This window comes from Cyprinus carpio, chromosome A25 (assembly GCF_018340385.1).
Source record: "Cyprinus carpio isolate SPL01 chromosome A25, ASM1834038v1, whole genome shotgun sequence".
NCBI lineage: Eukaryota > Metazoa > Chordata > Actinopteri > Cypriniformes > Cyprinidae > Cyprinus > Cyprinus carpio.
The window spans coordinates 3,929,978-4,044,032 of NC_056596.1; the positions used below are offsets into that span (position 1 = coordinate 3,929,978).

General features: G+C 36.3%; 6 protein-coding genes and 2 pseudogenes across 9 annotated transcripts; 3 read left to right on the top strand and 5 right to left on the bottom strand.

Annotated features, from left to right (window-relative positions):
• Positions 1-560: 560 nt before the first annotated feature.
• LOC122135549 (iron-responsive element-binding protein 2-like) lies at positions 561-10,945 on the bottom strand. Its single transcript, XM_042715070.1, is given in 23 exon segments — positions 561-1,469; positions 2,354-2,539; positions 2,648-2,770; positions 2,853-3,000; positions 3,172-3,314; positions 3,727-3,831; positions 3,953-4,234; positions 4,317-4,401; positions 5,199-5,334; positions 5,422-5,581; positions 5,676-5,687; positions 5,689-5,793; positions 6,365-6,465; positions 6,552-6,573; positions 6,575-6,724; positions 6,822-6,961; positions 7,050-7,233; positions 7,359-7,428; positions 7,519-7,761; positions 8,013-8,150; positions 8,352-8,517; positions 8,642-8,737; positions 10,804-10,945. Coding segments are annotated over 23 exon segments (2,934 nt in total). The 5' UTR covers positions 10,829-10,945; the 3' UTR covers positions 561-1,355.
• A 5,221-nt stretch (positions 10,946-16,166) lies between these two features.
• LOC109050551 (solute carrier family 25 member 44-like) lies at positions 16,167-21,669 on the top strand. Of its 2 annotated transcripts, none has more exons than XM_019068111.2 (4): positions 16,167-16,376; positions 18,188-18,886; positions 19,829-19,956; positions 21,502-21,669. In XM_019068111.2, the coding sequence occupies exons 2-4, from the start codon at positions 18,253-18,255 to the stop codon at positions 21,667-21,669; spliced, it is 930 nt and encodes a 309-aa protein (XP_018923656.2). In that variant the 5' UTR covers positions 16,167-16,376; positions 18,188-18,252. The 2 variants fall into 2 exon arrangements, 1 of the variants encoding a protein (XP_018923656.2); XR_006153587.1 differs by having other exon boundaries at positions 16,168-16,376; positions 19,834-19,956; positions 21,502-21,632.
• A 1,635-nt stretch (positions 21,670-23,304) lies between these two features.
• Positions 23,305-26,243, bottom strand: LOC122135670 (annotated as a pseudogene).
• A 5,976-nt stretch (positions 26,244-32,219) lies between these two features.
• On the top strand, positions 32,220-42,213 carry LOC122135719 (annotated as a pseudogene).
• Positions 42,214-48,221: 6,008 nt separating this feature from the next.
• LOC109050853 (paired amphipathic helix protein Sin3a-like) lies at positions 48,222-63,833 on the bottom strand. The gene is made up of 21 exons (XM_042715071.1): positions 63,482-63,833; positions 62,705-62,915; positions 59,013-59,198; positions 58,799-58,905; positions 57,905-58,204; positions 57,428-57,662; positions 57,196-57,348; positions 56,421-56,576; positions 56,225-56,314; positions 55,998-56,116; positions 55,078-55,288; positions 54,835-54,951; positions 54,492-54,730; positions 53,541-53,724; positions 52,861-53,443; positions 52,533-52,702; positions 51,427-51,600; positions 51,249-51,338; positions 50,457-50,551; positions 50,119-50,314; positions 48,222-49,165 (listed from the first exon to the last, which is right to left on the bottom strand). The coding sequence occupies exons 2-21, from the start codon at positions 62,882-62,884 to the stop codon at positions 48,935-48,937; spliced, it is 3,816 nt and encodes a 1,271-aa protein (XP_042571005.1). The 5' UTR covers positions 62,885-62,915; positions 63,482-63,833; the 3' UTR covers positions 48,222-48,934.
• A 2,146-nt stretch (positions 63,834-65,979) lies between these two features.
• LOC109050547 (tyrosine-protein phosphatase non-receptor type 9-like) lies at positions 65,980-84,106 on the bottom strand. The gene is made up of 13 exons (XM_042715072.1): positions 83,533-84,106; positions 76,804-76,947; positions 75,320-75,409; positions 73,718-73,842; positions 73,116-73,221; positions 72,830-72,940; positions 70,780-71,096; positions 70,596-70,683; positions 69,990-70,059; positions 69,824-69,902; positions 69,150-69,300; positions 67,870-68,077; positions 65,980-67,684 (listed from the first exon to the last, which is right to left on the bottom strand). Exons 1-13 carry the CDS (start codon positions 83,563-83,565, stop codon positions 67,494-67,496), a joined length of 1,713 nt encoding a protein of 570 aa, XP_042571006.1. The 5' UTR covers positions 83,566-84,106; the 3' UTR covers positions 65,980-67,493.
• A 1,863-nt stretch (positions 84,107-85,969) lies between these two features.
• On the bottom strand, positions 85,970-93,111 carry LOC109050546 (snurportin-1-like). Of its 2 annotated transcripts, XM_042715073.1 has the most exons (10): positions 93,030-93,111; positions 92,877-92,955; positions 92,573-92,737; positions 92,280-92,463; positions 89,141-89,245; positions 88,315-88,411; positions 88,120-88,217; positions 87,488-87,565; positions 87,323-87,403; positions 85,970-86,691 (listed from the first exon to the last, which is right to left on the bottom strand). In XM_042715073.1, the coding sequence occupies exons 3-10, from the start codon at positions 92,728-92,730 to the stop codon at positions 86,389-86,391; spliced, it is 1,104 nt and encodes a 367-aa protein (XP_042571007.1). In that variant the 5' UTR covers positions 92,731-92,737; positions 92,877-92,955; positions 93,030-93,111; the 3' UTR covers positions 85,970-86,388. The 2 variants fall into 2 exon arrangements, with proteins under 2 accessions (XP_042571007.1, XP_042571008.1); XM_042715074.1 differs by lacking the exon at positions 92,877-92,955 and having other exon boundaries at positions 92,956-93,050.
• Positions 93,112-94,992: 1,881 nt separating this feature from the next.
• Positions 94,993-104,540, top strand: LOC109050545 (sorting nexin-33-like). 2 transcript variants are annotated; one of them, XM_019068104.2, is made up of 3 exons: positions 94,993-95,643; positions 95,884-97,299; positions 103,827-104,540. In XM_019068104.2, the coding sequence occupies exons 1-3, from the start codon at positions 95,562-95,564 to the stop codon at positions 104,078-104,080; spliced, it is 1,752 nt and encodes a 583-aa protein (XP_018923649.2). In that variant the 5' UTR covers positions 94,993-95,561; the 3' UTR covers positions 104,081-104,540. The 2 variants fall into 2 exon arrangements, with proteins under 2 accessions (XP_018923649.2, XP_042571009.1); XM_042715075.1 differs by having other exon boundaries at positions 94,993-97,299.
• The last annotated feature ends 9,515 nt before the right edge of the window (positions 104,541-114,055 follow it).

Consider the following 114,055-nt stretch of genomic DNA (forward strand, 5'->3'; position numbering starts at 1 on the left):
GAATTGGTTCATGAAAGTCATTTGTTTCTGAATCAAACTACTGTGTGCTTCCAGGTGCTTCGTGCTGATTAGAGTGGGCGAGCTATGCTGAATATGCTCTACATCCTAAAGAAATGACTCGTTCAGTTTTACAGCGCCCTCAGTGTAAGGGAGGATACATTACCATACACTTTATAATAATGATGTACAAACTACCAATATTTCAGAGCATATTTTAAACCCAAAAATCAATTCTAAAATGCATATTAAAATATTTTAAATAATTTCAAATAAAATTTTACAATTGAGTATTGAATGTAATAAAAATGTCTGTCATCCTTTTGACTCACTACAAAGAACTGGTTCGAATAAAAGTCATTTGTTTGTGATTTGGAATACACTGATTGTGCTGCATGTTTTTGATTAACTTAAAAATAACAGGTTCACAAGAGTCGTTTGTGCTCTATGACAGACTATGGTATTATAAATACAGAAAAGACAAACTCCGCACGCTGATCTCATTATTTATTAAAAATTATTTACAACAACAGCATAATCCAAGAAAAGAATGATGATTTTTAAATTTCTACTGCATCGTTCACCCCTGTGTTGAGGAGTTGCATACGGTCTTCACATGATACAGAACACAAAAACTGAAGCCAAACATTGCAACAAGCCAAAGAGCACTGATAGTACCAAACCAGCCATTGTTCACGCTCTAATGCGAGCTCAGATTAATATTTAATGTTTACGGGTGAACTTAATTCCTTAGTCACTGTCGATCATATTCCCAGTGACAGAAGACACTAAATGGACGATTATAATAAATAAAGCAATATTCTACTGGATCGGATCAAATCGAAGAGTGCTTTTTTGTCGTGACGGAAATATGTGGACGCTGGGAAATGAAGAAACAACAAACAGTGCACTGGAAAGCTTTGAATGCGTGGACTCTTTCGCTCCATCAAGTTGGCCGTGTCAAAATCAGCACCATGAAAGAAGAGCAAAGCCTCCATTGGCTGTGAGGTCGTCGTGCAGTCTTCACGTCCAGCACTGAATAGTTTCACATGGACTGAAAAGCTCAGTTCAGAAGACACACATTGCAGGCACTGCAATACGAAACGCCCAAATCAAACCTACCAAAGTTCATGCTCCACAACCAGACTGTGAAAATACACGCAGAGCCGCGTCTGGGTGTGGAGAGAATGATCTGGAGAGAAATGTTGGACATTTGTTGTAAGTGCAAAATAATGACGTCCTCCGGGACGGGAGGATTCGCAAACAAGAGGCACAGCGTTCAGAGTTCGTAAGGCCTCTGGGGGGCGCTGTTCTGATCAGAGGTCCATGGGCATCTGCGTGGGTATGACTCTGATGTACTACGGCAGCAGAGAACGAGCTACATACTTCAGGATGCCTCCGTGTCTGAAAAACGCCACATCCATGTCGTTCTCGAAAAGAGCCATGACACTGAAACTCTTCCCTGTGCTCGTCTGGAAACAAAGGCAGACATGAACATTAGAAGTTGCATGGACAAAAATATCACTGCAGTTTAATTAAGAGTAGGACAGATTTAGATTCACAAGCTCTCTGTTTTGGGAACAATTTAATAATGTAATAGCAGAAAAGAAATTCTTGCAAAAAGAAATTCTTTCTTAGCTATTGGTATAAATAAGGGAAACTTTGAACGTCTATATATTAATTTTAATAATGGCAGGGCACAAAATATGTAGTTCTATTGCTATTTATCTAACAGAATTAGTTATTGAGTCTTATTGAATGATTCATTTAAATGACCAGCTCAAAAGAGTATTCTGTTTGTGAATCAAACTAAACTTTTGCTGCTTGTTTCTGATTCACAACAAAGAAACTATTAAAAAAAAATATATATATATATATATATATTTTTTAATCAGACTACACTGGTTGTGCTGTTTTTGATTTACCAAAAAAAATAATTAGTTTGAGTCATTTGTTTGTAAATCAGAATACACTGATTGTGCTGTGTTTTTGATTCACTAAAAAGAACTGGTTCATAAGTGTCATTTGATTGTGTATCAGACTACATTAAAAAAAAAAAAAAAAAAAAAATTGAAAAAAAAAAAAAAAAAAAAAAAAAAAAATAGTTTCATAAGAGTGTTTGATTCACTACAAAAAAAAAAAAAAATTAAATCACAAAAAAACGTTCATAAGAATATTTTTTTGTGAATCAGACTACAGTGGCTGTATCCATTTCTGATTCATTAAAAAGAACCAGTTCATAAGAGTCGTTTGTTTTCAATCAGACTACAATGGTTGCGCTGTTTATTGTGTGTCACTTGTGAGCACCTCTCAAAAGAAATGCTGCAGTGAACTGATGTGTTATCCGTTGCTCTACCTGCACTATGAGCTGTTGTCTGGGTATGAGCTCCTGTGGGATGTTGATGGTGAATCGCTCTTTTCCACACAGCTCCAGTGAGTCGGCACTCTGTCCTGGCAAGAACTGCAGCGGAGCGATTCCCATCCCCACCAAATGATTCCTATGAATCTTCTCAAAGCTCTCTGCTATCACCGCACGGACCCCCTATATAACACAGTCAAGAGAGTCTGTATGTTAAGTGTTTCCTTAAAGTTGAATTAATCACAGGAAAATGTGTAGCACAGAAGTGGAAACGGCGTATGGGAGCAGTACCATTAAATAAGGTCCTTTAGCGGCCCAGTCACGTGAGCTACCAGAGCCGTACTCTTTTCCTGCCAGGATGATGAGAGGAACTCCATCTCTCTGATAACGTTCAGCAGCTTCAAACACGTCCAGCTGTGATGGGAAAACATTCAGCAAACAATGAGTTCAGAGTCAGAAGGAATCGTGTTCAAACTGGTTTAGTCTGGTCACTAACCGTCTGTCCTGATGGAATGTGCAGTGTTCTGGGTCCGGTTTTCCCGATGAGGCGGTTTTGAAGCTTTATGCTGGCAAATGTTCCTCGAGTCATTACAGCATCGTTTCCTCTCCGTGCGCCGTAGGAATTGAACTCACGAGGGGTCAAACTGAATCAAATGTATATAGGAACTTAGTTTCTAATCATCTTTACCTTAAACATATTAATGAAAAAGCATTTTTACTGCAAAAATGTAATGTAAATTACACTAAATGATTTTAAGGACCAATATACTGAGAAGAAACCGTGCAAAATAGATCACCCCCATAGATCATCTTACCGTTTGCTCTGCAGGTATTTGGCAGCAGCGCTGACTCTTGCGATGCTTCCCGCTGGAGAAATGTGATCGGTTGTTACTTTATCACCCAGAAAGAGAAGCGGGTATGCCCCCTCAATGGACTGAGGAGTGCACGCCTCTTTAGACTGAGATGAAGAGATACAGGGGCCATGTTAGTGTCAAAATACTGTGTACGTGATGCATGAGAGGAGCTGCATCTGAAAAACACTAGTGTAGTTACTGTTAACTAAAACTATTACACATCACTTTCATTAACTGAAATAAAGCTGAATTACAGATACTAAAATTACAGAAACTAAAACTGAAAAAGCTAAATAGAATTTAAAAAATGACAAAATTAAAAAATTACATAAGTAATTAAAATTACTAAAACTTAAACTTTAATAAAAATTAAGCTTAATAGAAATATTTAAAAAATGAAAACTTATTATATTTACAAAATTACATTAAAAAAATACTACTATTGTAATGAAAACTGAAAATATAAAAATAGAAGTTAATTCAAGACATTAAAAAAAAATACTGAATGACACTCACCAGTTTGTTGAAGAAGGACGGACATCGAATGTAAGTGGATTTGGGATCCCACGGGAAGAGGGCAGATTCGGCAGACTCTAAACTGTTCCAGAACGAACTTCCTTTCTGCAGACAATAACACAAATCAGCCAGTATTAACAGACAATTCTGATGCAGTGAATCAATCAATTCAAATGAATCATAGTTAATATTTTGTGGGGAAAATGTGCTATGATAATCCTCGCACCTCCATCCGGCTCCTCAGCTCTTTGAACATGGAGTCGATGACGATGTTCTCCTCCGTGTGGTTCACCTCTTCTTTGGATGGCCAGATATCCCGCAGATACACATCCTTCCCCTCCGAGTTCACCCCCAGCGGTTCTGTCTCCAGGTTGATGCTGACTGTACCTGCGATCGCATACGCCACCACCAGTGGAGGTGAAGCCAAATAATTCGCCCGAACACAGTCACACAGGCGTCCCTCTAAATGCCTGTTTCCAGACAGCACGCCACACGCCACCAAATCACCCTGCACACAAGCAGACAGATTAATACACAGCAGATCAGAGAGAGAGGGAGTGAGGCAGAAACGAGAGATTAAACTGTCTCACCTGTTTAATGGCGTCCACCACACTCTCAGGTAAAGGTGCTGTATTGCCCACACAAGTGGCACATCCATAACCCACCACCTCGAACCTGAAAACACATCATCAAAAGGCATGCGTATTTAGTCAACTGTGAATGTAATATAATTGTGAAAATGCCATTATTTTTTGTAAATATTAATTTCTGTATCGTTATATTTCTGTATATTTTGTATCGTTAAATGCATTTTGTTTTCTTATTTGTATGTGAAAGAAATAAAATATATATTTAAATATACTACATTATTAAATATTTTTATTACACATTTGATATTTCTTTCTTTAGTGATAGCTTTCATTAATGATAACCTATGAAGGTGTACATTTATGGCATTTTGTACATTTCACTAATACTTACTGTTTTTATACTTATTGTAATACTTTAATACCTGCTGTTTTTAATTTTTCAATTATATTATTTGTGCACATTTAATTTTTGTGTCTTTTAAATAATAAATAAAAGAGGTTAAAATAGTTACACTATTTTATAATAATAATAATAATTATAAAAAATGAATATATCTTATATTAATAGGAAAAAGATATTGTTACATATCAATATCCAAAATAAAATATGTTTTATATTATAGAAGTGGAACACAAAAGCACAAATAAAATAATAAAAAAAAAAACTATAAAAAGCCAATTAAATAATAAAATGTATTAAATATTTCTAAATAAAATAAATAATATAATAGATACTAGTGATGTTCAAATTTTTTGTACTATCTTACTATATACTATTATATACATATTATATTACTTTAGTAGAGTTTTCATTTTAATGATAGCTTATGTTAACAATAACCTTGCTATGTGTGTGTAAGTATGTGTATATATAGTGTGTACCCAAGTTTCCTGAGGTAGGGCAGGACTCCACTGGTGTTCAGATAATGTGTGACAGTACCACTGCCAGGCACCAGACTCGTCCTGATATACGGTTTTACCTTCAGACCAGCCTCGATGGCTTTCTTCGCAAGCAGACCTGTACAAAACACAGACATACATGTGAGATGCACTAAACACTGTGCAAACAGCTCATATCAGATCTAGAGGCGTGTTTTCATCTGACCTGCGGCCAGCATGATGGATGGGTTGCAGTTATTGGTGCAGCTGATGACAGCAGCGATGACAACAGATCCATGTGCCAGGTTGTACTCGGCCCCCTCGTGCAGGAACGGGACCTGAGTTGCCTGCTTCTCTTTGGATATGTGGAAGCCCTTAAAACCCACCTACACATATATATAAAGCACAAAAACATATACAGGTATTAGTTGCTTTGCTACCAAGTTGGAAGCAATTTAATATGGTAATGTGTGCATTCACCTTCTCATTCAGGGCAGTTGATAAAGTCTTCCTTCATGCAAGTCACAGCAACTCTGTCCTGCGGCCGTTTGGGTCCACTGACATGAGGCACAATTGAACTCAGGTTCATCTCGATGACCTATAAAACAAACCTAAACACATGACAGGAATTTTTTTTGCTTTTCTGGTTACTCATTTCACATGTGAATGTTCGTCATTGATTTACACTACATTCAAAAGTTTGGGATTAGTGAAAATAAAGAGTAATAAAGGTACACATCAAATGCTTTCTTTGAACTTCTCAGCAATCAAAGAATCCTGAAAAAAAAATTACTGTTTCCACGCAAATTTTAACTGCTCAACTGTTCACAAAACTGAAAATAAAAAGAATCTTAAAATTAAAATCAAAAAACAAAGGAATAAAAAATACTTAAAAACAATACAGACTAATGATGCTGAAAATTCAACTGTGCATCCCAGGAATAAATTACATTTTAAAATACATTGAAAAAAGTTATCTTAAATTGTAATAATACTTTTACTTTCATTACCCTTATTTTTAATCAAATAAATGGAAACTTGGTGAGCATAAGAGACCTGAAAAACTCCCCGAACACTTAAACGGTTGTGTATAAAGACACATAAAAGGTAAAGCAGCAAAAACAACCTGTTTACTTCTCAAAATGCTCATTAAATCTAAATTAACCAACCTCTGAATACTGTGGCTCTTCTGATTGGTCGCTGTAGCTTCTGAAGAGTTTGATAGCCTTCAGATAGTCTTCTAAAACCACAAGCTTCTCCTCACTGCAAACTGATAAGAAATACATTTTTGCATCAAGTTACGTCCTTACAAACATTTGAAACTTCATAATCTAAAGTGCACAGTATGGTCCGTACTGGTGTGTTTAAAGTGCTGAAGGGGTGATGTCATCCACAGGAAAGAAGCTCACGGTGGCGTTATACTCGGGGCACATGTTAGCGATGGTGGTCCGATCGGGAGCTGAGAGCTGCTGTACACCAGGTCCAAAGAACTCCACAAACTTCCCTCCGATTCCTGCCTGACGCAGATGCTGAGACACAAAGATCAGATCAGTGCATGAAACGTCATTAAGATTAGCAAATTCTCTGATGATGTCATACATGAAGGAAACAAGGACCTCACTGTACCTTTGTTATGCCAAGTACGATATCAATGGACGTGGCAAGAGGACTGATGGTCCCCACGATTTTACAGCCGACGACCTGCGGCAGAGTCAAAGACACTGGCTGACCTAACATGACCGCCTCTGATTCAATACCTCCAACTCCTGAGAGAAAGCATGAGAGAGACACTGTGAGATAAACAAGACGTTTAAGATTGCACAAATATAACACAATAACTGACATCACACTCACCCCAGCCTAGGATCCCAAGGCCGTTGATCATGGTGGTGTGGGAGTCCGTTCCCACCACGCTGTCAGGATAAATAAACCCCTCCCCTTCCTGTACCACCTGACACAGGTACTCTAGATTCAACTGATGCACTGTGTTGATGTCTGGCGGAACCACGTTGATGTTTTTAAAGGCTTTCGAACACCACTGGAGGAGAGAATTGTGAAAAACAAGACTTAAGTACTGTTCGTTTCATAACTTCAGTGTGATGTGAATGGCGTTTTATGTAGTTTTCATGTAAATAGAAATCATAGAGAGTTCTGAAAACTCACCTTAAAGAACTGCAGCCTCTCTTTGTTTCTGATTAGCTCCATCTCTTGGTTTCTGATCATCGTTTCAGGCCTGTGTGTCAGACAGACATCATGGCATCAGATAACGCAGACAGATTAATGTGAGAGCATGTGTTAGTGTGTGTGTGAGGTGTAGACGTACTCTGACACGGGCTGCAGGTGGAAGGGGCACAGGAGGGGTGTATTCTCTATCTGTACAGCTGCGCTTCTGCCACTGGGGGCGTCGGAGCAGGAGACTTTACTGCAGCCGCCCCGATGACCTGGTCGTTGACCTGAACAGTGACTGCCGCTGCTGCTGCTCCCTCGTGGAGATGGTCGGCCAGCAGGAGATCTGGCGGTGGCACCATGACTCTCGTCCATGGGGCTTGGAGGGCTCTGGATGGCACTGAGAAATCAGGCAAATGCTTGTTAGCTGTTTAGTTGTTTGATGGTGACAACAAGTTGCATCGTGCCTGGTTAAGTGCATAAAAAGAGATTGTTTTCACAAAAACAGTAGCACAATACATTATCACCCTAATTACTGTGTACGTTAGGAGTTCTGGCCGTAATCATCGTTTATGTTAATGCCGTAATTCTTGGGTTTTAAAACATAAATACTGCCTTAATCTGTCTTTAAGCCTTTGAGTTCACTCTCACCATTTGCTGTAGTCAATCTGGAGAGAATGATCTACAATGAGGTCTGTGGGGCATCTGGGGTTCACCAGGTTTGGATCGACCCCCTGTTTAGCTAAAGCATCTCTCATAGCTGCCAGATCAACCATAGCAGGAATTCCCCTGTGAACACAATGGTGCTATCAGGACACATCCAGCCTTACGAACAGGCCCAGTCAGCATGCAAATGAAGACAGGGCTGTTAATCTGAATAAGAGATTTTTTTAAAACACATTTTTAACAGCAATCACAATTTTTATCAGAGGAAAAAAAAAAAGTTTTTTTTTTTGGCCCCAAATTGTGCAACCCTAGTCGATTACTCACGTAAAATCCTGTAGCAGAACCCTGGCAGGTGAGAACGCAACCTCAGCCTGGTTCTGCTGCTTCTGCCAGTCCAAAATACTGGAAACATCGTCCGTCTTTATGTAGAACCCGTCACACTTGCGTATTGTGGACTCCAGGAGAACCCGCATACAGAACGGCAGTTTCTCTAAAGGAGCGAGCCTTTATTTTACATCTGAAATCCACTGAGTTTAACTTTTATAACAAGTGATGTCAGCAATGATTTCACTTGCATCTGTGCATGATTTAATTCCATTAAAGCATTAACTCACCGTATCTGACATCTCTCAGCTTCTGTGGGTTGAAATATCGCCGCTCTTCATACTGTTCGCTCTGGAGAGTGTCGATCAAATGGCCGAACGGATGTTCTGTACAGAATAAAAGACTTTGAGGATTTTGAGAGACTGAGCTGATAAATGAATGTCATTTACATAACAGTGACAGGAAAATGATGGCTTGTGTGTTTGAAACTCATTAATCTGATCTGGATTTGGCTAGGACTGTATTGTGCACCTGCAACGACCAAACAGAATCAGAACTGGCCCAGATAACAGCAGAGCAACATCTGCAAGGCTCATACAACTCAAAGAGAGTTGGCAGAGAGTACTGAGAGCTGACAAGCCCAATTCACAACCGTTCAGGGCAGAAACGCAAGCATTAAATGACATGTGAACATTCAATTTAGGGATGCAACAAAAAAAAAAAAAAAGAGATAAATGAAAGTGACACAATCCAGGTTCAAAGCCGAACACTGACATTTACAGAAGCACATTATGATTAAAATTCACAAATTAAGTATTTGCATGTCCTAGCTGTGCCTAGAAGCAGTAGCCCTCTTGGTTACTGAGAACAATAATAAATCACTTTTTCACGTTTTCTCTCATGAAAGAAGGCAGCTTCTGTTACAAAAGAACCTGTCTGTTTTCTATTCAAAACTACAGAAAGGAAAAAAAAAACAGAAACTTTGTTGTGTGTTACCAAGCAGTCTATTGTTAAAAGACGCAGAAGTTCTTATATTACACGAAATTCAGAGTTTTGTGATCACTGTTACTATTTTTATCCTAATTGCATGTCAGAAAAACAACATTTACTGTGTTTTTGGAGTAGACATTGTATACAGTCCACTATGTATTGAAAAACAGATCCATAATTGTACTGCTATCAACCTCTCTCTCTCTTATTTCTATTAAAAATAAATGAACACATTTAATCAGTAAGGACACATTAAATTGAGCAAAAGTGTGACAGTTCACTAATCAAAGAGAGCTCAACAAAACCAAATCCTCATCCCGGGGCATGATATATACACACTAGAGCTCATACATATTAGTATATTGTGACCCTGTGTGACTGCATGTATGGAGGATAAACAGGCACAGACACGCTTATCACTCACAGCCTGCGTCTGCTGCCTCCTGCATGCGTTAGATAAGTTTAGGTGAGTTCAGATTAAACAGAAACTGCAGCAAAGGAACACAAACCTGCATTGCCACATCCAAACACACAAAACCCATCTATATTTATGACATGGAAGATAAAGACCCTGGGTGGGAAAAGTAAATAACACTCTCACTAACAGACAATCAGATTACAGAAGGTTCAGTCCACTGACATGAAAACTAATATGCCTACTTAATTATAATTATACACCTTTTACTTCTAAAACAAACCTGTGGCATCGCAGACCTTAATTAAGACATTTTTTTAGTACATTTTTGAGGATAATTCCCTCCCAGTGTTTCCCCACAATGTATGTTTTACAGTTTTGGGGACATTTTGTTCATTTAAAGACACTATTTGTCCCATTTATGAAAGTTTCATAGCATTTAAAACAATATCATATTAAGATCAAGAGGTTTTGTTACAAGCAGTTGCATAACTATTAAGATATAGAATAACTACAGAGACATGCAATGCTTTGCCCTTAACAAAGTACTATAGTATAGTGACTGAAAACTATAACAATACTACTAATCAAATGTACACACATAATTACCATAAACACATACTAAGGTATTTATAGTACAGCAAGGTAAGAACACTGCGGGAAATCATGGTACATGTCGAGAAAGCATGGTGCACGTGTTATTGCAAACAATACTTAATAATCGCGCATTGTACATAACAGTCTCAGTGTCTCAATGCTAAATGAGCTTCCCTAGACAACATTTTAGGCACCCCTACACGCATGAAACAGTTGCTGTCAAGCTCACTATGTTTTGATACACATCAGTTTGTGATAGATCTGGATGTCAGCCGCTCTGTCGCCGCTAACTTAGCCGCAATGCTAACGACAAATCCGACTGTTTCATCCTTCTAAAAGTGAATATTTAAGAGCTGTTTTAACACACAATTGTATAACAGGTTATATGTATATCTGTCAGAACGCAAATGATATAAATATTGTTGTTTTGTCAGTAAAAACAGCCCTTACCGTGCTGAGGCGAACCGAGCGCCATGATGACTTCTGAAATTAACACGACTTCCACTCGCTCGAGCCACGACAGCGAGCCAATCAGCACACAGAACCTCCCGGAAAACTGTCCAATCAGAGTACAGCACTGCGCTTAGCGTTGTCCAATCAACAAACTGTATCTTCTACTCTATCCTTTATTTAGGTTGGCTTGAGAAAGCCAACCTACTGATCTGCTATTTAAACTTCTTATTATTATTATTATGTTGGCTTGGCACAAGCCAACATACTGTTATGCTATTTAAACTTCTTCTTATTATTATTATTTTTATTATTATTATTCTTCTGATCCTAAAATTCCAAACGCTACTCCTCCTAGGGCTTTAAAGCCACAAGCCCCAAACTCGGCAGAGACCTGGGCCCCGGGGTGTAGTTTTATGCTATATCTTTTTAGACTGATCAGACTTACAGTTTATTTATTATTAATTTTTATAAGTCAGAAATCTCCCATAGACTCCCATTATCTGAGAAAAATTGCGCCTCTACAGGAGCAATTCCCGGAACTGAGGGAGGAGTCTGCCATAGTTTCACTTTTAAATCGGTTAAAAATACATATAAATACATGAATTTATTTCACTCTGACAAGCTAAACCAAACATATTTGAGTATTACAGGGGTCAGGGCTTATTAAAAATGTATATCTGGTCACAGAACAGAGAGAAAGACGAGAGAGAATTCACCGCTCCGTTCAGCGAGTGGTCTCACAGCGGGCTCACAACAAACGAATTTATTCTTGTTTAAGACCTTTTAAAAATAAAATATTACAGCGATTGCACACAATCCACCCATTAGAACAATCAAAGAGCTAAAAGTGGGTGTTTTTCAGCTGTTGAAGTTTGAAAAATGAACGATTTGCGTCAGCTCTTTTGACAGCGCGAGCCCGCGCGGCTTCTCCTGCACTCGCACTACGAGCTCACAAGAAACGAATTTATTCTTGTTTAAGACCTTACAAAAATAAAATATTACAGCGATTGCACACAATCCACCCATTAGAACACACCAACGGCTAAAAGTGGGTGTTTTTCAGCTGTTGAAGTTTGAAAATGAACGATTTGCATCAGCTCTTTTGACAGCGCGAGACGGCGCGGCTTCTCGTGCAATGACACAACGAGCTCGCAAGAAACAAATTTATTCTTGTTTAAGACCTTTTAAAAATAAAATATTACAGCGATTGCACACAATCCACCCATTAGAACAATCCAAGAGCTAAAAGTGGGTGTTTTTCAGCTGTTGAAGTGTGGAAAATGAAGGATTTGCGTCAGCTCTTTTGACAGCGCGAGACGGCGTGGCTTCTCGTGCAGTCGCACAGCGAGCTCACAACAAACGAATTTATTCCTGTTTAAGACCTTTTAAAAATAAAAATATTACAGCGATTGCACACAATCCACCCATTAGAACAAACCAAGAGCTAAAAGTGGGTGTTTTTCAGCTGTTGAAGTGTGGAAAATGAAGGATTTGCGTCAGCTCTTTGACAGCGCGAGACGGCGCGGCTTCTCGTGCAGTGACACAACGAGCTCGCAAGAAACGAAATTATTCTTGTTTAAGACCTTTTAAAAATAAAATATTACAGCGATTGCACACAATCAACCCATTAGAACAAACCAAGAGCTAAAAGTGGGTGTTTTTCAGCTGTTTAAGTGTGGAAAATGAAGGATTTGCGTCAGCTCTTTTGACAGCGCGAGACGGCGCGGCTTCTCGTGCAGTGACACAACGAGCTCGCAAGAAACGAATTTATTCCTGTTTAAGACCTTTTAAAAATAAAATATTACAGCGATTGCACACAATCCACCCATGAGAACACACCAACGGCTAAATTCAGATTTTTGTGAGCTGGTATATTGTGAAATTGAATGATTTTGCAGCAGACTCTCTGACGGCTCGAGACTTCAACACTGGCATGGGGAAAAAAAGGTCTACATACTGAAAATACAGCCTTTTACATTAAAACTCTCCAGTGAATCAGTACAAAACAATTAGAAGAATATATTATAGAGATTAAAATGAGTGCTTGTGAGATATTTTTTTGTCTTAGGCCAGAAAAAGACATTGCATCGATCTCTCGAATTACAGATGATGCTGATTCTGGCTTTTTGCTGCAAGAACGGACAAATCATTCGTCTTGGCAGCTTTTTTTTTTGTATGTCTATATTTTGTATTGTCAATAGTAAATATTATGAAAACAATAACTGTTGTAAATTTTGTCATCATTATATAGTTTATGTATTATAATTCCAAAATACAATTTAGCAACTCACATAGTTATCATTCATCACTGCTTAAAAATGTAAGTTGAAAAATAAACTCTTAAAGCATGAAATAAGATACAGAATCAGTAAATTCGATTTTAATGTGGGTATATTATCAGTGAACTAATCATTAAATATTTGTAATCATTCATAAAATTTTGGCCCCTTTCATAATGATGTTGTTCAGAAATGAAGGCCACAATGCTAATGTTGTCCACACGATGGCGCCACAGGATAGAAAATACTTCAATATCTGTTCAAAGATTTTAAAATGTTCCATTTATGTGCATAAGAATAAAATGCACATATATGCATTCTATTTTCATAAACTTTAATAAAGCCCAATATAGTATTTATGCAAAAACTGTAATCCCCTAAGTACCATTACGTTTTTTTTCTTATTTTAATAGTATTGACAACATATTTATCAAGTTATCACACATAAAGTGAAGAAAAGAAACTATATTACTTATCTATTTTCATATCAATTTTCACCTAGACTTAAACCACATTGTTTCTTTTACCTTCTGTGTTGTTGCATACAACACTTCAGTTAGAGGACTGGGAAATAGCAAACAGGGGAAAAAAGGCATGACTTATTTCGCATACAGCTAGCCAAAGCTGTTGAAACTGTTGTCATAACCAAGGCTTTTTATTGGAACAGAAAACAGTAAGGGTCCATTGAAAAACACTTTTAAAATTTTTTTTTCCACAAAAACACATCAAAAAAATTTTACACACAAAAACACAGTCTCTCTTTTCCCAAAACCAAAACAAAACAAAAAATATATCACAAAAACTACACACTATATATTAATAATAATTATTCTTATGAGACTAAAATTTCTGAATGCTACTCCTCCTAGAGCTTTCAAGCTAGAACCACCAAACTCAGTCCAGCTCTTCAGACTGATCTGACTTAGTGTGCTATATCTTTTTAGACTGATCCGACTTATAGTTTTTTCATAAAAATGAAGATTAAAAATCATAAAAATCCCATAGACTTGCATTGAAAAGCCTCTGCTCAACTGAACATTCCGTAAACTCCAACTGTCAAAAATTCAAATCTAAACACACTGAAGCCCATTAGACTCAATCAGACTTACCTTCTATGTACTATTACTAACCCATTTAAACTCATTCAGACTCATCTATCTATCTATCTATCTATCTATCTATCTATCTATCTATCTATCTATCTATCTATCTATATATCAATCAATCTATCTATCTATCTATCTAACTATCTATCTATCTATCTATCTATCATCTGACTGTTTCTATCTATCTATCTATCTATCTATCTATCTATCTATTATCTGACTGTTTCTATCTATCTATCTATCTATCTATCTATCTATCTATCTATCTAATCTATCTATCTATCTATCCATCCTAGCAACATGCTAATAATGTTAGAAACATGCTAGTCACATGCTAATCATGCTAGAAACATGCTAGTCACTTGCTAATCATGCTAGAAACATGCTAGCGACATGCTAGTCACTTGCTGATCATGCTAGGAACATGCTAGCGACATGCCTGTAACTTAAAAATCATGCTAGCGACATGCTAGTCACTTGGAAATCATGCTAGCGAAATGCTTATCACCTGCTAATCATGCTAGGAACATGCTAGTCACTTGCTAATCATGCTAGGAACATGCTAGTCACTTGCTAATCATGCTAGAAACATGCTAGTCACTTGCTAATCATGCTAGAAACATGCTAGCGACATGCTAGTCACTTGATAATCATGCTAGAAACATGCTAGCGAAATGCTAGTAACTTAAAAATCATGCTAGCGACATGCTAGTCACTTGGAAATCATGCTAGCGAAATGCTTATCACCTGCTAATCATGCTATAAACAAGCGACATGCTAGTCACTTGTTAATCATGCTAGCAACATGCTAATCATGTTCGAAACATGCTAGCAACATGCTAGAAAAATCTACAAACAATCCAGCGACATGCTAGTCACTTGGAAATCATGCTAGTGAAATGCTAATCACCTGCTAATCATGCTAGAAACATGCTAGCGACATGCTAATCACCTGCTAATCATGCTAGGAACATGCTAGTCACTTGTTAATCATGCTAGAAACATGCTAGCGACATGCTAGTCACTTGGAAATCATGCTAGAATCATGCTAGCAAAATGCTAATCACCTGCTAATCATGCTAGGAACATGCTAATCATGCTAGGAACATGCTAGTCACTTGCTAATCATGCTAGTGACATGCTACTCACTTGGTTATCATGCTAGGAAAATGCTAGTAACATGCTTATAATGCTAGAAACATGCTAGTGACATGCTAGTAACTTGCCATCAAACTTAAAACTTTTTAAACATTTCAAACTTTTTCAAACTCTCTGGTCAGGCAACAACTGCTTAAAACTTTCAGGCTAGGCTTTCTCAAGCCAACCTAAAGTTTGTCTTTACGAACTTTTTTGTCTAGTTTACAGTCTATGCTCTATCCTTTAGCATGTTTTATCAACACATCTTAATTTAATGGAAATAAAAGCGCATTTATTTTTAATGATCCTGTCTATATTAGTATAATAAAATAACATATATCTATCTATCTATCTATCTATCTATCTATCTATCTATCTATCTATCTATCTATCTATCTATCTATCTAAACACTAATATTATTACATTAATATTAATACAAACCATTTAGCATGTTTCATTTCATAATTTTTTAAGCAATATTCTAACAGTGTTTTGTATTTTTTCTAAATAGGCAAGTAATTTTTCCTCTTTGTGTTGTTTTATTTTTATTTTTTATTTGTAAATTTATGCTTTCTTTATTGTTAACAGTTTTGATTTTTTTCATTGATCCTACTTTGTAGTTAAAACAATGTAAACATGCAACATTTCTCTTGTTGATCATGTTTATATGCATTTATATGCATATAAAAAAATGAATTACTGTAATGCATAAGTTCGACATGTCTACATTTTTGTTAGTTTCGTAAATTATTTTAAGCAATATTCTAGTTTTGTTTTGATTATATATATTTCTATGATATATACATATACATATATTTATATTCAGCTATTCTGTGTCAATGACCAATCACCAGGCAGCCTGTCAGTGACGGAAGTATGCGCCGGAAGCATGGAGCGCTCGATCGGCATGACTTTCCATTAGGAGCTGCTGGTCGCGGATCGATAAGACAAAATGCGGTTTTAAGAGGCATAATAGCGGATTTGTCTCATGACAGGACCGCTTAAGGCCGCTGGATAGAGAAACAGCAAATATGGCGAGCTAACCGGGTGAGTTAGCGTGTGTCTGAGAGGTCAAATAAGTGTAATGTACTTCTGCTGGGCGAGGGGAGAGACACAACATGAGATGCTTTTTTGTTTTGGGCTTGTGTAATGCGCATGCGCAGTAGATAGGAGACCTGTCATTTTTTGCTACTTCACCATGAAAAGGTCACTATGACTCTGATAAACATTCAGCTCTGTGTCAGAGCACAGAAGAAAGAGTCATTCATGGTGGTACATAGTGTCTCTCAGATCTGTCATTGAAAAGGTCTGCATCAAGGTTGTATGGTCCCTCAAAATTCAGCAAGTTTGTTTAAAGCTTAAATTATTTTCAGAAATAAAAATGGTTTAATTTTTATATTGGATTTCTTATCTAATGCAATGTTGCCACTGACAGCATCCTAGTTATAAACACATTGTTTTAAACAGGTCCTGTCATCACGTTATTGTAAATATAATGCTATAAATACATCATATAATATTTAGATAATAATACGTTTCTTCCTCTTTAATGTTTACACAACATATAAATTTAAAGTAAATATTAATCATTTAAAACTTTAGTTTTATTTTGACAGGTGTAATCCTGAGGAATGTGTGGTATTCTAGTAATTTACAGATTAATATAAAAGGAAAAATAAAAAATGCTTTATCTTTTAAATGCCATGCCCTATTTTTCTGGATAATCCTAAATATGATGCTATTAATGTTTACTTTAGAACAACATGGATTATTAAAAAATAAGTATCTATTATTGTTGTTTTGTTTGTTTTTTTTGCAAGTATAATTCTGTAAAAAGTATGGCATTAAAGTGATTTAGAAATTATTGTAAAAATAAGTTTTTAGAAACATTCAGACTTGCGTGTTGTTCATAGTAAAAAAAAAATAAATAAATAAAAAATGGAATGCTCCATAAAAAATATTATTATAATTATTTTTTTTTTTAAATGGTTGTTGGTATTTAATTTGTAATCTAATGCCATTGCCAAGCCCTTTTATTCTGGCTATTTCAATATATGATGCCATAAATATGATTTTTAATGTTTACTTTGGAACAATAATATGTCATTTAAAAACAAATATTTATTCAAATCTTTACTATTATTATTAATATTATTTTGACAGGTATAATCCTGGGGAATGTATGGCATTTTTAGAATTAGAGATTAATGTAATATTTTAGAAACATTTAGATTTACGCCATTAATAAAATCAAAATGTAATTATTTAATTAATTATATTATTATGTAATATTTGTATTATATTTTTATGATGGATGTTGTTTTTATTATACTTTTTATTAGTTTGCTCAATGTGAACTTGTTCATGTTCTTTATTGTAACAAAGATGCATACAGTTATTTTAAAAACAAAATGTATACAATTATTAATTGATTATATTAATAATAAATATTTTTGCCCCCCATTAATGTTTATTTGTAATGTTTAAGATTGAAAATCTTGGTCTTTGGCAAGTATAAAACAAAATCCATCCATAAAATGCATTGGGAAATTGGGAAAAAATAAACCATGAAGGCAGGGTGAAACATTTAAAGACATTTTAATGGAACCTTCATATAACAAAAAATAAATAAATAAAACGAAGATTTTAATAAAAACTGTTGGGTTGCAAAAATGTGCATATTTCACAGATTTCAGATGTTCCATATGTTTTTTTTGTTTACATGTGTCAAGAAATTATCTCTGCAGAGCATATGATTATGGCATAACGCAGCAGTCACATGAACTTTGAACTCTGTACCTTCAGATCTGCAACGCAACATGCAGCTTATTTGAAATGTCGTGATTTTTTCACTTCAGGTTGAGCAGGAGAGGAGCGAGTGTGTGTGCGTGTGATTTTGTGTGTGAGGTCACCGGCGGCAACGATGCAACAGAAGCGCAACATTCAGATCATTGAATGGGAGGATCTGGACAAGAGGAAGTTCTACTCGCTGGGCGTCTTCATGACCATGACCACACGGGCCACCGTCTACCCGTTCACCCTGATCCGCACCAGATTGCAGGTGCAGAAGGGGAAGTCGCTCTATAACGGCACCTTCGACGCCTTCTGTAAGATTGTGAAGGGCGAGGGGGTGCGTGGCCTTTATCGAGGGTTCATGGTCAACACGTTCACGCTCATCTCAGGGCAGGCCTACATCACTACCTATGAGCTGGTACGGAAATACGTGTCCTGTTACTCATCCAATAACACGGTCAAGTCTCTGGTGGCGGGCGGCGCGGCCTCACTGGTGGCCCAAAGCATCACGGTGCCCATCGACGTGGTGTCCCAGCAGCTGATGGTGCAGGGTCAGGGGTGTCAGCTCACACGCTTCAAACTCAAGCCCAAGATGGCGATGGCCACGTCCAAACACAAAGTGACATTTGGTCAGACCAGAGACATTGTGGTGCAGATTTTTCACACGGATGGATTTCGGGGTTTTTATCGTGGATATGTGGCGTCGCTCCTCACCTACATTCCCAACAGCGCCGTGTGGTGGCCATTTTATCACTTTTATGGAGGTAAGGAATAGTGATGCACTGAAACCAAAATTTAAGTTTACATTTATCTGGAAACCGAACCAAAAACAAAGCTAAATAAATAATCAATTACATTTATTTAATAATAATTAAATAATACACACTCAAATCAAAACTAAGTTAAAGCTGCAGTTTGTAATTTTTGGCACTCTAGCGGTTAATAAACAGAACTGCGTGGGTCTTGCGGAAGAACATTGTAGCCGGAGCTACTTCTCTTTGTTTATGTCTATGGCGAATCACGCAGGTATGGGCTACTCCAGCTACTCTAAAATAGTCTGAATATAACACACTTATTATATGTATACCGTAGTGATTAAGGATAAGCCATAAACACGGTTTGGAAAATGGATTCATGGTGTACTCGCTTATTATATAAAATTTGAACACTAAAAAGTTACGGACTGCAGCTTTAAAAAATAACCATTTAAAAAAAATTACTAAACAGTTTAATAAAATTGCAGTTTTAATATTAACTTTTTAATGGTAAAATTATGTTTCTTTAATTTATAGTTCAAATATAAACATTTAAACGCAGGCTGTCATACCCTGTTTTCATGACAGATTTATTTAAACATGCATTAAGACATATGCAATATCCAATATATGTAATATAGTGCACATATTTAGCAAAATGCTCCTTTTATCTGACTAACAAGTTTATGAAAATTGAATTGCTTTTCTGAGGTAAATATAACGTTACATGTTTACAAGCTGTTTTTCCCTGGTTGAAACACTGATTAAGCGATTACATGAGACATATATATATTAACTTCACAACATCATACATTTTCTTTCAACATACCTTCTGATGTTCATTCATGCTGATTTCTTGCTGTAACTGTTAGCAGTTCTCCGATATATTTTCAGTTGCGGAACTAAAATATGTATTTCCTAAAACGCTCTTACTGCGTCACATGTTTCCAGAGCAGCTCTCCAGACTGGCTCCTGCTGACTGTCCGCACCTCCTCCTGCAGGCCGTGGCGGGACCGATGGCTGCAGCTACAGCCTCCACCCTCACCAACCCCATGGACGTGGTTCGAGCCCGAGTACAGGTACAGACTCACCCATTACCTACTGTAATTCATAACATTTATTGTTATTAAAAGGGATACTCCACCCCAAAATGAAAATTTAGTTTTCATTAATCACTTACCCCCATGTCATTCCAAACTCGTAAAAGCTCCGTTCGTCTTTGGAACACAATTTAAGATATTTTGGATGAAAACCGGGAGGCCTGTGACTGTCCCATAGACTGCCAAATAAATAACAGTGTCAAGGTCCATAAAAGTCAAATGAAAGTCATCGTCCGAATACTCCATCTGCCATCAGATGTGCAATCTGGGTTATATGAAGCGACGGGAACACTTTTCATAAGCGAAGAAAACAAAAATAACGACTTTATTCAACAATTCCTTTGTCAACAGTCTCCTCTGTGTCTCTTCATGTCACCTTATGCTGTGTATGCTCTTCTGTATCAGCCGCACCACAAGGACGTGCTGTTTCTACGTGTATTTAGCTTTGATTTGAAAAAAAAAAAAAAAAGCCGCGCATTCGTTTTTGAAAGAAGTCTTTTATGCTTACCAAGACTTTTATCTGATCAAATATACAGTAAAAATACTGTTTTTGAAAGAAGTCTTTTATGCTTACCAAGACTTTTATCTGATCAAAAATACAGTAAAAATACTTTGAAATACTTGTAAAATGTCATTTATTTCTGTGATGTAAAGCTAAATGTTATTTTTTTCTTCTTCTCAGTGTCACATTGACCTTTAGAAATCATTCTAATATGCTGATTTGATACTCAAGAGACATTATTGTTATAATTATGTTAGGATTTTTTGATGAATAGAAAGCTCAGAAGAACAACATTTATTTGAAGCAGAAATATGTTATAACATAAACATGAAACAATACTTGAAATAAAGTAAATGTTAGCTGAAATAAAATTAAATATAAAAAAATCATAACTCATATTTCGGATAGTAGGCAAGGCACCATTCATCATTTACTTTTAGTTTAACTTGAAGTACTAAAATAACTAAAACTAAATGTAAAAAAAAAAACAAACCTAATAAATAAAAATGATTTAAAAAACTGTTATACACAAAAATGACAGAACACAACTTGAAAAAATGACTAAACCTTAAACTAAAAATAAAATATAGAAAAAAAACAATTCAGAATATTAACAAAAACTATAATAGTATATCATTACTAAAATAACACTGAGTTTAATTTAATATATTTATGTATTTATCATACATACAAGCATCATTTTTTTTTTTATTAATCTTTAAGTCTGTCTGTGCTGTTTCTCTGATCCTCACAAACTATTTTTGCTACTGTATCTTTTTATAAACGCCTAACCTCTGTGTACTGATGTTGTTCAAATTGTTAATCGTCAGCATGACGTTGCTTAATAGTAATATTTGATAATTCTATGTTAATGTACGCAGAGCCATTTTTTGCTATATGTACAATATATCACACTTATATATTTTAAAAGAGCAAAACGGTTTCTTGTTTTGAAATGGCTCATTAAAATGATTTACCATGTCATTATTACTATGGATTTAAGCTTTGTGAGTTGTTTGCAGGTTGAAGGTCGCTCGTCTGTGCTGGAGACGTTTAAGCAGCTCCTGGCTGAAGAGGGCGTGTGGGGTCTCACCAAGGGCCTGTCTGCACGCATCATTTCCTCCACGCCCACATCGGTCATGATCGTCATCGGTTACGAGACACTAAAGAGACTCAGTCCTGCGGCCTGAACTGGTGGAGTGCAGACACTGGTGAAAACACACATACCTCAGGCTTTTAAACAGAGGCCTTTTATTATGTTCATGTTTTATGAGGACCAGGCAATAATGGGTGCTCAAATGTGAAGTTATATTTCCTTTCTCCCTTTTTTGTGGATTTTGTATATTTTGTAACCTATTCTCATGAACTCATAATGAGACTTCATGGATCTCGTATGACCTTTTCGCCTGGAATGTGTTTGCATATTTGCATATTTAAATGAATAAGGCAATAAGTTTGAAATTCATACCTGGAAAACTTACAAAGATGCTTATAGTAAATACAAATTTACTAATTCTATATTAAGCTCAGGTCTTAAATATTTCATTGGCCTGAAACTGCTCTTCAAGTGTAGATACTATGAAATTAATGTTAAAATCCTTATCCACTGATCAAAAACGACTGTAAGATCCTGTAAAAAAGTGGCCTTTGCCCAGCGTTAAACATGGTGTGAATGGCCTTGTGAGTAAAGTTAGAAAGCATCATGCTCTACTGAATGATATTTCAGTCTGATTGAATCTTGTCATATTGTGTTTTTATCATGCCTTGTCTTTAACCTCCAGAAAAACAGTGTTTTGGGGCCAAAGCTTTTACAGTTTAAATGTTTTAGAAATGTGCTTCATATTTTAAATATAACTGCCATAGTCATTTTTTTCTATAAGATTGTTTCTAACTGGATCTTAGTGACACAATCAAGAGTGAATTAAGCGAACCAAACAAGAATGAAACCATTTGGGATTTTTTTGCTAGAGCTTCTCACATGTTCCCTGAAGGGTTCAGCATTTAAACAAGTTCTGCTTTGGATCTCTATTTATTATAATTCATTTTTACACACGTCTGCTATAACACAGTCCAAAGCAAGCACTCTGAATTGGTGCAGTAACATTTGGTGTCCTGTAGAGACGCGGATAGTGATCAGCAAAGCCATGTTTGCACTGAAGTCATGAAAAAAAAAAAAAAAAAAAGGGAAACTTCAGGGAGTTTAACATTGTGAAGTTTAGAATTTTTACATAACTCTATAATGAATATAAATCTCATAATAAGATAAGTATCCAACTAAAAATGTCATGCAACATCATCAATCATCGAATGTGTGAATAGTGAACAGGATAAACAACAACAAAAGAACTAGAAAAAAAGACATTTATTTGTAACACCATATACAGATGTTGAATTTAGCAATGAAAAAAACAATATTTTGCATGTTTGCCGTGGTCTTGAGAGGGTGTGACTCTTACAGAGCTTCATCAGGAGGCTGTAGTTTCGTGGAGATTCACATGGGACAGTCGTAAATGTGGATGGCTCTGTCATCACCTGCAGAGACCGATTTTGGAGCCTGTGGGGTTGTACTTCACACTCCTCCAACCTACACACACACACACACTTGTACATGAGCATGCATGATTCATGCCCTTCAGAAACTAAAACTAACCATGATCTGCTTATAAACCAACAATACAGTAAAAACATTATTAATGTGTTCATTTAAAATAACTTTTCTATGTGAATGTATTCCTATGAAGGCAAAGCTGAATTTTGAGCATCATTACTCCAGTCTTCAGTGTCATATGATCTTTCAGAAATCATTCTAATATGCTAATTGCTGCTCAAGAAACGTTTCTGATCATCACTGTTGAAAACAGTTATGCTGCATTATATTTTTATGGAAACCGTGATACATCTCTCACCTGGTCCTGATGATCAAAGAATGTGTTCACACATGACCTGCTGCTCGTGTCCCACACTTTTACACTCTTATCAGACGAACTGAAACAGAAACAAATAACAGCTAAGAACACACAAACGACATTTCCCATTTTCTATTCATCTGAAGTGCATCAACTCTTGCCTGGACACAAAGTGTGTGTCGTCAGGTGAAAAGGCCACGTTCAGCACCCAGGATCCGTGACCGCTGAGAGTGCCGGCCAGGTTAGCGTGCTGCCTGTGAGACCGCACACAAACAACCAGACCGTGAGATATAAATGTGTTGGAAGGTGAAAGATGCACACAAGTTTGTAACTTACACGTCATAAATCTTGATGTAGCCGTCATCTGATGCGGTTACCAGCAGCTGAGAGTCTGGGGAGAAAGTCAGAGACCTGATAGGCATCGCATGACCTGAAAAGAAGAAAAAAAGAGCATGTCTTATTGTTAATCCTACAGTTTGGCTTCTGTACCTTTAAGATGTCTGTATGTAAATAATGTAGTACAAACAGTAATAAAGTCTGCATGTTATTTGATCAAAAACACTACATAGAGGATGGAAAAATTTTACAATTTAAATTAGCTGTTTTTCTATTGTAATATATTTTATATAAATATTTATTTCTGTGATGCAAAGCTGTATTTTCAGCATCATTACTCCAGTCTTCAGACTTAAAATGTTACAAAATATTTATATTTCAAATAAATGCTGTTCTTTTACTCTGACATACCTTTTTCCCATATATTCTAAAATATATTCACATAGAAAACTGTTCTCTTAAAGTGTAATTATATTTTACAATGTTACTGCTTTACTGTATTTCTGATCAAATAAATGCAGCCTCGGTGCGCATAAGAGACTTCTTTCAAAAACGAAATATATTGTAATTATTATAACTTTGACCACTAGTGCAGTACAATAAAAACAACTGCATTTAACGTTCAACATTATTTCCAGCTGTGCTTGTTGGAGCAAATGAAAGGGATGAGTGAGCGATGGAGCGACGCAGGAAGACATAGAGGCTCTGCGTCAGGAGCCGAAGTTTACGACCCTTGAGGGACGGCTAGTGACGCAAACAGGTTTTTCCACTGCATTCACGTAACCCATAATCACCCTAAATGCATCTAGCAGACTAATGGACAGAGCGTTTTAATAAGAGGAAACTGAAGACAGCTTGAATCATGTGGGAGACGATTTCACCTTCCAGCGTGTGCAGGAGTTTCCCAGTCCGCAATATCAAAGATATTAATGATTCCGTCTATAGCACCACTGGCTAAGTACTTTCCATCTGGACTCTAGAGACAGAGAGAGAATTATTAGGGCTTGGAAAACTTTATATTATAAGGAAAATCTGCATTTTCTTAAATATTCATTCCAGTGTGTAATGTGAATAAATTTGGACCGTCATTGGTTGAAATGAGTTCCTTTAGACACACTGAGGCTGACTGTTACCACTGACACTTATTTACATATTTCCCACAATTTTTTATCGGTTTGATTACTGGTTTAAGAAAGACTTTTTAAGACTTTTTTAATAAGAGCAATTACACTCAAGAAACCTTTTTTTTTGCTGACAAAATATTTTTAGAGCAAAGCATGACAAAATTATTTATGTTCAATACAGACTTTTAAAAAAAGTTTTAATTTAATTTAATTACATTTGATGAACCTTTTATTTAGCATTTTCAGCTTAAATTAAACATTTTGTATATAATGAACAAGAACATATTCTAAAAAATAAATAAATAAAAATGTGATATACACTTCAGTTTCCAGGTTTGGAGTTTGATTTTTTTTTTTTTTTTGAAAAAAAAAAAAATATTATTTTTATGCAAGAATGCATTAAATTGACCTAAAGTGACAGTAAACGACAATTAAATGTTATAAAATATTTATTTTACAAATAAATGCTTCTCTTTTGAACTTTCTATTCATCAAAAAATTCTAAAAAAAAAATTCTAAAAAAAAAAAAATCAGTTTCCACAAAAATATTTAACAGCACAACTATTTTTAACAGTGATAATAATCAGAAAATTTTCTTGAGCAGCAAATCATAGCATATTAGAATGATTTCTGAAGGATCAATGTGACACGGAAGACTGCAGTAATGTTTTAAATTGTAATACTATTAATGGTAATATTAAGTCTATACTGTAAATCTTACCACTCCAAACTTGAGTTCATATAGATTTTTTTTTAATAATATATTAAAAAAAAGGTTTATATATATATATATATATATATATATGATTTTAATTCAGTACAAAAGCAGAAAATGATTCTAGCCCAGCCCTTCTGTCCACTGAATATTAGACATGAGTGTCATTGGCTATAGATGAGAGTAATGATGCAGAGACTCTTACGTAAGCGATGCTCAGAATGAATTTCCCTCTAGTGTCCAGCGAGTGCTCCTTTTTCCCACTTTCCACGCCGAAGATGTTGACCTTCCCTAGAGGGCTGCCAGTGGCAATGTATTTGGAGTCAGGAGAGAAGGCAAACCGTCCAGGGCGTCACTGCAGATGGTACAGAAAGAGTTCATCAGTGTTATTTTAAGTGTATTTAGATCCTAGATTTTTTCTACTTTTATACTTTATGCTCTCATTTAATTTTTTTAAAATGTTTTTGTGGTATTTGTGTTCTGTTTGTCAGCTAGTGTATTAAGTTTCCATTTATTTAGTTAGTTTTAGTTAGTTTTTTTAATATTTTATTTCAGCTAGTGTTCATTTTTTAAACTTTAAGTTGTAATTTCTGTTTTTTAATATTTTATTTCAGCTAGTGTTTATTTTACTTCAAGCATTAAAAACGGTCTGATATTAATTTTAGTTAATGATAACCCTGCATCACACTCGTGCATTTAAAGTGATCTTTAAAAATAAACAAATAAATAAATTTGCAGCTCACCTGGGCCTGCCCGTCCTGGCTTGATCTGTTTTGCCCTTCTCCAGATCCCAGAGCCGAATATGAGCATCAAGAGAGCTGGAGGCAGCAATCGCTCCATTCTGACTGAATGTCCACACCGACACACACGCCCAGCTGGTGACCCTCCAGCGTCCACTGCAGCTCCAGCTTCTCATCCGACCTGCGAGCCGTCACAACAAGACAACGTATGTTCAGAAACAACACTTTTTTAATCTACAGTCGTGCTTTTGATTGCACTTTACCTCACTGATTTAAACCATTTCCACACTTTAACCAGGTTCGTCCAAAGAGGCCGGTCCACGATGGTTTCCGACCCGTCCTTGCCTCGCTGCGACCCCATGCCCGCTGTCCAGATGGCATCTTCATGAGCTGTAGAGACAACAGAGATTCTTTTGTGCCTGTGCCCAAATATGCTTGCCTAGATAGGACAGCTCACTAGAATTTTGTGCCTCTAAATCAGAACATATGAACTAAGCTGTGTGTGTGTGTGGGTGTGTGGTGCTGGTGACCTCACCCATCGCTCCTGCCTGTGAATAGAATACTGTAACTCAAAAAGCAAAACTCTCTCAACATATTTATAATCACATCTACAATCATTATCTGATCACCATTATATACCAATAAGACCAGAAAACTGGCAGGGTGTGTTCATATTAGAGATGAACTCACTGGTGTGCCATAGTCTTTCGTTTTTTCAAAATCTGTTTGTAATGCAAACGGGCTACCTATGAGTTTCTAAGCGCGTGTGTGAAGTGGATTTATGAGTTATTCTGGAGTTTATAAACTCACTTCATGCACACGCTTTCTTGCGTTATCTTAGTTTTATGACTAAATCAACTGCTTCTGGGAGCGTTTCGAACGCGTCTGAGGAGGTTTTAGTCGGCGATTCCGGCAGAAAAGTCCGGATAATCCTTAAGATTTGTTCATGCATCCGATAGAAAAACTCAAGCGTGGCGTGATTTATTAAACAATAATAAACACCACGCGTTGATGATAGCTGCCTAGAGAGAGCCGACCCATGACAACCTGCCGCGCAAAGCACCATGGGAACAACCGTCTTACTCCGCCCCCCCCTGTACGTGCCTTTCAAAACGAGCGGATCACATGCAATATTATCAAAGGTATCAAATAAATACAAACGACAGATGCCATCTCTGAATAGTAATTACCATAGTATTAGTAGTAGTAAATGTATTTTATAAAACATTTTTAAAAATGGTAAGTTTAATCAATTTAAAATAAATAATTTAAATAAAAAACAAATAAAATAAAAAATGTTAAATACATAACTAAATAAACGCTAACTACAATAATTCTACACAATATTGTAAATAATCCAATGCAATACATACCAGTGTATAGTAATAAAATAGTACCAGTATTTACAAATAAAAAATAAATAAATAAATGATGATAATTATATAATGCATGTATTTATTATTTATAAAAAAAAAAAAAAAAAAAAAAAAAAACATTTACAATAATATTAAAGCATCCATACAAATAACAGTAACTAGTGAGGGTAATTAAAATAATAGTACCAATAAAAAAACAACACATGGATAAATGATAATAGAATAATAAATAATTTATTTTATAACATGAAAAAAAAAAAAAATACTCAATCTCGAATAATGCATTTTTACCATAAATATTTAAAATAAAACAAATGCATGAAAATAGAATAAATAATAATTTTAAGATAAATAAATAAATATTCCGCAAATCATTAATAAAAAAAGGAAAAATCAAACAGGCCCCAATGATAGTAATAAAATAATAGTGACCGAGAATAAAATTCTAAGATAAATATGCTAAAATAATACAGTAACATACAATATTGTTAAATCATGAATACAATAACAGGTAGCACTGAAAGCTATAAAATAATACTATCAGCATATTTAAAATCAAAAATAAATAAGATAATAAACAAGAAATGTATTCATTATTTACAAAAAAAAATAAATGCTAACTATAATATATTTAAATATTAAAATGAAAACAAAATAATAAAATCATTTAGCTTGTTTTTATTGGCATGACTAATAACTGTATATACAAATAAAGAGAGCACTATAAGCATTCTCTTTATCAGATGACCTCTTTTATTGCTTTGTCTTCAGAGTTTCTAAAATAAGATATTTTTTCAAATGGATATTTTTCTTCTATTTTTATGCCAACTAAAATTAGTTTCTATTTTCTAAAATAAGATATTTTTTCAAATGATAAAAAAAAAAAAAAAAAAAACCAACATTTAAAAAAAAAAAAAAAAAAAAAAAAGCAGAAGACATTTAAACACAGTCTACCACACTCTCTCCGCATTTGCAGCATTGATTACAGAAAAGTCTTTTCCTCTGTGTTAGAGAGCTGGACAGAAAGGAAGTCCATATGCTATGTGGGATTTTAGTCCTTTTATGTCTTGAGCAGTGAGTTTCTCAGCTGATGCCCTTTGAGGTGCAATGTGCCTCGCAGAGGGAATTCAGCATCGACTGACCTAGATCTGACAGCACCAGCGAGCGAGCGAAACGCGAGCGAGCGAGCGAGCGAGAGAGAGAGATAGAGAGAGAGAGAGGAAGAATGTGCTGCTTTATGGTTTAGAATATATTAATCAAATACGGTCTGTCTTATGGCTCTTAAGACAGCAGCACTTGACAAAAAAAAAAGACCTTCTATAAAACTCAAGATGATTAGAAACATTACTGATCTGAATGGGTAGCAAAAAGAAGCTGATTGTATAAAGTCACTTTCCCTGGCCCCCCCCCTTACAAAAGAGTACCTGTACCACGGTTAAAGTTATAGTATCATAGATCATGTTACTGTTGGATTAAAATATTCATATACCATGGTATGTACATAGTGGTTAAATGTACCTAAAATCATTATTTTATTATTTTATGGTAAAATCATCAGTTCGCATGCATGTACTGACTGAAACCAGCACTACTTTCATGTCTCTTGTATTGCATTACAGACTCTTATTTAAAAAAAAAAAAAAAAAACTGCTGCCGCTAATTTGTATAAATTTGTACAATCTCATTAGCAGTGTTGGGGGAAGTTACTTTTAAAAGTAATGCATTACAATATTGCGTTACTCCAGAAAAAAGTAACTAATTACATTACGTAGTAACTTTTTATGGAAAGTAATGCGTTATGTTACTTTTGCATTCATTTTTTTAAATCTGGACAGGGCTCGCTTGTTTGTTTTTAAAATAAAAAAGTTATATTTTTGGCAAATATAAAACGTCCGTACAGTAGAATGCAGAAGAAATTCAGCACACTTCAGCAATAAAAAAAGACAGTAAAAATGTTTGTCTAGAGTAATTTTTGCTTATTGGTATAGTTGAATCATAAAAATCCAAAATAAAAAAAAAAAACATTAAATAAAATAATATTAAAAAAAACAATAATAATATTTTTTCTCTTTAACTTTAATTATTGCAGGTGTGTGTCATATTCTGAGTTGCATATTTTTATTCATTATTTATGAAAACTAAATCAATTAATTCAGTAACAACTGATATCAATCAACACATATTCATATTTATTTTAGAACTACAGTAAAATCTTCTGATTTCTAGCTGTCAATCAATAAATTGAAAAAAAAAAGTAACTTACTTTACTCATTTGAAAAAGTAACAGATATTCTCTTGTAAATTAAAAAGTAATGCGTTACATTACTTGTTACTTGAAAAAAGTAATCTGATTACGTAACTCGCGTTACTTGTAATGCATTACCCCAAACACTGCTCATTAGTACATTTTTGTACGATCTGCTTATGCCACAACGAGGGTTAACTTTAGGCATGGGGTTGTGGGTGGATCATTATACTTACTTTTTTTTTTCTAAAAATCATACATTTCCATACAAATCACATTGTACAAATTCATACGCAATTGGCACCTTGTAAAATAGCTGTTTTCTCATGAGATCAGGTTTGTATATCAGTCTGCTTGTCCTGACCAGTGTTGGGTAGGAACTAGTTACTGTAATAATATAACTTTTTGCAGTAACTTGTAGTGTAACTAATTACTAATTAGATTTCAGTAGTAATATTACAGTTAAGGTCCATAAAAGAGCTAGTTTAAGGTCTGTGTGCATTTTCCTTCTTTTCTCTTGGGCTTTTAATTGCTTTTGGCTCATCTTTTAACTCAGTAAAGACTAAATTTACCATCAGGGTTTAGCTGTAATTAGTGCTTAATTTGATCATGTTTTTGTGCTCGCGCAAACCAGTCCATTTTTCTCGGCAAAACAGCTCTTCATTTTTTCCCTTGTTCGGTTTTTCAGAATGAAACGAGATGAAGAAGCTGTTTGTCTTGAGACACATTGTACTAAGAAACCTTTAATGTGCCTTCTGGAACCAGTTAGCATTTAAGAGTTTTTGAGTCTAAATTTGCTGTTCATGTCACTAATTTCGTTCTAAAAGACTTGGTTCTGATTGTCAATCGCAGCACTCTGCTAGTTACCGTTGCGCTTTAGTTTCATGTCTCTCCTATCACTCCTGCTCTCGTTCTTCTCATATAATAAACAGTTAACTTGAATTACAATTTTGTGTCTATTTATTTTACTTATAAGAAGCAATGAAATTAAAAGGATTTAGTATAATATAGGTACCTTTCCTGATTTTATAAAGTATGTTTATGTTTGAGCAGGTCTGTTAATTATGCTTATATGGTCATTATATTAATACACCACTTCCACTCTGATTTCTTTCATACATTTTTAAATATGCTACTTTAATTCTTCCATTGAAGGTGCAGCATGTCATTTTGTGTTAATAGCTTACTGATCCATTTCATATTATATATCAAGTAGAACAATGATTTTAATGTGCAAAATATAATATATACCTAAGTAAAATACCTAAAAATTTTCAAAATAATTTAAAAATGCGATATGAAAATAGTGACAGATGTTTTCTTCCGTACTGTGATGTACAACGAGAAACAGATTATCGGAGTCGTCACTGGAATTTCAAGTTATGACATTTTGATTAAAAATGACATGAAAGAAAATTACAAAGTTTAAAAGAAAAAAAATAAATGAAATATGCATGGATGAATCATTTAAAAATGATCAGTAAGATGCATCAACAAAATAAATGATGAATTTCCACATTTTTAGTGAATAAATCTGTCAGTGTAAGCAAGAACAATACAGCCGTATTAAAGATGCATCACTTTAAAAAGTCATTTATATGTTAGCAATATTGGACTTCTCTTCAGGAACTTGATCTTGTTTGAATTTTTCAAGACAAGGATTGGAGTTTTTAAGTATTTTAACTTAAAAACAGAGCAAAAATACAGAGTTTTGCAGTGAAAGTCACAAAAGTGGCTCATTTAAAAGACCATTTTGTGATCCTGACACATTGATACAAATCTGAAAGTTGCATTGCAGCTGTGCAATCTAGTGCTTTTCCACAAGCACTTCAAGTCTGGAAACATGTCACCTGTGCTGAGGCGCTTCTGCACAAACACGTGTTAAAATTCAGAGCCTGAGTTGGCAGCACGGTTCACCGTACACAAATTAGGACAGCAGTACAGCGATGCATCCCGTACGGAAACCACAGACACACCCACAATACATGGTGAGGAAGAAACATGAGTGCACGGTTCTGTGGCTGATTGCTGGAAAGGTTTGTTTGATGCAGCAGTCTGAACGGTGAGAGACAGCAGCACTGCAAGTGGGCGGGAGAGAGACACAGACAGACAGAGAGAGGGGAGAGAGAGAGAGAGAGAGAGAGAGACAGAGAAGGGGAGGGACGGGGTGAGTGAGAACATAAGAACAGAAAGGAACGGCGATCACAAAAGAGAGGAAGAAAAGGAGAACAAGAGTAGTGAGGGACCAGAGGAGAAGATGAGAGAAAGAGACAGAGCAGGACCCATCCGAAGCTCAAAATGCCTCCCGGGGGCGACTTCGCCGGCACCTGGAAAATGAAGAGCAATGAGAATTTCGATGAACTTCTGAAAGCTCGCGGTAATATTTCATTCATCTGTTCAGCTGTGCATCACGTCCGCTCACCCTTCTAGCCTCCAGGCGTTCACGTTTAGAACATCTTGAGAGGATCGAGAGATGTTTCAGACTAATTCGGCTCTCGGGGAAGCTGTTATCTTATGGTAGAATGCAAGAGGGCTTATTATTCACATTTATCACGATGGGTTAAAGTGGGTTACGTGGCTGTTACAAGTTAACTGAGGGCTTTGTGTTTGATACATTCACTCACAGTGATTTGTTTAACTGTAAGACGGGAAGGTCTCGGAACCGTTTGGGAAGAAATCAGCCAGTCGGGAGCAAAACTCAGGGTGCGACAGAGACAAATGTGACATTTATTGCATTTGCCAGCTGCCTTCAGGATTGTATTATGTCTAAACGTGTGTGCTCCTATGGCATCAAACCCATTATGGTGACATTGCGATCACTTTGCTCTAACAGTTGAGCTGAGGAACAATTTCATTGCTTTTTCAAAGCTGGTGAGCTTAGTTCATTAACTCTGTCTCAAAACAATGTAAAAATGTTACTATTATTTATTTATTAATATTTTAAATGAGCTGTTTTCAGTTTTCATTTTAGTTGAAATTTTACTAGTTTTGTTATGTACTTTTGTCATTTTAGCAGTTTTTTTTATTAATATTTAAAAATTTCTATTTAGCTTTCGTAAAAAGTATTAAACTAATTGTTTTTGGTTTTTTAGTACTTCAGCTTCAACTTATTTAATTTCAGTTAGTCACCAAGGCAGCATTTCTAGTTTTTGTTTAAATGTTTTAAGTTTATAATGAATTATACATATTCTTTTCTTTTTTTTTTAAGTTGTTTTCATTTTAGGTAATAACAACAACATGGTCTCAAAATAGTCACAAATAATAAATTATTCACATACAGTAATAGTATAGAGAACACATGAAAAAAAAAAATGGAGAATTTAATGAAAAATTTTGTTCCTAGTAGAGCAAACGCAGTCTAGGAGAAATTAAAAATATCTAATTTTGAATTTTTCTTACCAATGGACAGGTTTAAAATTGGCTTTTATTAAACTGTACCACTATGTTGTGAGATTTTTGATTTTGCATGATGCAGTGGAGCTGCATTTTTGATTGCAAACTGATATTAACTTGACAAATTCTCACAGATGTTGCTGGTTTCAAACCACAAATGCTAAATCTCTCTCAGCTGGATACCAGGATGAATGAGGAACACCCAGAATGAGAGAGAAATTATGAACTCGGATGGTTCACGTCTTTCTGTAAAACCCGTGCTATGGTCCAAACCAGAGCAAAACCTTTTCAGACACTCCCAGAATTCCTCAGATTCATCCTGAGGGATCCTCCAGCATTTGTGGAGTTTTGCATGGCAGAGAATTGAAACAAAGTCTCCTGAGGAACATTATAATTTAAGAGAATGGCAAGCCTGGAATTATGTTAAATTAGAATCAAGGTTAAAACAACAGTCCAGGGTATAGCACAAGGTTCTTAGTATTTCCACTTTGAAATACAAATGGAAAGGTCTTTCTCATTCCTTCCAACTTTACAATTTGCATATTTCACACAATGCACTAAAACTATGTACTTCACCGACGATGGGAAAGTGCACTTTGTACATGTAAGACATGTGCTAGACATACTAATTCATGAGAAACAGTGTTTAAATGCAGCTTTGTATTTTGGCTAGTGTAGTTTAACTAGTTTAATTACCTTTAAATGCATTATTATTTACCTTTTTGGTTTATATATTTAAAACTGTGCCACCCAGGTGTGAACGCTATGCTCCGGAAAGTGGCCGGCGCTGCTGCAGCCAAACCGCACGTGGAGATCCGGCAGGACGGAGAGCAGTTCTACCTCAAGACCTCCACCTCGGTACGCACCACGGAAATCAACTTTCGCATCGGAAGAGGAGTTTGACGAGGAGACGGTGGACGGCAGGAAAATGTAAAGTGAGTCACATCGATGGCTGACATCAGAAATGAGACACTGACCCGCTGAGCTTCACAGCCCCTTAAAAACCACCTGAGAGCAACAACACTGAAACAACAGCCATTCGATAATTATAGGAGATAACCATAAGAAAAAAATTAAAAAGGCCACTCAAAATCTCCATAGCAAAAGTTGTTTAAATTTACTATTTAATATTATATATTACATATTATATATAAACAATATTATACTGTAATATTTATAAATATAATATATATTATAGTTATTAGAAAATACCGTAATTACCGTAAGATTTTATGATTTTCTTAAACATCTTAAATTTGGATTTTTCCGATTTTCACCCTGAATTCATATTATCAAATTGTGCTGTATATTATATTTTTAAAAATTGTATGTAATTATTTTAAATAATAAAAATATAAACTAAATATAATTACTTTGTTTTTAATATATTATTAATTAATTTTGTAATTTTATTTATTCATTCCCTTATAATTGAAATGATTGTAGCTTGTATCCTTCTCATTTTTTTCAAATTCTTTCTTTTTTTTTTCTGCTTAAAATTTAATGTGATATCTCAGAGAGGTTGGTTTGGTTCTAAGCTTTAAATTCTTCACTAAACAATAATTTTTTTAATTACTGTAAGAGAAAATTAATGGGTAAAGAAAAAAAAACATTTCAGAGAAAAAAATTGGAGCTCAGCAAGCACCTGTAACAAAACAAAATGCTGTTAATGGAAACCGCTGTTAACATCCCCGGACATCATGGACTCTGATTTCAGAAGATATACCCACAGACACGTTTATGTAGATTTACATTAGTGTTACCTCGCATCCATCAGAACAAATTGGCCACTAATGTGAGTATCAATTTCGCCATCATGAGTTTGTCCATCTCCTCTAATGTCCCTTCAGATGAATCTCAGTATCTCTCTATATCGTCTTAATCGGGTCTTCACAGGTTTTGCAGACGAGCAGTTTTTTTGTTGCTTGCCCAAGCAGTCCAATTCCACTCTGTAACCCGATCCTTCCATTCACATTCAACAACAAAGCCATCCTAACACTACACAATCTAGATCATCGTCCATATAAAACCGATTTTATTTCACTGACCTTAACGATGACATCTCACTGAGCAAAATGACGGTGTTATCAAATTGTGAGAAACCTAAACCAGGTCTCAGACTTGCAAAGATCAGCAGAGAGTGAATTTGAAAAACTATGGGGCGTTTTTGTACATGAAAACCCAGAAATGAGACAAGGGCAAGAGGGTCGCTAGTTGTAAAATATAGTATTCAAAATGGGTTTTTGTGCAGTGATGCCTCAGAAGAACCCGTTTTGGTTTCCCAAAGATCCTTTCATTGAACAGTTCTTAAAAGAGCCATTTATTTTCTTAGTGTGAAGATTTAAAAACATTTACACTCTTAAAAATAAAGGTTCTTTATTTGCATTGATGGTTCCACGAAGAACATCCATGGAACCTTTTCTTTCTATGAAAGATTCTTTATAGTGGAAAAAGGTCCTTTGAATTATTAAAATGTTTTCACATTCTTGTTCACTGAATGGTTCTTCAATGGCATCGCTGTGAAACCCCTTTTTTACACCCTTATTTTTAAGGGTGTAAAAGGAACTTTTTTTTCGCTACAAAAGAACTTTTTGTATATTGGTTGTGGAAAGGTTCTTCATATAACCATCAATGACAAAAAAAATAATCTTTATTTTTAAAAGCGCAGATTCGACATTAACGCTCATCTCTCAAAATCAAGTGAACTCCTGGGTAACATTTTTGCACATTACAGCCTTATCTAAATAAAATACAATTAAAATCAAAATCTGTCATTCTAGGCAGCTCACTATAGGTTTTGAAACACAGCTACAATCTTTTAATTTGTCCGGACTTAATCAGGACATTTTATTGAATATTATTCCCAAGAAATTTAGTCTTTAACTTTGAGAATCCTTTTTTTTATGGAAATGGCTTTGTTGTGAGATAGACAGAGAGACATAGTGAAAGGACGGGTGTATAGACAGATTTGACCTCATTTTGTTCTGGAACAGACAGCCGTGGGAGGGGGATTATTTGGGAGTCTTGCAGCCCCTGAGAGTCACGTAACTGTCTGTCCCGAGCGTTCTGACAGAGGAGACATCTTCAAGTGTGCGTTCTGTATTTATTTATACATGTGTGTCTTTCTGACCTACAGAGGGTTTGGAAAACAAAATGTCTGTAAATGTCCCAAAAAAAAGCTAGCTGATTGGGAGAGCTGGACCATCGGCTCTTGGAGCATCATGGAAAAAGCCTACCATGATTCTTTATTGACATTGATGGTTCCATGAAGAACCTTCAACATCCATGGAAAACTCCAGTGAACCCATTGCAAGCAACAAACTGCAGCAAAGAGCTTTCTTAATTATAATGGAAGCGCTCAGAAATGTTCATCCTGACATATGTATCTATGAAGTGAGTTGGCAATGTGAAGCAACAAGCTTTTTGATTGAATTATATTATTATAAGTCAATAGATTTAACAGTGGCAAAGTCATTGACCCTTCGCAAAGATCCGCCCTCTCCTTAGTTACTGTTGCTACGTCCGACAAGCCATGCCGCTCTCACGCCAAACATCATGTGAAAAAACGAAATGACTATTGCATTTTAATGTGTCACGTCAGTTCAAGCAGCACATGAACCGGTCATACTGTATCTTCCTTTTTTGGGCTCTTTAATGTGTCGTGACAGATCGCTGTAGTCCTTGAATGAACCGATCATCTCTTCCTCCTCTTACTAGTTATAGCATGAAATAAACATGAATGAACATCAGAGGGTATCTTGTTTCAAACCGCAGAAATATGTCAACACACATCTTTTTTCCAAATTCAAGTCATGTACTTTTTTCTGGTTTTGTTTGTTGGAGAAAATGGTAGATTTGCCATTATGATTGGTCAGAGAGTTTGCCATTTCTGACGCAGCCCAATATCTTTATGGAATAAATCAGTGTGAACCACACTACTCACACTTATTCTATAAAACAACAATGAATAGTGTATAAGTAGGTGAACTGAGATGCACCTGTTTGTTGTGTGCGCCCTTCGCTTCTCAAATCTCGCTGTACATGCTCTTGAGAGTGTGCACGTGTGAAAGAAAATGTATTATTATAAAATAAGACATTCAAGCCCTTTATTTACCTCAGCTGCCCGTGTTGTCGTTGAGGGACAGAGATGTTAGCAGGCAGGGGACTCGAAGTAATCCAGCCGTTCTCAGAACCGGTTGCTATAGAGACAGACCGCTCACCTGCCACAGGGCAGAAGGCTGAGACTAAATGATCGTTAGTGAGAGAGACGGGGAGAAAAGATGGGTGGCCATGCTAATCAACCCCTAGCGCTTTTGGTTTTGGGAGAGCAGAGACTATTTATTGTTATTTTCTTTCATTTCAACTTATATTATTATTCTTTATTTTTACTTTGTTCAGACTCTCATTGTATAAGCTACAGATGCTTTGACAATGCAATTGGTATTTGTCATGTGAGGAACGCACATTAACAGAGAGAGGGATGTTTGGTTTGCATTGCACTCTTTATTGGAGGGATTTTATGATTTAGTTGCCTACACATACATTTACATTATGCATTTGGTGGATGCTTGTATCCAAAGCTATTTACAGTGCATTCAAAGTAAATTTGATCATCAAGTGCATTTCCAAGGGATCAAACCCACAGTGTTGCAAGCGCCATGCTGTTCCAGTTGTGCTAAATAACATAAAACTGCAAGAGGGTTAAAAAAAAAGAGAGTCCCTTTTCCAGTTTTTCGGTGCATTACACTGAAATATCATCCACAATACATCCCACAGTCATCGTAACCATCATGACAACTGATATTCAGATTAGCATTTTCAGTGCCAGATCAATAAACTTTTACTTTAGTAAATAGCAGTGGATTTTTCCATGAGTTTTACTGTTCCTGTGTTCTGGTTAAGACCCTGAGCTTAGATTGTAAATGAAGATGCTGTTGTGTGTGTGTGTCTGTTTTTTAGTTTTGAGCGAGACGAATGAGTGTGTTCAGGGATGCTGTACACTGTACTCATTGTAAAGGGATTTTAGATCAAGCTGCATAAATTGGTTTAAAGACGGTGCCTGGGGCCAGAGAGAGAGAGAGAGAGAGAGGCAGGCACAGAGAGGTGATATGAACGGAGTCTGATTGCTGATGCTGTTTTGCTGCAGTTCTCTGACACTCTTCATTTATCTGGGCCCTCCACACACATCCAAAGCAGCACATTTACTGAGTTTCTCTCTATGAGGACATTACCATTGAACTTCTAATGTTTCATATTTTATATTTATAATTAATTAATCATTTAGAGGATATTTATGTTTATGTTTTTTATTAATAGTCAAAATTATATATGCTGTTATTTATAGTATATTTATATTACATATTTTTATATTTATTAGTAAAAAAATGTGTATTACGTGCAATAAACTACACAGAAAAAAAATAGTGTTTAGGATTGTACAATTTTCACTCAAAAAACTGCTAGCTTATTAAAGCAGAAAGAACCTAAATTGTATTTACTTGTTCTTTTTTTACAGTGTATATTTATATTATAAATTTAAAATGAAATGTTCCAAATTTTAAACATTTCAAAATTCTACTTTTTAGAATTTAAAAATGTAATTTTATGTACAAATTCTTTTTCCAAAACTTATATAACTATAATTAGATTTAAAATTTCAGAAATTAATAAGTTACACAAAAACTATATATATATATATATATATCTAATATATATTATATATAGATATATATATATAGATATATATATATATATAAAGTACTACATTTTTGAAATTAAAATCCTAGATACCCTTTGTAATCCAAAAAGAGAAAAAAAAAAAAAACAGAAAAAATCGTGATTAGGCCTGGGACTGTCAGGCTCCAAAAGTATGTACGATTCATTCCTTTTGAATCAAATCAGTGAATTGTTTGATCGATGAATCACTGAGTCAATGAGTTGAATTTGAGTACCGGATCAGATAAATTGAATGATGGGATAATTTTTACAGCCTTTCTCCTTCATTCGTATAAAAAAAAAAATGAAACTAATCTTTATTTGAGTCATTTTCTTAATTAACAGATTAAAATGTTCTATTTTCAATACCCAAATTCCCAACACCCGTTACACAATCTTTGATCATATTCCAAAGTAGAAAGATCATTTCAATGCAGCAAAAGATAAATGATGAGAAACACAAATGATTACTTCACCTTTCAAGTCTTTTGTACAGTTGTCATGTGCTGCAATAAATGAATTGTTCAAGAATTGACTCAAAACTAATTGATTGAGTTTTAGCAGCAGTTAATATTTCAGTGGATGCACAGATTGTGTGTTAATTATTAAATTTACAGATAATAATAAAGAAATTTTGGTCTGTAGAGTTTGGCCACGTGGGAGACAGAGAATAAAATCTACTGCAAGCAGACGCTGGTGGATCAAGACGGACCCGTCACATACAGCTGGAGCAGAGAGCTACGTGGAGACGAAACTGATCCTGGTGAGAGACACACAAACACACACACATATGATCGCTAAGACTTCTTCTACAAGTCTGCTTTCATTTCGTTTCATTTAAATATCAACTTTGTGTGTAAAAGAAAACAGACTAAAATCCTTACTGAGCCACTTTGCTAACACACACAGCTTTATCTGCGTATTTCGGAGATTGTAAAGGGCAACGGATGTTTGTGGTGTTCACTTCTCCAGACTGGAGGGGCTGCATGAACATGGCAGTGTCCATATGAGAGATCACTGTGATCATATTTATGACTTCAAACAGGAAAACAGCCTATGGATTTATTTCCATATAGCTTTAACCATAAGACCCGAGTGAGAGACAGACATTGGGTGTGAGAATGTTTAATGAAGCAGATCGATCTGAGAGGAAGAGAGCAGCTCACAAGGCTGCTTTTCTCACTTCTGTCTCATTGCACGTCTGGGTGTCCTTCACATAGTTTGGGACACAAAAAGGGTACAAAATGAGAGAATGAGCATCTTTTTTGTTTTTGTACAAGTTTCTGTACACTCGGAAACCTCATTTGTGTGATTTCTGTATTTCCTACAAAAAAAAAAAAAACTAAAATTAAAAACATCAGTGGAACTTAGTACTTATCTTTCTTACAATAGCTTTGGTTAACAGGGCTGAAACGGCTGAGCTTGACAAAATCTATTCTATACTACAATTTGTGTTAAAAACTGATAAAAGTATTTGATTGTTTTGCACTTGTCCCAGTGACTTTCAATCGTAAAATATAGAACAAACCATCTTAAAATGATTCTTTTTGTTGATTATACTATTAAAAATGATTTATTATAGTAATTAATTTACAACTACGTTAAAAAAAATTCAAGCCCATTAATATAGAGATGGATTAAAGGATGCATCAAATTGATCAAAACTGACAGTATAGACATTTATAATGCTACACAAATGTTAAAAATTTGGTTCTTTTGAGCTTTCTGTTCATCAAGGAATTCTGAGGAAGAATGTATCATAGATTCTACAACTGTTTTTGACATTGATAATAATCAGAAATGTTTTTGTTTAGCAGCAAATCAGCATATTAGAATGATTTCTGCAGGCTCATGTGACACTGAAAATTCAGCCTTCCAATCACAGGAATAAATTAAATTTTAAAATATGTTAAAATAGAAAACATGAATTTGAAATTGTAATAATATTTCACAATATTACAGTTTTTTCTGTATTTTAATCAAATAAATACAGCCCTGGTGAGCATAAGATACTTCTTTCAAAAAACACTTTAAAAATCTTACCAACCACGACGATTAATGTTAGTGTATGTAAGTGAAATAATATTCATTAAGAAAAACTGTTTTTGTTTAAGATACATGAAATGGTTGCTATGGGACATAAGCCTTAGAAAACTAAGAGTTGGCCATTTTATTTCTAAAATGTTTAAACATGCTATTCCACCACACAAAGCTTTCAAACACAATACGTAATGTGTGAAATCTTCATGACATGAGGAAAGAAAAAAAAAAAAAACCTCTCCTATGATGGATGTCCAGTGTTGGAGATTATATCAGAAGAACAAGTTCAATAAACTTGTGAGAGTGTGAAAAGAGATTATTTTCTAAAAGTCCATGGGGCCAAAAGTGCTAATATTTTATGAAACCACCCAATGTGGCCTTGATCCAAATTCAACAATAAAATAAGAGCGTCATGAATCCGTTCCAGGACAGGCGCTCCTGACGGCTGACCTCTGAGGAACAAATGTAGGACGCTCATTCAGGCTGAACACAGGAATGTGAAGGACTGTCCAAAAATATGCAGCTTCTGGCCCCAAATCAGAAGCGATCACTTTAAATCTGACAGTCAGGCCGCTTTGACATTTCTCACGGTTTGCTAAGTGAATTCAGAGCTCCATGTGCGGGAGAACAACAATCCCAGAATGCAGCACTGATTGTACTTTGGCGTCTAAAATGCGAATCTAGGACACATTTCCATAAGATGAATGCGCTTTCTTTAGTTTAGTCCAAAATAAAGCACAAAAAGCGATTACGGACAGTTCCGATTGTCTTTATTAAAACACAACATAAATGGAGGTTAACTGCAAGAACGCTCGGCTGATCGTCTCTGCAAGAGCTTCAAGCAGACTTCTTTGTTCCTTTCTCTCATTTTCAGATCTTTGGGGCCGATGATGTGGTGTGCACAAGGATTTACGTTCGAGAATGAGGTGGAGGCAACGACCACGAAAAACACCACCAAACAGCCCTGCATCCCAAGAATATGTGTCTAGAAAAACCAGAACCTTCTTTACATGTCAGGCAGTGAACATGCATCCGTTCAGTGCATTGTGGGATTTCATTGTTTGTTTCTCTCTCTTTGTCCGTTTCTGGACACAGATGTGTGTATTGCAAACAAAGGCAGTAATAAAAATGGAAACGAACATCAGTGGTTCTCTCTCTGTCATATTTTTTTTGAAGAGCTTCTTAAAGGTTTCAGAATTAAAGAGGCCTGATGTCATAGAGTCTTTTTAAGTTTCAATAAGAACTTTTGATTCTTTAGGAAAAACCATCATGGAGTGGTGCTTAAAAGAAGCTTGAAAACCAAAACGCTGATCTGAAGAATCTATCAAGAACCTCCAAAAGATCAATGTAGTGAAAAAACAGAAGATGGTTCATTGCTGAACAATGAGTTCAACTAATGAGTCCTCTTCTGCAGAGAGACGGTTGTTCTGTAATTAGACACAGACTCTGGCCCGCAGTCAGATTCGGGCGGGTGGCAGACGCAGATAAGCAGCAGACGCTTCCACCCTTTAAGGGACGTGACGCTGAAGTGAGTGATCAGATTTAGCTGGTTGTCATGCTCAGGGGGAGCTATTATGTGAATTTCACTAAACACAACGGAAATCCAAACGCACAGACAAAGAGGCGGGTTTTAAACCCTAAATCCAGACAAAGGGATGCCAAACACATCATCTACACTGAAAGCGGGCGATGCAGCACAACAAAACTAGAATACTCACACATAGATAAACAAAGCTCTACACTGCTAACAATATCGAGGCTGCAATGAAGTACAATAATATGAAGGATTTGCAACGAAGTACAATAAAAACTAGAGGATTTGTGATACAGAGAATGAAAGACAGACAGACAGAATGATTGGATTAGAACGATAACGATAGAACGATAGATAGATAGATAGATAGATAGATAGATGATAGACAGACAGACACATGGATGGAAGGATAGGACGAGTGTGTGTGGAGAGATGGAGCTGTTTTGGTCTGTGGCTGCAGTGAGATTAAAGCTGATGGATGAGGCAATCTATCACTGCGATGAGAAACACAGGATAGACTCTCCTCATTTTCCTCTCTGTCACGCTCCTCGCAAACTGTGACAACAATACAAAAACAGAGCCAAAGAGTATGTGCAGATTTTCAGACAGTGCTACTGATATTGTGTGTGTGTGTGTGTGTGTCTGTCTGTGCGCGCACAGCCCTCACATGAAGAGAAAACCATGGGACTAACTACCACATATGCGGTTTAGTGTTTTTTACATGGGCCAGATTTTTGACTTTTGACTGAACCAACGCCTGGACTTCACTGCTGCTTATTCTGGCTCAGAACGGTCCACTCACACAGAAAGAGTTCATCTGACTGACATGGGCAACCAACCACAGTTTAATGTTTTTTTTTTTTTTAAATGCTGTTTAGGGGTGTAGTTATCTGCAATAATTTATGTAATAATAAACCGAAATAAAAGAATGTTTAATATATATATATATCAATATATATAATAATATATATATATAACACACACACACACACAACATATACACACACACACACACACACACACACATACACACAGTGGGTATAGGATAGGGATGGGCATTTATTAAAAAATACTGTATTCAAATAATAGGGCTAACGACGACAATAGCCTATTCGAATATTCGAATTCGAATAAATTACGTATTATGATAACTCAGTTTCACGGATTCATTTGATCAAAAGTTATTCCATTTTGTAAAGTCATTTAGCAAGATCAAAGTAATTCCAAACTTGGCGAAGCAGACGACATTCTGTGCTCAAACACAATCACCCTGACACACTCCACAGCACCACCCACTGCATAGTTATAACTGACTTTTAGTTTGCATGCTTATATTTATCACGGATTCTGTTATTACTGCCAGCAAAGCAACACGTAGTAAAATTCAAAAAGTGTTTTTATTTCCCGAATAATAATTACATATCGAATAATCGAATTTGTGCACACTCCTAGTAGTAGGCTATAGAAAAGAATCACCCCCTTTAAAATAATCACATTTTGTTGCTTTGCAGTCGAAATGAAGAATGAATACTCAGTGCAACTTCTAACATCCAAGTGAAAGTTTATAACACCAACTTCTCAGGATAAAAAAAACCTAGAATCACTGATTTGGAAAAAGGATCACCCCCGTCAGTATTTTGTTGAATCACCTTTTGCTTTAATTACAGCCTTTATTCTGTAGGGATTTGTCTCTACTAACTTTGCATATCTAGACTTTTCAATATTTGCAATATTTCTCTTGGATGTTATAAGTTGCACTGAGTAAATACAGCTGGATAAAACAAAAACTGTCAAAACAATGTTGCTTGTGCAACAAAAAAAAAGGGGGGGGGGGGTCATTCTTTTCTATAGCCGCTGTGTGTGTATACACACACACACACAGTTTATTATAGATATATATATATTATATATATATATATATGCATAACAAAAATATAATATTTTTGTGTTCAACAGAACAAATACATTTGTACAGGTTTGGACCAACATGAGGCCGAGTAAATGACAGCTTTTTCATTTTTGGATGAACTATAGGCCTACCTTTAATCAAAAATGAACAGGTTTCATTTACGATTTTTGTATCCATGTAGAAACGTTAACAGCTACAAAAATCCTCTCGTGAGACTTTTGTTCTAGTAACACTCCTCTTCAGCCAAATAAAACCCTGAATGTTCAGCTCAGTTCCCCACTTTTATATAAACCGTCTCAGGAAGTCCTGCCAGGAGCTAAAAGCTGCTCTTTCAACGGGCTGTTTCACAGAACCGAAGAACCCAACCTCCCAAACCGGCGGCTGTCAGGCCCTCCTCACACCGCCCTGATTTCTGACCTGCTATACCGCGGAGCTCATTGTTGGGAATTCGGTCAGCAGAGACGGGGGCTTTGAGCAACACTGCAACACTATATGAGCTCTGATAGGGTTCCCTGCAGCCCTCCAGATCTTCCGAGGTGCCCGCAGGGGCCAAAACGAGGCCAGCGCCGCTGTGAACTGAAACAATTAGCGCTCATCTGTTGTTTGAAGTTAATCTAAGGGAGTTAATGAGAAGATTTTACACGTTCATACTGCGTTTGATGCTCCAGCTATGCAGGATGGATTTCTCCGCATTCAGATTTGCATACTATCTATCCTAAATGGCCCTGTTAGCCCCTGCTGATAATGTAACTACAACACGTGTAAGAAAGATATCAGCAATGAATAGCCTGCCCTTGATGCATCCCAAATCACAGTAGATCTAGACAAGGAGTTTGTGAAGATGATTTTCTAAATAATAATAATGGCAATGACAATAATAAAAATATGAATACAAAAAGATGCAAATTCTGCAATAGCCTACCGAAGTTGCAATAGATGGTTTTAAAGGTATGACATTTTTATTATCAGGTAGTAATTTTAGTGCTTCAACTTATTTAATTAGGTTGCCAAGGTTCCATAACTAAATTTTCTTTTATTTGTTTTTATTTATAGGCTATTTATTTTAATATATTTATTATATACATTATTTAATATATATTTTATTAATGCAATTGTTGTAACAGATGGTTTTAAATGTATGAAAGTACAGTATGCGTTAAATTTTTTAAAGTAGGCTAAATAATTTTAGATGCATCTCATGTCATTTTAGTATTATTCATATGCCGTTAGTGATAATTCATATCTTGAATTAGCTTTAATTTTTATATTTTCAGTTTTAATTTTAGTTGCTATGCATTTCATTTTTATTATTGTTGTTCTTTTAAAATATTACTATTTAGGTTTAAAGGGATAGTTCCCCCAAAAATGAAAATTCCGTCATTAATCACTCACCCTCATGTCGTTCCAAACCTGTAAGAACTTTGTTCATCTTCGGAACACAAATTAAGATAGTTTTGATGAAAACCGAGAGCTTTCTGACCCTGCATAGACAGCATTGCAACTGAAACGTTCAAGGCCCAGAAAGGTAGTAGGACATCGTTAAAATATTCCATGTGACTTTACACAGAAGACAAAATCATACGGGTTTGGAATGTCATGAAGAGGAGTAAATGATAACAAATTTCATTTTTGGGTGAACTCGGACTTTAACATATCAGTCAGACAGTGACTTCCTGCCCTGCCAGAAAAAATCAGCAAAGCAGACCAGACTTTATGACTATAAGTTTGGCTCTGCATGACTCGAGTTTATTTGACAGTTATAGGAAGGTTCCCTCGGTATCTGTCCGTCTCTCTCTCTCCCCACACACACCTCAGACAGCGCGGTCTGTCTCTCTCTCTCGTTAGCTCTCTGCAGGAGACACCGCACCTGTCAGCCCGAGCGCCCGTCACAGACACACACAACAATCTGGGTCACTCTGACTGGGCAGAAGAAAAAGCACCATCCTTCACCTGTCCAAAACAATTCTGTCTAGTGACCAACATACACCACAGATCATTCCAGTCCTGCGGAGCCAGACGGGGTCCACTGAGAAAAACATATTCAGACTGGATGAATTATTTTACACCTTTCACTTCGAAAGATGACTGTTTACTTATTAATTTTACCTCGCAAAACATCTTTATGTAAACACGTATACCAAATGCAATGTACAATTATGGTCTTCTTGATATGAATGCTGGTATAGATTCATAGAACTGCTAACGGACAGCTTCCTTCAGGCATTACAGATAAATCATAGTAGATTAAAAAAAGTATAGGATACATTAATGGTTAATGTAAAAGTCTTGACTCAAAAGAGAGAAAAAGAAAGACCATTTCTGAAATAGCATACTACATTAAAAATACATACAAGACCAAAATCTACAGAATACAACTTGATTTTACATTTCAATATCTGAATTAATATAAGCCTCATGTATCTGACATTATACACAAAATTGATAAGATAACTGGACTAAAGTATGTGGCATATTTACATATACATACATATGCCTATTTATTTATTGCAGACAAGGATTAAAAAGGTTGTTATATTTAGCACACATTTGTATGGTTAATAGTAATCAGAATTATAGAAATATAGGCAGAGCTGGGTAGGTTAGGCTACTTACAAACTGTACTTCATTACTGATTCCAAATAACATGACAAAAATTGTAGTTAGTAACAATCCATTACACATTTTAGACTACTTTTTGATTACTTTAAGATTACTTTTGACCAAACTCAGTTATCACATTGATTTAAATAGGACCATCTTGTACCATAATAATACATAAAAAGAGAATAATCAAATTATGAATATTTTATTGCTATTGCGAGAGTAATATGTAATCATTTAAAAAATAAAAAAATAAAATTACAAGTACTTAATTTAATTTTGGGAATTACATGTGATCAGTTACTACCCGGCTCTGATTATAGGCATCATTGTAATTGACCATGAAGGCAGAGAAGCACCTTCCTCTGTATAGAAACAACCCTGTAACCAGAGCATGAACTCTAAGAGGACCATCGCCTCCTGGTGGTCACAGATGACAACTACAGCCTGATCACGATAAAACATGATGCACTCAGAGCATATATTCAGCAAATATACCACCCATTTTTGCAGAAAGTAAATAAGTCCAAAACAAGCCAGATGCTTATGCTACAAATGTAATTTTTATTAATTTAAATAATATGCAAATAAAGGGTCTATAATGATCCACAGAAAAGACATGCTTTGTGACTCATTTTTAAAATGTGTATATATATTTATATTTAGATTTGTCCAGCAGAAATCTATCCAGAATGAAGACTGAAAACTCTGACGAGGATAAAGAAGACCTTTACATTCATAAGAGCTGTGTCTGTGTGTGTTTGCCAGAGGACACGGCTGAAGGTCAATCCAAAATGGTCAGTGATAAAAGTTTACAGAAACGAGATCCATATTCAAACTTCAAAAATTAAAATGCTTCTTTTTTTTCTTATAAAAACTTCCATTGCAAAAAGAAGAACCTGGATACATTTCTACTTTGCAAAATTAACATTTTTACTAATAAAAAAAAGAAAAAAAAAAGAAAGACAGACAAAATAGAAGACAAAAGAAAACACACAAAAGGAAAAAGAAAACAATCCCCAACCTTAATAATCGACTCCCTTTGGTAAAAACTGTAACAAACAGTCCTGTCATCGTTTTCCATATGGTTCCCCCCCTTTTACTACTCCCCTAAACTCCACACTGAAGCACTAAACACAACACACATCTGGCATAAAAAGGTCTGGTGATATTTACACTCTATTTACAAAACTGTTGAACTGTGTGTTTGTGTGTGTGATTCACAGGTCATGTTCACTGTAAGCTGGTGTACGGAGCAGAAATAAGTGTGTTTTCTGATTCATAACATGCCTTCACACAGGCCTTAGATCTTTATTGCTGTCGCATTTATATTTTTTGCCTATATTTTTTTTTAAGTAAAAACTGAATTTCTTCATTCTAATATTACAATGCTAAATTCGCACCTCAGATCTTTGTTCTCTGAAATGATGTGGCAGAATAAATCTCTCGAAGTCACGTTAAAGTTAAGTGCACTTATCCCGAAACGCTTTTTTGTTTAGTTTTCATATAAAGTCTGATTCAGATTTGTCCACCACCTTTTCTCGGATCTGCTGCCTGTGAGGTTTTAACTATTAAAAACCAGTGAACACACTCGACTGGCGTTCAAGAGATGCGCAAAATCCGATATATATGTATCAGATCGGTGGGCTGGTCTACGGTACGAGCTGTGCTGATTGGTCCGGGCTGGGTTTGACTGACAGGTCTTCAACCCTGTGATTTTTTGGCACTGGGTGACCTGCATTTCTGCAGGAACAGCTAAGGAAAACCAAAAACACTGAAAAATCTCACGTCGCCGCTAAGCTCCGCCCCTTTCCTCTGATGTCACTGGCTCTTGTGGGGGCTGCCGTACTGGACTCTGTACTTATTAATGCGCTGGAAGTGAAGGGTCTCGGGGTCACAGGTGGTGGAGCAGGGCACCAGTCCCTCCCGCCCTTCTCCCATGAGCCACCTGCTGGTTTCAGCAGCCATGTCTCTGGTTACGTGCTCCTTCACCCAGCGCTGAGTCCAGGCGTGAAAGCGCTGGTGCAGACGTGTGCTCACTCGCTCGTGAGACTGAGAGAGAGAGAGAGTTGTGAGTCGTTGTGCTGAGTGACAGGTGAGGACTTTTAAGGACAAGTACGTAGATATTTTTGCAGCCACAATATTTTTAAAATGCAAAAATTTGCTATGTGGTGAAACCTTTTTTTTTTTTCCTGGGAAGTAGCTTGGCCATAACTCTGAAGAAGTTTCATATAGATGTCTGTTTAACTGATAATTGCTGTTATTTTATTAATTTAACTTAATAATACTATTAATTTAAATATTAAATCCTATCAATATCCTTATCCTTTCAATACTATTAATATAAATATCAATACTATTGGCGACAAAGGAAAAAATATTGCACAAATTGACAGTCTATATAATTATATGTTATACAATATAATTATTATTAATATAAATATTAAATCGTATTAATATACTATCATTTTTAAGTATCATAATATAAATATTCAAATAATTTTTCGGCAAAAACAATCAGAGGAAACAATCAGAGGTTGTGTTATTGAACAATATGTAACTGCAGTTTCATACTAACAATTTTAAAATGAGATGTTAGACTTTGTTTATGTTTTTAAAACACTGTAAAACATGATGTAGACCTAACTGCAACGAATAATGTGGTAAAAATCTACAAAAAAAAAAAAAAAAAAAAAAAAAAAAAAAAAAAAAAGAGTAGGGGAGAGGCAGGTATAGATGTGTTAGTTCTTGTGACTCCCATAAAAAAAAAAAATACAAAAAAAATACAAAAACAACCAGATGGCTTATCTCATGATCGTTAATTAGGTTATGCAAAGATAATGATTTTTCTGTTTTTTTTTTTTTACATGCACAAATGAACAAAACTGAAAAATCTTGATTAAAAAAAACTGGAGACTGTATTAGACATTTAGAAAAAAAAAGCAAAATATGACTAATTGTAATAAGCATCTTGTCTCATTGCTTTTGGGTGTGTGTGATTGTACCTGCTGGGCTCTCAGCAGCGCGGTGCGTCTGTACATGTAATCTTCTGATTTGAAGACGTACACCATCTTATAGGAGTTGAGTTTGAACATGCACTCCATCTTCATGCTGTCTGCATTCTCTTTTCTGCCTCCGTCCTTCGCCGCGTCCTCCTGAGACTCACAGCCACGCTGACACTTACGGATCCGCCGCAGGTTCCTACACAAACAGGAGAGCGGTGACGACAAACCAATTGTATTTACCCTAAACGAAACTTCTCTGCTGCATGAGAACAGTCAGAATGCTGAGATCAAACATTGGTTGGGCAGTTCAGGGGTCAGGGGTCACAAACACAGGGTACCTTGGCAGAAACACAGGCTTTTGAGACAGATGATCCCTCAGGTCTGGAGATGTGAAATCAGCCGACAGATACCGCACAACGTAATCCGACCAGCACTACATGGGGCCATGAGAACAGGGAAAATGTATTACATTTTAAAGATTCATTTGAATAACAAACACAGCAGTGTTATTTTAGTATCAGTGAGATGCGATCTTTTTTTTTTCTTTCTTTATATTTTGAATTAGTTTTTTATTTATTTATATTTTTTTCCATTTTAGTTAGTTTAAATAATTTTTCCTGTCATTTTTCTTAACTTAGATTTTTTTTTTTTTTTATATATAGTTTTTTTTTTTTTTTTTTTTAGTTTAGTTGTTTATTTAGTTCAACTTAAACTAAGCGAAATGAAAAATATTGTTTTGGCAAACAGCTGAAATGTTTAAGTATTATTTCGTTTGAATTCAGTTAACAATTTATTTTAATTAACAAAAATGTTGTTTTTTTTTTTTTTTGGTTTTAGTTTCAAGTAATAACAATGGAACTGAAGAATAATAGATCTGGATTTGACTTTTTTTCTTATTATTTTCTTATTAATTTCTATTTTTATAAACTTTTTTTAAAATATACGTAATTAATTTTTTTCCTGCATTTATTTATTTATTTTTATTCATAATTATTCTTTGATTTATTACTTGATTTAAACATTTTAAATTATTCCATTTTAAAATTACTATAACATTCCAATTCAGTTTAAAATGAAAGTGTGGACGTTCGCATCCATGTTTGATCTGTGAATCAATCAGTGAAGCTCACCTCGATCTCCATTGGCCCGTCTGAGTTCTCCTCCTCTGTGTCCAGCAGCTCCACAGTCAGCTGAACGTTCCTGTTCTTCGTAAACATCAACTGGAGTGAGAGAAAGAGAGATTAAAGACTCTTAATACCATGAGACTCTCTGTGTATCCTTCACCTGCCACTCGTTTTGAAACTCTACCTTAAAGCAGTTCTCGTCGGACATGAGCTGCTCGGCTTTGCGCTGGTACGACATTTCCGCCGGTGCCCTGCTGCTCTGTGTGAGCAGAGATCCGCCTGTGGCTGAGTGGCTGCTCTCACTCAGGTACAGTTCAGTGACCTGAACACAGATCTCTTCACTCACTATGTGCTGGAGCTACAATTACAGACAGGGAGGAAAAGGAGATTTTCATATCCTACAGGGCAAATCATGGATTATAAAACTGAGCAATCTAACTGATCTTTTGAGACCTTGTCCTATGAAGTTTTGATTTCATGAAAATCTAACAACGTTTTCATAAGTCCAATAAATAAAAGTATATCAAGTGAATAAACAGAAAAATAAATAAGTTACGAAACCAATTATGAAAAACTCAAGAAATGATAAAATATGTTTCTGACAAAAAAAAAAGTAGAAAATGGAGTATAAAATATAAAAAAGTAAAATAAACTAAAATAATCTAAAAAGTAAATAAAATCTATCTATCTATCTATCTATCTATCTATCTATCTATCTATATAAATAAATAATATATATAATAAATATATAATATAAATAATAATATATAATATAAAAATAAATATAAATAAAATTCCATAAATTCTGACAAAAAATAAATATATAATGTGTGCACATTTCCAAACAAACATTTTTGCAGTTTTATTTTATTCTCTTTGTTATTCATAATGTTTATCCACTTTCTTTTTTCTGTTATTTTTCATATCCAAAAAGATAAAAAAAATAAAAAAATTAAATAAACACAATAAACACAAACACAAGTAATTTTATGGAATTTATGTTCATAATTTACTTGTGTATATATACACACAATTTTCTTGTTTATTCTACACTATTTATTCACTTTATATTTTATAATATTCGTTATATTATTAATACTATTTTATACTATTCTTCCTCACCATATTTCATGAGAACTGTGACTTGCTTAGTAATGTGGAACAACCTCTTCAAGTAGGGTTTCCATTTACCTCAGAAGACCTGGCAAACTATTGACCAAATCAGTTATCTAAAAAGACATGCATGACATGCAAAAGCACTATTATGTCAGTGTATTTGGGCAGACGGACCTGTCTGACTATGTTCTGGATGAGTTTGTCCATGGTGAAGGCGATGTAGGCGTGAATGGTGAACATCTCTCGGAGAGAATCCTCATAGTGAGACGCCTCCATATTCCCATCCAACAGATTACGCACCATCTCCAGAAACGCTGAGTAATAATCCTCCACCTCTATGTCCACTGAAAGAGAGAGTGAGAGTTTCTAAAATCAGTCCAAAAACATCAACAAACACCCACCAGACTTTCAAAAAAAATTAACATCAAATTTCATTCAAGTTCTCATTCATTCATTATTCTGATAAAAACCATAGTGCAAGTTAGCTGGTTTTGTTACTCACTGGGCTCCTTCAAGCGCAGCTGGATAGCAGTGTTGTCGTTTTTGTTCCGTTTGAGTCCGAGCACCTCCCTCTCCCACTCGCGCTCCCTCAGGTCCTCTTCGATCTGTCGTTCGGCCTGCACATAGAGCCGTATCAGACGCGAGCACAGGGTGTGGTGCAGCCGGAGGAAGATGTACCAGTTGTTATTCACGTAAAGCAGATTATACGCGTCCTCGCAGGAGTGAAGCCGTTGAGCCGTGGACGTGCTAAACAGCAGTTTAGACTTTGTGGGGCTGCCGCTAACTCCTCCCGTTAGCCCGTTGTGCTTCTTCGACGCCCCCTCGTCGAGGTCCATGTCTTCCTCATCATCGTCTTCCTCGGCGTCCGACAACACTCCTCTCTGGGAGAACAGCATGTCGGGGATGAAGTGGTAGATGATCTGTTTAATCTTGTATTTGTCCTCTTTGTTGATGCTGCTCTGGCGTTTCACGTGATGGATGATTAGCGCCGCGGCGTCCTCCAGAATCTGACGGTCCTCGTAGGTCAGTGTCAGGTGAGGCCCGCTTGGAAAAGTACTGTTGTCCTCCGAAGCCTGTTCCTGCCGCTAAACAAACACAACCATCAATCATGTGTGGGAAAACCAATTTCTCCGAGAGGAACAAACCCTTTTAACTTCTTCTAGAGGATAAAGAGCGCCTCACCTCGTCAAAGATGCTCTCGATCTCGTTGAGAAGCGTTTTAGAGCGCAGCACCTTAGTGTCGTTCTGTTTGAAGTTAATGCCTTGATGGTCCAGAGATTTTAGGTAGTATTTCTCATTCTGCTCTCTCCAGATCTTGTTAAAACCCCTTTGAGCTTCACGCCACTCATCCTCCTTCAGCTTTAGCCTGAGACCCCAAATGAGAAGACATAAGTCATTTATGTTCAAATAACTTTCAACAACAACAAAGAAACTTGAACAGTTAAAATCTAGAAATTGGAAACAGCTAAATAAAAACAAATATTGGCAATAAAATGAAATAATCCACATTGGTCAACCACTAATTTGAGATATTTTAGTATAAATAATTAAATAAAATATAAAATAAATGTAATATTATTGCTAATTGCTAACCAGCTACTGATAAATAAATATTGTGGCATTAAAAAAAAAAAAAAAAAAAAAAAAAAAAAAAAAAAAAAAAAAACTTTAAATAAAATGCATGTTTTTAAAAACATAGGGAAACCCTACATTGGTCAATAACTAAATTTTAATAATATAATAAATAATAAAATAAATACATAAATAAATAAATAGTTAACTACTAATTTTGAAGTGAATGACTGTGTGTGTGTGTATATTTATAGCCATTTTGTAAAATAAAGAAAGAAAGAATAAATAAATGACTTTTAAAAGATAAAACATATACAACTATTAATTTGGAATATTATTATTATTATATACAGTGCTAGAGAAATTATAAAATAATATTATTGCTGATGTAAAAACAAACTCACTCACAAACCCTCTATTGCTAAATAAATTCTGGGGTAGAATAAAAATAAAAATAATGACAAATAAATGCATTTAAAATATCTGAAAAACCCACATTGGTCAATCACTAAATTTGAATAATATACTACAATGTAATACAATAAACGTAATGTGACTTACCTCTTGAGTACAATGGGAACAGACACTGCCGGATTCTTCTTCAGTCCGTCGATGATGTCCAGAGCTTTGTCTCCATATATCCTCTGGATGGCTTTCCTGTGGATGATCTCCGAGCAGCCGCCCAGAGTGTTGTCCAGTCGGAATTTCGCCTGCTCTTCCGCAGACATCCGAGACAGCTTCTTCTGAACCACCTCCAGCACACGAATGGTGGCCAGGTTGGTTTCCAAGACAACATCCAGCTAGAGGGAGGAGTCAAAGACATCATTAGCAAGAATTACTTCACGAACAAATCAAAACAGCAAGTGAACCAGTAAAAATGTTCTTGTGTGTGGAAGCGTCTCACCTCGAATCGCTCGTCCTCACACCTGTACATGTGTTCTTCATACTGAGTCTTCTTGGAGCTGACGAAGGTAGAGTCCTCAGACCAGGAGGGGAAGGAAACCCAGGTATCATTCAGCACCTGATGCATCCACAAAGAAATGGTTTCTTAATAAAAACTTGAGTAATTTGATGCACGTTCAATAATAAGCCCGCAAGGTGATGGGTTTGGTAAAGAAGCTATTGTTAAGGGAAAATCCTCTCTTACCTCTTTACAGAGTGATGTTCTTCCTGTGCATTTGGGAAGCTGGTAGCTCTTGGGTAAAGCTCGATAACTAGAACCCAGACGCTTGCATGAAGCGTAGTCAATTTCCATGGCAATTCCTTCAGTGGCTCTTTCTTTTGGGTACGTCTCCAGGTGTGATATCTCTTTATATCCAAGGAAGTTCTTGAACCAAGTGAACAGCTCAGGAAATTTGCTGGGAAAAACGGGTTAATTAGTAAAAACACAAATCCACTACTGCAAAATAAAAACTGGAGGCAGCTTAGTAATAAATACAAAAAAAAATAAAAACTAAAAAACAAATGCTAAGGGAGTTTTGTAAAAAAAAAAAATAATAATAATAATAATAATAATTAATTATAAAAAAAAATTAAAAAATTAATAATAATATATATAAATAAATAATTAATATATATATATATATATATATATATATATATATATATATATATATATAAAATAAAGGTATGTATAAAGGTTTTTGTATAAGTAAATAAATAGCACAACATGTATCAATAAATAAATAAAAATATAAATATATATATTTTTTAAATGAATGAATGAATGCTGAAAATGTAAAAAACTAAAACCTACTACTGCAAAATAATTTTTAGGGCACTTTTGCAAGAAAAAATGAATAATAAAAAAAATTATTTAAAATAATACAAAAGATTATTGCCAAAAATGTTCTGGCAATACCCACTTCTATACCCATTAACACAAACCTACTACTTCTAAATAAATGGTAGGAGAGTTCTGTTAACATAAATAAAAAAAATATTATTAAAGAAAAAAAATAATCTGTAATTTATTTAAATCAAATACATTAAATAAATAAATTAAAATAAATAGATGAAAATAAAATAACATCCATACAATTAAAATCCACTTCAAACTGGACTTACCCCAGGAATGGAACCACTAGTTGAACCAGCTCAGCACGAGAAATGATCTCTTCGTTAAAAATAATCAGGCACCGGAGGAAGTTGTCATATGCTTCAGCACTTCGTAAAGCTTTTCGCACCTACGAATGCACCAATAATGTCCGTTAAAAAAAGGAAAACGAAACTTTTGAGATAAAAACAACCTGCATATTACATCAACATCACTATGTTAACCCAGAGCAACTCACTTTGTCAAAGAAAAGAGACTCTGTTCCTCCACCATGTTTGCCAGCATCTGTCATGGATGAATCTTTGATATTCATTAACTTGAGCTTTTTCTGGAAAAAAGAAAAAAATTCAGATATCAAGAAAGTAATTCCACAAAAAAAAAAAACATGCTGAAAACTACAAAATTCAGTGTATAATGAAGTGTATTTCCTGTACCTTCACAGGTGGGGTGACGGCAGTAGTTGAGTGCTTGCGTATCTGGCAGCCGTTCTGATTGGGCCTCTGCTTGTTATTGAGCTGTGGTTTCTTGGCCGTTCCACCGTGATCGTTCCGCACAGATTCGGCCTTCTCTGCTGTCGTCTTGCTCAGCAGCTAGAAGGAAATTCATTGCAGGAAATGTGTCACTTTCACTTAGTTTATAGCCTTGTATTAAAATAACCAAAGCTACAACTGAAATAAAAATTACAGGGCACGAAAGAGCGAGCATTTCACTCGCATTTGGCATTAAAAATAGATGTGTGCAAACGTTGAGATGCATTTAGGAGCATGTGTGCAAACAAAATCCAGTTTTATGAAAATTGAAGTAATAAAAAGACTTAAATATCTTAAACTGTATTACAAATTATAATTTTAAGATGAGAAGGAAAAAACAGGAATCACAAAAGGTCCTAAGGTGATTATTAAACTTCTAAATGCTATGATGTAATTATAGTATAATAAATAAATAAAATGACAAACAACAAAATTATCTAAACTTTATAACAGGAAACAAAAATACAAAATAAATTCAAAGTATTTATAAAACTATTGCAGCATCTCAATGACACTATAATAACAGAAAACTCTGTATTGATTGAACTGACCCTAAACATCTGAAAATGACATCATTCATTCTTTTCGGTTATAGAATGTTCAAAATTTTTAGATTAAGAGTAATGTATCAGTCCAGTGGGCGGGTTCAGAGTAGAGGCGGAGCCTCAATCAAACTCACCACAGAGCTGTTGGCATCAGGCAGGAACTGTCCAAACTCGGAGAGCAGATCTTCCTGGTTTTTGAAGAGTTGGGCCACCTCAGCATAAACTTCCTGCTCAGTCAGGGCTGGGGTGTAGCTCCCGCCCACTTCTTTAGCATTACGCTGTTCCTTCTGATTAACAAAACACGTATATGAATGTGGATTGTGAATTATAATTTATTTGTGAAGTGTTTTCAGGGCCTGGCCCGACCTGGTACTTGTGCAGGATCTCGAGGAAGGACTTGTAGATGTTGGGCTGGCCCTGGAAGCGGTTCTTAATCTTGTTGACGTAGCTGATCTCCACGGGCTGGTTGTTCTGCAGCGGTGGGGCGGTGGGCATGCTGTTGACGGGGGTGTGGGGCTGCAGCGGGGGCGAACGCGGGGACGCATACGGAGGGATGGACGGATTGGGATGACTGCTCGGGTATTTAAAATCCCATTTAAGACTTTTAAGACTGCTTGGAGTCAGAGCTCGGATACACAGATAGAAACAGAAACAAATCAGCGATCTTAACAAATCAGGACAAAATGAACTGGACAAAACAAAATCATATTAAAAACATATTAAAAACTCCACAAATAAAATAATCTCCAGAAATAAAATATTAACCCCTTAGCATTCCAGTAAAATTTGCCTAAAATGCCTAAAACACGGAGTGTGCTGTGGGCGGTACAGTGGAATGCTAACAGGTTCAGGACTACCTTGCTTTTCGGTGTGGGTTGGGCAGGAGGTGTGGATGCCAGGCTGGGAGGGTTTGCGGGGATCTGGTTCTGAAGCTGCGGTGGCGGTCTCGGGGGGATGTTCTGAACAGAGATGCCGTGAGGTGTGATGTGGTGGATCTGGCCTGGTGTAGTCACGTTCACCAGGTCATTGGTCTGAACTTCAATCTTGTATCCCGGTGGAAGAAATGTGTTAAACCCCATAATAAGATCAGGGTGACCCTTAAAGAGCTGTGACACCCTGCTGATTACGCCCGGGGTGTCAATACTGCAGATTGAGAAAGAGAGAGAGAAAAAGGGAATTCAAAATGATTAATTATGATTAACTAATTCCCAGTGAAACGATCTACCATTGAATTAAATAATGCAGGACATGAATCTAATAACATAACAATAAAACAATCACATTACAACAACAACATGCCCAAGCCAAAATCAAAAAGAAACATCATAAGAATTTGATGAAAGCAATGTTTTATTTGATAAATGAAAAAAATGCATATTTTTATTCAGCAAGGGCATATTAAATTCATCAAAAGTGACAGTATAGACATTCATAATGTTATAAAATATTTCTGTTTCAAATAAATGCTGCTCTTTTGAACTTTTTATTCATCAAAGAATCCTGAAGACCACAAATTTCCTATTCAATACATTAAGAAATGTTTCTTATAGAGTGGGGGAACTATCACATCACTTTGTAGGCAAAAACCCGGAAGCGAGTTACCATTTTAGCACTTCCGGTTCCATCGTCCCAGAGTCAATGGGTTTTTTGAATGGGAGTTTGATTAAATCCTCTAAAATAAGGTCCGTGGTTTACACAAGCTCAAAATACTTTCACGCTTTATGTGATTAAGCTCACCTCTGAGATTTAAACTCTTTCATGATGTCCAAGAAATCATTGTAGACCTGTGGATGACTGCCAAACTGTAGCTTCACCTGGTCCAGGTAAGACAAGGCGTCCTCCACCTGCAGGAAAGAAAATGATAATCCAGTTTATCTCACGCACACAGCTGCTATTGCAAGACTGCATTGGTCAGACTCCCAGACAACCCAAACACAAAATCCCGTCTCACCTTGAGTCTCTGGAACTGCTGCTGCCCCTGCGTGGATGCGGAGGGGGTGGGCGGGTGACTGTGACCCTGCACCGGCGCAGGACCGTGGGCCTGGACCGCCACTGGACCATGATGGTGAGCACCACTGTGGGCCGCCGGACTGGAAGTGTGACTGTGACCACCTGAACTTTGGGCCACTGTGGACATCTAAAAACAGTAACGATGCAAAGATCACATTAATCATGAATAAAGATGTTTCATAATCATAACAAATACTCCTAACTAAGCAAAAATAATTATTCTGTCCTCACTGAAGTTGAAATGTTTCAGAATATGCCTGATGTTCAATATACAGCTATGTGGAGCCTCTGTGAGAAAATACTCAGTGTGTTTATTATATATACATACATATATATATATATACACACACACATACACATACTTATGTATATTCAAATGTAAATTAAAAAAAACAAAACATAAAATATACATACAAAAAATATTCACATATATACATATAAAAATAAAAACAAAAATATGTATGAAGACTTTGTATGTATGTGGTAAGAAATATTTACACACACACAAAATAAACATATGTATACTGTATACTTTTGTATATTATATATATATATATATATATATGTAAACCTCTGAGTTTTTCATCAGGCTCTGATGAACATATATATGTATGAAGACTTTAGATGCAAAAACCTCTGAGTTTTTCATCAGGCTCTGATGAAAACATCATTGCACATTTTGTGAAATAAGGCATTTGCCAATTGCACAAAAGGTAAAAACATTTACTGATGCTCAAGCTGGCAACATGATCCATTAAGAGCTGGAGGGTGTAAACTTTTGAACAGGATGATGATGTGTAAAAAAATTTATTTTGATTAAAGATCATATATTTTTTTCTACTGCACTTCAGAAGCTACATAAATACATACATGTTTCCCAGAAGACAAAATAAGGACAATTTACCCTGATCATCCAATTCAAAAAGTTTACACCCCTTGACTCTTAATGTATCGTGTTTCCTTCTTGAGCATCAGTAAATGTTTTCACCTTTTGTAATTCCTATATATGAGTCCCTCGATTGTCCTCAGTTTGAAAAGATGGATCTCAAAATCACAAATACAGTCACCGTTGGAAAGGGTTCAGATACACAGAAGATGCTGGAAAACCAAAGAATTTGCAAAAACTGGAGGATTTTTCAGAAGAACAGCAGGCAGTTTAACTGTTCAGGACAAACAAGGGACTCATGAACAACTATCACAAAACATAAAATCAGTCGTGGATCATCCAGGAAATGACACACAGTATTAAGATTTAAGGGTATGTAAACTTTTGAAAGGGGTCATTTAATAAACAAATTCAGTTATTTTGTCTTGTGGAGTATATATTAGGGGTTCTCTGATTGATCGGCTACCGATTACCATCGGCCGATAATCGGGCTGGGATGTTTGATCGGCGGTCTCTAAAAAGTCAGATCTCAAAAAAACGATCTCAATCTGATGACGCGTCTGCCGTGAAAGGTTTGACATGACATGCAGCGGCACCGTCTCAGTCTCTGTCTGGTGAGGGTAAAATAATTAAGCTGAAGGTGAAGTGTGATTCATATGTCTTCATTAAATAACTCAAAGTAATTTGAAAACCTTCTATGGGACATAATTTCACAAACAGCGTGAATGAATCACCGCATACGTTCTTTCTTTCTCTCTCAAAATGCGCAAATGGCTTCAAATCAAAGTCTGCACTATAAGCCAGCTGCATGTTGCAAAGTTGACACAGGAACTGTAACTTGCACAATATGCACACCCACATAAGGCCGTCTAACAAACAGCTCACCAAATCAGGCTTGTGCTGTGTGTAATCTAAAACCAAACAACGCTCGCACGCTCTTCTGGAGACCGTCCGCTCATGCACACTTGCAGAGCACACACATAAAGCCAGGTTCACACATACTCCGTTTGCGGTGAGTATGCGTTGCTTATTTTTTCCGCGCTCATGTTAACGGTTTTAAAGCGTTCACACTGCACACGGTTGTGGTCCGACAGTGTGCTCCAGTAGCGGTGCTTCAGCAGCAGTCCGGTGTAGAAGAGATGACTGAGGACGATGGTGAATGATTTGCAGATCCTCAGTACCACTGACAAACATATAATCTTGTAAAATGTCTGGTAAGTACTAGGGCTGTGCGATTAACAGAATTTTTCATAAAATCACGATTTGAGCGTGCGCGATTTCTAAATCGCTTTATAGCACGATTTTCCACGGTCCAGACCTCCCGCAGTATGCTATCCAATCCAATCAGAATGCAGCGCGCCTAAATGGAGCGTGAGAACAGAACAGACTGGGCATATGCCTACGTAACTCCAGGTTCACACACTGTCTGTGATGCGTATTTTTTCCAAGCCCATGTTAACGGATCAGAGCATTCACACTGCACACGGTAAAAGATGCGAAAGATGTGAACAGAAAAGGTTAGAAATAGAAAGGTGAGAAAATAATTAACATCTAGCTCATGAGCATAGAGAGAGTTGTGAGTGCACAGGACGCAGTTTGAGCAGAGGAGACGCGATTTAAGTGCGCGCACTCTCTCCGGGCGAGAGCAGCGTGTATCTGAGCACACGTGTCTGGTTTTGTGACGGAGCAAAGGAAATCTAGGTGCGAGTGGAGATTATTTGTGCTCGGGCATTCGCTCTCGCTGCTTTAATGTGTATACTTGCGTACGTGTGAACAATATAACAAATCTATTTAACACTCGCTCCACTACGCTGCTGCTTCTGCACCGCATACACATACTGTATACGCACTGCAGACGGAGTACGTGTGAACGCAACATTGTGATGTCTATTAGCTATCGGTGATGGATGATGGCGTCGTCTATAAGCCCAACCCTACTGCTTGAAATAAAGATTGTTTCTGTCAGTGGTAAGTTTTAATTTAGAATGTTTGTGATAACGTAACAAAAGTATTTTAAATGTTTTGCCACTTGCTTAAGCAACTTTTTTGTGCTGTGTGCAAGCTTTTGTGCAACAATTGCACAGGTGTAAAAACAAAAATGCACTGTGTGATCAAACATTTAGGTGAGATAAATATACATTTTTGAAAAATATGTAAAAAAAAAATGCTCCCCTCCACCCCTCAAATTTAAAAAAAAATTTGAAGAAGGAAATTCCCCCCAATTTCAAAAATGAAATTCAGGCCCTGAATAAATGTCTAAGATTCCTGTTTGGAGTATTACTATAAATAATTCTACATGATAAAAATAAGGCTTTAAAAAAGATCGGTATCTGTGATCATATCGGCAGACTACGCTTTCTGTGATCTGCCTCAAAAAACCTGATCGGAGCACCCCTAGTGTATATATAAATATCCGTTATGTGAAACAGCTTATTCAAGACAGTACTTAATAAAAAATAACATGCAATTTTTATGATGCCTCTTATTTTGTGAAAACTATTAACATTTTGCATATTCTTCAAGGGGTATGTAAACTTATGAGCACAACTGTATGTATGAATGTGTGTATATATATATATATATATATATATATATATATATATATATATATATATATATATAAATATAATTTTGGCTTCTAGCTTATTCAGCCAGACTCTAGATTCTGGAGTCGCTCTTGATTAAATGGATGCAGTGTGAACACATTCCTTGGAGTTATAATGCATCACAACGATGTGTGTCCGCACCTGGTATGCCTGGGGAACCGGGTACTGTATTCCTGGAGTAGGCTGCATGCCGTCAGCCACAGCCTCGAATACTGCAGGCGCTGGGGCAAGAACCCTGTGCTGGAAGCCCTCGGTGCTGCCGGGAAGCCGGCGCTGTTGTGGGGTGAACACTGGCTCCTGATCCTCTAAACGCCTCCTCATGCTGTACTCATACTCAGACGGAAACTAAGACCTGGAACAGACAAGGCAAAGACAGTAACTTATTAAACATCATGATTTGGCTGTAGTCCAAGCCATTACCAACAGGAGATCTAATATCCCAGACTCTGACTAGCTGATGAATTAAGGCCACAAAAAGTATATGTATATACAAACATGAATGGTGTGTATATATGCATGTGCAATAATGCGCAAATGTATATATATAAATATATGTGTGCATGGTTAGTATATGCGTATGTGCATATATAAATGAATGAGGCAAATGCATAGGTGTGTATAAATACGTGCGTATATAAGTGTGTGTGTGTGTGTGTGTGTGTGTGTGTGTGTGTGTGTGTGTATATACACGCGCTTGGTGTGTGTGTGTGTGCGTTTCCTGCACATGCAGACAGTTAATGCTAACTTGCTAACCCGCGACTAAAAGTGACTAAGTTTAGTGAGGAATTTCGCTTTTATCAAATAAACTAAGAAAACTAAAGGTCGGAAGTTTCAGTCTGACAGAAAACCAGCTTATTGAGAGGGAAAAAAGTTCAGAAATACTGAATAAAACTGGTATTATATACCTCTGAGACTCACCCGCTTCTGCTAGCTGCTCTTATAGTGCCCCACCGCTGTTAAAATGTCACCGGAATACTAAAACTCACACCGAAAACACCGATAAAACGCATTAAAACTGAGTTTAAAAACAAGTAACGATAACGCAGAAAATTCCTGCTGAAAACAATCGCTGGTGAGGGGGCGGGGCTAACATAGGCTTTGCGAACAGTCTCCGCCCACTTGGTCTCTGATTGGCTCTTTGCTCGGGAGACGACATAGGGTTGTGTTTTTATTGAAGTTCTCGACTGTCACTCAAACAAGTATTAACATTGTTAGGGGGGTTGAGCCCAAACCCTCTACTGTTTCTCACTCTCTCACACGTACACACACACACACACACACACACACACACACACACACACACACACACACACAACGACCGGTTTTAAACAGCAACTTACTCTCAGCTTCTTTTTAGACTGAGAGTGAGTAGCGATCTGGTCGGGTTTAACTTTACTATAATGCGCCGCCATCACTCTTTGTAATATTACTAATAAAATCGCGGCATTACGTCTGAATGCTTTCAGCAGCTTCCCAAACTTCCTGCCTGTGGTTACGTCATTCTTTACGCCCCCTCAAAAAAACTAACCAATCAGAAAAATGAATTTCACTGTATGAACGCCTCTTATACAAATCTCGACTCCGATTGGCCAGGTGCACTGAGAGGGCGTTAAGTATGACGTGAGGCTCACATCGCCACGCTCCGCCCACGAGAGGCGGGGCTTAAGCTAGTGCCCGGGATTCCTCCTCGCCCCGTCCGCAGTCAGTCAGAGCTGAGGCTCACGCGTGTCTGCGTGCACAGCCTCTCGCTTAAATTTCGGACAAAACCCGACACAACGCGACCCAAAACAGCTCAAACTTACAGAATAAACAAGTTCGGACTGGCGACGATGCAAAGCGCTCAGATATTCAGCATGTTCGCGAGCGCTACAACACGACCCCGAACAAAAGATCCGCGTATAAACACCCTCAAACGTTTATTAAGGACGCATTTCACGACCTCTCGTGATTTCTGGATCGAACGAGCACACACGAACACGACTCCAACATCACACACGCCTCTATCATGACATGTTGTCCTTTAGTAATCAGACCCAAAGTCAAAATGGGAACTAAAAATCTGATCGCATGAACACGGACTCGCTGATGTGATCGTGCGAGGCTGTGAAACGAGAGATGCGATCATATATTACAGCACAAACACGCCAGCGGATCTAATATTCTTTGTTTACTGGGAGACTGAAGGGGAAAATGTCTAACCGTGTTTGAGCACCTCTTCCCTCCCCCTCCAAACACCAGACAGAGCTACAGAGCTGCCCTCAGATCAAAAACAAGTTAGAAAAGCCCTCGGGAAAGCCTCGGACACACACAGATGGGTTTGTGTATCATAACATAAAGATACACGTTTCTTTGCTGCTTCAGTTGGCTAAAGCTTTGCCCCTTTTTCTCCCCTTAATGTGCCATGATCGAACGAACAGCCCGATTAACACACTAAAATCTCCCGAACGACCAGCCCCCTGCAGAAAGCACCCAAACACCGCTAGAAACACATATTATATCAAAAGAGCACTATTTAAATTTGTTTTCTTTTGCCCAGCTGCTACATACCTGCGAAAAAGAGCCTCGCACTCCGGGTTCGTGTTTGGAACAAATAGTTGGGAACGCCCCCCTCTCCTCCCATTGGTGTACGTGAAGGGACGCGTCATCCTGATTTGAATACGACCCGCCAAATGCGCAGGCACAGATGTATTCGCTGCTTCGACACACCTGTAGTATTGCACTAAATGTTTTGCTTTGTAATTTGGATTAATATTTACTCTCCAATGAAACCAGATGCGCAAAAATGTGCGTTATCAGATATTTCTTAAAGAACACCGTTTGAATTTGACTATAGGCCACTGACGGAGACGTGAAACTTACGTTAATCCGTTGCTAAATTCCACCAGTTATTACTGCGTTAGACCACGCCCCTCGCCAAAACCCCGCCTTCGAAAGGCAGCTCAGCAAAGAATGCTCAAAATGATTGACAGGTAGAGAACGTTTCTGATTGGCTAAATAAACGCGGGCCACTCCTCTTACACTCCGCAGCGATATCTATTATTTTATGTGTGGTATTGGACGTAAAATTAACTCGCAGTACTATTTACTAACATTTGTTGTTGTATGTACTTCATCATCAAAAAAAAAAAAAAAAAAAAAAAAAAAAAAAAAAAAAAAAACATTATTATACTAGATAAAGTTTAGCATTAATATCAATAAAGTCTCTTAAAAAACGCATACTGTGGGTGAAAAAAAAAACGTATATCAGAACATATATTTTTGTGTTATGCACACATTTGCAAAACTTTGTATTCTTTCCTAAAAAAAAAAATAATAATAATAATTAGGTTAATAACTATTCATTTTTGAACTGGAAATCACTACAGGACCTTTAATCTACAGTAGTTGTGTAAGTTTCAATTAACACACTCAGTCAATACAGTTTGTCCATTTAATAAACATTAAAACACATGGTTTTGATTTGGTTTTGCTTAAATGATATTGCAGTTTGAACAGCTCGGTTTTGAGATCGAGATGGACACCAAGACAGCCGAAACCTGTACAGTCTTTTCACATAAACATTTCACTCAATCCAAACATACATGAGGAGTAAGGCTCTTTAACTGAAGAGCAAAGCACTTTATCACTAACAGAACCGCTGCAAACTTACTGATAATCAGGAGCGTGACATTACAGGTTAGTTTTTCCACTGACATAAGAAACAAGTAGAAATAAAGATAAAATTGGATATAAAAGAAAATATAATTTACGTATATATATATTTGGGAGTAATAAGTAAAGACGTGAAGTGTGGGTATAATAGAAAAATACAAATGGTCATATTGTGTGCCCATCAAGGCAGGACTGCAGATCCTGGAATCATTGGGAGTGTATACAGATGCTTCACTACAAGGAAATTCAATATGAATTCAGTAGCAAAGACTCTTTCAACCCACAACAAAATAAAAAAAGCGATTCTAAATGCACTTTACAGGAGCGTTTAGATATTTTAAACAGGTTATTAGTACAATATTAACAGACAAAAGTGTAAATGACTCAATTCAGCCATCTCATATTTACACCAGACTAAATAAAGACTATATCAGTTGAATAATTGTTGCATTATAGAGGTTTACCGATGCACCCAGTTGATGTGGAGAAGACTTTTCCTCATCCTGGCCGTCTAAACCATCATCTTCAGATGCAATTGCAAAAATGGCCTACAAACCACAGAGACATTCCTGATACAGAATACAGGCAGAATTGAGACAATAAGTCTGCATTCAATTCCAGCAAATACATAAAAACTCTAGTGTGCAATGACTGCATCCCATAGGTCAGACATGAGTATGAAACTCATTAAAAGCGAAAAAGAGAGAGGAAAAAAAAAAATCACCGTTACGTCATTTCAAACCTGTATGACTTCCTTTCTTTTGAGTGTGAGTAAATAAAGACTTTGTTTATGGGCAAATTAACCCCTTATACACATGAGGACGGTCAGTTGGTCTGAGGTGTTAAGAAATAAAAAGACCTTCAGGATGACAAATGATCTGATGGTACGTTCGTTTGTCCTGAATCACATTTGAGCGCGGCTGATTTGAAGCTTTATGTGAAATACATGAATTTTGGCAATTTGGACAAAATTCACAGAATAAACTGCACAAAATGCAGCACAGCATTACACAGACTACACTATAGCTGGATCACTGAACATTCAGACACCCTCTTCATACGGAGTCAGTTATGGTTACTATTTATGCTGCCTGTCTTTTGATTGACAGATTAATCAAAAACCCAGTGATTTTAATTGGGAATGATCCTGTCTAAGAGTCACCAATCAATCAAGATTGAGTACTGTCTTATGATTGGATGAGAGCAGGTCTTGCCTCTTACTGATTGGTTGAGATTAGACTTTTTCGGTCTCTGATTGGGTACATGTGGGCCCTGCTGCTCAATGATTGGCTGAAAGTAGGCCCTGTCTCTGGGCGTGCTCGAGGATGGCGGTGTGGCAGAAATAGTACTGCTCCGGTGTTTGGATGCTGAAGGCACGCTGCGCTCTCATCCGTCGAACCGTCTGGCAAATGTTAAGAGTCCCGACGTCCTGCAGCTGGGACAGGCAGATATCCAGCGCACAAAAAGTACCTGCGGGCAAAGGAAGTCAGTCACTGTTTGGTTACCATCATTCTTCAAAATATCTTTCATGTTCCACTGAAGAAAGTCAGTCATACAGGTTTATCAAATGATGGCAGAATTTCTATTCTTGGCTGGAGCTTTTAAGAGGCTCATTAATATGTAGATTTATTTTTGTGGTGCATTTAATTACTGACCGGTCCGGCCGATGCCAGCGCTGCAGTGGACCACCATGGGCAGGCCAAGCGGATGACCCCTCCACTGAGAGCTGAAAGCCTGGGCCGCCCACTGCTGCTGGTGCTTCACGGCACCCAGGAAGTCAATCAGAGACAGTGCGGAGGATGGGACCCCGTAATCAGGCCAGCTAAGGAACTGAAAATGAGTCACCTGTCTCTGTTCGAATGTCTGGGGAAAAAACAACAAAATAAGTTCAGAGAAAGTTCCACTTTACTTTTCTTCAAAGTCAGATATACAGAACCTCAATCTTCATTTTTTCATTCAAAATTCATTTTTTTAGTTTGAATCATTCTGCAAATCTGAGAACTGTTATCGTGTTACATGAGCACCTCTATGGCTGGAGTGACCAATGTAGGCCTATATGAAATATTTATTATATATTTGCAATGATTTTACTGCAGACATACAGCTGAAAAGTGTGAATATTGCCTTTTAAATGCATTTTATAAGATACCCAAAGATTATTAATGTATTTAAAATATTATTTTTAAAACAATAAATACACACTACCATTTAAAAGATTATTTTTAAAGCAATTAATACTTTTATTCAGCAAGAATGCATTAAATTGATCAAAAGCAACATTAAAGTTCTTTAGAACATTCTATTTGTCAAAGAATAATTAAAGTATCACTGTTTCTACAAAAATATTAAGCAGCACAACTGTCTTCAAAACTGAAAATCAGAAATGTTTCTTGAGCAGCACATCAGTATATTAGAATGATTTCTGAAGGATCATGCGACTCTGAAGACTGGAGTAATGATGCTGAAAATTCAGCTTTGCATCACAAGAATAAAATTACATTTTAAGATGTATTAAAATATACAAATTATTAAATTTGTATCTTTTATATTCTTAATTGTTTTATTTATATTAATTCTATTGCCATTTATTACTATGCATTGTTATATTCATGCATATAAATGTAAGTATTTAAATGTTTTTTTCTTGGTTTCATTTAATAAAAAACTGTGGAAAAAAGTAACATGAAATTATGTAACTAGATATTTATTGTATTTTATATTTTGAAACCATTATGCAGTAATAGGTATTGGGCTGAAATTATGCTTAAAAGTGCTTTTAAGCCAACAGAAAAATACTGAAATATAATTTTTTAGTAATATCACCCAGTAATACTACAGCCACATTAGGTGCTTGGTTAGACAGAAATCATTATATAAATCATATATGAAATCATAATTACCGACTTGTTTACTGAAAACATTAAAATATAAAAACCTCAGTGTTGTGCAGCTCAAGTGTGGTTTGGTTGTAATGTGCATGTTTGTCCACTCTGTGATTGACCACAGCGATGTGCCCGTACACCTCCTCACCGCCCTCTTCCTTGGGCCAGTACTGTCCACACTTTCTCCGGCCCCCCTCATCCGTCCTGCGCACATACATTCACACACAGATCTCTAAGCACCGGTCTTTGTAATCTACCGTGACAGCATCCATATGGCACAGCACAAATCTCAACGACTCAACATACATTTTATCAGCCCGATAGGAAACAAAGTTGTATTTATATCTATATTGGCTGGAGTCTTCTATATATAGGAGTTAGTGGATTTGTCAAAGTTTGTGCCACTGAATCTCTAAAAGATATTTTGTCAAAGTTTGTGCCACTGAATCTCTAAAAGATATTCAAGAGTTTTGAAACATTTTATAGCAAGCAGATGTGAAATCATGATTACAAATGTACTATATATTTTGCTCTCTGGTTAAATGTGATTTATGTGAACCTTCACATAAGACCACCGAATAGCGGTCAACCACTCTAAGTGGGTGGATTTTGGCTTGAACAAATGGCAATGTGGACCAGACTTCCTGGTAATAGTAAAAAGTCTGGCTACATCATTTACACATCATTTCATCTATATTTGTTAACTAGACCCTCTGTGACGTCTCACCTTGTTGTCATGACGATGACAAGCACACTTTGCTCCCAAACCATTCTCCAGAAATCACCATAGGTTTTTTCCAATGGACCTGTTAAGAAACAGCAGATGCATCGGTTCCAGTGCAGGTTAATAATCATTACCCTAAATATGACGGCTGAAATATGCTGATTATTACCCTGAGTCCCAATATATGCATTTTTCTGTTTGTATCCATCCATGAAGCTGGCATTTATGTAGTCTGATCTCTGTGGAAAGAAAACAAGATCAGTGTCCAATTGGAAATGTAAAAAATTTGAGGTCTGTAAGTTAAAAAAAATAATAATATTTTTATTCAACAAGGTTGCATTAAATTGATCTAAAGTGACAGAAATACTTTTATGTTACAAATGCTGTTCATGCTTTCAGTTCATCAAAGAAGCTTGAAAAAATGCATCATGGTTTCTACAGAAATATGAAGCAGCACAATTGAATTCTTGAGCAGCAAATCAGAATATTAGAACGATATCTGAAGGATCATGAGGCACCGAAGACTGGAGTAATGATGCTGAAAATTCAGCTTCGATCACAGAAATAAATTACATTTTACAATTTATTACAAAAGAAAACAGTTATTATAAATTGTAATAATATTTCTCAATATTATTGTTTTTGCAATATTTTTGATTTAATAAATGCAGCCTTGTTGAGCATATTTTAAAAACATTTCCACCCCCCGTTTTTGAATGGGAGCATGGATCACTCTAAAGAGGGCCTAAACTGAAGGACATCAGATAGCACAAACCTCATTTCTCCTTGCTTTGAGTCGCACACGAGTCTGATCGAGACATAGCACGTCGCCATAGCGATTCCGCTCCTGGTTGTGAGCAGCCCTGCAGAAGTTCAGTGACAACATGAAATCAAAGTCTATTTTACTCTAAAATACCCCACATTACGGAGGGGAAAGTCCCATAGGTGTCCACACTTACAGCGCACAGGTGAAGGTTCCAGGTGGCTGCTCTCTGCGAAGCTCCTCATACTCCAGGTAGATCCCGCTGCGCTGGGCCCGGTTCAGGTGGGCCATGAGCTCGGCCAGACTCATGACCTCAGGTCCAGGGATGTGTATGGACGTGTTCTCCAGCGGAATCCCCACCAGCTCATCCACGGGGTCCACGCGCCCGTTCTGCTCTGACAGCAGCTGCAGGTTCCAGCTGTGCATGTCCAGAGGCAAACAGCCGCCCAGGTGCTCAGGTAAACAGTCTCTGGGCAGATGCTCTCGCAGGTCGGCCATCTTCACCATTTGAACCTGAGAACAGATTTTTTACAAATAATGAAACTGACAATGCGGTCACAAAATGCCACCAAAGATGAGAAAAGTAGGTTAAGCATATAGACCAGAGACTCCCAGGTCAGCCAAAAATGAAAATTAGCGCATGATTTATTCACCTTCATGCCATCATAGGTGTGTATGACTTTTTTCTTTCAGATGAATGCAGTCAGAGTTCTGTTAAAAATGTCCAGGCTCTTTCAAGCTTTATAATGGCAGTGAATGGTGGATGAGATTTTGAAGCCCAAAAAGTACTCCACATGGCTCCGGAGGGGTAAATAAAGGAAAAATATCCATCCAACTTTATAAACCCTAATCCCTAGCTTCCGCTAACTGTCATAGGCACGTTCACGAGAGCGACGCCACTCTCTTACATAGTTTTTCTTACACAAATGCAGCGCTTCGCTTCAGAAGGCCTTTATTAACCCCCCGGAGCTGTGTAGAGTACTTTTAATGATGGATGGAAGCACTTTATTGGGCTTCAAAATCTCGACCACCATTCACTACCATTATAAAGCTTGGAAGAGCCTGGACTAGGGATTCAATGATTAACCGCGAGCTGGTTGAAAATCGATTCAAATATGTGATGATTCAAATCGGTTGAGATGCTAAACAAATCACGATTCAGTTAGGGGCAGGAGTTTATATGAATGTATGTCTGAGGGGAACTTACTGTCTTTAGAAAAGTTTAGAGGGTATTTTTTCTTTTCATCTTGCCTCTGTATAATGCATAATAAAGTAAGTAAATCCATCCCTTCTTTGTACACAGTGTAAACCAAGGAAACGCTTTAAGCGCCACCTGCTGGCAGAAATGAATCTGCGTCTCGTTCAGCTCATCTGCTGTTTCTGTTTTTTTTTTGTATAGTTTCACCAAACCTGAAGTCAAACCATTCTGTTTTTGCTTCAAATTTCGAAATTATACAATCTAATTTAGATTAAAAACTGCTCATGTTGCATGTATGCAGCATCTTTGTTTGGATCATGATTAAAATGCTATGGTCGCCTCTCATTTTAAATGAAAAGAGCACAGACAAAGCCTTATTTTGTTTATATGAAGAAATTTATTTTGTGTTATTTATTTGATTTGGGGCTTGTTTTAAAATTTCAATTTAGTTTTGTTATTTACATTTACATTTTATTTAAATTTTGTCATTTAGAAGACACTTTTATCCAAAGCGACTTACAAATGAGGACAACAGAAGCAATCAAAACCAACAAAAGAGCAATGATATGCAAGCGCTATATTAGTATATTATTATAGGGTTATATTTAAATTTCACAAAGAAACGTGTAACATTTTGTCCAAGCAATAATAAAAGGACACGTTTAATTTATAATTTGTCTTAAATCTCATTTTGTTAAAAATACAAGTTGTGAATCGAATCGTAAAAATCAATACCGTGAATCAAACTGAATCATGAGTTGAGTGAATCGTTACATCCCTAGCCTGGACATTTTTAATATAACTGATTGCAATCGTCAAGTCGTAAGTCATACACACCTAGGATGGCTTGAGGGTGAGTAAATCCTGGGATAGTTTTCATTTATTGGTGAACTATCCCTTTAAAGTGGTCAAGTTAGTCAATCAGTCCCTAGCAGCCTAACCAGGGTGTTACCAGGTCTAACCTGGTTGACCAAGATGGTCTAACAGGCCAGCCTCCTCTGGCTTTGATTTAAACCAGCTATTGTCATATAAATGTGTGTGTACCAACCCGTTCTCTGAGCTTCTCCTTCAGTAACAGACTTAAAAGGTTATATGGGACCCTGAACCACACAGGAGCTCCAACGATAAGCACTTTCTTCAGCCGTGCTGGGAACGCACCCTGCAGAAGGTTGGAAAACATTTTTTTCCGATTTATTCTGACATCTAAACCCCCCAAAAACCCACCAACTCTCAAGCACACACCAATAACTCAGCTCTGCTCATACTTTTGAATATGAATGGGCAGCCGCCATCAAAACAGGAAAACCACAGACAAATAAAACACAAAAACTCACCTTCAGCAAATTGAGGATCTTTTTGCTGAGGTCCAGTTCAAAGTTAGTGTAGTTGGATCCAGCCATGTCATAAATGAAAACCAGCCCATTTCTCTGAGTCTCAAAACTACAGGAAACAAAGAGAGAATTACAAAGTTGCAAAGCCATTTTCTGAGGTTAAAATCTCAGTCAAAACAGTCAAACGTTTGGAATAATTAAGATTTTTAATGTTTTGGAAAAGTCTCTTCAGAAAAGGCTGCATTTATTTGATCAAAGATACAGTTAAAACAGTAAATCTTCAGTGTCACATGATCCAGGAATCATTCTTATATGCTGATTTGCTGCACAATAAACAATTATCACAATAACCAGGAAACAATAAAAAATTATTATTATCATCACAATAAACAACTATTAAAACAATTATAATTATCAACACTTAAAACAAAATTACTACAATTATTATTATTATCAACGCTGAAAACAGTTGTACTGCTTCATATTTTTGTGGAAATGATGATAAAAAAAAAAATTCGGGATTTTTTGATCAAATAAAAGTTTAATAAATAAATTAAAAACACATGATGACCCCAGACTTTTGAAAGGTAGTGTATATTGGTTACTTCTCCACAGCTCGGTCCAGTAGGTAGAACAGGGCCTGAAGAACCACATGGTTTCCTGTTTTGCTTGGATGGTGCAGTTTGGCCGTGTAGAGGGCGATGGATGCGCCAGACGGGTCCCGGACACCCTAATACCAGAACAGTGTAAAATAATCACAAAATCTCAAAAAAGAACAGTCATGTTTTAATGTTTAGTCGTCTCAACTGTTTGGAGTATTGCATACTAAGTGTTGAAACAGGATGCAATATGGAATGATAAATGCTCACACAACCTCACTTGATTGCATGTTTAATTCATTAATTTAGAATGGAATTCAGAAGCAATTCAGAAATTATTATGGAAGTTTTAAATTTATAAAAAAAAAAATAAAAAAACACATTCAAATAAATAGGGTAGTTGTAACTTTGTACAAATTCAGAATTTAAATGAGATTAAATAGTAAAATTAAAAAAATTAATCAATATTTAATTTTTTGTTTACCTTTGTACAAATTCGGAATCAATAAATATCCAAACATAAATAAAAAAAAAATTAAAAAAATTAATCAATAAATATCCAAACATACAGTAATATGCTCTTCCAAATAAATATGGTGGTTTAAAAATTCTAATCCACTTTGTGCAAATTTTGAATTAAAATAAAAATTAATAATGATAAAATAAATAAAACTAACAAATATCTCAATAAATATATCACCCAATCAATAAATGAATAAATAACTATCCAAAAATACAGAGGCATGCTCTTCCAAATACATACAGTAGTATTACATTTTTAATCCAACTTTGTGCATATTCTAAATTAAAATAAAGATATAATAATTCTAAAATAAATAATAAAATGAATATCAATAAAATAAAATGTCAGGACAGTCACTATCACCCCCTTTAACAAAATAAGTGCAGGAAGCCTCTGAGTAGTGCTTTTCCAAATCTCCTTTAGTTGATTTATCTGTGAACACACGGGGGCAGAACAGAGCGTGTTTCACTGAGCTGCGAACGATGACTCACTCCGACACATCCCATCAGTAAAGAAACATTATATTTATCTCTGCCATTCAGTAAGACAATAAATCTGGTTTATTCGCTTTCAGCTGACCCATTTCCGTATGTGCAAGCATACAGCTTTAGCATTAATTAAATATTTATGACCATAACATATTTCAATAATCTGATGACTCATGAGATACACAGGACTTCTGTGCATCTCTCTTGGTTATAAATACAGATGGCAGGATGTGAGGAGAGGAGACAAGAAGATGAGGAGGATCGATGAAGAACAGGATGAACTCAAGGGGTCCTGCTTCCACATCGTCCAATCAGATGTCAGATTGCAGACCCGTTTTAACCAATAGGAGAGCAGCACAATGCAAAATAAGCTAAAATATTTGAAGAATCAATTTTGTTTTGACCTGGTTATAATAACAGGGCTGAAATGTTGAAGTGAAACCGCATCAGTGACTCTGCAGCTGTAATTATCAAAGTGGAAATGAAACTTAGCGAGCATTTTTTTTTTCCATTTGTGAACCGGTAACCTCATTTCCCAGATTTAAAGAGCATAAACAGCCCTTATGAAGATACAGCCCTGATATGATATGAACTTACCAACACAGTGAACTTCCCACTCAGCAGCTCAGAGCGTAACGGCTCCTCGTGAGGCTGCAGTTTGACGATGCCCTCCCGAAGACGTGTTTCCTGTAGAAGAACCACATCAACCTTTATTAATAACTTGTCTACTAAATATGACCTTATTTTAGTTTTTATTCCATTTTGTTTAATTTATATATCTAATATATATTATATTTTAATTTATTCCATACATACACAAAACAAAGGATAATAATAAAAAAACAATTAGAATTAATTGAAATAAAATAAAATAAATATATTCTATATAAAATAAATAATAATATGAATGAATATATCAATACATAATGAATAAATTAAAACAATTTTTTTTCTAGAGCAATTTCTAGTATTTAGTAAATAAGAGCAAAAACAGAAATGTTTGTATCCTTTTTTACAAATCTCGTTTTTCAATGACATTATGATTTTTTTTAAACTTCCATCATACATTCCATCATTTAAAAAAAAAAAAAAAAAATACCCAGATATTTCTAAGTTTGAATCACCATGTATTTCATTTTGTATTGTTAACATTCCATTTGCACCATTATTATTTCATGTTAAATAACTTACTTTTGCACTACAAACTATTGTATGTAGCCAAACACTTTTGCAATCCCAATAAACAATTTTTGTCAAGCTAATAAACTACATGAACCTGAAAGTGAAATATTAAAGAGAGAGAGAGAATAAGTCAGAGAATAAGTCTTTCTGGACTGATTTTCACTCCTCGTGTCTGGATTACTGATATCAAGAATGAGTAGTGCTTGCTTCTGTGAACACAGAAGTCAGTTTATGTTCTGATCACGTCCTCACCTGAACCCAAAAATACAGAGTTCCATAGAACGAAAGCTTAAATCTGCTGCACACAGACATGAAAACCTCCCAGACGCCACACAGATCTGTACTGAGTGCATAAACTACAGCCCAACCCAGACACACAGACAAACAACAGTAGTCCCTGCTCAAACCAGATTTACAGACTAATTTAATTCTGAATTAACATCTATTTTCCCACTGAAACAAAACCTGCTCATTTTAAGTTCAGTTGCATTTCATATATAAGAGTCTCTGTAAACTTAAATTGCTTTTAAATAAATATAAACATAATTGATAAAAAATTACCCCCTATAAAAAGGGCTGTCAATTTAACATGCTAATTTAGAGTGATAAATTATAAATTAAATAAATAAATGCCATATGGATATGTTATTGGATTGTAAAAGACCTCTAATGCCACTTTATCTATTCATTGTCATTAAAAATAAACAACATTAAAAAAAAAAATTCAATTAAAAATGTACCTGAAATTTCAACCCTACTAATAATAAACCTTATATTATTTTTTTTCTCATCTTTTTAAGGATATTCTGTCTTCTTTTTTTTCTCAGTAATTCTGTCCTCAAAATAAACATAAATATATAAAAATATTTAAATATTAAAGTTGTCAGACACACACTCACCCTGTAGCTGTGAAAAAGCTCAATTGCTCGCAGAACATCAAACTTGCGGGCCATCAGAAACTTCACGGCCACGTCCCAGGACAATGGAGAGACACCATGTTGGGACGTCCATTTGTTGATTTCCTCTAAAAACTGCTTTGTGGCCTGAGAAAGAAAGAGAGTCTGGCATTACTATGGGACATATTGGTCAATTGTTTTTTCCCCACATGCAAAATCAACAACTGCCACCAACTGAATGTGGGTACATTTTGTGCCGTGGCAAGTTCATAGTCTGCGACGCAGAGACCTGCACTAGTGTGTGCTGTCAGGCGGCTTCGGGTAGGTTTACGTCCAGGACTTACAAAAGATTTACAGCCAAAACACTGTGTTCTCAGCAATTTCCTGAGAAATATAAACACTCACATACAAACAAGATCACAAGAGAGCGAGGTAGGAGACATAGAAAAAAGAAAACAGAATGATGTTTGGATCTGGAAAGCACGGAAGATCCAGATGGGAAACCAAGAGGCTTTTTGTAACACAGTGACGAAATCAAGCTAAACTACATTAAAATGACTCTCTACAGAAGAAAACCGATGCAAATCACATGACAGCAACTTCAGGTTGTCTCAGAACTGATTTTCATATGCCTGCAATGCATTCTGGGAGACTACGCCTCAACTCAACTGCAGTAAGGAAACACCTCACATGGCACCAGCGTCTTCACTCCAATCGGTTAAACCTTTCTCAACTTTTTTGGACAAGCTATATGTCCATACATACATATGTCCGGCCCAATATAACAGGATATTTACCCAACATACTGGACTAATGCCATCAGCTACAGACGTCTGAAACTATTCTCCAGAAATCTGTGCAAATAAAGCTTCACCACCATTCATTTGACCTGAAAGCCAAAAATAATACAAAATATAAGCTTGTCCTCTCTCCAGAGGTTCCAGTCCACCACTTGCACAACACTGTATCCTTAAAAGGACAGATAAGCAGCATATCATGCCAGGCAGGCCTGAATTCTGCAGAATTCACCTCGGTGAACTGTGCACTTTTACAGGCCGCAGTTTAATCTCCTAAAAAAGTTTTTGCTCATGGCCTGTCAATGAACTCTGAACATCATGCATATCAAAAGGTCTTGATTTCTCCTGAACAGTGAAGCCGCCGACTCTTCATAACAAAAAACCTGAGTCCTGTGAGTTCTTTGGTTTCACAGCATGCACAACACATTTGAGGTCTTTCCCATAATATCTCACTGACTTTGAGATTCAGTTTTGCACCTCAAGACAATTGAGGGACTCATTCAACCATCACAACTGGCTGCAAACAGACACTGATGTTTGATGGGGGTGTGTAAACTTTTAAACAAGGTAATTTGTGTACATATTTTGTCTTGTGGAATATATGTGAATATAGATTAGTATAGTAATTATTATATTGGTGATACCAATGTCTATTTTAAATTAAGATATTTTTATATCCAGAACTGCCCTGAAAAGACAACAACAAAAATTGTAAATTATTATTATTATATAAAACATATTTTATACTTTTTATGGGCAGCGTTAGAAAAACATTTTAACAAAGATACCTAACAATAAATAATATATAAATCTATTTTATATCTAGTATTGCCCTGAAAAGACAAAATATAGTATGTATGCATGTATGTCTTTTCAGGGCAGTAATACTACAAAAAAAAAAAATCTTAAATCTTACAAAAAAATGATAATTAAATTTAATATAATAAAAAAATATAAAAACAAAATAAGACTTTTAATATCTAGCAAAGACAAAAAAAATATTATTTTCATCATCTTTTTAGGCCAGTACTAGATTTTTTTTAAACAGATCTTACAAAAAGACTTTGCAGATTTTATTAATGCCCATAAAAGCACTATATAAACCATATTTTATATATATATATATATATATATATATATATATATATATATATATACTATATTATTACTATTAATATATATATATAAAACCATATTTTTAATAATAATAATCATTATTATTACTATTATAATAATAACCATCATTTTAATAAAAAAAAAACAAAAAAAAAATAGTTTTTCATGATTGTGTAAGGGTATCCTTTAAAAAAAATTAACCATGGTTTTACTACAAATAAAACCAAAAAAACATGGTAATTATAGTAAAATAATGGTAACCACAAATTAGGTTTTGCTAAAATTAACATACCCCAACCACCCCAAAAAAAAAAAAACTTACTTCACACAAACTACAATAAAACCCCCAAAAAAAAACATGGTTACTTCACTTTTACTATAGTAAAACCATGGTTAATTTTTAAACCATCACCACTCCTCTCTACTTTGGCATCAGTCATCTCTGAACAGGAAGAAAAACACGTCATGAACTGGACCCACGTCTCTTCTTTCTCCCTGCTTCTGCATTCCCTGCATGAGTTTCTCCAGTGGAAATGCTTTTAGCAGCTCATGTCCCTCAGGACCTCGGAGCGGCAGACACAGCCCGTCCCACATCTAATTACTCTCACATTTGTCCAGCAGGATCCAGCAGCCCCCATAAAGCCACGTCCCCGCGCTGCCTCCGAGACGAGAGCCCGGAGTGTCATTCACGCATTTGCACAGGCAGAGACCGGCGATAAGACACTGACTGCTGACCGGCGGACGGATGAATGAATGGACGGACAGATGACTGGGGGTTTATTCAAATGAGACATCACAGCAGGACGGAGCAGACAGAGAGGCCTTGTTAAAGAAATCAACACTTTCCCTGCTTATTAAAACAGGTTACTGAGACTTTACGAGTCATTCATGACATTTTAGTACAAACAAAACCATTCAAAGATTCGCACGACTTTAAACTACACACATGCCTGCTGAAAGTGACCTATAAATAACAAGCAGACTTATATAATGGCCATTTCCTGTTTTAGTCTGTGTATAGTACAAAACTGCTTTCCCTCCAAACTGCTTCATAAACACACGTTTGAAATATGCATACATGCGATTAAATTTTAAAGGCATTTTTGAGTGTTTCAGGTTCAGATTCAAGGAATATTTCACCGAAAAATGTAAATACTGTCATTTACGCTCTCTGATGTTAACCCAAACACTTTTGGCTTTCTTTTAAGTAAAACAAAATGTGAATTTTTGAAGAATATCTAGGTCAGTGTTATCAATATAATTCACATATTTTAAAGGGGTTTTACAGAGTCTTGATTTTGTTTTGGGGGTGTACTAGAACAGGCTCTCATACTAGGTTGTTCAAAAAACACATTATTTTCCCACATATTTTACATTATTACAACACCTCTCTCCCCAGTCTGGCATGAACGGCTGGAATAGTTCCTGTATCAAATGAAGGCCCGCCTTCTGAAATACGAAATGCGCTGTGACTGGTTAGCTGGGCCGGTGTGTGTTGTGATTGGTTAGCTGGGCCGGTGTGCGTTGCGATTGGTTAGCTGGGCCGGTGTGCGTTGCGATTGGTTAGCTGGGCCGGTGTGCGCTGCGATTGGTTAGCTGGGCCGGTGTGCGTTGCGATTGGTAAGCTGGGCCGGTGTGCGTTGCGATTGGTAAGCTGGGCCAGTGTGCGTTGCGATTGGTTAGCTGGGCCAGTGTGCGTTGCGATTGGTAAACTGGGCCAGTGTGCGTTGCGATTGGTAAAACTGGGCCAGTGTGCGTTGCGATTGGTAAGCTGGGCCGGTGTGCGTTGCGATTGGTTAGCTGGGCCGGTGTGCGTTGCGATTGGTTAGCTGGGCCGGTGTGCGTTGTGATTGGCAGCACTCGGCGCCTGGTCAAGAAATGTCACGCTCCTTACCATAGACACCTGCCGTGAGCTTCAGTGTAAATATTGCATCAAAATCAAATCAATTGCGATTGGTTAGCTGGGCCGGTGTGCGTTGCGATTGGTAAGCTGGGCCAGTGTGCCTTGCGATTGGTAAGCTGGGCCAGTGTGCGTTGCGATTGGTAAGCTGGGCCAGTGTGCGTTGCGATTGGTAAAACGGGGCGGTGTGCGCTGCGATTGGTTAGCTGGGCCGGTGTGCGTTGCGATTGGTTAGCTGGGCCGGTGTGCGTTGCGATTGGTTAGCTGGGCCGGTGAGCGTTGCGATTGGTTAGCTGGGCGAGTGTGCATTGCGAATGGTTAGCTGGGCCAGTGTGTGTTGTGATTGGCAGCACTCGGCGTCTGGTCAAAAAATGTCACACTCCTTACCATAGACACCTGCCGTGAGCTTCAGTGTAAATATTGCATCAAAATCAAATCAATTGCGATTGGTTAGCTGGGCCGGTGTGCGTTGCGATTGGTTAGCTGGGCCGGTGTGCGTTGCGATTGGTTAGCTGGGCCGGTGTGCGTTGCGATTGGTAAGCTGGGCCAGTGTGCGTTGCGATTGGTAAACTGGGCCGGTGTGCGCTGCGATTGGTTAGCTGGGCCGGTGTGCGCTGCGATTGGTAAGCTGGGCCGGTGTACGTTGCGATTGGTTAGCTGGGGCGGTGTGCGCTGCGATTGGTTAGCTGGGGCGGTGTGCGTTGCGATTGGTTAGCTGGGCCGGTGTGCGTTGCGATTGGTTAGCTGGGCCAGTGTGTGTTGTGATTGGCAGCACTCGGCGCCTGGTCAAGAAATGTCACGCTCCTTACCATAGACACCTGCCGTGAGCTTCAGTGTAAATATTGCATCAAAATCAAATCAATTGCGATTGGTTAGCTTGGCCGGTGTGCCTTGCGATTGGTAAGCTGGGCCAGTGTGCGTTGCGATTGGTAAGCTGGGCCAGTGTGCGTTGCGATTGGTAAACTGGGCCAGTGTGCGTTGCGATTGGTAAGCTGGGCCAGTGTGCGTTGCGATTGGTTAGCTGGGCCAGTTCAATTCAAGTCTCAATTCAAGTTTATTTGTATAGCGCTTTTTACGATACAAATCATTGCAAAGCAACTTTACAGAAAATTAAGTTTCTACAATATTTAGTAGTAGCTTATCAGTGGTGACTGTCAGTTCATGTGCATATGGCAGAAATGTTCAGAAAAATCAATAAAAGACGTAAACAAACAGACGATTAACACTATTAACAGCAATTATGCAATACTGCTTTAAAATCAAATCAATTTGAGCGCGATTTAAACCCGGATGATTGTAACCACTCTAAGATCGTCTGTCTTGGTAAAACTTCAGCATAGTGATAACACTCATTGCCTTTTCTAGTGCAGCTCAACCATGTCTCATCCCATTTGTAGATCTTTGTGATATCACAAATCCCGGAAAATATGCGTTGTAGTCCAAACAAGTCGTTCGTTGTAGTTTTTGAAAAGTGATTTCTGTTAAATAAAATATCTCCGTTTGAAGTGGACTTTGAGCTTTGCAGATCTTTTTTATGCTCAAACAGCAACATTACAGACTAACTAAAGTTGAAAAAGTGAAAAAGCATAATAGCACCCCTTTAATATAATTTAAAGCTACAGTCTGTAAGTTTTGCCTCTTTGTCGCCATCTCTGTTTGAAAGCCTGTGATTGCAGCTGAGATCAAAATAATCTTCCTAGTATTGTCTTTATACGAAAAGGCTCCAGCTCAGATGAATCTAATGTTTTGAGGAGTATGTGTGTGACAGTGGCAGTCAGTCACCGCACTGGTGTGGATATGAACTTCGCAATCACATATTCTAGCCTACGTCTTGGAATATATGACCCAAATAAGAATTTTCACCATATATTGTCATCTGAACAAGTAACAAGTCTGCCACGTTTGTTCTGACCAACTGAGGAAAAAAGCATTACAATAACTCGCGCTACCAATGGTGATTTATTCTAAAGATCGGTTAGCTTATATCACATCAAACCGTGCAAATTATAATTGTTGTTATACTTTATTTTTTTAATTATTAATTTTAACAACAACAGCATTGCGTGACTATGAGTGTGTAGATTTCAATTTCTGTGCAGTCTAATCTCTAATTGTGATACTATTCAAATTTCATATTAAGAAATTCTTTTAACCCAAAAAGCAAATTATACTCCCTTCGACCCAAAAAGCAAATTATACTCCCTATCGAACTTGAAATTATTAAGTAATTATTTGGGTCAGTTCTGGATTGCAATCCACTTGAAATTATTAAGTAATTATTTGGGTCAGTCCTTTTTTTTTACTTATTAAAATAAAAAATAGAGCTAAAAGTAAATGAAGAAAATGTAAATAAAGTGTAATAAAAAGTATAAAGTAAAAAAAAAAAAAAAAAAGTAAATTTGGACAATTTCATCTGGCAGATGCTTTTATCCAAAGAAGCGTACACTGCACTGAGGGCATAAATTTGAATCAGTTTATCATGTTATTTTTGCCTGGATTCGAACCCATTGCGAGCACCATGATCTACCGTTTGAGCTTAGGAAAGCACAGGAAAAAAAAGTAAAATTTAAAACTTATAAAACTGTTTATAACATAAAATATTTAAAAATACATAAATTAAAAAAAAAAAAAAAACTTTTTCGTAAGCTGACAAGTATTAATTTTAAAGGTTTAACCTGATGTTTTTAATATTTTTATTTCATATTTTTGTCTGCATTTAAATAAAAATCGTACCCATAATTTAACCCCACTTAAAAAAAAAATATTAATAAAAAAAAAACCTTTGGTCTGAACTAAAGAAAACCCTGGTAAACCATTGTAAGGGTGTTCTTATCAACTGGACGGTGTCCCCGGGTTGCTTAGCAACAGAACCGCTGGAAAAGAGAATCGGTGTAACCGGATTGTGACGGTATTTCATACCTGCTCCTCCTCAGCGCTCAGACGGCCGGCCATCCTCTGCTCTCCCCGCTGGAGGATCTTATTAATGCTCACACGGCTGTTTAGATCAGACTGTAGAAATCAGACTGGGCTTTTTTAGGCCCGTTAGCAGCGATCAGGCTAATCGCAGCAGCAGCGCGAGACTCGCGCCGTTTTCAGCCCGCCACTTCAGCACGGCACGCGACACAGCGGCGTGTTCATGATCCGGTCCGGGTTTGGCTGGATTCGCATATATATATTTTTACACACATACACTAATGGTGCTCCAGCGGAGCCTCGGTCCGCCCGCCTGTGTGACGGAGGGAGAAATTCATCACGGTGCTCCGTCGAAGCTCGTCGAAGGCCGGTTAGTTTGTTTGCTGGTACGCTATTATATTTAACGATCGGCTCCGCGTCATCCGGGAGCTTTAAGACGCTATAACGCGAGAAGGCAAGTGAAGATCATACGGTCCTGAAAAGCAGCAGCAGTAGTGAAAGATGAAAGATGACGCTCCCTCTACAGGCCACAACGGAGATCTGAACTGAACGACGCTCCTCCTCTCCATTCATAAAAACCTTGAAGAGTCCGAGTCATTGTAGAGAAACGGTTCGTTCGGATGGCTCCTTTCAGTGAACTGGTTCAAAAACGGATTCTTTTTTTTGTATTTTCCTTTTAAATAGTCGGGTGTTTTATTTTTATTTTTATTTGTTTAAGTATTTAGATGAGTTCCTGTTGGCCAACTTACGTGTTTTTATTTTATTTTTTTTAGTGAAATGGGTTGTTGCATTTTTGTGATTCCAAGTGAGCCGAGTGATTTTCGAATCACTTTCAAATATTTAAGAATGATTCATTCGTGAATCAAATGTCATTCACACACACTCACACGCATTTACTTAATGTAGATGATGACATATTCTTCTAATTTTTTCAACTAAAAGTTAATTTTCTAATTTAATACATAAAACCCTAATTCTGTTTTGTACTTAATTTTGTAAACTTATTATTAAGTTTGTAATAACAGTTCAAAATAACATATTTAGTATAAAATATTTAAGTACATTGTTGCTTACTATTTCTAGTAAAATGTGTGTGTATATTATATATATATACATGCGCAAGTGCATAAAAATCTCACTGTTTAAACCTGACGCAAGAAAATGTGTCAAGAAACAGAGCCGATAAAACAACAAAGAGCTTCCTGTGGGCGGGTTTCCATGGTGTTGCCAAGTCCTCGGTTTTCCCGCGGCATTGGGCTACTTAACATTGTTGCCGCGGGATGAAGCGACCCCAATAACATGATATTAAGCCCCTGGAAGGCGAGTTTTACTGGAGGATCCCCGCCGACAAACGTGTATTTTACCAATCGGAATGCGATTTGGATAGTTTTGAGTAGCAATTGGGCGGGTTTTGTTGCGAAAACCTGGCAACCCTGGCTAGAATGACTGACAGGAGAACATCATGACATCGTGCTGGAAAAATGCACTCAAGTGCTTTCACTTTCAGAGAAGAAATTCACACTCACAGTGAACCATCATAGCCCCAAACTAAACTATACACACAAAAACATCTCAAAGTCAGACAGAACAGGATTTGAGAAGCAGGAAATCATGACCACATCTCAGAAATGTGTTTTGAATAGGCCTAGGCTGTTGACATACTTCATCGATTGACAGGTCTTACGGTCATGAGTGATCCGGGAAGGCTGTTCTAGGCTGACAGGTGCTGCGAGTTCCTGGAAAGCAGCTACTGACTAATAACCAAACTCTCCGATTACGCTCTGGTTTTCTGCGGGAAGTGACCTAGTGGTTGCAAATCAAGAAAAGCTGCATCACCATAACCTCCTGCACATTTGTGTGAGGTGTTTGACATTCAAGCAGAGGAGATTTTGATGTTGCAGCATTTCCTTGTCAAAGATAAAAAACTCTGTTGCAATGATGCCTATAGAAATGAGACATTATTTAGTAGTTAAAACCCTTATTATTGATTTTAGACGTTTGTATATATAAACAACGTTTTTACAATGTTTATATTAATTATTTTATATAAGCAATTAAAAAAAAATAACTTAAAAATTGCTCTTCATAATATTTTTTGAAAAACATACTTATTTTATTAAAAAAAAATTAACTTAAATTCTTATTATCAAAAGTCAAAAACAGTTGTGCTGCCTAATATTTTGTGAAAATCATACTTTTTTTATTATTCTTTGATGAATGGAAAGTTCAAAAACATTTAAACATTTTAATGAATTGAATGCATCCTTGCTAATTAAAGGTATACTTAAAAGATTAAAATTGAAAAGAAACTTACATTTTTTTTAAATAATAAAATGATGATAATAACAATAATAGCAATAAAATGTACTGACCTCAGACTTTCATCAATGTGTATTTATAAGCAAAGAATTTCAGACATTCAAAAATATTATAGACAAAGGGATAAACAATACAGACAGTAAAACTTTATTGAGGTCATAACAAAAATTAAAAAAAATACTACTCATAGGTTTCTTCACCAGCTGAATCTTAATGATCTCATCTTTCACAGAAAAGATTGAATTAAAAAGCTATATATAAAATCCAATGAAGATGCATGACTAAACAGAGTAGGTGAATTCAGCAGAGCATGAGGGTTTACTATCATTTATACCTATATGTTTCCTAAAATAATATCTGCAAAGCAGAATAGATTCATTTTTGCGATTATGATTACAGAAATAGGTCCATCTGAGTTACTAAGAACTGAAGTGCAATTTTAATTATAGCAGTTAAAAACTCACTTACATCAGTGTTCTCCTGAAATGAGATCATCTTCACAGTCATGCACAGGCTTGAGAAAAGTGCTCTCTAAAAAGGTACTCAGGCCTCCATGCTCTCTTTCTGAGCGCTGTGAGAGTTCTCCAGCTGTGCCTCTGGCGTGGACAGATGTTCCAGTTCATATCGGCCGTTTTGGTCGGCCGGACGAACTTCTGTAGAGGTTTTCTTGTGCTCCAGGATCTGCTGAAGCTGATGGCTGGCATAATCAGGCTTGCTGGTGAGGGGACACTGTGGCACCTCGATGCCCAAGATATCTGCCACCATATAGGGTCTGAGCCAGCCAACAAGCGGCGTGCTGCCAGGGGTGTAGTGGGTCTCCTTGTGGTAGAAAAGAAGCCCATCCACCTAGAAGAGAGGAACACATTTTGAGTTCATCTATACCAGGGCTCAAGCCAGTAGTATGAGTGTTTCACTCGCATATGCGACCAAAAATAGATCTATGTGCTGCAAATTGTATTAGAAGCATGTGTGTGAATAATAAAAAAAAAGTTTAAAAAATGTAGTTTTATTGAATTTAAGCTCTTAAATATCTTAAATGGCATAACAAATATCTTAATTAGTTTAAGAGATCTTAAATTTAGTCATGAAAAATCTGGAATATATATATGCACAATATACAGGCCTATAAATAATTACCAAATTATTAAATAAAGTTTGAAGCAGAAATATTTAAAACAAATAATAAATACATAAATAAAATATTAAAAAAAAAAATTTTGAAACATTGCACTTTTCTAGTAAATTACATAATTCTGCTAGTAAACTTGTATCCCTTTATAGGGGGAAAAACTCATTGTTTGAAGAATTTTCATTGTGTCCGTAACATTTTTTGAATCTGTTCCTAAATTTTTCCACTTTTTGTGCTCCTTGAGAAAAACTAAGCATCAAGCCCTGAATACCACTAAAATATCATAAATGATCAGCTCAATCAATGTTATTTTATAGACTTAGCATGTCAAATAATGGAGGTTCTTACTGAAAAGTTGTACTCATGTGCAAGAGCCGTCTGGATGGACTCTGTCGAACAGCTGATGCTGTTCAGACTCACAAACCGGAACTGCCGAGACAAAACAGAGCATGAACCAAGTGCTTCAGCTCAAAGTTCAGCCTTGTTCACACTCACAGTTACTTGCTCACTTACAGGATTAATCTTGGATATTTCAGAAAGACCTTCAGCCTCTTCCACTTTAGACTGCAACCAGTAGAAACGGAACTCTGTCTGTAAAAATACATCAGTTTGTGCTTTTCATTGTAACTAGAATTTTAATACAGAACTATTACCATTCACACACATACACTAACATTCAGAAGTTATTTCTGTAATGCAAAGCTGAAATCATTCTGATACACTGATTTGCTGCTCAAGAAACATTTATTATTATTGTTATTAGTTGAAAAACAGTTGTGCTGGTTAATATGCTTGTGGAAACTGATACTTTTTCAGGATTCTTTGATAAAAAGAAAGTTCAAAAAACAACATTTATTTGAAATGGCAATCTTTTGTAACATTATAAATGTCTTTACTGTCACTTTTCACCAATTGAATGTCTCCTTGCTAAATAAAAGAATTAATAAAAAAAAAAAAAAAAAAAACATTGACCCAAATTGAACAGCAGTCACATCTTAAATTAACGATTAAGACAATTACGATTGTTTTGGTGCAACAAAAATAACAAGTATACTTCTGAGAAATTAATTATATAGAATGGTGCAAAAGTGTAGAATATGTCCCTAAAGTTTATATAGCTGTCATTAGAGGAAATGATCACTCACTGAGCAGTCATACACAGGATGTCCCCTCCAGCACATGACATCCAGGATGTAGTATGTTCTGTCCACGTCACTGTAGATGCAGTCCAGGATGGTGTAATCTATATAAAACATGTGTGTCACTCATTTTCCAGTATGGTTCTGAACTGCAGTACTCTAGCACACTCTAGAGTAATCAATCTGTAGGATGGTGCAGACCTTTTCCTACTGCAGAGTTGTGTCTGTTGCCACCAGGGATAAGAGAGGGGAATCGATTGACACAGTAGCCACTTTTGGTGTAAGATGACGTGGATCCCTAAGGATAACATGAAACATGAAAATTATACAGAAAATGCTGCATCATATACATATAAGTTTGGGGTTGTTAAGATGTTTTAAAGTTTTTGAAAGACGTCTCTTATCCTCACCAAGGCTGCATTTATTTGATCAAAAATACAGTAAAACTGTATTATCTTATTACAGTTTAAATAAATATTTTGTATTTTAATATATTTTAAAAAGTAATTTATTCCTGTGATGCAAAGCTGAATTTTCAGCATCATTCCTCCAGACTTCAGTGTCACATGACCCTTCAGAAATACTTCTAATATGGTGATTTGCTGCTCAAGAAACATTTCTTGTGCTGCTTAATATTTTTGTGATTTCTAATAACTGCTAATAATTGATTATTTATTTTATATAATTGCACATTCCACAAATAAAAACCTACAAACATTTCACTGCTGGTTATATATGCTCTATATAATTGTGTATGTGACAAATAAAAATCTTGAATCTCACTAAATGAAATTAGTTGTGCTGCTTAATATTTTTGTGAAAAACTGTGACACATTTAATTCAGGAATGTCTGGTGAATAGAAAGTTCAAGAGAACTTGAAACAGACATCTTTTAACATTATAAAAGATTTTACTTTCTAAAGTATCTTTTTATTATTATAGGTTTTTTATTCCTAAACCCAAACTTTTGAATGTTAGTGTATGTCTGGTCTCACGATGTTCATGATGGATGGAAAATGATCCAAACCTTGGAGGCAACAACGAGGGAACGCTTCCCAACTGGACAAACCACCATCAGCCAATCAGAGCTCAGATCTGCAGGGACATCCACTAACCACTCTGACAGCATCAGCTGGAGAATAGAAATATAACAGAAATATAAAATACAAATTACAAATGTTTCCAGACAGCATTATAAATGTATCACTTTTGCGGTATTTTTATTATAAAATATTTACATAAGTAGTATATACTCATCCAAGTAACCACTTATATTTTTTTTTACAAGTTATTAATAGTTTCTTGAAACAAAAAATAAGATCCATATAAGATGCATTTTGGCTCCCATCCTTTTTTCTTTAAATATGCTTCCACTTGGTTCCATTCTTAAAAAATATGGGCTGTCATTCCATTGTTATACTGACGATACACAAGTTTATCTGCCTACAAAGTGGAATTCGGATGGACTGGATGCTCTCTTGGCCTGTTTGACAGATGTAAAGGCATGGTTGTCGCTAAACTTTCTGAATTTCAATGAGGAAAAAACAGAAATGATTGTTTTTAAACCCTCAGATTCCAATACAAACCCCAATCAAAAACCATATGGGTTAAAAAAATATGTAAAAAATTGGGTAAGAAATTTGATGAAAAATTTAAAAATTCTATTTTCAAATCATACTTTCAAACAATCCCATCTCCCATCTAAAGCAAATACCTAAATCAAATACAAAAACTTCTTTTAAAAACTTTTGAGAAAGTGATTCATGCTTTTATTACCACTAGATTAGATTACTGTAACTCACTGTATGCTGGGATTACTCAAACAGCTTTATCTCGATTACAATTGGTTCAGAATGCGGCAGCTAGACTTCTGACCGGGATCATATTACTCCAGTTCTACAGTCTTTACACTGGCTGCCTGTGCGTTACAGAGTAGATTTTAAAATTTTGCTAATTGTCTGTAAGTCACTAAATGGTATGGCTCCATCATATACTGTATATCTGATTTATTGATTGAGCACAATGCAGCTAGATCTCTCCGGTCCTCTAACCAGAGACTCTTGTTTATCCCCAAAACGAGGCAGAAGTGCAGGGGTGATCGCGCTTTTGCTTCAATTGCACCAAGACTCTGGAATGATCTGCCCATTTTTATTAGAATGGCTTCATCTGTGGCCATTTTTAAGTCTAAATCTGTTCGATAAGGCTTTTAATTCTGGTTGAAGCATTCTTTTTATCCTTGTTCTATATATTTTATATATTGCCGTTGTGTTATGTTTTGATGTTTTTCTTTTCTTTTTCTCTCCTTGTTCTTGGTTTTACTGTTTTTATTTTTCATTGTGTTGTGTTATTGCTTTTTTTTAGATATTCTGTTGTAAAGCACATCGGTCAACTCTGGTTGTAGTAAATAGTGCTATATAAATAAAATTGCCATTGCCATATATGACTTATATAAGTCTAAGAAAGCTTCAGGCCCAGTGTTTCACCAGCCAGTTTAAAAGTCTGCGCTGACCAACTACCCACATCTTTACACAGATCTTCAACAGATCATTGGAGCTGTGTGAAGTTCCCTGCTGCTTCAAACGCTCCACTATCGTTCCGGTCCCCAAAAGACCCCCCAAAATCACTGGGCTTAACAACTACAGACCCTTAGTTCTCTGCAACATCTTGATAGACCTGGGTTTTACACAAGAAACTTGTTTGTAGACTTCAGTTCGGCCTTCAATTACCATCATGCCTGACCTTCTCTCAGCCAAACTGCCCCAGCTCTCTGTGCCCACCCCAATCTGTCAGTGGATCACCAGCTTCCGGACAGACAGGCAGCAGCTAGTGAGGCTGGGTAAACTTTCATGAACAGCACTGGCGCCCCTCAGGGACGTGTGCTCTACCCACTGCTTTTCTCCCTGTATACGAACGAATACACTGCAAAAGACTCCTCTGTTAAGCTCCTGAAATTCACAGATGACGCTACCATCATTGGCCTCATACACAATGGAGAAAGGTCTGCTTACAGACAGGAGGTTAAAGAGGTCATATGACGTTGCTAAAAAGAACATTATTTTGTGTATTTGGTGTAATGAAATATGTTTATGTGGTTTAAAACACATTATTTTCCACATACTGTACATTATTGTTGCTCCTCTATGCCCCGCCTTTCTGAAACGTGTCGATTTTTACAAAGCTCATCGTTCCAAAAAGCGAGGTGTATGCTGATTGGCCAGCTATCCAGTGAGTCAAGAGGTGATGGAAATGTTACGCCCCTAAGAAAAACTTACACCAAAAAAAATAAAACCATGCCGTCTCCCGGCAAAAAAAGACAAAAACAATAAAACCCATTACAAACGAGGCATTTGTTGCATCCAGTGGGGACATAATTACGGATAATAATGACTTATACTGTCTTTTTATGCGTTGCATTGCATATCGCGTAGCGTAAACATAAAACCATGTCCGCATTTGTGATCGGAGAAATGACAAACAACAAGTGCTACTCTACACTGCTCAAAACTCACGTTTGAATCATCAGTGGCAAATCCTTTAAATATGAAAATGTACTTACAGGCTGAGAGTCAGAAGCACCAGACTGTCCTTGCAAAGTTGGAATTGCCCCACTTTATACAAACAACCTTTGTGCACAGCCGGCATTGTAGGCTCAGCAGAGACTGTACTTCTTTCACCAGCCAATGACATTCAACCTGCCACAGGATCTGCTCACACAGTTCTCCTCTGCTATCATTCTGTGTTCATCCATAACTGTCAGGTTTGGTTCAGCTACCAAATCGGACATCAAGAGACTACAACGGACAGTCAGGACTGATGAGAAGATTACCCGTCCCCCCTGCCCAACCTCCAAAAATCATTACACCTCCAGAGTGAAAAAAGGGCTAAGAAAATCACTTTGGACCCCTCACACTCAGCCCACTCTCTTATTCAACTGTTGCCCTCTGGTCAGCACTACAAAGCACCAAACACCAGAACAGCCAGACACAAGAACAGTTTTTCCCCACAGTCTATACTCAGCCTGAACAATTAAAACTTTCATAACTATTACTGTCTATCACATCTGACACATTTATACATATCATCTGAAAATTATTATTACATTTGCAAACTACATAAACTGTATACTTCATGTAAATAACTATATCTGTCATTGTGTTTTTAAGCACCTGGTTAGCATAATGCTTCGGTAGCTTTTTCCTCTGCTCGATCTCCATCCCTTCTTCATCAGCGCTGTTCTCCAGCTGCTGCTGACTCTTCTTCTCTTCATCCTTCTCCTCATCCTCACTGTCAGCTCCGGTCCAGTCTCCATCAGCAAGCCGACGGGCGTGATTCACGTAGTTTAGCCTCTTCCTGCCAACATAATGCATTCTATCAGTGGCAGTGCATCAAAATAACGTGTTGTAGGTGGTTGATAAGCAGCTGCTCTTGTGCTGTGGGTGGTTGTATGAGCTAAACTCACTCTTTCTGCAGCTCCAGGAACCTCCTGCGCCGTTCACTCTGCTCCAGAACGCTGTATTTGCTCTTGTACTGGGCCAGGCGTGGATGGGGAGCAGAAGTGCTGTTTGGTTCTCTGGATACAGAGAAGCTGGAGGAGAGAGCCTGGGTCAGAGCCTCCATGATGGACCTGTGACAGAAGTGTTCACATCATCTTAAGACACTTACATGAAATAAATGTCTCTTATGTCTTTAAGACCAATGAGGTATTTCAAAAGCAACAAAAATCATTTAAAACCACTTATGGACAAACACAAGTCAACACGTACAGATGAACCAACAGCAGGCAGAGAGTGACAGCCAACACGTGATCACAATCCCATCAGAGCTGCTCTTAAAATCCTTTACCTGTGATTTAAAAGAGAGCAATAAAAACACAAACGGAATGGAAAATCAGAACAGCGAAATACACAGACACCTACTTCTGCAGAGAAACACGCGTTGGTTAAAACGCAATGGCGCGCTGACGTCATCACGCCTCACCACGGCCGACCAAAATGCAACGCTGAGTTTTCAAGAATTCATTTTAAAAAATCATTTTACTGTGGTTAAAGGTCGTTCGATTTACTTCTAATTCTGTTAAAATATACATACTATAAAAATATGCTGTAACGATTCGGTTTCTTGCAACACCTCAGTTCTAAAGCAAAATAAAAGCATTGCTAAAAAATAAGAAATAGAGTGTGTAAGTAAGACTAGTGGTCAAGGTGTTGTCTATTATTGGTCCAAATAATATTTATCATATTTTACCTCTTCGTTCTGTTATTATTCAGACGTAAACAAATGGCGATATCATGTGGTATCTGTTACTTTGCTCATCGCTGATAGGATGGACCAATCACAGCCGTTCCTGATTACTGGATAAGGAAATCTTTTTAAAGAGACTTTTTTGGCGGATTTAAACGCAATAAACCATCTTAAACACTAAAAATAACCCACAAAACCCTCTTGTCAACAACAAACAACAAACAAAATCCTGTGGCAACAAGTCACTGTAAACTCTCTAGTTGAGTTAGTGTGGTAATGTGCATGAGTTCTGCGGTTACTAGAAACTGACAACACTGTTTAACCCTTGATGGAACGGAGTTGCCATATGGCAAGAATTCATTTCTACTCATTTCCTTGTTATTATGAAGAGATAGATAGATAGATAGAGAGAGAGAGAGAGAGAGAGAGAGAGAGAGAGAGAGAGAGCAATATATTGCACTATGGGAACTGAAAGGGCGAGAGGGCAGGCCTTGATGTGCTATTTTAAATCACATGACATTTGAATCCAAAACAATTTTTCCCACTGTCCCCATCACACAGAAGACACCAGTTGAAGTGCTCCAGAAATTGCTCTATTAAATTCAATTCTAAACACTCAACACTCAAGGTGTATTTATTTATTTATCTATCTGATTTTTATTTTTTGCAGCATCTTAGATTTTTTAAATTCACAACTTAACTTTGTCCCACACAGTAAATTGAGAAAATATCAATGTTTCCATATGCTGCACCACAGCGGAATCGCAGCAATGTATTTCCCCATTGGTATTTTTAATAAATAGTAGCATCAACAATATGATTGCAGTTATTTGCCTCTTGTACATCCCTGTGTATCTTAATATTTAAGACTACAGTTTAATGCACATATGCACTGCCTCTTGTACATCCCTTGTATCTTAATATTTAAGACAGTTTACTTTCCATGCACATTATTTTCCATTCTATATTTAATTCTACAGTATACATCTTTTTTTTGTATATTTTATTCTTATATTTTTATTGTTTACTTTTATTTCATTCTTTCATAGCTATATTTATGTATATTTTCATCTGTGTTGTATTCTTTAATAATTGCACTGTCCATGGAGCGGACCTGACTCACATTTCACTGCTGGTTATATGCTCTATATAATTGTGTATGTGACAAACAAATCTTTGAATCTTGAATCTTGAATCTTGATCTATTTATTTTAAGTGTTTATTGTACTATAGTTGCATCTATGTATAAATAACAAAATGATTTCTTCTTTTCAGAAAATGAATACAGCAATAGTTTACGGAAAGGCCAGTAGGAAAGGTGCAGAGTTAGCATGTGAGGAGTGAGGATGAGTTAGTCTTCAGTGAAGGTTAAATGATAGGGATCTACTTATTTTTGGTTTGCATGAGGACAGGAAAAACTACTTTTTTGACCATTTTCCATTGTGGTGCAGCGTTGCCATATACTATATGCAGCATTTCCCTAAATACCCCCCCCCCCCCAATTTAACTGTTTTGATTTGTATGTTTCAAGCCATTTCATACAATGAAAACTTAAAAATATATATTTCATGGTTAGAACAAAATGCACATCATCAGATGCCTCGGTTGTTTATTTGACCGCCGAGCGGCGCCACAAACGCGACTCGAGCCTCGCGCTGCACTGCGCTGCGCTCATTGTTCAAGCGTCACGTCATGGAAAGAGTTACTGCGTTTGTGCTCAAAGTAAAGACAAACTTTATGAAAAACTCCTCACGGGCCTGTTGAATCACACTTCGAAGGAATAATATGAACACACGGCGATGTGAACTGGATCTGTGGATTATAAAATCGCTTTAGCTCTACTTCTTATTCTTTTGTTTGCGGAATGCAAAGGATGCGTTTATTACCCATCTCTGTCTGGGACGAAATGCTGGGATAATGTTTTCATCTGGAATTTAGTTCAGCCGGACTTGCGAAACAGATGTTTTTGTTTATGTTTTATTTTTATATATATTTGCAGCATGCAAGATGCTTAAAACTATTTTATAGTTATTATGAGAGACTGAACTGAATGTGTTTGCCGGTGTCTCGGTTCTGCTGGACGGGATTTGTGAATTTATCGGTTTATTTATTTATTTATTTTGCGGATGAAGAGACGTTTTGTGGAATAATGAAACGGCATAAATTAAGGGAAGTTGGAGAGTAACAACCTGACAGGGAGTTCCAACATGCAAGACTTTATTCACAAATGTAGCATATTGGATATTGTTTCCCGGGGGAAAATAAAAGATTCCTGTTGTCTTCTTTGTGGTCAGTAACTTTAAAAACACTTGAAGATCTTTATCGTAAACAATATTGTTTCCCATAAGCCTGAAAACTGCTAGTTTTGTCAAAGTACTATGACAACATTAACATATAACCAAACTTTTAAGTTATGAAACAGCGCTGTTTTTGTCAGATTTGATCTGTGCAATCTGATATGAGGTAAGGAACTTATTTTTGTGGCCCATTTTTTTTTTTTTTTTTTTTTTTGCATCTGGCTTGCAAAAGTTACAAAAATGTCCCTGAGAGCCAAAGCCCTCTACACTTTCCAAAGTGAAAACAAGGAAGAGATCAACATCCAGGAGAATGAGGAGCTGGTGATTTTCGACGAGAACTCTGTGGACGGCTGGCTGCAGGGTGAGAACAGCCGAGGAGAGCGAGGCCTGTTCCCCGCCTCGTACGTTCACATCATCCGCAACCGATCCGGGTCCAACCTGACGGATCATTCCCTCAGCTCACCCGAAAGCTCTCCTGGTAAGGATTTATCCTACATCCATACGCCTTCCACGACCCTGCCGAGCGACGACGATGATGACTGGGACGACTGGGATGAAACCTCGACGGTGGTTGAGGATGAAGATCCTCGGAGAGGTGTTGGCGCCAATGGACATTCTCAAAATCCATATTCCAACCCCAACGTCCACTACCGGCCCAAGCCGTATATGGAGCGCCAGGACAGTATGTCCAGCAATAGAAAGGGGAGCATGGTGGGCAGGAACTTGAACCGATTCTCCAGCTTCGTGCGGTCAGGTGTGGAAGCCTTCATACTTGGCGACGTTCCCATGATGGCCAAGATCGCAGAGTCTTACTCTATCGAAATGGGCCCCCGGGGGCCTCAGTGGAAGGAGAGCCCTCAGCCCTTCACCTGTTCCGTTGAAGACCCCACCAAACAGACGAAGTTCAAAGGCATTAAGACGTACATTTCGTACCGTGTCACCCCCAGTCACACTGGCAGGCCGGTGTACCGCCGCTACAAGCACTTTGACTGGCTCTACAACAGACTACTGCACAAATTCACAGTGATTTCCGTGCCTCACCTTCCCGAGAAGCAGGCCACGGGACGATTCGAGGAAGACTTTATTGAGAAAAGGAAAAGGAGGCTTATTTTGTGGATGGACCACATGACCAGCCACCCCGTGCTGTCTCAGTACGAGGGTTTCGAACACTTCCTCATGTGTGGAGATGACAAACAGTGGAAGCTCGGGAAGCGGCGAGCGGAAAAGGACGAGATGGTCGGGGCTCATTTCATGCTTACTTTCCAGATTCCCAATGAGCACCAGGACCTTCAGGACGTGGAGGAGCGCATTGACTCCTTCAAGGTGTTCGCCAAAAAGATGGACGACAGTGTGATGCAGCTGACGCACGTCACATCAGAGCTGGTCCGCAAACACCTCGGAGGCTTCCGGAAGGAATTCCAGAGGCTGGGAAATGCCTTCCAGTCCATCAGCCAGTCGTTCCTGCTTGACCCTCCATACAGCTCGGATGCTCTGAGCAACGCCATCTCGCACACAGGCCGCACCTACGAGAACATCGGGGAGATGTTCGCCGAGCAGCCTAAATACGACCTGTTTCACATGCTGGATAAACTGTCGCTGTACCAGGGCCTGCTGTCCAACTTTCCAGACATCATCCACCTGCAAAAAGGTAAACTTCATTTTGTTTAAAGGGAGAGTTCACTCAGAACTGACTTTCTTTTTTTTAAACTCTAAAGAAGATATTTTGGAAAATGTCTCTGTGTTGTTTTTGGCCATACAATGAAAGTAAATGGGGTCCAATGCAGGGTTATTTTTGTTAACTAAAACTAAAAGCATAAAAATACATTTTTGTTGCTTGAAATAAAAGTAAATGTTAACTGAAAAAACATGAACTTGTTTTATTTCAGCTTTTATTTCAATTTTTTTTCATTTAACTTGAAGTACTAAAATAAAGTTAAACTGAAACTTAAAAATATATAGACAGACATTTAAAAAAAAGATATTAAAAACTATATAATTAATAATGATATAAAATATAATGAGTTATTTAATTTTAACTAAATATAAAAACTAAAATATTAATAAAAAAATTTAATAGTATATCAATTATTCTAAAATAACATTGCTCCGGTTTTGTCCCACTGACTTTCATTAAATGAATAAGACAGTTGAAACATTCTTCAAAATATAGAATATAGAATTTTGCTGTTGATGATGTCAGATAACTTCCAAAGGTGACTTGCATAAAGTCTTTAAAGTCAAAAAGTGATGCGTCTGACATTAACTGGCAGTTAAGAAAGAGAAATTCCTGGCTCTGCTCCTGAAAGGAAGCATCCTTTTTATTCTCAGTCTAAATCACAGGAAGTGAGGGAAATAGTGTCATTAATCAGTGCAATCAAGTCCCAGACATTAAAGCTCAATCAGTTTGTGGCTCAGACAAACTTCCACTTTCATTATGATCCTCTAGTGGAATGTCATACTGAGGTTAAGAATTAATCAGACTTTAACATATGCTGACATCCTGACACACAGTAAATGAAAGTATTTACACTACCAGATGAAATTTAGGACTAACTTGACTGAATTTATGCTTCACAATCTTAATCTTAATTAATGCATAACTTAATTTTGTAGAAAACGAAATTTGCTCATGCATGAGATAAAACATTTTTTATTTTAAGGTTATTATTTGTAGCATCTATATATATAATTAACTAAATAAATAGTACTCATAATAAAGATACTCAGAATCTCTAAAATCACATCCTTCAAAGACATGTAGCAAACACAATGTCAGCAAAACTTAAAATGCAAGTTGACTGACATGCAGAGAGTGCTTCTGATTGGCTAAAAGGCATCATAGAGATGGTATAATTTCTCAAGACGCCTGTTTGAGTGAAATCTGCCAGGCAGTACAGAGACATTTATGTGAGGTATTATAACAAGGCTTACAGAACCTTTAATGAGACCCTGATATCTGAGAAACTGTAATCAATGTGAGGTTTTAATGTTGTTAAACAGGTCCGTTAAACAGGTGCAGTGATGTGTTCAATGAGGAGAACAGAAATGCGTTTCATCATTTCATTACTCAGTTTGCTGAAGGCGTGATTGGTCACATGACCTAGGCACAAGACAGACCCCAGATTAGCAGTAATAATTTGGAATAGATTTAATCCAATAAAATATGAGTGATTAAACAGCCCTTAAATCATTATAGTGATTTTAGGTTAGTTAACATAGTATTATTCTGTCGAATAAGTTTGAGCTAATCAAATAACCACCGTAAGCAAACGTTTGATGTGTGAGTGTGTTGAAAGGATTTCTCCAGTTTCATCTCCACACCCTATAACGGTTATAACATGATTACTGTTCGTGTTGAGACACAATGGATCTCAGTGTACAATGGATAATGGTGTTTTTAAATAATCAGGGTGTTAATAGCAACTAATGTATACACAGCATGCTTCCTATACAGTAGAAGTCTAATGGATAAAATTGGTGTTGCTTTTGTCCTCTGAGCATCTACTGAGACCCTAAATGGGCCCGTCCTGCATTTAGGGGACAGTAAAGTGCCTGTAATGCTGGGATCACGACATGTGAAAACTGAGCATCTGCTTCTCTTGTGAGCCGTATGACAGCGCAGGGAGAGATCAAAGAGAACCAGTGAACAGAGGAAAAACATCACATGACCCAGGGAAATAATAACAGCCCTCTCTGAGCATGCACCGTACAGAGTTTGCGCGTCCCAGTCAAAGAGCTGTAATCAGATCCAGCATGGGACGATAGGACACTTGACCTGACGTCCAGAAGTCAGCTTGAACCCGACCGACTCTCCGAATTAAAGGCTATAGAAATATTGAGGTCCTCCAAAAGCAGTGGGATATGAATTTGGCTTTTAATGCATAACACCTCCCGCCTTAGCAAATAGGGAGAGAATGAAAAATATGAGAAAAAAATAAAAGTGTTCCAGGCCTCGGGCTCTGCGTGTACAGTAGTCATGAACTCTTCGGCTTGTGTGGGTGTTGGTCTGATTTTATTGCCAGTGATTCACAGTCACACAATTTTTTTTTTGGAGAGATTCTTGTTGCTTTTAGGTTTGAAATAAAGAAAAATAACATGTCAGGGCAAGACCTTGAATTCCTCTTTGAGGTTCTCATTGCTAGCTGGCAGGAACTGAGCCAGTTTTGTACTTCACGCATGTGTAAGCATGTGTGAATGAACGAGAGAGATACAGGACGGTGGGAAATCACTCCACACTTGTCCTATAATCGTATAGCAGATTAGTGCTTAGAAAGTCAACATTATGAGAGAGTCATTGTGAGATAAATCTAAATAAGATACAAAGTCATAACTTAGATTTTACTTACTATATATACACTTACTGATTAATTAAGGGCATTGCATTAGATATCAACCCAAATGTCTTTCACAAATGATCCTACAGCATTTTTGAGCACTAAATTCAATTAATTGCTCCCAGGTGATTTTAAAGCCTCACTTTTGTCATGCTAATGCTAATACTAAATTGCCTGTTGAATGCTCTTTGTAGCTTTAATTTTTTTGTTTTGTAGTTAAACACATCTTAGAGGACATTTATACTTATTTTGTTCATAATCACTGATTCAGATCAGTTTTCAAGTGTGCTAGATGTATGAAGTTCACTTAGGCGTCCCAGCAGAGTCACCGCAGGTGTAGTCTGTCACATTAGAAAGTATCCAATTCTAATTTTGAAAAGCATATATCTATATTAACCTAATATGCTTTTCTGTAAAAGGGTTTTGCTTGAGAAGTGTGGTTGTGTGATCTTTTTGGCCCACCGGTATGGTTTGTTTCTCCCCTTCTGGTGTCTGAGAATTTGCTCTGGGCTAAACTGAGCTGTGACTGTTTTTCCAGTCTGAAATTCCTCTTTGTGTCCATGGCAGTACTGTTAGACACATTAAACGCAGCTCTGCATCTTCAGATCAGTTATTCGTTGTGCTATTAACATTAATTTCACCTCGAACACTGAGAGAAAGCTCAGATCATACACTGATCCTGTTTCTGACTGCAATTAGCATCATGCTATCCTATAGTATATTTAGTTTGTGGGATCAGATGGAGGTTTGTCTAATTTAAGAAATATATTGTATATCAGGACTATTATAGAGCTACAATGATTTATGTTTACTTGAAGTAACCTACGTAGGGAATGTTAGCTTTGCAGGCTAATTGGTTAGCTTGCTTAAATACTACAGAATGTTTACTTTCACTTTTAGCTCCATTTAGCTTCATTTAAAAAAACTTGAAATGTTGTTATATTTCTCAAAAGACACAATTTTACTGGTTAATACTATGACGATCAATAAACTACATGGTTTTTGATTAGGCACTGACTTAAATACACCCGAAAAATCATTTAGGTGTCAAGTGGAGTAAAACTTTTGGCATGTTTTCCATTAGAAAGCCTCCAGACATTCCCTCAGAGTAAACAGAAGTCATATGTACTACTGTTTATATGGGGAAACAAGTAAACAGCCAGTCACTGACCACAGAAACGATGTGCGGACAGTTTATGGATGTTCAGCTTCCTCTTTTAATGGTTCTGTTAGGACAGTAGCACACACGCAATTAAGTTTTGCTTGATTGAAAATACAGAACAAGAGGGATTCAGTTTATTCCAGTCGTTCATGGTGAACGTTAATGTTTAGCGTGTCTACAGTCCATTAGAGATTGAATCAAATTAACCTTATCACTTACAAACTTTTGCTTGCTGAGCATTACAAACAAATTAAGGAAAACCAGATGTTTTAAACTACCGAAATTCGTGCAGGACACTGATAATAATACTAAATGTTTCTCAAATCAGCATATTTGAATGATTGGACTTGTGATAGTTCTTGTGAAAATGGCATGCTTTGATTACATTTTGATTGAAAATTGGATATTTTATATCTGTCATATTGAGCATGGCTTTGTTGAATTCAGTCCTGTAAACTTGTGTGTTTTTGAGCGGTCAGAGAGTATGTGTGGTAGAGGTCAATGCTGGGTTGTGCCTGGTACTGCTGGACGCTTGTTCCTGTTCCTTTGTCATGATAAATTCACCCTATTATTTCATTGTACTCTAGGTTAAAGCAATGCATCATGGAAAATTAATTTTTTCTTTGCTCTTTGTAACTTATAACAGCTCACATATACTTCAACGACTTTCTTTGTCATAATTATGGGATTTTATCTCATAATTATGATTTAACAAAACATTTTTTTTTCTCACAATTTGTGAGATAAATCTAAATAAGATACAAAGTCATAATTATGAGATGATTCTAAATTATGAGATAAAAACATTTAAATTTATGCCATGATTATGTCTTTTATCTCAATTTTGACTTTGTGTCTCAATTTCAACTTTCTGTCAAAATTCTTTATCTCATAGTTATGATTTACCATAAATTTTTTTCTCATGTGTTGGAAATGGGCTTACTAAGTCATCGTAATTATGTAGAAAAAGTCAAAATCGTGACAAAAATTAGATTTTTTTTATTTAATAAGGAGATCAGTATGTCATAATTTAGACCTATTTTCTCATAATTATTACTTTTTTAGTGTCATAATTTTGACCCAATATGTCATAATGTCAGCCTTTTAACTATAATTGTAATTTACCAAAGCATGATTTCTTTTTCTAATGAATCAGAAATGGGTTTCCATGACTCAGGGCAAATGTGTAGAAATGTGTTTACAAATTATTTCCAAAAATAAATATGTATTCGAACTGTGTTTATGGGGACATAATATTGTCTTATTGTAGATGCTCAGTGTGGGAATGTAAACAAGAGGCTTTCATTTGACTGTACTCATTTGTTCTTTGTGGCGTTTGCGCAGTGGGTTTGTAATCGGTCATTCTGTGAGCTGAAAGGAAATAATGAACTGAATGAACACAGGGCCAGACTTCCAGTGTCAGATTACAGGTGTGTACAGCATTATCAAACACTGATCTCTGATCAGCCATTCACGCTGGGATATCTAATCCATCATGCTGTCTCTGATAATCTGTCTTTCTGTCTGTCTTCTGTGATGCTGATGGACACAGCATGTGATGATAGTGGATCTGTTGGTTCATGTCAGCAGATTCACTCATATCTCTGTGAGTCGCATGACTCAGCAGCTCCATTCAGATCTCAGATTTTCATGAGTGTGTGTGAGTGGTGTGTTCTGTCACAACAGGACATGAACGCTTAGAACCGGTTACACCGGAAATGTCAAACAAATCTGAGACAAAAGGCACTTTCATCTAACAAGTGAGATCAGAGATTTGTTGAGCCATGACTGGAGTCTTGTTTGGCCTTTGTAATGTAGAGAAGCTGTTACAGAAAGTGTGATTTAATCAGATTCAGTATCTGTAATTCTTAATGTTTTTTTTTTTTTTTTTTTTTTTTTTTTTTAGAAAATACTGGGTAAAATGTGTGTAAAATTGTGTATATTTATGTATATTTGCACTATATATAAAATAAATTTCTGTATAATTAGGAAAATAAATACTGCTTAATATATACATATAATTATACAACAAGTTGAATATATTGACATATATCTATATCTATTTATTTATTTATTTATTATAATTGTCCAATAAATTGAATAAATTGGATAATTATTAATTTTTTTATTATGTGTGTATATGTGTGTGTGTGAAAATTTAACCACAACTTTGTCTACAACATCATATTGTTTGTTTACACATTTTAATTATTATAAAAATATATGTTGTTAAATATATGTAGTATTATTTAATAAGTAATATTTATATATATGTACATTTTTAACCACAACTTTGTCTGCAACATCATATTATCTTTATTTACAGATTTTAATAATTATAAAATTATATGTTATTAAATAGGCTATATGTAATATTATTTAATAAGTAAGGTTTATTTATTTATTCTTTCTGTTTGCTGAATCAGTCTAAGCCATGGATACCAGCTGGCTAGAGGTTTCCTTAAGTGCAAAATGTTGGTAAATTAAAAAGAAATAAATATTAAATCAGTTGAATTCTTGCTAAAAAAATCCAAAATTCATTAAAAAAATTAGAAAAATGTATTAAGTTAATTAGAAAGTTATCTTCAGTGTCATTGCTAGTTCTTGACCAGTGGTTTGTGCATATTGCTACTATATTTGAACATTTCTAAAACTTCTGTCTCTTTTGCTCCCTTTTAGGTGCTTTTGCTAAGGTGAAGGAGTCTCAACGTATGAGCGACGAGGGGAAGATGGACCAAGAGGAAGCGAATGGCATTCGTAAACGCTGCAGGACTGTGGGTTTTGCCCTGCAGGCCGAGATGAACCACTTCCACCAGCGCAGGGAGGTGGATTTTAAAGAGATGATGCAGGCATATCTCCGCCAACAGATCGCCTTCTACCAGCGCGTAGGTCAGCAATTAGAGAGAACCCTTCACATGTACGATAACCTCTAGAGCCTTTTGCCTCTGGACTGTAATGGAGATACAACACTCCTGTGGACAGATACACAAGGGGTTTTTACTCCCAAAGTTGGAATTTTCTAATTCCAGACAGGATTTTTTTGCAAGAGGAACAGGACATTCTCGCTTCTGCACTTAAAAATGTCACTTTTAACCCCAGAAACCATCAACACAGTTGCCTTTGATAGACTATTCATGCATATCTTCATATTTAGAATTTTATTTAAATAACTGATAGATCAAAGTTACACTTTTCCCCATATTTTTTATTCGATACTTACAGAGTCAGGTGTGCGAATGACGTTACCTGTGCTTTAGCAGGTGCAGATGCTCATCAGACTCTGCTGATCAGTCTGGTCATGTGACGCAAGTTGTTTACATAATAGTTTGCCAAAAAACACAATTATCGCTTAAAAAAAAACAAATTGTGACACTGTCTTATTCAGGCGCATGCCTGTCAAATGCTGAATGTTACATTTTCTATTTATGGCTTGTTGAGTTGCCCATCCCAAACATAAATATCATTCCCACAAAAAAAAAAAAAAAAAAAAAAAAAAAAAAAAAAAATAAAAAAAAAAAAAATAATAATAATAATAATTTTTCTTATTCTGTATGTTTTCAGTACAAATATCTAATCACTTGAGAAGCAAAATGATTTGAGAAAATAGGGGAAAAATTAGTTTTTGCCTAAAACTAGAAAAAAATATCTGCCGTAAGGTAAGAAAAATAGTAGTTTTTCCCTTTTTTCTTGCCTCATCAACAGATTTAAACAATTTTTTTTTTAATTTTAAGCAATAACTTTTGATGTATTTTTTTTTAGAAAACAAGTAATTTTGCTTCTCAAGTAAATGTATCTTGATGTAAGAATGTTTAGATATTTGTACTGGAAAACGACAATATCTTTGCATCAAAATAACTATATTAAATGTATTACCTGGTCTGATTGGCTTGTATTTGTTGTTTCGTACAACATATCACTTTCAGTGACAACAGAAATATGACTTGACGCTTTAAAACAAATTTGCTTGGACTAGGTGAGCAAGAAATAAACCCACATAGCAGGATCATGTGGCTTCTGCTCACTTCCAGGAAGTTTAATCAAATAAAATGTTAATCCAGCTCAATTCCTGAGTTTACGTGAAACATGCGGGTCTGATGTGATACAGTGATCAGATGTGACAGTCATACATATGATAATCATCAGTGATTCAGATGAATAACACCAGGCTTCTTCCACACCATAATTCGTGGTCCGGTACTAATTTATCCTAGTGCTATTAAGACAAAACATGTTTTTGTGAATTCTTGGGCAAGAATCCCCACCCACAGACTCTGTATATCAGATGGAAACACTTCAGTATTAGCAATAGCATTAAGAATAAATGTTTGTTCAGGGTGTTTCTAAAGCAAAAGGGAGCTCTTCTCCTCCTCTTCTCCTTTTTGTGTGCCCTCAGGAAAAACTTGAGAGGACTTTGAGCTTATGTTAAGTTTTTTTTTCTTTTTTTTCTTAGAAGTAGGCTTTATTTTTAGGTGTAGTCATTAGGTTTAAGGGGTACAGAGGTTTGTGTAAATCTTAAGGTTGCAATCTAAGTAGACTCTGTGGTTAAGAGTTGTGATTTTTTTTTTTTTTACAATGCTTTTGGTTTAGCTGTAAAACCTCTCAAGTTTCAGATTGTAAACTTGGATGTTTACTGTTTGCACACTTAGTAACTGAGGACCAAAATGTAAACTTTTGGGTTTACTGATTATTTGCTTTTTACTTGTGGAACAGATTTTACAGAAACCCGTTTCCTTTATGGAATAAGATCAAGGTAACTGACTTTTTATCTGACAATTCAGACTTTTTCTTGCGATTCTGAATTTATATCTCTCAATTCAGACTTTTAATAAACACAAAGTTGTGAGTAATGATCTCAGAATTGCAAGATATTAACTTCTTTGGAGAAACAAATAAGTCAGAATTGTGAGATTTAAACATAATTCTAGGGAAAAAAAATCTGAATTGTGAGATTTAAACTCATAATTCTGAAGAAAAAGTAAAAAAAAAAAATCCTCAGAATTTTAAGTTTTGTATAAAAAGTTGTAATTACCTTTTTAATTATTTTATTCTGTGGTGGAAACAGGCTTCCATAGATTTTGGCTCAAGCAATGTATTAATAAATAAGTCAACATGAAATCAAAATCAAACTTGTTACTTCCTTAATACACACAAATGCTGTTTTTCAATAGATAAACATACATTTTTCTCATTTAATGTTTTTTATCCCCAAATATGTTGCATTTTGAATGCATTGCAAACTGCATTTCATGTTGACTTTAACATGAACAACCTGAAGAATATTTTAAGAACTGACTGGTCTTGTGGTTTGCAAAAAAGTGTTTGTTCATCGTTTTCTAATCAGTTAAAGCAATGCTGAGCGATCCCATAGGGGATTTCTTTTCTGGTAAATGGGAAAAAAATGCACATAAACAAAAGTCCCTGCTTCTAATTCTCTGGAAAACCTTGGATCATAAACAGACCGTGTATCAGGGTTGCGTGTGTCCACTTGGCGACTTCACTCACATTCCGGGATACAGCTGAGCTCAAACACACAGCAGAGGTCCTCAACCTTTCATACCAAAGCAAAGACAGCTTTCCATGACTAACCCAAATATTACATTTGCTTAATGATCTTTTTGCATTTTGTAGTGGCAATGTCACATCTGAAGACGGATTCCACACATTCGGAGAGAAATAGATGTTTTAATGAGCTGAAATATCAAGAAACTAAGAATGACAACTGCAGAAATTGACACAAAACATTTCTTGGGGAATGGCAGACCTCACATGGATGATTTCAGACTTTTTTTAGGATGCGTGAGGCCGCGTCCAGCACATTGCTCTGTGTTTACTCACTGTAAGGAGGACAGTAGAATTTATATAATGTGTAGAGTTTACACTTTTTACACATTCTGGTGTCCAACAAGGGATCTGAATAAAGAGACCTCAAAATGCATTCAGTTTCTTTATTGGTTTAATTTTTTAGGGGCCCTTTTTTTTTAAATGAAAACTTTATTGATGATGACTAAATTGCACTCTGTTTTGAACCAGTTAATAAAATGGCACTGAAGTAGCAATGCCAAGCAGATAAAAATACCACATCGCCTTTTAGTTAACTCATTAGGCACATAAAATATTTAACATTTACTTAATTTCATGTAAAATGTATATTTATAAAAAATTAGGAACATCACGGACAGTATAAAACTATGACATATGAGGTCTTGAAACAATTTAACAACAAAAATCAAGGTTTCCTTAATTTGTAAACCCATCAAAAAAACTTTTGATTATTTTTAAATGATATAATATTTTTATGATTAAACCTCAATAAGTTTTGCTATATTTAGGCTTTAAACAAGAATAATTTATCTACATATTTTATATTTGTTATTTTTCAATTAAATATTGTTTTATTATATTACATCAATAATTCTATATATCTCATAAATAATGAATTTATTTATATTAAATTCATTATATACATATAACATACTATATAGTAACAGTTTTATTCAAGTCAAAAAATATTATTTAACCTCACTGAATCAACCTAAATACATTCATTTATACAATAAAATATTTTTTATGGGTTAAATCCGTTAGAAATAGCTCTTTTAGGTAATAATTGCAGGTTGCCACTCTTTACAGTATACATAATATTTTTAATATGCATTTTATCACTTTAAAAATAATATAATGAATAAATAAAGCATGTTATGTAAAATGTAACTTCATTATAAAATGCAGTTTTTAAATTATTCTTTTTATTCGTTAACAACAAAGCAATCAAATACATCTCCATCAATGTTTGTTTCTGAAATGTGACCCAAATCTGTTCATCATAATTCCCTGAAATGATAAAGTAAAGCACACATATCTCTGGACACATTAAAAAAAAAAAAAAAAAAAAAATTCTTAACCTGAACAAGATTCCTCTGGAGGTCACAGAAGACACAGAGGAATTTTAGACAGATCTGAAACTGCCAGCCATCTTGTGTGCAGATGAGCAGCTGATTTAATGGCAATGAGCTTTAAGTTATTTATGAGCGTTTATGAGATTTATTTTCCGAACAAATGTAAGTTTGCTCTCACAAAAGCCCTTCAGCTGGGGCTGTGACCCCTTAAGTGAACAAATCCATAAATAGTCTCTTGATGTTCCATCCAGAGCTCTCTCTGTCTCTCTTTTTTTTTTAAGAATTTAACTGAATGTAGGCCAAAGGTCTTTTGGCTTCTTAAGGTGGAATTATAGAGGAATTGTTCAAAATCACACTGCAGGAACACAGAGTAGCTGTCATGGTGATGTAATGATGATCCAATACCAGTGCTGGGAAGGTTACTTTGGAAATGTAATTGGTTACAGATTACAAGTTACCCTATTTAAAATGTAATACGTAGTGTAACTATTTCAATTACTTTATTAAAGTAATGTAACTGATTACATTTGATTACTTTCTGATTACTGTTTGAACATCTTTCTTCAAGCTTGCAAGAACATGATCACAATTCCAACACCATCAAACCTTTAAACCATCAAGTCTTCATCTGAGACTGCATCCAGACGCTTGTTCAACGTCCAAGGCAATGCAAGCATCGTACATTTAACTAAACGAAACAGAGGTTTAGTATAAGATGTAGACTCCTTTGTAAAAAGGCGCTGATGGTTCCTTTAGATGGTTAAAGGGATACTCCACTACAAAATGAAAATTTTGTCATTAATCACTTACCCCCATGTCGTTCTAAACCCGTAAAAGCTTTGTTTGTCTTCGGAAAACAATTAAAGATATTTTGGATGAAAACCGGGAGGCCTGTGACTGTCCCATAGACTGCCAAGTAAATAACAGTGTCAAGGTTCATTAAAGGGTAGGAAGTCCTCGTCAGAATACTCCATCTGCCATCAGACGTGCAATCTGGGTTATATGAAGCGACGGGAACATTTTTGGTAAGCGAAGAAAACAAAAATAACGACTTTATTCAACAATTCCTTTGTCAGCGATCTCCTCTGTGTCTCTCCATATCAGCGTATGGTGTGTATGCTCTTCTGTATCAGCCGCGCCACAAAATGCGCTGTTTCTACTTGTATTTATCTTTGATTTGAAGAAAACAGCACATCCTTGTGGCGCGGATCACAGTCACAGGCCTCCCGGTTTTCATCCAAAATATCTTAAATTGTGTTCTGAAGATGAATGAAGCTTTTATGGGTTTGGAACGACATGGGGGTAAGTGATTAATGACAAAATTTTCAGTTTGGGGTGGAGTATCTCTTTAAACTGACTTTTAACTGTTCATTCCTCCCCCTGCTTCACTTTGGTTTAGTCAGTCATTTTCACTTTTCCAATTGCCTATGTATTGACTAGTTATGTGTTTGAGATTTAGTAAATAAAACTTTGTGCACAATACATATGAGTTCTCTGGTTCTGATTCTGCTTGAAGATCAATGTCACTTAAATGATTCCTGATTTTGCTACATGCTCGAATTATGCATTAGTGTAAGAAAGTTATTTTCTGTGGCCATTCTTAGAGTTGATATAAAATTACACTGAATGTTCACTGGACGAACAGGTTAGTCAGTTGTATATTAATTCTGCTACATTTACTTCTGGAAGCTGAGATAAATAATTATAATTAATTATGAATTATTTCATTATTAATTATTTTGAGCTAATTTGCTACAACAGCTAGTATTCATATTTGAAACAAATAATTTGGAAATATACAGAATATAATTTTTTTGTCATTGGTTTAGATAAAACATATGCCATAGGAAAAAATAATTATTAATCTATAATCCACAAACGTGTCACAAAGTCACTATTTTAGTTAAAATGTGCAGCAATCATCTGCTTTATTTTACTCTTTGTGCTTTATCACTTAGTCTGCAGAAACATCGAAATTATGCCAAGATGAAGAAGTTCTGACAAACGTAACCTGTATATTTAGAATAATTCTTCATGACTTTATGATGTTTTATTAAGAGGGAGCAGACGGGTTACCAAACTCTGCAGATATAAATATTGGGTGTAAGCCAGATCAGAGAGAGAGAGAGAAAGATGAGAAAATGTTTGGACCACACCCCCTAATTTTGCGACTTTTCCCCTGACTCCGCCCCTTGACTTCAAGCCAAGCAACATTCCCAGAAGACAACAGTCACTTCCTCAGAACACTGAGCCTACATTCCGCTCATGCCTTCAGATCTCCTTCAACAACAAACTCAAAATGTCCTATTTTCTCAGTCTCTTTCAGTTTTTTCATGTCTCATTTGAGGGCACAAACATCTGTTAATCAAATCCAGTCAGAATTGAATAAAGGACAATACTGGTGGACATCAAGAGCTTTTAAAGGACCTCAACACTCTATTTTTTGATGGTTGCATGAGAATGGAGGAGCCTCCTACATCATACACATTAAAACCAAACATGCCTGTGGAGAGATCTGTCATAGGGACTAAGAGCGATGCTGTAGTGCACACAGCTACACACGCTATTCACTTCCACATTAATGTCTCAGCAGTGAGATCATGGGACAATAAGATTCTAGAGCAGTGAAATTATTGAACAATGGGATCTTAACATGCAGTCCCTTACCAAAAAGTAGTATACTTCAAGTTTATTTTATTAAGTATACTTAAGTATAGTTCAAGTATATTTAGACTTTTTGTAAGTATAAGTCAAGTATACTTAAATGTCATTTTAAGTATATTTCTGAGAAGTACATAAAGCCCATTTCCGAGAAGTACATAAAAAGTAAACTAAAAGCATACTTTCCTATTTTTAGTTTAAAAGAAGTATACTAATAGCACACTTGAATAAACTTCTTTTTCGTAAGGGGTGAGATCATACAGCAGTGAAATGCTGATACATGCAAAAAAGTGTGACCATATAACAGAGGTTCTAGAGCAGAGGAATTCATGAGTGAGGTTAAAGAGCAGAGCACTTCTAGAGCAATGAGGTTGAGCATTTAAGAAATTGAGAAGTTGAGCAGAGTGCTTAAAGAAAAGACCATAAAACAGCAATTGTGATTTAGAAGAGCACTGATGTTTCAAAGCAGAAGATTCTAGAAGAACAAAAGTAAAGGGGTCATATGATGCGATTTAGATTAAACAATACCCTCTAAGTTGCAAAGACTAAAGTCTCTAATCCGAAGAGATATTCTTGATCAAAGTTAAGAGTCAACCACTCCTACTTAAAAATGGCTCATTCTAACACACCCCCACGTCTATGTCACGATGTGTTGAATAAGTAATACTAAACACTATGTCTATAAAGGCTCATATTTTATTTATTTGATATAATATATCGCTTGAGGGTGTCAATGATAAGCTTGAGGGGTGATGATGGCCTTCTGGACAGCAGTCAGGTCGACAGTCTTACCCATGATTCGCGGTTTTGAGTAATGAACCAGGCTGGGAGTTTTTAAAAGCCTCAGGGAATCTTTTTGCAGGTGTTTAGAGTTAATTAGTTGATTCAGATGATCAGGTTAATAGCTTCGTTTAGAGAACCTTTTCATGATATGCTAATTTTTGAGATAGAAATTTGGGGTTTTCATGAGCTGTATGCAAAAATCCATCAGTATTAAAACAATAAAAAGACCTGAAATATTTCAGTTGGTGTGCAATGATTCTAAAATATATGGAAAGTTTAATTTTATCATTACATTATGGAAAATAATGAACTTTTATCACAATAATGCTAATTTTTTGAGAAGGACCTGTATAAGAAATTTCTTCTTTGATTTATGATTGCTGATACACTTAATTTATTAACATTTAGGCTAATCATGTTATGGTATACTCTCCGCTCGTCCTCACATGTATAAAATGTAGTAAAACATGGTTTTACTACAGTAATGTAGTAGTAACTAAAAAAAAATTACAGAAGAGCACTGTGAAATCTTTATATTTTATCATGCAGAATTTAATTCATGATTCATTCCAAGGCTTCATTTATTTGATCCAAAATACAGCAAAAACAGTAATATTGTGTAATATTTTTACAATTTTAAATAACTGTTTTCTATTTGAATATATTTTAAAATGTAATTTATTTTTGTGATCAAAGCTGAATTTTTTCAGAATCATTACTCCAGTTCAGTACTCTTCAGTGTCAAGTGATCCTTCAGAAATGCTTTTCACTGCAACTGTACTTTTCACACTATTTGTTATTTATTTTTTCTCATTGCTGGCTTATTTTTAGGGAAAGTGTAGTGAATAAGAAACCTTCAAGAGACCAACATCCCTGGTCCACCACAGTATCAAATTGTTGCCAGGTAGGTGGATACATGTTGGATATGTTATAGTAGCATTTTACTGGTAGAAATGCTTAAAGTATATGCCACCCTACCTGTATCAACTACTGCAACTGTGGAGAGATCCTTTTCAAAAATGAGGTTAATTAGAACAAACTCCGAAGCCTCTGCTCAGAGGAGAGACTCTCAGATCACTTTCCTCATAGTCATAGAGAGGGACATCCCACTGGATCACAGTGAAGTCATAAACATCTTCAAGCACATGGCTCACAGAAGGTCGCTGTTGTAATTAGGTTTTTAAGAAGCCCTTAAAAACCCTGTTTATCTATATTATCTAATTATCTAATATTATTATTATGGTTGTTAATCGTGAATAAATCTAAAGCTTTGAGACTATTATTTTGTGTTTATTGAATTTGTCCTTGAAGATGTGACCATTTCTTCCCTTTTATGCAGGCTTACTAAATAATCTTGATATAAAAAAAAGGGAGGGGGGTGCCCTTTTTCAGTTTCAGCACATGCCCCTCAAAAGGTCTGTGCACGGCCCTGATCATTGGAATCACTTTCAAATTTTTTTCCAGCTAATGAACAATAAAAAATTGACAGCCAATTGGAATCCATCCTGCTGTAACGAGATTTAAAGCAGCAGATGAGCATGCGCTTAGAAAAAACAGACAATATCGTTCGTTGGTGTGGACGCTAATATTGTTATCTTTATAGTTATCTTTATAGTTATAATTCTTCGATCAAAAATACATAAATAGCATTATGTTTACTGGATGCAACAAATGCCTCGTTTGTAATGGGTTTTATTGGTTTTGTCTCATTGCGCTGGGACACAGCATCACTGTATGGCAAGGGTTGGTCTCATGCGCTTTGAATAAATCTGTCAAGTTTTCAATATTTTCATAACACACAAAGTTAGAATACTTAAATTTAAGAACAGACACATCATCAAATGAGACTGACAAGATTGGAAAAAAACTCATAGCTAATTTAAAGAACAAAGACCGCAACAGGAGAGAGAGAGAGCATTGGAAAGATACTTTTAATGAATGATTAGGTGTGGAGCTTCTGTTATTTCATTTGCGGCAGTCTCACATATATCTCAAAAGATACACCACACACATCTCACATATACCATACCATTACTACACGCTCTCACATGTTTATTATTTTAACATTTTGGAAGGAGTATAATTTACAGATGTGGTTTCAACCACCAACCAGATGCATTTACACTTGTCCAGTTTCGTCTGGAACCTAGATCACAAGTGGTTTGAGTGATCGGATTAACGTTACGTCTACATTAATCCGGATACATTTGAAAATGGAGTTTTCATTTTAAAACACTCTCTGTCCACATTAACTTTTTCCAAAAGTTTCTCATCCACACTGAAACAGAAAAACGTTAAATTCAACTTACCGCGCATGTGTAAAACCTCATAAAAGCTCACTGAGATGACACAACAGACAGAATAAGTTTTCACGCAATATTGTTCTGGCAGGATCATTTTATTTACGGAAATATCTTATTTACTGACGCATCAATACTGCGCTCATGTTTGATCTAAAACGTAACTGCCTGCATATGTTATGTTGCAGGACAGCAATTGTGAGTACATTTTCTGTCATCTTTTTAGGTCTGGAATATGAAGTGTAGGCTACAAAGTAGGCTAAATATC

Excerpts from the sequence above, each read along its gene's own strand:
- LOC109050853 (XM_042715071.1), bottom strand. The coding sequence starts at position 62,884 with ATGAGGAGGCGTTTAGAGGATCAGGAGCCAGTGTTCACCCCACAACAG. Across the intron at positions 56,117-56,224 it reads AGTCTCTTTTCTTTGACAAA|GTGCGAAAAGCTTTACGAAG; the intron begins GTGAGTTGCTCT and ends GTGCATTCGTAG. Across the intron at positions 49,166-50,118 it reads CGCTGCTGAGAGCCCAGCAG|TCTCACGAGCGAGTGAGCAC; the intron begins GTACAATCACAC and ends TCTCTCTCTCAG.
- LOC109050551 (XM_019068111.2), top strand. The coding sequence starts at position 18,253 with ATGCAACAGAAGCGCAACATTCAGATCATTGAATGGGAGGATCTGGAC. Across the intron at positions 18,887-19,828 it reads ATTTTATCACTTTTATGGAG|AGCAGCTCTCCAGACTGGCT; the intron begins GTAAGGAATAGT and ends ACATGTTTCCAG. Across the intron at positions 19,957-21,501 it reads TGGTTCGAGCCCGAGTACAG|GTTGAAGGTCGCTCGTCTGT; the intron begins GTACAGACTCAC and ends AGTTGTTTGCAG.
- LOC109050546 (XM_042715073.1), bottom strand. The coding sequence starts at position 92,730 with ATGGAGGCTCTGACCCAGGCTCTCTCCTCCAGCTTCTCTGTATCCAGA. Across the intron at positions 88,218-88,314 it reads CAACTCTGCAGTAGGAAAAG|ATTACACCATCCTGGACTGC; the intron begins GTCTGCACCATC and ends TGTTTTATATAG. Across the intron at positions 87,404-87,487 it reads AAATATCCAAGATTAATCCT|TTCCGGTTTGTGAGTCTGAA; the intron begins GTAAGTGAGCAA and ends TTGTCTCGGCAG.
- LOC109050545 (XM_019068104.2), top strand. The coding sequence starts at position 95,562 with ATGCAAGACTTTATTCACAAATGTAGCATATTGGATATTGTTTCCCGG. Across the intron at positions 95,644-95,883 it reads TTCCTGTTGTCTTCTTTGTG|TTACAAAAATGTCCCTGAGA; the intron begins GTCAGTAACTTT and ends GGCTTGCAAAAG. Across the intron at positions 97,300-103,826 it reads CATCATCCACCTGCAAAAAG|GTGCTTTTGCTAAGGTGAAG; the intron begins GTAAACTTCATT and ends GCTCCCTTTTAG.
- LOC109050547 (XM_042715072.1), bottom strand. The coding sequence starts at position 83,565 with ATGGCCGGCCGTCTGAGCGCTGAGGAGGAGCAG. Across the intron at positions 72,941-73,115 it reads AGATCCTCAATTTGCTGAAG|GGTGCGTTCCCAGCACGGCT; the intron begins GTGAGTTTTTGT and ends AACCTTCTGCAG. Across the intron at positions 67,685-67,869 it reads CGCTGGCATCGGCCGGACCG|GTACTTTTTGTGCGCTGGAT; the intron begins GTCAGTAATTAA and ends CTTTGCCCGCAG.